The sequence below is a fragment of the Zingiber officinale genome, chromosome 2B (genome assembly GCF_018446385.1).
Source record: "Zingiber officinale cultivar Zhangliang chromosome 2B, Zo_v1.1, whole genome shotgun sequence".
NCBI lineage: Eukaryota > Viridiplantae > Streptophyta > Magnoliopsida > Zingiberales > Zingiberaceae > Zingiber > Zingiber officinale.
Window position 1 is genome coordinate 38114100 of NC_055989.1, and position 144179 is coordinate 38258278.

The window sequence follows — 144179 nt, forward strand, 5'->3', positions numbered from 1 at the left end:
TGACACTCATTTAATTAACATATAGCTCCAGGAGTAGTACCACTCAACTTCATTGTCATGCCGGACTAGGTTCACCTGTAGGGTTTACATGACAATCCTTATGAGCTCCTCAAGGAGACATCATCAACCTAGATTACTAGGACACATTTTCCTTCTATAATCAACAACACACCATATAAATAATATTATTTCCTAACTTATCGGGCCTATTGATCCAACTGAATAAATCTCACCTATTGATAAATTAAAGAAATAAATACTAAGTATATGTGCTTGTTATTATATCGGGATTAAGAGCACACACTTCCATAATAAAAGAGGGCCTGTTCTTTTATGCAGTCAGTATAAAAGAATAACCTCAAATGGTCCTGCTCAATACACTCATAGTGTACTAGTGTAATTTTATAGTCAAGATAAACTAATACCAAACTACACTACAACCATTCCAATGGTTTGTCCCAATCCATCTTGGTTATGAGCTACTATTTATAATTTATAAGGAATTGATAATATGATCTTCTGTGTGACACCACACACCATGTTATCTACAATATAAATTAAATGGACAACTACATTTAACATAAATATAGATATTTGACCAATGCGATTCTTATTTCAAAATAAATGTTCATACAAACAGCTAAGCTTTTTGTATACATTCTAACAATCTCCCACTTATACTAAAAGACTATGTTGCCATAAATGCTGTCATACATCTGATTCCCATCCCCTCATCATGCCTATCTAAAGCTCTCGCCGGAAGGGCCTTAGTGAAAGGATCTGCCAGGTTATCTTCTGATGCAATCTTGGCGATAACAACTTCTCACTTTACTACGTCTTGTATCAGGTGGTACTTGCGCTCAATGTGTTTACTTGCCTTATAGGCTCGTGGTTCCTTCGAGTTTGCAATTACACCACTGTTGTCACAATAATTGTGATAATTTTGGGCAAACTAGGAATCATATCTAAGTCCATCAAGAAGTTTCTGAGTCATACAACTTCTTTGGCTGCCTCAGAGGCTGCAACATACTCAGCTTCCATGGTGGAGTCCGAAATGTATTTCTGCTTAACACTCCTCCATGTTATGACTCCACCTCCCAAAGTAAACACATACCCCGAGGTAGACTTACTATTGTCCCTATCTGATTGGAAGTCAGAATCTGTGTAACTCACAGGGAGTAAATCATCTGCCTGGTAAACCAGCATATAATCTCTTGTCCTTCTTAGGTACTTCAATATATGCTTTACGACAATCCAATATCCTTGTTCTGGGTTACTTTGATATCTGCTAATCATGCCAACGACAAAATAGATATCCGGTCTCATACATATTATCTCATACATTAGGCTCCCTATAGCAGAAGCATAAGGAACTGCTTTCATGTCCTCTATCTCGTTTGATGTCTTAGGACACATCTCTTTAGATAAAGGTATTCCATGCCAAAAAGGTAAAAACCTTTCTTGGAGTTTTGCATGCTAAAATGAGCTAGGATAGTATCAATGTATAAAGCTTGGGATAAGAACAATATTCTTTTCTTGCGATCCCTTATTAGTTTGATCCCAAGAATATGTCCACATTTTCCCAAGTCCTTCATATCAAACTGCTTGGATAACCATACCCTTACGTCTGACAACACTCTGACATTATTGCCAATGAGCAAAATATCATTTACGTATAGTACAAGAAATACCACAATATTTCTGTCACTCTTCTTGTATACACATGACTCATTTGGACACTGGAAAAATCCATAAGATTAAACCGGATGTTCCTAGATCTCGAAGCTTGTTTCAGTCCATAGATAGACCGATGCTGTATCTTTATCTTGGAGTGCTTCATCATATGTCCAGGGATTAGGTTCATATTCACCAGGGATCAAGTCCGAAGACTCTCCCAAAAACATGAATCTATCAGGTTGCCAAACAACCCTCCCACTACGACGTGACACTGCTTGTAATTGTGCATCATTTATGACACGTGTTGCAGTTTCTTGTGGTATCTCATCTTGTACTGTTGGTATTAAAGTAGACGTGTCTTCTCTTATTTCTTAAAGAACAATTTTACTTATGGGTTTGTGGTTCATTACATAGTCCTCTTCTAAAAATTGGGCATTGGTGCTAACAATGACCTTATGATCTTTAGGACTATAAAATAAACCACCTTTCGTTCCTTTAGGATAACCCACAAACAAGTGAACTTCTGTTTGTGATTCCAACTTATCAGTGTCTCCTTTCAACACATGTGCTGGACTACCCCAATTCTGAATATCCTTTAGACTAGGCTTACGCCCATTCTATAATTCTATGGGAGTAGAGGGTACTGACTTAGAAGGTACCATGTTCAGAATGTATACTGCCGTTTCCAAAACATATCCCCAAAACAAATTTGGTAATTCTGAATAACTCATCATTGATCTAACCATTTCTATAAGAGTCCTATTCCTTCGTTCTGCCATACCATTCTGTTGGGGTGTACTAGGTGCAGACAATTGGGATTGAATCCCGACCTCTGATAAGTAACTCCTAAATTCTCCTAAGAGGTACTCTCCACCACGATCAGATCGTAGTGTCTTGATACTTTTACCATGATGTTTCTCCACATCAGCCTTGTACTCTTTGAAATTATCAAAGCACTCAGACTTGCGGCGCATCAAGTAAATGTACCCGTATATCGAATAGTCATCTATAAAAGAGATGAAATATTTGAAACCACCTCTTGCCTGGATAGTCATAGGTCCACACAAATCAGAATGAACTAATTCCAACATATCTTTGACTCTATACCCCTTAGCCTTAAAAGATATCTTGGTCATTTTTCCTTCCAAGCAAGACTCGCAGGTTGGAAAGTTTTCCACCACCAATGAACCCAAAATTCCATCGGCTATTAACCTTTGAATCCTACTCAAGTTAATATGACATAGTCTTAGATGCCAAAGATATGTTTGGTTCATTTTCGAAGGTTTCTTTCTTTTATTAGAATTAGAAGATGTGTTATTAATTTCCATTTGTTGCATCGTGAGAGTTATTGGATTTAGAGTATATAAATTGCCAACCAACGTACCAGAACAGACAACTTTCCTATTTTTCTTGATAACAATTTTGTCATCAAAAGAGACAGAATATCCATTCTTAAATCATTTAGAAATTGAAATCAAGTTCTTTCAAAAACCTGGTACATAAAGATAATTTCTCAAAATTAATATTTTATTCCTATTAAAAGATAAATAAACATCTCCCACTACAACAGCCACTACTTTCGTAGCATTGCCCATGTAGACGGTGATTTCCCTTTCATGTAGTCGTCAAATTTCCTGGAACCCCTGCAATGAATTGCAGACATGATCAGTGGCTCCCGTATCTACACACCAGGTATCGGTAGATAACACTACTAAACATGTTTCAACAAATAATGAATAGGATACACATTTGTTGTTCTTAATTCTGCGAGGACAGTCCACCTTTTGTTTCCAATCAATGTAATTGGGACCAGTAAGTTTGTTTTCTTCTAATATAATAGCTAGGGGATTGAAAGCCATTTGAAACCCTAAGAATCACAAAATATTTGATCAAGACCTTAAAATAATATTAATTCCTCAATATCATTTAAATTCACCAACACCTCAAAACACCGTGAATTTTGTATGCCACGATAGTGTAGATGTATACAAATTCAAATATTTGTAAGGAGATTTTACCCATTAATTTTATTATCTTGTCAACCTAACTTTATGACAAATAAAATTAATAGTTGGTCTATCTTCGATCAAATATTTTGTCAAAATCTTAGAATTTAAAATAATATTGATTCCTCAAATAATATCACTAACACCTCAAAACATCATGAATTTTGTATGCCACGTTAGTGTGGACGTATACAAATTCAAACATTTGTAAGAGGAGGTTTTTGTTAGGATCTTCGGATGGCTAGAGAGGGGGGGTGTGAATAGCCACCACTAAAACTCAAAGAATTTCCTCACAAAACTTGGTTAGCACATCGGAAATAAACAAAACAAAAACTGATGCAAGGAAAGAAAACCAACCAACACTAACAAAACGATGTACGAGGTTCGGGGATAGCTTGCCCCTACTCCTCGGCGTGTCCGTAAGGTGGACGATCCCTTGATCTTTCGGTAGATCACACCCCGGACAAATTCCGGCTAAGTATTTCTCCTTCTCGGTGGAGCAACCTCTCCACAAAAGTCACAGAAAATGATATGAAATGAAGCACAGACTTACAGAGCTTTGTGGCTAAAGGAATGAACAAATGAACTCACAGCCACAATGAAAACAACGCGCAAAGACAGAAGGATTCCTCAGCCAAGAGCTCAAACACACAGCGCCCTTGCTTAATCGACGACAGAGAGTTTGCAATTCAAAAACATTACCCCAACCTCTCTTCTTTCTCCTTCTTATTTCTCTGCTTTCTTCACTGCGTTTGCCTGCATCGAATCACTGCAAGCTGCATAGAATCGCTGCAACCTGTATCGAATCACTGCAATCAACTCAGGCTTCGCCAATCACTCCTCCTCCTCATCTGGTCCTCTGAACTCACACCAATACCATCCATGGTTTTCACTGGTGTCTTCTGAGCTCGAACCAATGCCAAGGAGTCAAGCTGATTGCAGCCAGAACATAACCAGATCGCCAGTATCCGTTGATGCTTCAAATGCACCATTTGCAGCCAAGCTCAGTAGAAAAACCATTTTGTCTTATTCCTCTAATAGACCTTAATTTGAATTCAAGCATCGTCATGATACCTGCAACTTGTAACTCAAAAAGCTCACAGCAGATCGTTAGTTCAGAGAAATCAGAAGTTGCAGAAAGACAGCAGAATACAAACGACATCGCTGTGGATCGGTCAGCAGACCGATCCATGGCTCTCTGGACCGATCAGGACACATCCTGATCGGTCCGGGAAGAGTCTGATCGGTCTGTGGACCGATCAGCCTATGTGTGGATCGGTCCACAGACCGATCCACCCTCTCGCTTTGAGTCCCAGCGTTTCTGATCGCTTCTTTCTGATCGGTCTGTAGACCGATCAGATAACCCACAGAATGCTTCTGTGTGGTTACTGATCGGTCCACAGACCGATCAGATAACCCACAGAAACTTTCTGTGTGGTTCCTGATCGGTCCACAGACCGATCAGATAACCCACAGAAACTTTCTGTGTGGTTCCTGATCGGTCACGAGACCGATCAGGTGACTTAAGTATCACTGGATCGGTCTGTGGACCGATCCAGACAACCAGAGTTTCACTGGATCGGTCAACAGACCGATCCATAGCTCTCTGTGTTAGTTTTAGAGCCTCCCAGCCCTAAACCCTAACATCTTCCTGGTCCAGAGAATGAGCTACCAAGCCCTCTCTGACCTAGTCCTGAGAACGAGCTGCCGAGCCCTCTCCGACTTCGTCCGGTCCAAAGAACGAGCTACCGAGCCCTCTCTGACCTAGTCCGGAGAACGAGCTGCCGAGCCCTCTCCGACTTCGTCCGGTCCAGAGAACGAGCTACCGAGCCCTCTCTGACCTAGTCCGGAGAACGAGCTGCCGAGCCCTCTCCGACTTCGTCCGGTCCAGAGAACGAGCTACCGAGCCCTCTCTGACTTTGCGTGCCAAGTATCCGTACTTGGACTTTTCCTCTCCTCATGATCAACCTTGATCATCAATCAGTCTGAGTTTAATTAATGTCTGATACAAACTTAAATCAGTGTCAACATCAAAACAACAGCCAGGTCAGACTGTATCAACAATCTTCCCCCTTTTGTTGTTTGACAACACGATTTAAGTTTAGATCAGAAAGGTTCATATTTCCATATTTCCCTAATTTTAGGGGAATCAAGATCCTCCCCCTAAGACAGATACAACACCATGTAAGGATAGGGGAATCAAGATCCTCCCCCTAAAGCTAAACTTTCATTTATCTCTAAACTTAGTTATTCTCTCCCCCTTTGTCAAACATCGAAAAGGTGCGAATTAGGTAAGAAACTTTAAAAGACTCCCCCTTAACCCTTACTGTCTTTTTCTAAATTCACCTAGAACACCCTCTAAGTGTATTATAAGACAGTGATAAAGAAAAGAGAGACATACAAGACATGACATATGAACAACATATTGAAAACCAAGAAGGAGAGAAACATAAAGAAAGAAAATAAACAGCATAAATAGAAGAAATCAGTAAGTATCCAGGACAGACATGCATATCCAACAACCAACATCCAAAACATAGACAGTCAAAATGACATCATAGAACAATGTATATCAATCAGCCTCCTCATCATGAGGAGCATCAGCATCATCAACTGGAGGAATGGGTCCCTGAGGTGGCATGCCTCTGCTCGAGGATGGATAGCCCAGGAAATCCTGCGGAGGTGGGTATCTGGCCATCCAATCCATAATCGTCTGATGTGTCGCCAGCTGCTGACTGCGTAAATCATCGTAGCGCTGGTCAATCCGGACGCGCAGCCCGTGAAGCTCAGCAACCAGCAGCTCATCGTGCCGATCAAAGCGACTCTCCAGCTCGGCGATCTGCCAGCGCAGATCAGGATCGACCTCTCCATCGTCGGCAGCAGGAGGAGCAGCAACAGGAGCAACCTGTCGTGGAGGTCCCCGTGGTAACTCACCTAGTGCCCTCCCATCCTTCCACCGAACGTCCCCATTTTGTCCTATGATTCCAGACTTGGAAAATGCCCGCTTCCCAAGTCTGCAATCCTGTCTGACCATCTTGATTAATCTACCCTTAGAGACATCAATCTAAAGGGTCTCGAGCCAATCTGTAATTATATGCCCATAAGGCATATAAACAGTGTAGCCGCTCGGCTCACTATAGGAGATGATCGAAGAGTAGATGCTAGATATGATGTCAAAGTCGAGACGCCGACGCAATCCATAAAGCATCAGGCAATGATATGGTCGGATCTCAGACAATGGTTTAGATGTGATAGGTAGAAGGCAGTTTGTGACAATTTTAAAAAGAATGTAGTCTTGAGGAGATAATCTCAAGGCTGCAAAAGTAGGAAAGTCAACATCTAGCTCATCAAGCCCACCCGGTCTAGGTTGTCTGAAGAAATACTCATAGACGGAGTCAGGTGTGACATCAAAAGGTGAGGGTAGGGGGTCTGGTAGATCAGGAAATATCGAAAAGATATTACCTGAACACCTCCGACAATCGAGATATTCAAAGAAGGATGAGAAACTGAAATCAAGAGTCCGCTTAGCAACTCTTGTTTTATAACCTACATCATTAGGAGTCTGATGAAGGTTGTTATAAAACTCAGAGACCAAGTCATAGTTGATATCCCGTTCTAAGTAGACAAGTGAGTCAAGTTTGTAGTAGGCAATGATTTCAGACACAGTTGGACAAAATTTGTCCATGAATTTATGATCTACAGACCTACAAGGGAGTAATTTGAAAGTTCTTTGTCTAAAGGCTTCCTCAAAATTGTGGTTCGGGAATCTCCCGGAAACAGAAGGTTGAGGTCGGGAAGGAGCCTTAGACTTCGACTTCTCAGGTGACTTAGAGGTCCCCTCACCCACTAGTTTCTTTCTAAGAGTTAACAATGGGATACAATGGGAAATAAATGAGCACAGGAGCCACCCGAAACAAAAACCACAGTTATGGTGAGAAATGAAATCGAAATGCCAAGTTCTAGAGAAGTAAGGAGTTACCTTGGTGCCATTGAGCTGTTGGCTAGAGCTTCGGCTAGGGTTCCGACGTGCAAAGAGAAGAGAAGGGAAGAGAAGGTGTAGGGAAGAGTCGGCTAGGGTTCCGCGTGAAAGAGGAAAAGAACGGATCGGGAAGATTTAAGGGTTTATTGATGGGTGTACAGTTGATGAAATGATCGGACGGCTGTCCGATCAGGAGGTATCAGGAGCCTCCTGATCGGTCCATGGACCGATCCAGGAACATCTTGATCGGTCTGTAGACCGATCAGGAGACGATCAGTACTCACTGATCGGTCCCTGGACCGATCAGGGAACTTCCTGATCGGTCGGTAGACCGATCAGAGAATGATCAGGCCAGCCTTACGTGCCGGATTGATCTGATCGGTCTCTGGACCGATCAGGGAACTCCCTGATCGGTCTGTAGACCGATCAAAAAGTGATCAGTAGTGTGTGCCAGCTGACCTGATCGGTCCGTAGACTGATCAGTGTCTGATACTTAGTTCTCCAGTAATTTCAGTAACTGAAATTCGTAATTTCAGTAACTGAAATTCGCAATTTCAGTAACTGAAATTCGCAATTTCAGTAACTAAAATTCATAGAGATGTTCGATAGTTCGTGGAAGTTTCTCTAGGAAAACTTCTAAGTTCAGAACCTAGAACCTAGAGGATCTACAAGCATAACGATTACCTAAAAATTATGGTCTGAACTTGTTTATAGCCCTAAAGTTGCAGGCATTTATAAAACAAACAATTTAAGGCCTGAAAGCTGAAATTTTTGACCTTTGTTATGTTCAGTTTCAAGTTTGTCAAAATATAACCAACTTGCTATCATTCTTTCAAGGACTTGTCCTAGTATCAATCAAAATCATAAAAAGCATCGTTCAAGTGTAACAAACAGTCTATCAACCAAAGTTTCATAATTTCTAGGTAAAGGTCCAACCAAGTTTCCTTGGTTGGAATATATGAGTAAGATCTAGGAACCAAATACACATGAATTATGTAATGGTCTTCCCCATACTCAATTTATGTCTCTTCAACCTAATTATTCAAGGGATGTATGATACATTTTGAATAATTCGGCTGATCCTAGCATCTCACCCCATTTCTAGCAAACAAAAATCATTTGTTAAACCTTATAGTTTGTGTGAGATGTTCCCAAGTTGCCCAAATTAATTTCCCTATTTCTCTTGTTGTTTTAATTGTCCTTATTGATCATGATAGGGTCCTAATGGCCTATTGAGCCAAACATATTCCCAATTCTCTCCTCAAATGACTAAATTCATTTTTCGGAAGAGGTTTGGTGAAAATATCGGCTAGGTTTGACTTTGACTCAACATAGGTGAGTGCAATGTCTCCCCTAGCTACGTGATCTCTATTGAAGTGGTGACACACTTCAATATGTTTGGTCCTTGAATGATGGACTGGGTTTTTTGTTAGGTTTATTGTGCTGATGTTGTCACACAACACTTGCACTCCCTTATACGAAAGTCCATAATCTTCTAGAGTATGGATCATCCACAACAATTGTGATACACTCTCTCCCATGACAATGTATTCAGCCTCGGTCGTGGAGAGAGCAACACAATGTTGCTTCCGACTTGACCAACTAACTAATGATGAACCTAAAAATAGGCAACCCCCACTAGTGATTTTTCGATCCAATTTGCACCCAGCGTAATCGGAGTCGGTATAACCTATCAAGTCAAAAGACTCCGTGCGAGGGTACCATAGACCCACTCTAATTGTGCCCTTAAGGTATCTCAGAATTCTCTTAACTGCAATTAAATGAGATTCCTTGGCACAGACTTGATATCTAGTGCACATGCCCACAGCAAAAAGTATGTCCGGTCTACTAGCTGTGAGATATAGAAGACTACCAATCATTCTTCTATATTGCGTTAGATCAACTGGTTTTCCATTCTCATCACTGTCTAGGCGAGTGTTCGTCGCCATTGGAGTGGATACTTCCTTAGAGTCACTCATTTTGAATTTCTTGAGCATCTCTTGAGTGTATTTTGTCTGATGGACATAAATGTCATCTCGAGTTTGTTTAATTTCAAGTCCAAGGAAGAATGTCAATTCTCCCACCAGACTCATCTCAAACTCACTTTCCATGTGAGTGATAAATTCATTTAAATAGCCCTTGTTATTTGAGCCACAAATTATGTCATCGACATACACTTGGGCTACAAATATGTTTTCACCATCTCTACGCAGAAATAGTGTTGAGTCTATTTGACCTCTCACAAAACCTTTTTCTAGTAAGTACGTTGACAACCTTTCGTACCAAGCTCGAGGTGCTTGTTTAAGCCCATAAAGAGCTTTCTTGAGCTTGTACACGTGGTTTGGAGCTTCGGTATTCACAAACCCCGATGGTTGTTCAACATAGACCTCGTCTTTAATGAAACCATTTAAGAAGGCCGATTTAACGTCCATTTGATAGAGCTTGAAACCTCTATGTGCAGCAAAAGCTAGCATTAAACGAATGGACTCTAATCGAGCCACGGGAGCATAAGTTTCATCATAATCGAGGCCTTCGACTTGACTATAGCCCTTGGCTACAAGTCTTGCCTTGTTTCTCACTACTTCTCCCTTTTGGTTTAACTTATTTTTGAAGACCCATTTGGTTCCAATAATGGTGGTCTTCTTAGGTCTAGGAACTAAGTTCCACACTTGGCTCCTTTCAAATTGACCTAACTCATCTTGCATAGCTATGATCCAATCAGGATCGTGCAATGCCTCATCAACTAATTTTGGTTTGATTTCTGAGATCAAGGCGACCTCATTAGACTCATTTCTAAAGAATGACCTAGTCCTAACCCCTTGTTGAATGTCTCCCACAATCTGGTCTTGGGGATGACTGGAGGCTATCCTTGATTGCCTTGGTGTCGATGGTGCCTCATGAGTGATCTCACTAGACACAGGCAAGGGCTCAGTATTAGGTAAAGGATCAGACTGAACTCTCTCTTGCCTTTGCTCATCGTCATCGGAGTCAATTTGGACTCTTTCTATGTTTTGATCATTTAAACTTAGATTTCTAAGTTCAAATTGGATTTCTCCTACATCCCTTGATTGATCATTTGATTTAGGGATTTCTTCAAAAGCTACATCTGAGGACTCTTCAATCAACTTAGTCCTATTGTTGTAGACTCGATAGGCTTTGCTGATGAGAGAGTACCCGACCAGTATCCCTTCATCAGCCTTAGCCGTGAACTTTCCAAGATGATCCTTGGTGTTCAAGATAAACACCTTACAACCAAACACCCTAAGATGTTTGATTGTAGGGGGTTTCCCAAACCAAAGTTCATGGGGAGTCTTTCCTAAAAACCTATGTATCAAGACCCGGTTCTGCACATAGCAAGCTGTACTTACAGCTTCAGCCCATAGATAGCTCGGTAGAGAGTACTCATTGAGCATGCTTCGTGCAGCCTCTTGTAAGACTCAGTTCTTTCTCTCCACAACCCCATTTTGTTGTGGGGTCCTTGGAGTAGAGAACTCATGCCTATATCCTTTTTCTTGACAAAATTCCAAAAATCTATGGTTTTGAAATTCTCCACCATGATCACTTCTAATTGTTTTAATTGTTGTTGATTTTTCATTTTCAGTTCTTCTACAAAAGGAAATAAAAATATCTATGGTTTGGTCCTTATTTTTCAAAAAGAAAGTCCATGTAAATCTAGTAAAATCATCAATGATTACTAAGCAATATCTACTTCCATTCAATGAAATAACATTACTGCAATCAAACAAGTCTATATGCAATAAATCTAAAGCAGTAGATGTACTTACAATGCTCTTACCTTTATGAGGCGCTTTTGTTTGCTTACCCTTTTGACATGCATCACATAGTTTTGACTTTTGGTACTTGATGCTTGGTAGGCCTCGCACTAATCCTTTGTTGACCAGCTTTCGAATGTTCTTCATATTTACGTGGGCCAACCTCCTATGCCAAAGCCACGATTCTTCTTCTTTTGACATGAAACACTTAGCAGAAGCATTAGTAGCACTTTTAAATGATACTTGATAGATGTTATCTACTCTTGTGCCTACTAGTACCGTGTCAAGTGTGTCAATGTGTTTGACCAGACATTGACTTGAGTGAAACTCAATTGTGTAACCCGTATCACACAATTGGCTGACACTTAGGAGATTAAAAGTCATCCCCTTGACTAGAAGGACATTTCTGATTTGGAGACATTCGGATATATGAATATCTCCAACTCCTATAACCTTAAGGCTACCATTATTACCAAAAGACACATTACCTCTATTTTTATTTTGAAGGGTAGTAAAGAGTGACTTGTCCCCGGTCATGTGCTTGGAGCATCCACTATCAACAAACCAAGTTGATAGATGCTCCCCCTCGACAAATGCCTACAAGACACGAAAGATAGATGTTTTAGGTACCCAAATCTTGGGACCTAATGCATCTACAATGTAAGACCTAGGAACCCATGCCTTGGTTACACCCTTCCTAGTCTCATGAACCCTAGAAGCATGTGATCTATGAAATTGGGTTCTAGACACTAGTGAAATGAAACTAGACTCTTTGGGTTGATATCCTAACCCGACTTTATTGTAGACCGCCCTTTGGGCATTTAGAATCATGTCTAAGGTCTTAGAGCTAGTTGAGAATTTCTCAAGCATTTTCTTGAGTTTCTCAACTTCACTCTTTAAAGCTTTGTTTTCATCCTCAAGAAGCTCTTGATGTAGGTCATCGACCTCATCTTCCCTAAGAGCCTTCAATTTTTTGACTTCATCTTTTAGTGATTTAATTTCTATTTTTGATTTCTTGAGCAAAGTAGATAAATGAGTAATAGTTCTATAACACTTTTCTAAATGAGGCGAAGTTACCTCTTCATCATCCAAAGATGATGAAGCTACGGCTGACGTGTCACTTGTGTCACCATCACTTCCGGAATCCGGTTCCTCCCTTGCCATGAGCGCTAGTTGACGAGTGCTTTTCTCCTTCTCTTCCTCCGATGAGCTTGAGGATGATTCATCCCAAAAAGCTTTGAGAGCTTTCTTCTTCTTGGCCCTTTCCTCCTTCTTCTTGAGTTTTGGACACTCGCTCCGATAGTGTCCTTTCTTGCTACACTCATAACATGTAACGTTAGTTTTATCAATATTTTGATCAATAGACTTACCTTTCCCTTTGAATCTCCGGCTCCTTCTCATGATTCTTCTCACGAAGTTGGCCATCTCGCTTGATGATGATCCTCCTTCATCATCGGACTCGGATGAGGATGAGGATGTAGGAATTTCTTTCTCCTTCTTCTTTTCTTTCTTCCTCCTTCCATCCTTGCTCTTTTCTCCTGCAACTAAAGCAATACCTTTCTCTTTTTGACCCTTGTTAGCAAATTCATGAAGTTCCATTTCACAAAAGAATTCATCTAACTTAACAATTGAGAGGTCCTTGGAGACCTTGTAGGCATCTACCATAGATGACCACAAGGCATTCCTTGGAAAAGCTTTGAGAGCGTACCTTATGAGATCGCGATTTTCTACGCGTTCATCCACGGAATGAAGACCATTGATGATCTCCTTGAACCTTCCGTGTAGTTCACTTACCGTTTCGCTCTCCTTCATGGTGAGGTTTTGTAGTTGGTTTAGGAACAAGTCTCTCTTGGCGATCCGAGAGTTTCGAGTTCCTTCTTGGAGCTCGATGAGCTTGTTCCACAAATCCTTTGCACTCATGAATGGACCTACCTTGACAAGCTGATCTTTGGCTATTCCACATTGTAGTGTGACCACCGCCTTGGCATCGGCTTGTCCTTTGCGAGTTTGCTCGGCGGACCACCTCGACGACTCTAGTTCCTTACCTTCTTCATCCTTCGGAGGTGTGAAACCTTCCTGGACCGAGAACCACATGGAGATGTCGGTCTTGAGATAATACTCCATACGACTCTTCCAATATTGGAAATCCGCTCCATCGAAGTAGGGTGGGCGATTAGTACTAAAACTTTCCTTCATAGCCATCTTCTTGCTCTTTAGGGTGTTAATCCGGATGAAGAGCGCCTTGCTCTGATACCACTTGTTAGGATCTTCGGATGGCTAGAGAGGGGGGGGGGGGGTGTGAATAGCCACCACTAAAACTCAAAGAATTTCCTCACAAAACTTGGTTAGCACAGCGGAAATAAATAAAACAAAAACTGATGCAAGGAAAGAAAACCAACCAACACTAACAAAACGATGTACGAGGTTCGGGGATAACTTGCCCCTACTCCTCGGCATGCCCGTAAGGTGGACGATCCCTTGATCTTTCGGTAGATCACACCCCGGACAAATTCCGGCTAAGTATTTCTCCATCTCGGTGGAGGAACCTCTCCACAAAAGTCACAGAAAATGATATTAAATGAAGCACAGACTTACAGAGCTTTGTGGCTAAAGGAATGAATAAATGAACTCACAGCCATAATGAAAACAACGCACAAAGACAGAAGGATTCCTCAGCCAAGAACTCAAACACACAGCGCCCTTGCTTAATCGACGACAGAGAGTTTGTAATTCAAAAACATTACCCCAACCTCTCTTCTTTCTCCTTCTTATTTCTCTGCTTTCTTCACTGCGTTTGCCTGCATCGAATCACTGCAAGCTGCATAGAATCACTGCAACCTGTATCGAATCACTGCAATCAACTCAGGCGTCGCCAATCACTCCTCCTCCTCATCTGGTCCTCTGAACTCACACCAATACCATCCATGGTCTTCACTGGTGTCTTCTGAGCTCGAACCAATGCCAAGGAGTCAAGCTGATTGCAGCCAGAACATACCCAGATCGCCAGTATCCGTTGATGCTTCAAACGCACCATTTGCAGCCAAGCTCAGTAGAAAAACCATTTTGTCTTATTCCTCTGATAGACCTTATGTAAAATACCGGAAAAATGATGATTTTTAATAAGGGAATTTTCCGGAATTTTTGGACATTTTTTGGGAATTTTTCGGAGCTCGTACAGACGAGTTGACGGGGATAAGAACGGGGTCCGGAAAAGCCTGTTTAGGCTATCCAGTTTTAATAAGGAAAAGTTTTATTTTTTCTTTCCCTTTTTCCTTTTTCTTTTTCTTTTTAATTTCTTTAAAACCTTCGTTTCTTCCCCCTCCTCACACCCGAGCCCGACGTCGTCTCCCTTCTTCCTCCTTGCCCTAACCGCCGGCGGCGGTTACTTCTCCCGAGCCTCTTCTCTTCTTCTCCGGCCCTGCCCAAGCGCCGGCGAGCGCAAGCCATTGCCGGCGATCCATCCTCTGCCCTAGCCTTGCCGTGGAGTTCCTAGCGCCGTCGCCGCAAATCTCCGCCGCCCGAACGCCTGCCCTAGCCACCCGACGTCGAACACAGAAGCCGACGCCGACCCCAATCGCCGGTGCCCTAGAGCCGATCACCGTGCATCACCCTTTCTTCCTCTGCCCTGGTGTGAGTTCACTGCCGATTTGCTGTGCCGCCGCCGAGCCGAGCATCTCCACCGACGCACGAGCAGTGCCGGCGACCCTTCCTCTGCCCTAGACAACCTGCAGTGCCGGCGCTGTCATCTGTGCCCTAGCGTCTCCGCCGACGCCAAGCAGTGCTGGTTTTTCTCCTCTCTGCTTTCATCTTGAATATTCCCGGCCAATTCTTCTCGGATGCTCCTTTGCCCTAATCTTTGCTTTGTTTTCTCTGTGCTTTAGTTATCTCTCCGGGTTGTGGACAGAGGCAAAGCAATCCGAGACTAGCCTCTTGGTGATCCCAATCTGCTGCCCAACACCATTGTCTTTCCCTCTTCATTCCTCCGGCAGCCGGTTTCACTACCACCAGCAGTAGATTTTGTATTGTACTACCATCACTGAAGAAGAGGAAGTGGAAACAGGGAGGAAGCAATTGTAAAACCTCTGTGGCCGGATTGTACCCTTGACCACCTACTTGAGTTTGGGTAAGTATTTGGTTTATGGATTTAGTTGACACATTTTTGACACATGTTCTAGGTACGACTTGATACATAATTAATTTGGTTATCGGGTGATTTAGGTTTGTAAGTTGTATAACTGTGTGATTGGGGTTCATGAAACTAACCCAAACTAGTCAGTGGATTAGAAATTAGTTTAGCTATTTGTTTATAATTAAATTAGCTAAACTGTGCGATTTAACACAGGACTTTGACGCGAGACGAGTATCTCGGAGTCAGATCGGACCTTTCTATTTTCGGAGGCGGGTACTTTGACTTATGTCTTTTGATATGCATAATAAAGTGTTTAACATATAGCAAGAATTGTGTTTCCATTTTATTCGGTTGGTCACTACATGATCTGTTACATGTTGTTTGTTTATTATGCACTGCATTTTATTATTTATCTGACCATACATGCTTTCGGTAGTGACCCAACCATATGATACATCATGTTCTGGACCTAGGGTTTTATATGATACCCTATCTGTTTGTGTACCTTCCATTTGATACATTGACTTGTGGTACACCTTGTATTTATGTATGGATCTTGCTATGCTATTCATGAGATTGCCATGCTTAGTGTCATGCATCATGTTTGCATGCTGTGCGATTGTCGGCTCCACTATGGTTGAGCCCATCGCCAGTTACATGTACTGCACACACCACCACCACCCATGGGTTAGTGGTATATCAGACAGGTGTGTGGCGGTTCTGCTGTTTGGCTCCGTTGGTCTGAGGACTCAGCGTGGTAGCCGACAGTCAGTTCCGCTCTGTTTGGCTCAGCTGGCATTTAGTGTAGCAGCGTAGTAGCCGGCAGATGGTGGACTTTGTTTGGCTCCGTTGGTCAGATGACTCAGCGTGGTAGCCGGCAGAGATATCCTCCCCGTCATTGTGTACCGGGAGATGAGAGCATTGAGCTCCCCCATTTATGATTTGGGGCCAGAGGACAGGAGTACTCCGACAGCATTCCGTCCACTCAGTCACTGTCAGGAGCAGTGATGTCCGAGTGCACGGTCACCATATGCATTTATTGCATTTTATTGTTTGTGATTGTTGCACTTATATGCTGCATTTGTATGGATGCATTTGATTGACATGCATACAGGATTATGATTTTCTCCGGTCTGACGACCTGTTACCTTTGTACCTTGATTCCGGTTAGTACAGTTATCTCCTGATTTCATTTCAGTTGCATTTATTCCTTCTCGTATTCAGGAGACTATACGCATGATTAGTGTTATCTGTTATTTTTTTATTATGTATATCAGTTGTACTGCTGAGTGTTGGACTCACCCCGCCTCCATTGTTGATATTTTCAGGTTGACAGTCGCTGGCCCCCCATCTGCACGTAAAGCTAGTTCTCTATTAGTTCGTTATTTGTTTTATTTTGGTCTTTTTCTATATCAGACTTTGTTTCAGTATTGTCTTTGGTTTTTCCTATGGATATTGTATGGAGTGAAACCTTTTGATGGATTTTTGATATGATATTGGATTTCATTCTACTACGTGCCTGCCTGGACGGCAGAAGAGGTGAGTTCGTTGGATTTGAGCTTTACGAGTGTAGTGGAGTAGGGTGGATTTTGAGTCAGAGTCCTATTGTTATGGATATCTTTATTAACTGCGTGGTGTTTGTCTTTATTTTTTTATTATCATTCCAACCGCCTGTGGCTGATGTATATGTGATATGTAGAAAGTTTCATATTGTCCGCCGTACAGGGGAGATGCTGCCGAAATTTCTTCGGACAGAGACTCCTCTGGGGCGTGACACCTTAATTTGAATTCAAGCATCGTTATGATACCTGCAACCTGTAACTCAAAAAGCTCACAGCAGATCGTTAGTTCAGAGAAATCAGAAGTTGCAGAAAGACAGCAGAATACAAACGACATCGCTGTGGATCGGTCAGCAGACCGATCCATGGCTCTCTGGACCGATCAGGGCACATCCTGATCGGTCCGGAAAGAGTCTGATCGGTCTGTGGACCGATCAGCCTATGTGTGGATCGGTCCACAGACCGATCCACCCTCTCGCTTTGAGTCCCAGCGTTTCTGATCGGTCTGTAGACCGATGGGATAACCCACAGAATGCTTCTGTGTGGTTACTGATCGGTCCACAGACCGATCATATAACCCACAGAAACTTTCTGTGTGGTTCCTGATCGGTCCACAGACCGATCAGATAACCCACAGAAACTTTCTGTGTGGTTCCTGATCGGTCACGAGACCGATCAAGTGACTTAAGTATCACTGGATCGGTCTGTGGACCGATCCAGACAACCAGAGTTTCACTGGATCGGTCAACAGACCGATCCATAGCTCTCTGTGTTAGTTTTAGAGCCTCCCAGCCCTAAACCCTAACATCTTCCTGGTCCAGAGAACGAGCTACCAAGCCTTCTCTGACCTAGTCCTGAGAACGAGCTGCCGAGCCCTCTCCGACTTCATCCGGTCCAAAGAACGAGCTACCGATTCCTCTCTGACCTAGTCCGGAGAACGAGCTGCCGAGCCCTCTCCGACTTCGTCCGGTCCAGAGAACGAGCAACCGAGCCCTCTCTGACCTAGTCCGGAGAATGAGCTGCCGAGCCCTCTCCGACTTCGTCTGGTTCAGAGAACGAGCTACCGAGCCCTCTCTGACCTAGTCCGAAGAACGAGCTGCCGAGCCATCTCCAACTTCGTCCGGTCCAGAGAACGAGCTACCGAGCCCTCTCTGACTTTGCGTGCCAAGTATCCGTACTTGGACTTTTCCTCTCCTCATGATCAACCTTGATCATCAATCAGTCTGAGTTTAATTAATATCTGATACAAACTTAAATCAGTGTCAACATCAAAACAACAGCCAGGTCAGACTGTATCAACAGTTTTACCCATTAATTTTATTATCTTGTCATCCTAACTTTATGACAAATAAAATTAATAGTTGGTTTTTCTTCGGTCACACAAATAATAGTAGTGACTCCGTTGGGGAGGATACTATTAAATGCGCCTAAGTGTATACCATTACTTGATACTTAGTCCATTAAATAGGATTGTGCCCCTTTAGTTGGAGAAGATTACACATACCTAAATAACTTCCTTTAATCATCCATAAAGGAAGTTTGATCTAGTGATCCGCAAACAAACTCATCCATTATGGAGGAAGGCACTCAGAACCAACGCGCAAGTTTGAATGCATCACTTACAAATCAGTAATGGAGACCGTGAAATTTAAATAACTCCTCTCCCACTTAGTTATTTAGAAACGAGAAATTTTAACATGTACACAAGCACACAAACACAACACACACATCACAGCATAAAAGTCAATAAATATGAAAATTAATTTTTCAACTATTATGAGCTCATCCATAGCTGTCCTCCTTATGCTGCCATCAGGTCATGTCATCACGTCTATCTTGATTCCTTTTTCACTGTGCCTCTGGTCCTCAAATAGCACCACGCCTCGCAAGAATACGATCCGCGACAAAAATAAAATTTTACATTTATCGATCCTATATTCTAGGGGTGTTCATTTGGTTTAGTTCGGATTATTTGGGTTATTCGGTTCGAGTTATTCGGATTTTATAATTTTCTAAATCCAACCAAGAACCAAACCGAATTAGCTATAAACCAAACCGAATTACCCGAAACTAATTCAGGTTATTCGGTTCGGGTACCAATTAACCCAATTTTCTTTTCATTTCAAATTTTCAATCTTCTTCAAATAAATAAACTCTTAATAATTTACATGTATAAATAAATAAGCTCCAAATTTGCTAAAATAGTTGCATTCGATATAAGAAAAAAAACTTACACATTCCAAAAATTCCAAAGATTATACTAAAAAAAATTAAAAAATATATATTAATTCCTTATTCGGGTTTCGGGCGGGTTATTCGGATGGGGAGTTAAATCCAAAACCAAACCATTAACTCAATTAACATTTCGGGTCAGTTTATTCAACCGACCCGAATTTTATTTAACCAAACCAAATAACCCGAATGTTATTTGGATCGGACGGGTTAATGGATTGACCCGAATAATGAACACCCCTACTATATTCCACGAAGGAATGTACATGTAATCTAGATAAAAAAAAAATGTAAAATCCTAAAACTAATACAGCTCCTGTTGTATTTAATAATTACAATCATTCACACACATAAAATGCCCTCGACATGCCCGAGGGTCCAATCACACACAAACACAATAGGGCCATAATAGTTGGAACTAGTATGTCTGCAATCACAGAGTTAATCTATTTGCACATCCTATTATTATCCTGCCTAAATTTATGTATGAAAAGTGCACAATTTAACTGAAAACCAAACATAGAGGCAGAAAACTAGCTCTGATACCAATTGTTGGTCGCTATTGGGAATTCTGTTCTACTTCCCCTGTACAAAAATTTGTACAAACACAGAACTTTCCTAACAACCTATGTGTTCCTCATGAGTTAAACTTGAATTGGAAACGGAACTTAACATTCTTACTTCAAGTTCAACTCATGTGTTCTTCAGTAGTTAAAACTTAGATTGCAAACGATACTTAACATTATTAATCCAAGTTCATCCTATGTTACAGAAGTTGATTAAATATCTATTTCAAGGATTGCCTTCCAGGTTAAATATGGCGAGGCACTTGACCTTCTTGGGTATGGGATCATCCACCACTTCCTAGACAAAGCCTTTCAAAGAAATTGGATATTTAAACTTCTTACAATAACCCTAGGTTTAACTACAAAGACCTCAATAGAAGCACAAGATCAAAACACTAAAACGAAACACAAAAACGAAACACGAAATCGCTAGCCTCTTGTGTTGGTATTTCAGGATCCATACAAAGAACACAAACTAATTAATTTGAAGCGAAAACAATTAATTAGTTATACCTTTCTTTGTAAACAAAGACCTCTTGATCTTCTGCTGTATTCCTCTCCTCCTCTTGGATGTCATGTGGGTGACGATCTACCAAGATAAAATCCACCCGAACCACTTCTTCTCCTCCAAGAAAATCCAGCCACCAAAGAATGCCAAAATAGGAAACTTCCTTCTCTTCTTCTTCCTCTCCAAGCAAACCGGCCACAAGAAGTTGGAGATTGATGTGCCACCGACCTCAAGGGAAGAAAATGAAAATAGAAGAGAAATAGAGAGAGGGTCGGCCACCAAGGAAAAGAGAGGGCTTAGAGAGATGTGTGTTATCCCATAGGCACCCAATTTTAATAAAAATTAAAATCTCTCTTTTTTAAATTTCATATTGTGATGGCTATAAAAGGAAAGTTTTAAAATTAATCTCTCTCTTTTAAACAATGTAGAAGGCTACAAAAAAAGGAAAGATTAAAATTAAACTTCTCTTTTAAATCATGGTTACAAAAAAGGAAAATTTTATCAAAAATTAAAATCTCTCTTTTAAACATTATAGATAACTACAAATAAGGAAAGATTTTAACAAAATTAAAATCTCTCTTTTAATCCTTTGTAGATAGCTATAAAAGGAAAGATTTCAAAATTTAAAACTCTCTTTTAAAACCATGAGGATGACTATAAAAGGAAAGATTTTAACAAATAAAATCTCTCTTTTTAACTCCATGTGGTTGACTATAAAAGGAAAGATTTTAACAAATAAAATCCCCTTTTAATCCTAATGGTCGGCCCCTAGCTTGGGCACCAAGCCATGCTTTGGCCGGCCACTTCTTGGGCTCCAAGCTAATGCTTGGTCGACCCCCTTGCACCAAGCAAGGATATGTCTGACCCATTACTTGGGTAAGAAGTGGACTTTGTGGATATAAGGCTTTATAGAGACTACAATAGGGACCGAGAGAAGGAATTGATTTTGGTCTCCCGATGAGCTTGAGCTTCCTGTGTTCGCCCCGAACACCCAACTCAAGTTCATCAATAATAACTCATACCACTAAAGAGTTATTATTAAACTACACCACCAATCCCATATTACATTATGGGCTTATTCTTATTATGAGTGCGTTAATCTCCCTGTGTTTAAGATATCGAATGCCCATTAATCAAATGAGTTACTGACACTCACTTAATTAACATCTAGCTCCAAGAGTAGTACCACTCAACTTCATTGTCATGCAGGACTAGATCCACCTATAGGGTTTACATGACAATCCTTATGAGCTCCTCAAGGGGACATCATCAATCTAGATTACTAGGGCACATTTTCCTTTTATAATCAACAACACGCCATATAAATAATATTATTTCTCAACTTATCGGGCCTATTGATCCAACTGAATAAATCTCACCCATTGATAAATTAAAGAAATAAATACTAAGTATATGTGCTTGTTATTATATCAGAATTAAGAGCACACACTTTCATAATAACAGAGGTCCTGTTCTTTTAAGCAGTCAGTATAAAAAGAACAACCTCAAATGGTCCTACTCAATACACTCATAGTGTACTAGTGTAATTTTATAGTCAAGATAAACTAATATCAAATTACACTACAATCATTTCAATGGTGTGTCCCAATCCATCTTGGTTGTGAGCTACTATTTATAATTTATAAGGAACTGATAACTTGATTTTCTGTGTGATACCACACACCATGTTATATACAATATAAATTAAATGGACAACTACATTTAACATAAATGTAGATATTTGACCAATGTGATTCTGATTTCAAAATAAATGTTCATATAAAAATCTAGGCTTTTAGTATACATCCTAACAAATTGGTGCCATGTTTGATGCTGTGTTACACCATATATTCATGATATTGTATCGAGTGGTTCCAATTGCTTCTCTTGAAGCTAGAGCTCAACCAATGTGGTGAACACCGCACTGTACAGAATTAAGATTGCTGTTGTAGATTGAGACGACAGTGAAAGGAATTTGTTTCTAATTTGTACCAAGAAAATAATCTTTATACATGAAGATCTAGTTTTAATTCCTGCTAAGAAAACAATTTTATACATTAAGATATAGTTTTATGAAAAGTATGACATAAGAATATGAAAGCATTAAATTAAATGACAAGGAATCTGATTTAAAAGTAACATCTCTTTAATGTCGTCCAAAAATCTTAAGGAAGAAGAAGAAGAAGAAGAAGAAGAAATAGATGTGAGATGAAGGTCTTCAAGGAGAATTAGGGTGACGACATTACAAACCTTCGTTATTGGGGAATGAAGGAAGATGTCAAGATGCTCTAATCCCTTGGGGACGTCTCCATTATACAGACACTTCAATCTATTATCAACCTATAGATAATAACGGATTAGACTAAAGGGTTCTACATATTAAACCCATTGATCCTGTTCAAAATCGGTGAAGGCGATGAGCTAGATACGTGGCTTTGCTGCTGACTCGATGAAGACTTTGCACTATCTTGCAACACAGGGAGCATTAGTGATGGGCCAGAGAAGGGGTCCCCAGCATTGGTCCTCCGACGCTCGAGTCAGTGCTCGATTTTGTAGAAGAAAGTACTAATTGTGAACTGTAGCAAATAGCGTGTGCAAATAAGAAGCATCACATACCTCTGTCTATAGATGAAGATCCCCTTTTATAGTGTCCCTATTGGGCTATGCACACATATCAATGCATTAGTATGTTTCCCAAAGCTTTCCTAAGAAAGGACAAACCATAAAGTGCCTCTAACACCTTTCCTTAAACGAATCCGCCAATCTCTGTGACTTGACAGGCTAGAAGCTTCTAAAGGATAATTTATTGGTAGGATTTTCTCTGTCCTTTCGACTATAAACTTCTAAAAGAGTATGATATGATAGATAGTTGGGTCTTTCTATAGGCCCATTGAAATCCACTTGGCTGGCAGATCGCTAGCTTAGCCATGCAACTACCAACATGTTCTTCACTCAGCTTTCATATTGTCGGAGAGACACACTATGTCCGATCAGCCCTTAGATCCAATTGGCAAAGATGGTGGGTTGGATAGCTTAGTACTTGTCTTCCAACCTCATCTGTAAGTTGCGCAAGATGACCGTTCAGACAGTATGGTCGGCTCTTCACATCCAACTGGGGCTATGAGCCTACTTGGCCAACCCTGCCTGATCTGCAGTATAGGATCGAAAGAGTGCAATAGAGGGGGGAGGGTGAATATCCAACTTTTGAAAACTTTTCTTTTCATATTTTAAAGACAATCAGAATATACAGTGGAAAGAAAAAGACTCGTTTGGTTACTTAGTTCGGAGTCTAGGACGACTCCTACTTCGAGACCCGCGATCCTTGATCGTACCGTTGGATAATTCACTAAAACTCTTCTTTCTGAAAACCTCGGAAAGAAGCAGTGCGTACAAGTAGATGAGTAAGATAGTAACAACCTACTATCTTACTTGTATTAAGTACAATGTAAGTAATATAAAATTATACCGACAGTATATAAAAGTTGAAGCTCGGTCGACACTACTTGAAGCAGTAGCTTGCTTATGAAGATGAGTAATCATAGCACGAATCGCAGCTTGCACAGAGATGAACTTTGAACCAATCAAATTTCATTAGCCAGCTTCGGACCTCTAGCTCACTTTTATAAGAGTCGTTAACGTTCGATTGACCGATCATTGGGTTTGGTCAATCGAACTAGATCCCTTCCATCTTCATTGAGATTTGATGCTGATTCGATCTTCGGAATTTAATGACAATTAAGTGTTTGATCGACCGATCTCCTTGTTGGGTCGATCGAACAGCAATCCTTCCATGTTCACAGAGATCTGGAATTAATGCACCATTAAGTGATGATTGTTCAGTCGACCGATCCCAGTGCTCGGTTGACTAATTAGGTTGGCTTCCCATGTTTGCTTCTGATCAAACTGATCTTTGCCACATCATCAGTGTTCGATCGATCGATCATTATATTCGGTCGATCGATCATGGCTTTATCGAACTTTGCTATGCTTTGGTCTGAACTTATATCCACTCCTAGTTAGCCTTGTTCGATCGACCAATCCTTCTGTTCGATCGACTGATCAGGCCAAACCTACAAAATAGTGTTAGACAGTATACTCTTGCAAAATAGAGATTAACACAGTAATAATATATATGATGCATGAGTAGTATTAGACAGTAGAACTATCTTGATCTCAACTTAGAAACCTTCCCGATTTCTTCAGTTGGATCAGCGACCTTAGGTTGTTTCCTTCAAGAACATGAGCTCATTACCGCTCCTCCAGTTGCTTACCTGAACCTACCTGCAAAACATAGGTCCTCTAGACCTGTTTGGACTTTGTCTGCTTAGTGTCTGATCGCCTGATCCACTAAGACTTTTCCTACAATACTACATTAGCTAACAATAATAATAGTAATACAGAATACTATGGTAAACCTAAACTTAGATTTACTGAGATCCGCTGGTCCGATTGATCACCGCGGTCAACCAAAAACTATCCGATCAATCTTGTTTGGAGTTTACTCCTCCAAGACTTCTCGTTACCTAAGGATATCTCCCACTAGGATTTTTTCCTTCTAGCTTCACTCACCAGAACCTAAAGTTACCACCCCCTAGGGTTTTCTCCACCTGGCTTCACTCACTAAGACTCAGTATTTGGCTACCCAGGGATCTGGTCCTCCAGACCTATCGAATCCACCTGAATTCCATGATCTACCGAGATTTTCCCACCAAGACTCAGTATTCGACTACCCAGGGATCAGGTCATCCAGACCTAATGAATCCACCTGGTTTCTATGATCTACCAAGATTTTCCTTGCCTAGCCTGCAACTAGGACTTCCCTTGCCTAACCGTAGCTAGGACTAGTCACTTAGTTGACTTCTCACCCTTGCCTAGCCACGACTAGGACTTCCCATGATCAAGATCAATTAAACATACTTAAACATATTTGTCAGACATTAAAACCTTGGCGGTCGATTGCCCCAACACACAGTCTCCAAGTCCATCCGACTCTACAACTTTGACTGTTTGAATTTGACCTCCACGTCAGCCAGTCCTTGCTGCTTTGATCGGATTTTCAGAGGACCCATCATTATCACTGTGTCACAAGTCTTCCCCTCAAGTCTAGTCGAAGGAGGCTGCAAGTCCGACTGACTGGACACTTAGTATTTTTTGCACCAGGCACTTTGTTGTTTAGGTTGCTGCTCGGCTTAAATGATTACTGCCCTTACTTGTAGATCCTAAGGGAACCCTTTTCTCCCTAGTCGGGCAACTCTGAGGTTGGCACTGCTCGGATCAAATGTTGGTGACACTTAGCTGTTTGTTATCTCTTTTTTCCTCTTTTTCTCGAGAGGCCTCCCATACTCATAGTGCTTTCTAATTGCTGTCGACGTCATCCTAATTTTTTAGAAATCACTTAAATCTTTTGCCATTAATACAAAGCATGCCAAGAATGCTTTTTCATCATGCACCTGCTAATCATTTCCATTCCTCATTAATGCCACATGTGATTGATTGCCACGTGTCACACTTTCATGCCTCTAAATGTTTGATGTGATAGGCGACTATTAGGATTTGATGTGACAACTGCCTATTAAATTTGGATGGCCCATATCAAGTCTTGTTTTTCTAAGCCCTTGATCGGATGGATCTGAATAACTGATGATAGGGTTTTTAAGGCCTTTGTTTCTCCTCGCACTATATCACCTCCGTCTACATTTTCATCTGCTCCTCTGCTCTCTGCTCTTTGTTTCTCGTCGTCGATGATTCGGGTCTAGTAAGTTCTTTCTCCTTTCCCTTTTCAATTTTTGATCTTCACCTTTCATCTTCTCCTTCCTATGGAGTGCTCTCCTTCTCCTCTTGCTGTCATACCAAGCCTATGGTACACCTCCTCCTCGTCGGACTTCAATGTTGACGAAATTAATCAGATGAACCTCACATACAATATTCCCTCTGACCATAAACTCGCCATTCCTTCCGCCTATAGCCATCCCCATACTCTTACTGAGGGTTTCCTAACTTTTTTTAAGGACCAACTATATGTTGGCCTTCATTTCCTGATTCACCCATTTTCTCCTAAGTTTGTAGATACTTCCATATTCCGTTACATCAACTAGTACCCAACTCCTTTAGGCTATTGTATGGAGTGGTAATACTATTCCACTTGTATAGGATTCCTCTTAATTCATGTATTTTCACTATTTTTATTATCCTAAGAAACTCGAGCTGAGCGTCTTCCACTTCCAAGCCTAGGTTGGCGTTATGTATTTTGATAAGATGCCCTCCTCCAACAAGGGTTGGAAGTCCCATTATTTCTACGTCCAAACTTCTCGGCTGTGCTGCCTTCCCGACCGAGTGGCAAATGTAGTTATTCAATTCCCCTGAGCTGGAAAAATATTGGTGGGAGCTGACCTACCTCCAAGCCGCAGCACAGCTAGTCGACCTAAAATATCACATACACAAGCTGCTACTAGAGGGTGTTTTGTATATGTTCCAGTTGAGTCCTGTCTGTGCCCGACTACTGAGCACTTTTGGTGAGCAGCTTTGCCTTCCCTTGTTTTTAGATTTAACTGATGTTTTCTTCTCTTTTGCAGCAAAAGTGATATTTAGGGATTTACTTAGCGGATCCACTAAGTTAACTGATGGAGAGCTGGAAGCTCGTGGAGTTAACGAGCTAGAGAGTCATAGGCTATTGTCAGTCAGGACCTCAGAAGTCTATACTGGCGAAGGAGAAGCGAGTAGAGTAGCAGGGAGTGACATTACTGCCAACAATGGCAAGCTACCTCTTGAGTGTCCCTCCTTGGCGCCCGTAGTAGTGCCTTTGGAGTTGACAACTTCCTCTGAGCCATTGGTTTTGTGCCAATGCTGCAAGAGTCTTCGAATGGAAGCTGCTGCCCGCTCGGCAACTTCTGTCCCCCAAACTTCTACTACCGCATCTACACATCGACCACCTTCCGAATGGGGAGAGAGATCCACTTTTACCGCCTCTAAGAGAGCCCTGGGTGGACCAACTCCCCCATCCTCCAACTGGACGCCTTCCCTCTCTGAGCTACTTCTGGTGCAATCGTCATACAACCTCTATCTTATTTGCTGCCCACGCCGGCCGACCCTTTGGTCCCTTTCTCCACCATCCACTCTGCTCCAACATCAAAATCCAAGGGCAAGGCTAGCTTAAAGTCGATCAACTCCAGTTCGCATAAGCATGTAATAACCATCCTTAGATTATCAACAGATGAGTGACATTACCTTGATCTAGATGAGTCACACACCCCTAAGCATAAGATAATGATTCAGGGTCCCTTGGCTTAGACTTGGGTGGAAGCTAGAGCTAAGGTGGCAACCATTCCTCCTACTGAGTTGGCAGATCGGTTTAGCCAAAATTCTACATGGGTAAGTTCGTATAATATTTTAAATATATACTTTACTCTCGGCCTGACCAAGCCAATTTCAATGTGTATTAGTTTTGGGTAGATGACCTGGCTATCTGCCAAAGGCTGGCCTAGTTAGACCATGAGCTCAAGTAGGCATAAACCCCAGGCGGGGACGCAGGCACTTCCCAGTCCTTGATCAAACGTTTAACTGTAGAGGCTACCCAATTGATGGAGGATTTAGAGAAGTAGTCTGAGTAGCTCCTTGGGTCCAAGCGGGCATTGCCCATGGAAAATGATAAAAACCATGATCCCATCGAGCTAGAGAAATTGAGGAAGCAAGCCCATAACTTTGAAGCAAAGATTAGCTTGGTGAATGCCCAGAAGCTTAGGGCCATTGAAGATCTGGACATCAAAAGAAGGAGGCTCGGGTACTGGCAAAGAAGTTAGAGGAGTGATAAATCTAATTTTATCATAAAATGGGTATCAAAAGAATTAAGTGACCGAATTCATTCTATACTAATATAGCATAAAGATGACTTGGGTCGTCTCCCAACAAATATAACAATGATGGTATCTTAGGATTGATTTGTTATTACTTTTTGAGTTTTTGATATGGAAATGGGGGTTTTGAGTTTTGATTCTAAATCTAACAAATGAGATAGAAAACAAGTATGAAGTTTACTCTAATGAAATGAATAACATCCTATCTACCCATTAATAGTGATCTCATAACGTATTGTCACTCTATGTTATGGATTACACCATTAACATATCCAAACATATTGAAAACTAAACAAAAGCAAAACAAGAACAAACAAACATTGATACTCAAGAACTAACCATTTGTACTCAAGGAGTTAAGAACCATTTAGATGCATGAAGACAACAAGAAACAGATCTAAACTAACCTACTAAGTCAGATCTATGAAACTAAACAAAAAAATAGATTTAGATTTAGATGGAAGTAACTTGTGAACTAAACATGAACTCATATTTAGATTTAGATCTCCTCTCATGAAGCTAACAAACATTTAGATAAATTAAAGATAAGAAAACATATTCAAAACTCTATCTAACTCAACTAATTCAAGCCTATGAAATTGAACAATAAAGAAAATAGAAACTCAACTATAAATTGAAAGAACATAAATGCAGAAATGAAATCTAGATGGTTGAAGTGGAGTCGCCGGCTTAAAGGTGGATGATGACTAGAGGAAGGGTCGCCCTTGACCTCACTTGCTCGCTAGCAGTGGAAATGGATCGAGAGGAAGAAGATTGCTCCTCCTCTACTTTCGCGATCTTACCCCTCCCTTGTAGAATATGATGAAGGTCTAAAAGCACTATAGCTTCTCCTGATCTTGATGAATGGTCAAAATTTGTTCTTGATTGACTCTTCTCTATTAGCCTTAGATTTGAGCCTAAATCTGGTCAGATCTGATCAAGTCCTTGCTCTTTGATGCCTACAAAGATCATATTCGAATATTAGCATAAAATATCATGATAATGAGATAGTTTGTAATTAAGTCCAAGAATAAATGTAATTGATGAAATGTGATATAAATATGAGTTCAATCAATGAGAAGATCATAAAAGCATGTATTTATAAATCAAAATATTATAGCAAAATTGATGGTTATTAAGGAGATGGAGGAGACTTTGGCTGTAGAGTAAGTTGGCCACATTGCAGAGCAGGCAAGCTATGAACTCTAGCTTGGAAAACATAAAAGAATAATTGACAAGAAAGACAGCGAGCTACGAGCACTAAAGGCCGAACTTGCTACATTTAAGTAGGAGGAGCTCGGTCGGCTAGAAGCCCATAGGGTCGAGTATCTCCACTCAAGATATTCAATCAGTTGCTCACTAATCGGACCATCAAGCTATTCGGCTATGGTATTAATGGGACTATCTAATAGCTGAAGGAGGGTGACTACCTTTTCTTTGAGGTTCCTCCATACTTTATCAAAAGGCAAAAGATTTTGGAGGTGCTCCTCGATGATGTGATTGCAGACCTTGCATAGTATTTTATTGTCTATTAATAGTTCCTTGTAGTAGCCAAGTAACTTTGTAAAAGTTTTCTAAGTTTGATGCAATGCATGCCAGTTCTACGTTGTAGAGCTTTTATTTTGTGGATGCACTAATTTATACTTATACTTCTTTTCATCTTTTAGACTTAGCCTCCACACTCTACTCGAATAACCCTATAAAAAGCTTCCACCGTAGTGGTCTCCTAGGTCTTAGGAGAGTTTCCACACTTAATGGTGAGAGCCAGTTCACTAGTAACTTAGTCGCTCGGCCTGATTCCCTAAAATCTAGTCACGAAACAATCCATTTTAAGAGATGGTTGGTTAGCTTGCTTAAGCCCAAAAGTGAAGCTCACATATAACTCGGTCGAATGGCACGAGATTATAGGGTACTTACTGCGAGAGCTTAGCTCGCTTATAATTCAGCCGATCGACATGCGAGTTTGAAACACTTGGCGGGAGAGCTTAGCTTGCTTATAACTAGGTCGAAGGTGCGAGAGTCTGGAACACTTGGCGTGAGATCTTAGCTCACTTATCACTCGGCTGAACAGTGTGAGAGTTTGGGACACATGGTGAGAGAGCTTAGCTCGCTTATAACTCGGTCGGATGGTGCGAGAGTCTGAGACACTTGGCACGAGAGCTTAGCTTGCTTATAACTAGGCTAGATGGTGTGAGAGTCTGGGACACTTTGCACGAGAGCGTTGCTCTCTTATAACTCGGCTGGACGGCGCAAGAGTTTGAGACACTTGGTGCGAGAGCTTAACTCACTTATAACTTAGTCAAACGCTGCAAGAGTCTGGGACACTTGGTGCAAGAGATTAACTTGCTTATAACTCGGCCAAATGACATGAGAGTCTAAGACACTTGGTGTAAGAGCTTATCTTTCTTATAACTTAGCCAAACAGTGTGAGAGTCTGAGACACTTGGCGTGAGAGCTTAGCTCGCTTATAACTCGACCAAATAACATAAGAGTCTGAGACACTTGACGTGAGGAATTACCTTGCTTATAACTCGGTCAGACGGCATGAGAGTCTGGGACACTTGGCATGAAAGCATAGCTTGCTTATAACTTAGTCAAACGACGTAAGAGTCTGGATACTTGGCGCGAGAGATTAGCTCATTTATAACTCGACTGAATGGTGCGAGAGTTTGGGACACTTAGTAACTTTTCACTTAAACTTTCTTGCATTCATAGAACAATAATTTTTATAATTTACATAAGTTCAAAGAAAACTTACTACCTGGTCCAATAGGGCTATAGATGGTTTGCGCTCTATGGTCGGTCCAGGTTTCTTCCATTTTCATCTTACAGATAATAAGATCCTGAGCTGAGCTTCTATATCAATTTATATGGTCCACACCATGGAGCCTCTAACTTACTGACGTTATTGACCGGTTTGATTCTCTTCTATACTAAGTCATCGACCTAGAAAGATCTTGGAATAACCCTCCTATTGTAATTTTGCTTCATTCTCTACCAGTATGTCATTAGCTAAGTAGTTGTTTTATCTCTGATTTCTTCTATTAAGTCCATCTCCATAAGACGTCACTCGGAGTTTTCTTTGTTATACAGCTGTCTCTGGTTAGACTTGACGCCTATTTCTATCGACACTACTGCTTCTCCTCCGTACACCAAGTGGAATGGGGTGATGCCGGTGGCTTCTCGGGGTGTGGTGCACTATGCCTATAGCACACTCGGTAGTTCATCGACCCAACTTCCTCCAAGGTGGTTGAGCTAAATTCTAAGTCCTCTGATAATTTGTTTATTAGTGACCTCTGCCTGACCATTGCTCTATGGATAGACTACTGAAGTGAAGGTCTGCAGAATACCATAGCCGACACACCACTCTTTAAGTGTTCATCCTTAAAATTGCCTTCTATTATTGGAAATGAGCTTGTAAAGAATACCGAGCTGACATACAATATTTTGCCAAAAAACTTAATAACCATCTACTCAGTTATCTTGGCAAGCGACTTGGCTTCCACTCACTTAGAGAAGTAATCCACGGTAACAAGGAGGAATTTCCTTTGATCGATTTCCATGGGAAAGGTCCAACAACGTCCATGCTCCACTGGTCGAACGAGCAAGAGACGATTGACATCTTTAGTTCTTTTATAGGTTGGTGAGGTATGTTTTGGTATCTTTGACACGATAATCAAGTAGCCACTATCCAAGCTGCATTTACTTACAAGGTGGGCTAGAAATATCCAACCAATAAGATCTTCCGAGACAGTGAACGACTACCTGGATGACTACCACAGAAATCTTGGAGCACTTCTTGCAAGATGCATTGGACATCCTCTAATTCGACACAGTTAAGAAATGACCTATAAAAGATTCTCTTGTATAAATGATCCCCTATAAGCGTGAACTGATTGACTCTTTTCTTTATCAACTGGGCTTTCTCCCGGTCTACTGGTGTATTTCTTGATCGGAGGAAACCTATCAAAGGTGTCCTGCAATCACTTTGCACTTCTATTTCAGTTGATTTTTCGATATGAGCTACTAACAATACTAGCTCAATTGACCTATCTAACACTATTGGGATTAAAGAGTTTGCTGGCTTGGCTAGCTCGTCTCTGTATTGGTTGTTTACCCGAGGATCTTTTGCAATGTTACCTCTTGGAATCATGCTTTTAACCTATCGAACGCCTCAGTATATAATTTTAACCGCGCATTATTTATTTTGAAGTTGGCTGAGAGTTGTTGAGCCGCTAGTTGTGAATCAAAATGAATATAAACTTGGGTGGCTCCCACATGCTTAGTTGCCTACAAACTGGCAATCAGAGCCTCAAACTCTATCTCATTATTGGTGGTCCTATAAACTAACTAGACAAATAGCTGCATCCTATCTTCACATGGTGATATTAAAAGTATCTTCACTCCACTACCTTGTAGAGTGAATGATCTGTCCACATATACTTTCCAAGTTTTCTCTATCTTAGGATTCTGTATCTCTGTCATAAAATTAGCGAAGGCTTGTACTTTGATGGTCGATCTGGATTGGTACTATATATCAAATTCACTTAATTCCATTGTCCATTTGATTAGTCATCTGGACACCTTAGGGTTGAGAAGAACTAGACCTAATGTGATGATAGTTAGCATGATGATAAGATGAGAGAGAAAATAAGAATGTAACATTCGGATGACCAAGACCAACTTGTACGCCAACTTCTTGAGACAGGTGTAGCAACATTCAACAATTTTTAATATATGGCTTAAAAAGTACATCAACTGCTGTTCATTGTTGTCCTGTCGCACCAACGCTGATCCAACAATCTGCTCGGTAGAATACAATTAGATCCAGAGTGGCTCGCCGGCGATGGGCTTTGCAAGTATATGTAAAGAAGATAAGTATCTTTTGAGTTCCTCCGGCACCTTGTAACAATCAGCATCCCACTGAAACTTGGTGGCTCGACATAGAATTTTGAAGAATGGTAGGGTTCTATCAGACGATCTTGAAATGAATCTTGACAGAGTGGTAATTCGCTCGATCAGCCATTGAGCTTCCTTCAAGTTGCATAGTGGGGGCATATCTTGGAGTGCTTTCACCTTGCTGGGATTGACCTCTATTTCCCACTCAGTCATGATGTAGCCGAGGAAGTGTCCACTCTTAGCCCAAACAAGCATTTGTTGAGGTTGAGTTTGACTTCATATCTTCTCAAGGTCTAGCATGTTTCCTCGATAATTGCACATAAGTCAACAGTTCAAAGGGATTTTATTAAAATGCCATCAACGTTTACCTCTATATTTCGGCTAATCTGCTGCCGGAACACCATGTTCATAAGTCTTTGATATGTGACCCTAGCATTCTTCAAACCGAACGACATGACATTGTAGCAGTAAGTCCCATCCATCATGATGAAGTTGACTTTCTCTTGGCCCTCCTTGGCGAGCAGGCCTTGGTGATATCCTTGATATGCATCCAGTATACATATCAACTCGCATATGGCTATAGAGTCCACCATCTTGTCGATGCATGGCAGAGGATAATAATTTTTTGAATAGGCTTTGTTCAACTATGACGCAGGCCTGCCACTTGTTTTCTGATTTGGATACCAATACCATGTTGGCAAGCCAGGTAGGGAATTGTACTTCTCAAATATGTCCTGCCTTGAGCAGCTTCTCTATCACTGTTCAGATAATTTGATTTTGTTTCTAGTTGAAGTCCCTCTTCTTTTGTTAGTTAGAGCCCTAGAGCCAATCATTTGATGATTGTATTATGGACTTGTTGTATCATATTCTTATATAAATAAAGACATTTGTTTTGGTTATTATACTTACTTATATTGGTGCCAAATAAACTAAGTATAATAGCGTCCTTGAGTAGAAGGTTTTCACCTATATCAATCAGTTAGTTGAACCGATAGAGAGATGATATAGGGAACACTACTCTTAATCATTCCTAGTCGAGTGTTAACATTCAGGGACAATGTTAATGCAATAAGACTAGCATGTAGGTCAACTCGATGACTTGATCTCACAAGTCATGGATATAGAGATATCAAGTTGACACATGGGTATGCATTGGAGAATGTATACTGAATGACCCGCTATGAGAAAGTATCATGGATCGTTATATGAGTGTCATATACTTTCTCATGTGGCTATTAGTATGACTACTAGTCCTTAGACCTGAAGTCACCATGGATCCCTACAAAAGGAGTTATGTACTTTGGTTTCGTCAAACGTCACCCGTAACTGGGTGGACTATAAAGGCGATTACTGGGATTGGAACGAATTATGCAGAGGGATGTGAGTGATGTAGATGGGGTCTATCCCTCCTATATGACGGGAGCGACATCGATATTCTTGATAGAGTGAGACCATGAAGTGCATGGCCATGCCCAAATGAGTCAATATGAGATATTGAGCTCATTTGATTTAGTGAGTCTACTTGGAGATCAAGATTTAGATTGGTCAGAGGATGACACGGTCTATGGAACGCCCGCCCTCCCTGCTACCCTAAGGGACGGGGCTACGATACTCTACGTATAAATTTTTCTTTTTAAAACAGCGGAAGACTTAAAATAATTTTCATAGTTTTAATAAAACTTTTCTTTTAAATTTCTTTTGAACTATACTATCACATGGCATCAAAATCATAACATCAAATCCAGTGGATCCATAATGTCAAGCCACACATGTTTAGGTATCACAAGTCATAAAATACCAATGCATAGTTCTTTAAAGAAACTTTAAGCAGGTTCTTATTTATTTGGTTGCTTAGCCACTGCCACACACATCTTCGTTGCCCCTCCTGCTGCTCCTCTAACTCATCCAGCTTTTTCCTTTATCTGTGGTACAAGGAAAGTAAGCTATGAGCACTCATGGCTCAGTAAGTTCCTTTCCTACTCACTAAAACCAACAATCAGCACATAATCAAGAATGCATCAACAAGTCATAATCTCAACTAATCATGGCATAACATAGCATTCTATTCAAGCATATCATGCATCATAATATAATCACAACTAGTCATAGCATATCAAGCATCACCATGGCCGAAACATATACATAGTGCATTGCATAAAACATAGCTAGACATGGCATAACAAACAAGTATTATGGTATATCAAAGCATGGCCGAAACATGTATATCAAAGCATCATACTATGGCCGAAACATGTACATCAAGGCATCATCATATCTATGGCCGAAATCTATATATCAAGCATCAACAAATCCATGGCCGAAACATGTCTATAAGGTATAGCATGAACATAACATAATCATACCTTATCATGGCATATCATAATCAAGAGCATAACATGAAACATAGCATAATCATAAGGTGTATGCAATATGATTTTGGAAAACATGTATCCGAAAAACATGTGTATGTCTCATGATCTTTAAAACCATTTTCTTTTACATATATACTTGAAAGTAATCTCAACATAAGGGGGATCCCGGCTATGTACCACTTACATATTGCACGCAACCTTGTAGGTCCAAGGTAGCAAGTCTTGAACCCTACGAGGCAAACATACTAGGCCCTTAGTCCTAGGGGCACTTAGGAGCCCATCCCTAACGAGGTCCTTAGTCCCCGGGGCGCTTATGGAGCCCACCCTTGGTACAAGCCACTCACATATAAAGTAAAGTACATGTCATACATATCATGTATCATAAAAGCATGCATCACTTAGGCACACATCATATCGTAAAAGTATGCATCACTTAGGCATACATCATGTCATAAAAGTATGCATCACTTAGGCATACATCATATCATAAAGATATGCATCTCTTAGGCATACATCATGTCATAAAGGTATGCATCACTTAGGCATACATCTCATCATAAAAGCATGCATCACTTAGGCATACATCATGTCATAACAATATGCATCACTTAGGCATAGATCATAAAAACATGCATATCTTAAGTATAAAGCATATCATCAAGCATGCATGATTTAACCACATAGCATATCATGAAAGCATGCATATTTTAAGCACTAAACATGGCATCAAAGCATGCATAATTCAACCACATATCATAACATAAGCATGCATATTTTAAGCACAAAGCATATCATATCATAAAAGCATGCATATCATATCATAAGTCATAAATCACAAGCATACATTTTAAGCATAAGGGTGTATCTTGTGATTATCCTATCATAGGAAACATGGTATCATATTTATCTTGGTTTTAAGCTTCCTAAACCCTTGTGGCCGAAACCCTTTAGAGCTCAATTTAGGTTAAACACAACATCCAAGCATGTGGCACCTAAATTATCATCATAACATTTTCATAGGAAGCATTATAAACATGATTAACTTAGTTTCTAAGTTCCTCAATTCCTAATTTCATATGGCCGAAACCTTAAGGTGTGAAACAAGGTTCCATATGATATAAAAGCATGGACAACTTTAAATCATATTTATAACATTTTTTTTTTACCAAGGAACAAGGTAAACACATTTGACACATTTGAATTAGTTCCTAAGTTCTTTAAGCCCTTAACATATGTCATGGCCAAAATTTAACAAGTTCTCATTAGGGCTACAAACAAGCATACAAGCATGTGAACTTGGACTAACATTATGTATAAATTCATACAAGGCATCATACAATAGTTATGGCCGAAACATACCCTAGCATCATTTTAGGTCATAAAACAACATATAGCAATTGAACCTTGGCTTTCTACTTATCATATTTCATGTAGAGTGACATGAGCTTATTTAATTTAAGTCCTAGGGTTTCTAGGGCATCTATTCCTTCATGACCGAAACATTCAAGGGTTCATTTAGGTCATGGAAAAATTATACAAGCATGTGAAACAATCAACACATTATCCTATTTTCATAAGAAGTACTTTTAACACATTTGGTTTCATTTCTAAGGCCTCTAGGTCTTTTAAACCCTACTTAGCCGAAACTCATAGAATATAAACTTGCTTCAAATAACCTAAATGCATGAGAATTTATACAAGTTTCATAGCATGTATAAGGACAAGCATAATGAGTATACATATGAATTGTGTCTTAGGCTTTCTAGGTTTCTTTTTTTCTTTTTCTTTTATTTTTTTTTCTCATGGCCGAAACCTACCATTCCTTAGATAGGTATTTAAGTGGCCTAAAGCATGAAAAACCTACGTAAGTTTCATGGCAAAAGTTACTAAGAAACATATATACAAATTGGTTCATGAATAAGCTAGGACCCCTTGTGGTCATACATATTATATGTCATGCAACTAATTTTTCTACACCCTAATTAAGCATGAGGGCATTAAACAACTTTCATATCTAAATAGCACAGAGGTCTTGAGCATATTAAAATTTTGTTTAAGCTTTTCTAAGCTATCCATCTCATCATGGCCGAAAAACCCTAAGAAGAAGTTCATGAAATTCTAGCAATATTCAAGCATACAAATCCTTTAAGATCTTTGTATTCTTTCACATGAGCATAGTTATTTTAATTTAAAGGTCTTCCTAACCCTAAACCCTTTCTTGAACGAATCATATGAGTGAGTTTTCTTTTAGTTTCAAATATCTTCTAAGGAAGAAAAACTAATACATGATCCTTAATATTTCATAGGGAGAACCTTGTACTAGTTGGGTAAAACAATAAATTTCCCTAGCCTCTTAAGAATATTTTTGGCCGAAATTCTAGGGTTCAGTACTCCTCTGATCAAGCATCATATAGGTATAAAAGCATGAAGAATAACCCCTTTACATAGCATAGAAAAATCTATCATGTAGTGAAGACTAGTTTAAACACCATTAGATTTTGAAAGCTCTTCTTGGCCGAATTTTCTCAAACTTGTTTCTAGGTTTTAAAAATCTTCATAAAATCCGAAAAGCACATAAAATCCTTGTACCACAGGTGAGGGGAAGCTTACATCCTTTTCGCTTGTGGATCTAAGGTATGGTGAAGAAGAAGTAGTCTCTTCTTCTAGTTCCTTTCCCTTGATTCCTTTGCTAAGTCCTCCTTGTATCTTAGGCTTTCTTAGGGAAAACCTTGGCTTGGGGCCGAAGATGGAGGAGAGGGGACTGTGGTGTTCTTGGTGAGGGAGAGGATGAATGAGAGAAAATGAAAGAAAAATAGTTTTCTCTTTTCTTGCTCCCTTTTATGTTAAGGGGGAAGAGGTAGCAAACTTAGTTTTTGCTTTCCTTCTCCCTTAGCCCTTTTTTTTCTATTTATTTTTATTTTTATTTATTTATTTATCCTCATCATTCATGGTGAAATAAGGGGGAATGAATCCCCTTAATCCCTCTTTAAGTTTTCGGCAAAACCAAAGAGGAAGAAAGGGAGGAAGACAAGTTGCCTTTCTCTTGCTCCTTTCTTGTTTTCTTTTGGCTAGATTTTACTCTTACCTTTATCATGAGTTTCCCTCCTTTTTTATCAACATATTATTCCTATCCCAACTGGTTATTACCCATTAATTCTATGAAATATAATATAAGAGGTTCAAGGTTCAATCCTTGACCTCTCCCTATTTTTATTTCATTTTATTTCTTTTTGCTTCAACTCACTTCCTATTATTTTTCTAAGGAAAAATCCCACATTCATATATTTATCTTACAAGCTTAGTGGGTATTACAGTACCCCGTACCTCATAAAAAGTTCATCCTCGAACTTTAAAATAGCTCCGGGTACTTTTGTTTCATATTGTCCTCGCGCTCCCAGGTGGCTTCTTCGAATCGTTGATTCCGCCACAATACCTTTACTAAGGGTATTTCTTTGTTCCTCAATCTCTTTATTTCTCGGTCCAGAATCTGGATGGGTTTACTTTCGTAACTCAGGTCTTCCTGCACCTATACCGACTGAGGCTCAATCACTTGATCTGTGCTGGGAGTACATTTCTTGAGCATCGATACATGGAACACATTGTGAATGACTTCCATGTCTGGAGGTAGTTCTAGTCTGTATGCGACTTGTCCCACTCTTTCTACAATCCGGTACGGTCCTACATATCGTGGGCTTAACTTGCTCCTCTTTTCGAACCTCATTATCCCTTTCATGGGGGATACTTTAAGGAATACCAAGTCTCCGATGTTGAATTCTAGCGGTCTGCGCCGTTTATCGGCATAATTCTTCTGCCGACTCTGAGCAGTTTCTATTCGTTGACGGATCTTTTGTATTGCTCGGGTGGTGTCATCAATAAGTTCCGTTCGGAACCCCATTTCTTTCTTTTCACCACTTTCATACCAGCATATAGGAGATCTACACTTCCTCCCATATAGAGCTTCGTAAGGTGCCATTCCAATAGTAGCTTGGTAGCTATTATTGTAGGTGAATTCTGCCAGGTATAAATATCGGCACCAGCTCCTCTTGAAGTCCAGGGCACAAGCTCTTAACATATCCTCCAATATTTGATTTACTCTTTCAGTCTGCCCATCAGTCTGTGGGTGGAAGGCTGTGCTAAACAACAACTTCATGCCGAGGGCCTTCTGAACGCACTCCCAAAAGTGCGAGACAAAACGTCCGTCTCTATCAGAAATAATGGTCTTAGGGATACCATGTAATCTGACGATTTTCTTAACATATAGTTGCGCTAGTTGTTCAGTTGAATAAGTTATCTTAATCGCCAAAAAGTGTGCATACTTCGTCAGTCTGTCCACGATCACCCATATAGCATCATACCCGTTTGTCGTCTTGGGTAGACCTGAAATGAAATCCATGGAGATTTCTTCCCATTTCCATTCTGGAATTTGGACAGGTTGTAATAATCCACCGGGTCTCTGGTGTTCAGCTTTTACCCTTTGGCACGTCAGACAAGTACTGACGTACTGAGCCACTTCTCTCTTCATACCGGACCACCAAAATTTCCTTTTCAGGTCCTGGTACATCTTAGTGGAACCCGGGTGCATTGCATAAGGCGTTGTATGAGCTTCTTCCAGTATCTTCTTTTGCATCTCTGGATCCTCCGGAATACATAATCGATCCCTGAGGTATAATATTCCATCGTCTGCGATACAGAACCCGTCATTCTTTTCTTCTATGGTCTCTTGTTTAATTCTTTGAAGGCTCGGGTCCCTGGTTTGCTTCTCTAACATGTTCTCAAATAACGTTGGTGTTATGGTGAGGGTAGAGAGTCGTCCGGACATGGTTTCAACTAATGGATACGAAACATGTTTCAGTTTCTTGATGGATTCCCTCATTAGTTTGCTTTTAGCATTGAATAAAAATTCTAGCATACTGACTGAAATTAAATAACTGACCTGTGACGATAGTAGAGATGTTCGCCACGTCATTTTGAGTGAGAGAGTAGACTCTAGCATTGGTCATAGTGGGAGGGGCCTCCAATCTTCCTTGGCTGATTGAAGTCCCTTCTATGGCAGTATGCATCTGGTGAAGCTGTGCGGGGGCACTCTTGTTCTGGAAGTTCTGCGGAGGTAGTGCCTGAGACTGAGTAGGGCAATCTCTTATCAAATGACCTTCCTTTCCGCAGTTGTAGCACTTTCTGGTGCTCAGACGACATACTCCAGAATGCATCTTCCCACATGTGGCACACTGAGGGTACTTGGTCTGCTTATTGGCTGGACCACCTTTTGTTTTATTCCACTGTTTCCTCTTTCCACTTGAGTTTCCTTTCCAGTCAGTTCTGGTATTGTGCGATTTTTGTCCTCCGGTCAGTACTTGGTTCTTGCCCTTATTCATTGCTTCCTGATAGTGCTCGGTAATCAGGGCGCTGCTGACCAGCCCCTCTGCAGTCTGCGGTCTATTAACTCCGCTGGCTACGTTCAGAGCTATCTCGGGTCGGAGCATCTTTAACATCAACTGGACCCTTTCTTTTTCAGTACGGACCAGTTATGGGCACAATCGAGCTAAGCAGTTGAACCTCTTGACGGCTTCATTGACTGACAGATCACCTTGCCGGAACTCAGTGAACTCGTCATAGTGCTTGTTGGTCACTTGCATATGGAAAAATTCCTCTAAGAACTCTGTCTTAAAATCTGTCCACTGCATTTGGTTTATTTGCCTTTTCGCGTTTACTCTGTCCCACCACATCCGGGCATCTCCGGTAAGACAGAACGACGCGCATTTGACCTTCTCGTGTTCAGGCCAATCCAGTAGTTCCATTATGTTCTCTACAGTTTTGAGCCAGGCTTGCGCATCCAATGGTTCACAGTTTCCCGAGAATGCTTCCGGCTTAAGCCTTTGCCACTGAATTAGATAGGCCTCTTGTCGGACCATCGGAGTAGGGGCTGCCGGGGGCATTGGTGCGGCTGTAGGTATAACAGGTAGTGGATTCACCGGTGGGGTAACTGGGTTGCCTTGCTGACCCATTAAGGTAGTGATCAGCTGTTGTTGTTCTGCGATCTGATGTTGGAGGTCTGCGACTACCTGCGTCAGATCTGGTGGAGTCACTGTCCCTCCGGTTCTGGTATTGCGTGTCCTAACCATGTTTATCTAAAAGAAATAGACTAGTGTAAGTGGTTATCAATTTTAGCCAATCTAACGTACTGGTTTGTTTCTATCTATTTGTTATGGTATTATTCCTAACCTACCAATATGTACTCCTAATCTAATTTATAACTAAAAGCATAGAATAAAGCATCAAACATAAGCAAGTAAAACATGAACTAAAGCATAAACAACATGAGGAAAAATAAGGAATATAATGACAAACAATGTAACATCAGGAAATAAAGCATAAGCAATGTAGTAAATAAAATAAAGCATAAGCATATGACAAGAAAATCAAACATAAACATATAACAAATAAATTTAACATAAACATTCTTACTTGGAGCGGCAGGTAGGAGGCTTGATGTGTGTGTAGTGAGCTGGCAATAAACTTTGGCTCTGATACCAACCTGTAACGCCCGCCCTCCCTGCTACCCAAAGGGACGGGGCTACGATACTCTACGTATAAATTTTTCTTTTTAAAACAGCGGAAGACTTAAAATAATTTTCATAGTTTTAATAAAACTTTTCTTTTAAATTTCTTTTGAACTATACTATCACATGGCATCAAAATCATAACATCAAATCCAGTGGATCCATAATGTCAAGCCACACATGTTTAGGTATCACAAGTCATAAAATACCAATGCATAGTTCTTTAAAGAAACTTTAAGCAGGTTCTTATTTATTTGGTTGCCTAGCCACCGCCACACACATCTTCGTTGCCCCTCCTGCTGCTCCTCTAACTCATCCAGCTTTTTCCTTTATCTGTGGTACAAGGAAAGTAAGCTATGAGCACTCATGGCTCAGTAAGTTCCTTTCCTACTCACTAAAACCAACAATCAGCACATAATCAAGAATGCATCAACAAGTCATAATCTCAACTAATCATGGCATAACATAGCATTCTATTCAAGCATATCATGCATCATAATATAATCACAACTAGTCATAGCATATCAAGCATCACCATGGCCGAAACATATACATAGTGCATTGCATAAAACATAGCTAGACATGGCATAACAAACAAGTATTATGGTATATCAAAGCATGGCCGAAACATGTATATCAAAGCATCATACTATGGCCGAAACATGTACATCAAGGCATCATCATATCTATGGCCGAAATCTATATATCAAGCATCAACAAATCCATGGCCGAAACATGTCTATAAGGTATAGCATGAACATAACATAATCATACCTTATCATGGCATATCATAATCAAGAGCATAACATGAAACATAGCATAATCATAAGGTGTATGCAATATGATTTTGGAAAACATGTATCCGAAAAACATGTGTATGTCTCATGATCTTTAAAACCATTTTCTTTTACATATATACTTGAAAGTAATCTCAACATAAGGGGGATCCCGGCTATGTACCACTTACATATTGCGCGCAACCTTGTAGGTCCAAGGTAGCAAGTCTTGAACCCTACGAGGCAAACATACTAGGCCCTTAGTCCTAGGGGCACTTAGGAGCCCATCCCTAACGAGGTCCTTAGTCCCCGGGGCGCTTATGGAACCCACCCTTGGTACAAGCCATATAAAGTAAAGTACATGTCATACATATCATGTATCATAAAAGCATGCATCACTTAGGCACACATCATATCGTAAAAGTATGCATCACTTAGGCATACATCATGTCATAAAAGTATGCATCACTTAGGCATACATCATATCATAAAGATATGCATCACTTAGGCATACATCATGTCATAAAGGTATGCATCACTTAGGCATACATCTCATCATAAAGGCATGCATCACTTAGGCATACATCATGTCATAACAATATGCATCACTTAGGCATAGATCATAAAAACATGCATATCTTAAGCATAAAGCATATCATCAAGCATGCATGATTTAACCACATAGCATATCATGAAAGCATGCATATTTTAAGCACTAAACATGGCATCAAAGCATGCATAATTCAACCACATATCATAACATAAGCATGCATATTTTAAGCACAAAGCATATCATATCATAAAAGCATATCATATCATATCATAAGTCATAAATCACAAGCATACATTTTAAGCATAAGGGTGTATCTTGTGATTATCCTATCATAGGAAACATGGTATCATATTTATCTTGGTTTTAAGCTTCCTAAACCCTTGTGGCCGAAACCCTTTAGAGCTCAATTTAGGTTAAACACAACATCCAAGCATGTGGCACCTAAATTATCATCATAACATTTTCATAGGAAGCATTATAAACATGATTAACTTAGTTTCTAAGTTCCTCAATTCCTAATTTCATATGGCCGAAACCTTAAGGTGTGAAACAAGGTTCCATATGATATAAAAGCATGGACAACTTTAAATCATATTTATAACATTTTTTTTTTACCAAGGAACAAGGTAAACACATTTGACACATTTGAATTAGTTCCTAAGTTCTTTAAGCCCTTAACATATGTCATGGCCAAAATTTAACAAGTTCTCATTAGGGCTACAAACAAGCATACAAGCATGTGAACTTGGACTAACATTATGTATAAATTCATACAAGGCATCATACAATAGTTATGACCGAAACATACCCTAGCATCATTTTAGGTCATAAAACAACATATAGCAATTGAACCTTGGCTTTCTACTTATCATATTTCATGTAGAGTGACATGAGCTTATTTAATTTAAGTCCTAGGGTTTCTAGGGCATCTATTCCTTCATGACCGAAACATTCAAGGGTTCATTTAGGTCATGGAAAAATTATACAAGCATGTGAAACAATCAACACATTATCCTATTTTCATAAGAAGTACTTTTAACACATTTGGTTTCATTTCTAAGGCCTCTAGGTCTTTTAAACCCTACTTGGCCGAAACTCACAGAATATAAACTTGCTTCAAATAGCCTAAAAGCATGAGAATTTATACAAGTTTCATAGCATGTATAAGGACAAGCATAATGAGTATACATATGAATTGTGTCTTAGGCTTTCTAGGTTTCTTTTTCTCTTTTTCTTTTATTTTTTTTTTCTCATGGCCGAAACCTACCATTCCTTAGCTAGGTTTTTAAGTGGCCTAAAGCATGAAAAAACCTATGTAAGTTTCATGGCAAAAGTTACTAAGAAACATATATACAAATTGGTTCATGAATAAGCTAGGACCCCTTGTGGTCATACATATTATATGTCATGCAACTAATTTTTCTACACCCTAATTAAGCATGAGGGCATTAAACAACTTTCATATCTAAATAGCACAGAGATCTTGAGCATATTAAAATTTTGTTTAAGCTTTTCTAAGCTATCCATCTCATCATGGCCGAAAAACCCTAAGAAGGAGTTCATGAAATTCTAGCAATATTCAAGCATACAAATCCTTTAAGATCTTTGTATTCTATCACATGAGCATGGTTATTTTAATTTAAAGGTCTTCCTAACCCTAAACCCTTTCTTGACCGAATCATATGAGTGGGTTTTCTTTTAGTTTCAAATATCTTCTAAGGAAGAAAAACTAATACATGATCCTTAATATTTCATAGGGAGAACCTCGTACTAGTTGGGTAAAACAATAAATTTCCCTAGCCTCTTAAGAATATTTTTGGCCAAAATTCTAGGGTTCAGTACTCCTCTGATCAAGCATCATATAGGTATAAAAGCATGAAGAAGAACCCCTTTACATAGCATAGAAAAATCTATCATGTAGTGAAGACTAGTTTAAACACCATTAGATTTTGAAAGCTCTTCTTGGCCGAATTTTCTCAAACTTGTTTCTAGGTTTTAAAAATCTTCATAAAATCCGAAAAGAACATAAAAGCCTTGTACCACAGGTGAGGGGAAGCTTACATCCTTTTCACTTGTGGATCTAAGGTATGGTGAAGAAGAAGTAGTCTCTTCTTCTAGTTCCTTTCTCTTGATTCCTTTGCTAAGTCCTCCTTGTATCTTAGGCTTTCTTAGGGAAAACCTTGGCTTGGGGCCGAAGATGGAGGAGAGGGGACTGTGGTGTTCTCGGTGAGGGAGAGGATGAATGAGAGAAAATGAGAGAAAAATAGTTTTCTCTTTTCTTGCTCCCTTTTATGTTAAGGGGGAAGAGGTAGCAAACTTAGTTTTTGCTTTCCTTCTCCCTTAGCCCTTTTTTTCTATTTATTTTTATTTTTATTTATTTATTTATCCTCATCATTCATGGTGAAATAAGGGGGAATGAATCCCCTTAATCCCTCTTTAAGTTTTCGGCAAAACCAAAGAGGAAGAAAGAGAGAAAGGGAGGAAGACAAGTTGCCTTTCTCTTGCTCCTTTCTTGTTTTCTTTTGGCTAGCTTTTACTCTTACCTTTATCATGAGTTTCCCTCCTTTGTTATCAACATATTATTCCGATCCCAACTGGTTATTACCCATTAATTCTATGAAATATAATATAAGAGGTTCAAGGTTCAATCCTTGACCTCTCCCTATTTTTATTTCATTTTATTTCTTTTTGCTTCAACTCACTTCCTATTATTTTTCTAAGGAAAAATCCCACATTCATATATTTATCTTACAAGCTTAGTGGGTATTACAGTCTATGCCTCACAATGATCAATCTAGATGTCTAGGATAGAAGGACACTTGTCATATATTGTGAGGAGTCACAATTAGTAGTCACAAGGTGATGTTGGATCTCAACATTCTAGTAACTTGGGTAGTAATGATGTGTTGCTAGATACCGCTCATTACTTATGCTCCTAAATGGGTTTAGGGGCATTGCCAATGTTACAAGAACCTATAGGGTCACACACTAAGGATAATTAGATAGAGATTAGGTTCATATGATGAACCAAGAGGATTATATTCATTTGATGAATCAAATTGGATTAATAGTAATCCTAATTGGGCTAATTGAGTTGGACTCAAGTTGATTCATGTGTTCAATGAGTCTAATTTAGATTATGACTCATTGAATCAATTTAATTAAATAAATTAGATTCATTATATTAAATTGGCTTGAATTAAATGGTTGGATTAGATCAACCATGAGAGAGATTAAGTCAAGTTTGACTTGACTTGAGAGGAAGATGAAGAGTCAAGTTTGACTTGACTTTATGCCACCTCATTGGTGAGTTGACATTGAGTGGGCCAATGATGATGCTCTACATCATCATGGTTGCTTAAGTGGGATGCCACATCATGGGAGTTACCAAGATTTGTGACTCTTGGCATTCCATGGAGGTTACAACTCCTCTTAATGTGGCCGGCCACATCAATTGCATGATGAGTTTCATTTTGTGAGTAATTCTCATTCATTCCATCATCTTCTTCCTCAAGCTCTCCTCAAGCTCTCCCTCTCCTTACTTGGTCGAACACCATAGGTGCTAGCACACCTTTGTTTGGTCCCCTCCACCTAATTTTGTTCGTGTGGATACTTCTAGAGGGTTGTCTACTTTGACAATCTTGAGATCCGACAAACCGTTGGACTAGCGGGATAGCGAAGGGCATCGCATCGAGGGTAATGCTCTTATCTAGTGTAGATCTAGACTTTAGAAACTCGTACTTGTATATTGTTTTATTTTTCCTTGACACGGATCCGGTGGCGGGGGTTTCGGGGTTTCCACGTCGCGAAAAAGCGGTTTTCGCGGCCCGAAAAACCCAACAGTGGTATCAGAGCCACGTGCGAAGACTTGTACGAGTTTAGTTTGATTTTTTATGAAAAATATATCTTCTGTGATTTTCTGTAAATTTAAGTTTTTATGGTTTTTATGAGTAATTTTCTCTTAGAAGCGAAGCACAAGTGTTTATACGCTTGTAGGCTTCGACTACCGAGAAGTTTTTTTTCGAAACGGCAAGGTTTCGCCCCAAAATTTTTTGGGACAGAAGACTATGGCGCTGTAGGATCGCTTAGGGACACTCGCGATGGTTAGATCACGGGTAGGGGCGTTGCCCCTAGCCCCGCAAGGGGATTCGTTCCGCGATTGCGCCCGAAAATTGCTAAACGGGACTGCCGGGAATTTTTACTCGTAAAAATTGTAAAAATTGGTATTAAAATTACATAAAATTATAGAAATTACATAATTTATAATTATGTATAATTTGTGATAGTCATGGCCCAAAAGGACCCAATCTGATTAGGTTTGTGTTGTAATTCATATTACGGCTTGCGCGTCGTCATTTGTGTTGTGCATGTTGTACATTTGATTCGTGACCTGCGCGTCGTGCCTTTCTCTATTTTGTATTCTTGTTGTAAATTAATTTAGACTCGAATGTAACTCGAGTTTCAAAATTGTAATGTACAAAATTGGAGCAGTGGAAGGTCCACTCGAGACGGAGTTACGAGGAGGGCGCGAGCAACACAAGGTGGTCAAAGGGAGGAGCTTGAGAAGCTGTTGACCCTAGGTTGACCATCCGATCTTCTCATTGGCTTGAGAAGATCGTAGTAGGGTCATGACTAATCACGAATTAATTTAATTAATTTCTTGTGTGGATGTGATGCATGATTAGTAATTAATTAGTACCTAACGATTAGATTAGATCTAAATCATGTACAAGATGCACCCTTTCGATTAGATTAGATCTATCGCGTATTTGATACACATCGACGATTAGATTAGATCTAAATCACGTCAACTCTAATGCCTACTGTGCCGTGATACCTATCACTACCTCGATCACATGTGTTGTTGAATCTGCCAAAGCAGAGCAACACATATTATCTTGGTAGGGTACGGAGGGACAATCTTGATCCCGCTTATCAATGCATGGGCGAATACAAACTCAATTAGATTGAGTATTCCTAGTTAACTCGGTTGGATCGAGTACAACTATAGGTATTCTTCCAATGGTTGGAAAGATAGGATATAAATCACATTTATATTAATTCTTGGGCGTATTAGCCAAAGCTAACTCAAGTTTTAATATAACTGTGGATAATGATCCTATAAACAAGAGTTGCATAGAGATGTAATTGGTAAATCGTTACCTACTGATCATACTAAATCTTGGGCGTATTAGCCAAAGCTAACTCAAGGGTTAGTATGATGTGGATCTTGTCCCACATGAATTATAGAATTCAGTGGGAGCATCATTTAGTTAAAGGCCTAATTAAATGATTTAAAAGAATATGATATTTATTTTTTGTATTTTTCTGTTGTAGATAACCATGACGTCGAATACGAACACCTTCTCTCTGCGTTCTGTCCTTGAGAAGGACAAGCTCAATGGAGTAAATTTCCTGGACTGGTACAGGAGTCTGAGAATAGTTCTCACTCAGGAACGTAAACTGTACATTTTGGAGCAGCCCATTCCAGAGGCTCCTCCTGCCAATGCAACGCAAGCAGATAAAGATGCTTACAAGAAGTATCAAGATGACGCATTAGATGTGCCCTTTCTAATGCTCGCGACCATGAACTCTGAGTTTCAGAAGCAACACGAGTTGATGGGCGCTTACGATATGGTTGAATATCTTCGTCAACTGTATCAAGGACAAGCGCGACATGAGAGATTTGAGATCTCAAGGGCACTATTTCAGTGCAAGATGTCAGATGGGGTTCCCGTAGGCCCATATGTACTCAAAATGATTGGGTACATAGAAAACCTACAGAGGTTGGGATTCCCGCTTGGCCAAGAGCTGGCCACTGACCTGATCTTGCAATGGAACCCTCGTGATGGTTAGATCGCGGGTAGGGGCACTGCCCCTGGCCCCGCATGGGGATTCGTTCCGCGATTGCGCCCGAAAACCGCTAAACGGAACCACCGGGAAATTGTACTCGTAAAAATTGTAAAAATTATAGAAAAATTACAGAAAATTATAGAAATAAATAATTTTAAATTATATATTATTTTTTGTGATAGTCATGGCCCAAAGACCCAATTTGATTGGATAATTCGTGTTGTAATTCATAATACGGCCTGCGTGCCGTGATGTGATGTGCGTGTTGTATGTTTTTATTTTTCGCGACCTGCGCATCGTGCCTTTCTCTTTTATTCTTGTTGTAAATTAGATTTAGACTCGAATGTAACTCGAGTTTCAAAATGTAATGTAAATTTTGAAGCGGTGGAAAGGTCCACTCGAGACGGAGTTACGAGGAGGGCGCGAGCAACACGAGGTGGTCAAAGGAAGGAGCTTGAGAAGCTGTTAACCTTAGGTTGACCATCCGATCTTCTCATTGGATTGAGAAGATCGTAGTAGGGCCATGACATAATCACAAAATTATTTGATTAATTATTTAATTAATTGTTTTGTATGTGATGCATGCTAGTTAATTAAGTAATTAATTAGTGCCTTACGATTAGATTAGATCTAAGTCGTGCACATGATGCACCCTTCGATTAGATTAGATCTATCGACTATATGATACGCATCATCATTTAGATTAGATCTAAATCACGTCAACTCGTAATGCCTACCATGCCGTGATACCTACCACTACCTCGATCGCATGTTGTTGTTGAATCTGCCAAAGCAGAGCAACACATACTATCTTGGTAGGGTACGGAGGGACAATCTTGGTCCCACCTATCAACGCATGGGTGATTACAACTCAATTAGATTGAGTATTCTAGCTCACTCGGTTGGATCAAGTATAACTATAGGCATTCTTCCAACGGTTTGAAAGATAGGTCAAAGTCACATATATATTAACTCTCGGGCGTATTACCCAAAGCTAACTCGAGTTTTAATATAAATGCGGATTTTGATCCTATAAAAAAGAGTTGCATAGAGATGTAATTGGTAATCGTTATCTACCGATCATACTAAGTCTTGGGCGTATTAGCCAAAGCTAACTCAAGGGTTAGTATGACGTGGATCTTGTCCCACATGAATTATAGAATTCAGTGGGAGCATCATTTAGTTAAAGGCCTAATTAAATGATTAAGAATATGATACTTATTTCTGCATTTATTTCTGTTGTAGATAACCATGATGTCGAATACGAACACCTTCTCTCTGCGTTCTGTCCTTGAGAAGGATAAGCTCAATGGAGTAAATTTCCTGGACTGGTACAGGAATCTGAGAATAGTTCTCACTCAGGAACGTAAACTGTACATTTTGGAGCAGCCCATTCCAGAGGCTCCTCCTGCCAATGCCACGCAAGCAGATAAAGATGCTTACAAGAAGCATCAAGATGACGCATTAGATGTGTCCTTTCTAATGCTCGCGACCATGAACTCTGAGCTTCAGAAGTAACATGAGTTGATGGGCGCTTACGATATGGTTGAACATCTTCATCAACTGTATCAAGGACAAGCGCGACATGAGAGATTTGAGATCTCAAGGGCACTATTTCAGTGCAAGATGTCAGATGGGGCTCCCGTAGGCCCATATGTACTCAAAATGATTGGGTACATAGAAAACCTACAGAGGTTGGGATTCCCGCTTGGCCAAGAGCTGGCCACTGACCTGATCTTGCAATCCTTGTCGGATAGCTATAGTCAGTTCGTTCTAAACTACAATATGAATGAAATTGACAAGCCACTGCCCGAGCTGCTTAGCATGTTAAGAACTGCTGAGCTGAACCTTAAGAAGGCTAAGCCCCACTCTGTTCTGATGGTTCAGAAACACAAGGGCAAGGGCAAGCCCAAAGGCAAGGGAAAGTCTCAAGCCAAGGACAAAGCAAGGCACAGAAGCCTAAAGGAGGGTTCGCCAAGGATGCTACCTGCTTCCACTGCGGTCAGACCGGGCACTAGAAGAGGAACTGCAAGGTGTACCTGGAAGATCTTAAGAAGAAGCGAAGTGAGACTTCCACTTCAGGTATATATGTTATAGAAGTCAATCTATCTATTTCTTCATCATGGGTATTAGATACCCGATGTGCTTCTCACATTTGTACTAATGTGCAGGCACTGAGAAATAGTAGGGCATTGGTGAGGGGCGAGGTGGACCTACGAGTAGGCAATTGAGCACGGGTTGCTGCTGTTGCTGTAGGAACTTATCATCTATCTCTGCCCTCTGAGCTTGTATTAGAATTGCATGATTGTTGTTATGTGCCTGCATTAACTAAGAACATAATTTCAGTTTCTTGTTTGGACAAGAAAGGTTTCTCTTTTGTTATAAAGGACAAATGTTGTTTTGTTTATTTAAAAGATATGTTCTATTGTAGTGCACCTCTGATGAACGGACTCTACATTCTAGACCTTGAAAGCCCTATCTAAAACGTAAATACCAAGAGGTTCATGTCAAATGACCTGAACCAAACCTATCTTTGGCACTGTCGCTTAGGTCATATAAATGACAAACGCTTATCCCAGCTCCATAAGGATGGTTTGCTGGACTCATTTAATTTTGAATCTTATAAGACGCGCGAGTCATGCCTACTAGGCAAGATGACAAAGACTCCCTTTAGTGGGCACAACGAAAGAGCGACTGATTTGTTAGGACTTATACATAGTGATGTATGTGGCCATTTCAATGTCGTTGCTAGAGGCGGTTATAGGTACTTCATCACATTTACTGATGACTTCAGTAGATATGGTTATGTGTACTTGATGACACAAAAGTCAGAATCCTTTGAAAAGTTCAAAGAATTCAAGAATGAAGTACAGAACCAGCCTGGCAAGAGTATTAAGATACTTTGATCAGATCGAGGTGGAGAATATCTTAGCCATGAGTTTTGTAACTATCTAGCTGAGTGTGGGATTTTATCCCAACTCACTCCTCCTGGAATACCACAGTGGAATGGTGTATCTGAAAGGCGGAATCGTACCCTATTAGATATGGTATGATCTATGATGAGTCACACAGATTTTCCGACATACCTTTGGGGCTATGCTCTAGACACGATAGCTTTTATACTCAACCAAGTTCCATCCATGGCCGTGATAAAGACACCATATAGGATATGGACTGGGAGAGATGCCCAGGTGTCTTTCATGAGGATTTGGGGTTGTGAGGCTTACGTTCGACGTCAAGTCTCAGACATGTTAGGACCCAAATATGACAAGTGCTACTTTATTGGATATCCCAAGGAAACAAAGGGATATTACTTCTACATTCGCAGTCAGCACAAGGTAGTTGTGGCAAAGACTGGGGTCTTTCTAGAAAGAGACTTTGTTTCTAGAAAGACTAGTGGGAGTACATTCGATCTTGAAGAAGTTCAAGATGCGGACCATAGCACTGAAACCTCGATGGATGTTGAACTGGAACCACAAATTGTTGTGGATGATGTTGTTCCACAAGGAGTTGAGGAACAACAACCAGTTCAAGTAGACATACCTCTTCGCAGGTCTGATAGGGTACATCGTCAGTCTGAGAGATACTCATTTCTCTTGTCTGACCATGATGACATTGTGTTCATAGAGGATGAGCCTACCACCTATCAGGAAGCTGTGATGAAACCAGATTCCGAGAAATGGCTAGAGGCCATGAGATCAGAGATAGAATCCATGTACACCAACCAAGTATGGACTTTGGTTGATCTACCTGAAGGGGTAAAACCAATTGGGTGTAAGTGGGTCTTTAAGAGAAAGACTGACATGGATGGACTTATCTATAAGGGTCGCTTGGTAGCTAAAGATTTCAAACAGATTCATGGTATTGACTATGATGAAACATTTCCTCTAGTAGCGATGTTTAAGTTCATTCGGATCATGCTTGCTATTGCAGCATACCATGACTATGAGATATGGCAGATGGATGTTAAAATCGTGTTTCTAAATGGAAACTTGCTCGAGGATGTGTACATGACACAACCTGAGGGTTTTGTAGATCCACAGCATACTAGCAAAGTATGCAAGCTGCATAGGTCCATATATGGACTAAAGCAAGCTTCTCGGAGCTGGAATCTTCGATTCGATGATGCATTCAAACAGTTTGGTTTCATCAAGAACGAAGGTGAACCTTGTGTCTAGAAGAAGGTTGTAGGGGACATAGTTGTCTTCCTCATATTTTATGTGGATGACATACTACTCATTGGGAAGGACATCCCTTTGCTTCAGTCTGTCAAGACTTTGCTAGGGAGTTGCTTCTCAATGAAGGACTTAGGTGAGGTATCCCGCATTCTAGGGATACAGATCTATAGAGATAGATCTAAGAGATTGCTTGGCCTAAGTCAGAGTACATATATTGACAAGGTATTCCTTCGGTTTGCCATGCAGAACTCCAAGAAGGGATTTCTGTCGATGTCACATGGCGTGAGTCTTTCGAAGACTCAAGGTCCCTCTTCTAGAGAGGAGAGAGACCGCATGGATTAGATCCCTTATGCCTCAGCTATAGGATCTATCATGTACACCATGCTATGTACTCGTCCTGATTTCTCGTATGCTTTGAGCATGACGAGCAGATACCAGTCAGAGCCAGGTGAAAGTCACTGGATAGCGGTCAAGAATATTCTTAAGTACTTAAGAACGACTAAAGAATATTTCTTGATATATGGAGGCAATGATGAGCTAGCTGTAAAGGGTTATAGTGATGCTAGCATTCAGACCGATCAGGATGATTATCGATCGCAGTCAGGGTTCGTATTTTGCATAAATGGTGGTGCTGTGAGCTGGAAGAGTTCGAAGCAGGACATAGTAGCTGATTCTACGATAGAGGCCGAGTACATTGCTGCATCAGAGGCAGCAAAGGAGGCAGTTTGGATCCGCAAGTTCATCACTGAACTTGGGGTGGTTCCTAGTATCGCTGACCCTATTAAGCTCTATTGTGATAACAATGGAGCTATAACACAGGCTAAGGAACCTCGCTCACACCAGTGGACCAAACACATACTACGACGCTTCCATCTCATTCGAGAGATTATCGAGAGAGGAGATGTGAAGATATGCAGAGTACCTACAGAGGGTAACATCGCAGATCCCTTGACCAAGGCTTTGGCACAGAGAAAGCATGATGGTCACACTAGGTCATTGGGGCTTAGAGCCTACACTGATTGACACTAGTGCTAGTAGGAGATTGTTAGTTAGAGCTCTAGAGCCAATCATTTGATGATTGTATTATGGACTTGTTGTATCATATTCTTATATAAATAAAGGCATTTGTTTTGGTTATTATACTTACTTATATTGGTGCCAAATAAACTAAGTATAATAACATCCTTGAGTAGAAGGTTCTCACCTATATCAATCAGTTAGTTGAACCGATAGTGAGATGATATAGGGAACATTACTCTTAATCATCCTAGTCGAGTGTTAATATTCAGGGACAATGTTAATGCAATAAGACTAGCATGTAGGTCAACTCGATGACTTGATCTCACAAGTCATGGATATAAAGATATCAAGTTGACACATGGGTATGCATTAAAGAATGTATACTGAATGACCCACCATGAGAAAGTATCATGGATCGTTATATGAGTGTCATATAATTTCTCATGTGGCTATTAGTATGACTACTAGTCCTTAGACCTGAAGTCACCATGGATCCCTACATAAGGAGTTATGTACTTTGGTTTCGTCAAACGTCACCCGTAACTGGGTGGACTATAAAGGCGATTACTGGGTATGTAACGAATTATGCAGAGGGATGTGAGTGATGTAGATGGGATCTATCCCTCCTATATGATGGGAGCAACATCTATATTCTTGATAGGGTGAGACCACGAAGTGCATGGCCATGCCCAAATGAGTCAATATGAGATATTGAGCTCATTTGATTTAGTGAGTCTACTTGGAGATCAAGATTTAGATTGGTCAGAGGATGACACGGTCTATGCCTCACAATGATCAATCTAGATGTCTAGGATAGAAGGACACTTGTCATATATTGTGAGGAGTCACAATTAGTAGTCATAAGGTGATGTTGGATCTCAACATTCTAGTAACTTGGGTAGTAATGATGTGTTGCTAGATACCGCTCATTACTTATGCTCCTAAATGGGTTTAGGGGCATTGCCAATATTACAAGAACCTATAGGGTCACACACTAAGGACAATTAGATGGAGATTAGGTTCATATGATGAACCAAGAGGATTAGATTCATTTGATGAATCAAATTGGATTAAGAGTAATCCTAATTGGGCTAATTGAGTTGGACTCAAGTTGATTCATGTGTTCAATGAGTCTAATTTAGATTATGACTCATTGAATCAATTTAATTAAATGAATTAGATTCATTATATTAAATTGGCTTGAATTAAATGGTTGGATTATATCAACCATGAGAGAGATTAAGTCAAGTTTGACTTGACTTGAGAGGAAGATGAAGAGTCAAGTTTGACTTGACTTTATGCCACCTCATTGGTGAGTTGGCATTGAGTGGGCCAATGATGATGCTCCACATCATCATGGTTGCTTAAGTGGGATGCCACCTCATGGGAGTTACCAAGAGTTGTGACTCTTGGCATTCCATGGAGGTTACAACTCCTCTTAATGTGACCGGCCACATCAATTGCATGATGAGTTTCATTTTGTGAGTAATTCTCATTCATTCCATCATCTTCTTCCTCAAGCTCTCCTCAAGCTCTCCCTCTCCTTACTTGGCCGAACACCATAGGTGCTAGCACACCTTTGTTTGGTCCCCTCCACCTAATTTTGTTCGTGTGGATACTTCTAGAGGGTTGTCTACTTTGACAATCTTGAGATCCGGCAAACCGTTGGACTAGCGGGATAGCGAAGGGCATCGCATCGAGGGTAACACTCTTATCTAGTGTAGATCTAGACTTTAGAAACTCGTACTCGTATTTTGTTTTATTTTTCCTTCGCACCGATCCGATGGCGGGGCTTTCGCGACGCAAAAAAGCGGTTTTTGCGGCCAGAAAAACCCAACATCTTTTACTTTACCGGATGAGCGTCCGGATGGATGTGCAACTGGTGTTGCATTATTGTTAGAGAGATGCCCGGGAGCTCATGAGTTTGTTAGGATGTATACTATAAGCCTTGCTTTTGTATAAACATCTATTTTGAAATATTTTGAAATAAGAATCACTTTTGTCAAATATTTATATTTTATATTTATATATATGTCAGTGCAGTTGCCCATTTAATTTATATTGTAGATAACATGGTGTGTGATGTCACACAGAAGATCATGTTATCGGTTCCTTATAAATTATAAATAGTAGCTCACAACCAAGATGGATCGGGATAAACCATTGGAACGGTTGTAGTGTAATTTGGTATTAGTCTGTCTTGACTATAAAAATTACACAAGTACAATATGTGTGTATTGAGTAGGACCGTTTGAGGTTGTTTGATTTGTAGTGACTACATAAAAGAACAAAACCTCTGTTATTATGGATGTGCGTCCTCTTAATCCCTATATAATAACAGGCATGTATACTTAGTATTTATTTATTTAACTTATCAATGGGTGAAATTTATTCGTTAAATCAATAGGCCCGATGAGTTGGGAGATAGTACTTTTTATATGGTGTGTTATTGATATTAGAAGGAATCTATGCCCTAATTATTTAGGCTGATGATGTCCCCTTGAAGAGCTCATAAGGATTATCATGTAAACCCTGCAGGTAGACTTAGTCCGACATGATAATAAAGTTGAGTGGTACTACTCTTGGAATTAGATGTTAATTAATTGATTTGTCAGTAACTCATTTAATTAACGGACATACGATATCTTAAACATAGGGAGATTAACACACTCATGATAAGAAGGAGCCCATATTGTAATATGGGATTGGTGCGGTAGTTCAATAATAACCCTTTAGTGGTATGTGTTATTATTGATGGACTTGAGTTGAGTGTTCGGACCGAACACAGGAAGCCCAAGCCCATCTGAAGGCATAAAACAATTCCTCCTCTAGGTCGCTGTTGTAGCCATTATATAAAGCCTCACATCCACCCATCCATAATTTGGTTAATCCTGCCTTCCTAGGGCCGGCGACAAGGGTTATAAAAAGGAGTAGGTGGCGCCCCCTAAAACCTAATTTTCCCACAATTCTCTTCTCCTCCTTGCTAGGTCCAGCGCCTCCTCCTTGCTAGGGCCGACGCCTCTTGCTTAGAATCCTTTGTGGGCGGCGACTTGGAAAGGAGGAAGAAGAGGAGAAGGCGCCCCATCCTAGAGCTTCTCTTGGTGGTCGGCGGTTTGGAAACAAAGAGGGGAAGGGTGTTTGTTGTCTTGGTAGATCGTCGCCCACACGACTTCCAAGAAGAAGAGAGGAATACAACAGAATATCAAGAGGTCTTTGGCTACAAAGGAAAGATACAACTAGTTCTTTGATTCCTCTATGTAATTAGTTTAGTTTTCTTTGTATCGATCCTGAATACTAACACAAGAGGCCAGTGATCTTGTACTTCGATCAAGGCGTGCTTTGATCCGTCAAGAACTTGCTCGATTGATCAAACACATGTCGTATCGAACATGCGGGTTACTAGAAAAAGTTCTGTACTTGTACAATTTTTGTACAAGGGAAATTGAAACAGAACTGGATTCTAGCGCCTTCAAGTGGTATCAGAGCGAGGTTTTCTGTCTCTGTGTGATTGGTTTTATGTTAAATTATACACTGCTTATATATAAGTTTAGGTAGGATAATAGTAGGATGTGCAAGAAAGATTAACTCTGTGGTTGCAGGCATCCTAGGTCCAACTATTATGGCTTTTTGTGTTTATGTATGATTTGAACCCTCAGGCATGTCAAGGTTATTTTGTGTTGTGCATGATTGTAATAATTAAATACAACCGGTTGCTGTATTATTTTTTTACATTCTGTTAGATCTAGATTACATGTAAATTCCTTTGTAGAATATAGGATCGATAAATATAAATTTTTATTTTTTTTATTACGACTTGTATCCTTGCTATGCGTGATGCTAATTTGAGGACCGGAGGCACGGTGAAGAAGGAAGCAAGATAGACGCCATGGCTTGATCCATTGGCGGCATATTGGAGGACAACGTTTGATGAGACCATAATAGTTGGAAATTTTCTTTTCATATTTATTGCCTTTATATTCTATTTTTATGTGTTGTGATGTGTGTGCATGTTAAAATTCCTCAATTTAAATAACTAAGTAGGAGAGGGATTATTTAAATAAATTCCACGGTCTCAATTACTGGTTTGTAAGTGATGCATTCAAACTTGCGCGTTGGCTTTAAGTGCCTTCCTCCATATCGGATGAGTTTGTTTGCGGATCACTAGATCAAACTTCCTCTATGGATGATTATAGAAAATTATTTAGGTATGTGTTATCTTCTCCATCTGAAGGGGCACAATCCTAATTAATGGACTAAGTATCAAGTAATGGCATACACTTAGGCGCATTAATAGTATCCTCCCCATCGGAGTCACTGCTATTATTTGTATGGCCGAAGATGAACCAACTATTAATTTTATTTGTCATAAAGTTAGGTTGGCAAGATAATAAAATTAATGGGTAAAATCTCCTCTTACAAATGTTTGAATTAGTATACGTCCACACTATCGTGGCAGACAAAATTCATGGTATTTTGAGGTGTTGGTGAATTTAAATTATATTGTTTGAGGAATCAATATTATTTTAAATTCTAAAGTTTTGACCAAATATTTTATTTTGAGATTCTCAGGATTTCAAAATGGTTTTCAATCTTCTTGCTATTATTTTAAAAGAAAATAAACTTACTAGTCCAAATTATATTGATTGGAAACGAAACTTGGACATTGTTTTAACTGCTGAAGAATACAAGTTCATACTTTTTACGATTTGCCCTAGCATGCCTGATAAGGATTCTAGTGAAGAGGAGATAGAGAGACATAGGAAATGGGTCAAGGTAGATGAGATGACGCGTTGTTACATTTTGGCTTTTATGTCAAATATGCTGCAACATTAACATCAGACCATACCCACTGCCTATGACATGATGCTCAATCTCAAGGAACTCTTCGGACACTAGAATCGGGCTACCAAGCAGGAGGCCATGAGAAACTTAATGATGACCACCATAATTGAGGGGACACCCGTGAGGGATCATAACCTCAAGATGATGGCTCATTTGAATGAGATGGAAGTCCATGGATCTGAAATCGATGGGGAAACCCAGGTCGATATCATTCAGTAAACGCTGTCCAAGAGTTTTGAGCAGTTCCGCTTGAACTACAACATGAACAAAAGGGTTTATTCGGTGGTGGAACTTCTAACAGAACTTCAAGCGATAGAAGGGCTATTTCATTAAAGTTCTCAAGTTCACATTGCTAAAAGCGTTTCTGCCCCTAAGCCAAAAGGTGGAAATAAGAAGAAGAAACAAGTTGGTTCGGCAAAGAAAGTGATTCGACCTCAAGGGACTGGACTGCAGGCAGGTGTGAAGAACCCGAAAGGCTAGTGCTTCACATGCAAGCAATCTGGACATTGGAAGGTGGACTGTCCTCACAAAAAGGTGAACAATAAAGGTATATCTTATTCATTAGTTATTGAAACATATTTAGCGATGTTATCTACCGGTACCTGGTGTGTAGATACGGGAGCCACTAATCATGTCTGCAATTCATTACAGGGGTTCTAGAAAATCAGACGACTATATGAAGGGGAGATCACCGTATACATGGGCAATGCTACGAGAGTGGTGGCTGTTGCAGTGGGAGATATTTATTTATCTTTTGATAGGAATAAAACTTTGATTTTGAAAAATTATTTTTACGTACCATGTTTTAGAAAGAACTTGATTTCAGTTTCTAAATTATTTATGGATGGATATTCTGTTTCTTTTGATGATAAAGTGGTTGTCAAGAAAAATAGGGTGGTTATCTGTTCTGGTGCGTTAGTTGGCAATTTGTATACTCTTAATCCAATAACTCCCATGATGCAACAAATGGAAATTAATAACACATCTTCTAATTCTAATAAGAGAAAGTAAGCTTCGGAAATGAACCAAACATATCTTTGGCATCTAAGGTTGGGTCATATTAACTTGAGTAGAATTCAAAGGTTAATAGCCGATGGACCTATGGGTTCATTGGTGGTGGAAAACTTTCTAACCTGTGAGTCTTGGTTGGAAGGAAAAATGACTAAGAGGCCTTTTAAGGCAAAGGGTATAGAGCCAAAGAAGTGTTGGAATTAGTTCATTCTGATTTATGTGGGCTTATGACTATCCAGGCAAGAGGTGGTTTCAAATATTTTGTCTCCTTTATAGATGAATATTCGAGATATGGGTGCATTTACTTGATGCGCCGCAAGTCTGAGTGCTTTGATAAGTTCAAAGAGTACAAGGCTGATGTGGAGAAATGTCATGGTAAAAGTATCAAGACACTACGATCTGATCGTGGTGGAGAGTACCTCTTAGGAGAGTTTAGGAGTTACTTATCAGAGGTCGGGATTCAATCCCAATTGTCTACACCTGGTACACCCCAACAGAATGGTGTGGCAGAACGAAAGAATAAGACTCTTATGGAAATAGTTACATCAATGATGAGTTATTCAGAATTACCAAATTCGTTTTGGGGATATGCTCTGGAACGATGACGTACATTCTGAACTTGGTACCTTCTAAGCCAGTATCCTCTACTCCCACAGAATTATGGAATGAGCGTAAGCCTAGTTTAAAACACATTCAGATTTGGGGTAGTCCAACACATGTGCTGATGGGATACGCTGATAAGTTGGAATCACGTACAGGAGTTCACTTGTTCGTGGGATATACTGGAGGAATGAAAGGTGATTTATTTTATAGTCCTAAAGATCAGAAGGTCATTGTTAGCACCAATGCACAATTTTTAGAAGAGGACTATGTAATGAACCACAAGCCCATGAGTAAAATTATTCTTGAGGAAATAAGAGAGGACACTTCTACTTTAGTACCAACGGTACAAGATGAGATACCAAAAGTAACTGCAACACGTGTCACAAATGATGAACACAGGTAGTGCCTTGTCGTAGTGGGAGGGTTGTTAGACAACCTAATAGATTCATGTTTTTGGGAGAGTCTTCGGACTTGATCCCTGGTGAACATGAAGCTGATCCCTGGACATATGATGAAGCACTACAAGATAAAGATGCGGTATCTTGGCAAAGTGCAATGAACTTTGAAATAGAATCTATGCATTCTAATCAGGTATGGGAGCTTGTAGAACAACCAAATGGTGTAAAAATCATTGGATGTAAATGAGTCTACAAAAGTAAAAGAGGAACAGACGGGAAGATGGAAACTTTTAAAGCGAGGCTTGTTGTGAAGGGGTATACTCAGAAAGAGGGAATCGATTATGAGGAAACTTTTCGCCGGTAGCCATGCTTAAGTCTATCTGGATTCTATTATCTATTGCTGCTCATATGGATTATGAGGTTTGGCAAATGGATGTCAAGATAGCTTTCCTTAATGGAAGTCTTAAAGAAAACATCTATATGAAGCAACAACCAGAGGGATACATTGTGAAGGGCAAAGAGCATCTTGTATGTAAGCTCAATCAGTCCATTATGGACTGAAGCAAGCTTCAAGATCTTGGAACATCCGGTTTGATGAAGTGATCCATTCTCATAGATTCATTCAGTGTCCGGATGAGTCTTGTGTATACAAGAAAAGTGACAGAAACGTGGTGGTATTTCTTACACTATACGTAGATGACATTTTGCAAATTGACAACAATGTCAAAGTGTTGTTAGACATAAGGGTATGGATGTACAAGCAGTTTGATATGAAGGACTTGGGAGAATGTGGACATATTCTTGGGATCAAAGTAATAAGGAATTGCAAGAAAAGGATGTTGTGCTTATCCCAAGCTTCATACATCGATATTATCCTAGCTCGTTTTAGCATGCAAAACTCTAAGAAAGGTTTTTTACCTTTTCGGCATAGAGTACCTTTATCTAAAGAGATGTGTCCTAAGACACCAAAGGAGATAGAGGAGATGAAGGTAGTTCCTTATGCTTCAGCTGTAGGAAACCTAATGTATGCGATGCTATGTACGAGACCGGATATCTATTTTGTCGTGGGCATGGTTAGTAGATATCAAAGTAACCTAGGACAGAGACATTGGACTGCCGTAAAGCATATATTAAAATACCTGAAAAGGACTAGAGATTATATTCTAGTTTACCAGGAAGATCATTTACTCCCTGTGGGTTACACAGATTCTGACTTCCAATCAGACAGGGACAATAATAAATCAACTTTGGGGTATGTGTTTACTTTGGGAGGTGGAGCCATAGTATGGAGGAGTGTTAAGCAGAAATACGTTTCAGACTCCACTATGGAAGCTGAATCTGTGGCAGCCTCTAAGGCATCCAAAGAAGTTGTATAGCTCAGAAACTTCTTGATGGATTTAGATGTGATTCCAAGTTTGCTCAAAGTTATCACAATTTATTGTGATAACAATGGTGCAGTAGCAAAATCAAAGGAACCACGAGCCCATAAGGCAAGTAAACACCTTGAGCGCAGGTACCACCTGATACGAGACATCGTAAAACAAGGAAAGGTTGTTGTTGCCAAGATTACATCAACAGATAACCTGACAGATCCTTTCACTAAGGCCCTTCCGGCGAGAGCTTTTGATAGGCATGTTGAGAGGATGGGAATCAGATGTATGGCAGCATTTATGGCAACATAGTCTTTTAGTATAAGTGGGAGATTGTTGGGATGTATACTATAAGCCTAGCTTTTATATAAACATCTATTTTGAAATATTTTGAAATGAGAATCACTTTGGTCAAATGTTTGCATTTTATATTTATATATATGTCAATGCAGTTGTCATTTAATTTATATTGTAGATAACATGGTATATGGTGCCACATAGAAGATCATGTTATCGGTACCTTATAAATTATAAATAGTAGCTCACAACCAATATGGATTGGGACAAACTATTGGAATGGTTGTAGTGTAATTTGGTATTAGTCTGTCTTGACTATAAAATTAACTAGTACACTATGTGTGTATTGAGCAGGACCGTTTGAGGTTGTTTGATTTGTAGTGACTACATAAAAGAACAAAATCTCTCTTATTATGGATGTGCGTCCTCTTAATCCTTATATAATAACAAACACGTATACTTAGTATTTATTTCTTTAACTTATCAATAGGTGAGATTTATTCATTAAATCAATAGGCCCGATGAGTTGGGAGATAGTACTGTTTATATGGTGTGTTGTTGATTATAGAAGGAATTTGTATCCTAATTATTTAGGCTGATGATGTCCCTTTGACGAGCTCATAAGGATTATCATATAAACCCTGCAGGTGGACTTAGTCCGACATGATAATAAAGTTGAGTGGTACTACTCTTAGAATTAGATGTTAATTAATTGACTTGTTAGTAACTCATTTAATTAACGGACAAACGATATTTTAGACACAGAGAGATTAACACACTCATGATAAGAAGGAGCCCATATTATTATATAGGATTAGTGCGGTAGTACAATAATAACCCTTTAGTGATATTGGTTATTATTGATGGACTTGAGTTGAGTGTTCGGGCCGAACACAAGAAGCCCAAACCCATCAGGAGGCGTAAACCAATTCCTCCTCTAGGTCCCTGTTGTAGCCTCTATATAAAGCCTCGTATCCACCCATCCACAATTTGGTTAATCCTACCTTCCTAGGGTCAGCGGCAAGGGTTATAGAAAGGAGTAGGTGGCGCCCCCTAAAACCTAATTTTCCCATAATTCTCTTCTCCTCCTTGCTAGGGTCGGCGCCTCCTCCTTTCTAGGGCCGACACCTCTTTCTTGCTAGGGCCAGCGCCTCTTGCTTAGAATCCTTTGTGGGTGGCGGCTTGGAAAGGAGGAAGAAGAGGAGAATGCGCCCCATCCTAGAGCTTCTCTTGGTGGCTGGCGGTTTGGAAACAAAGAGCGGAAGGGTGTTTGTTATCTTGGTAGACCATCACCCACACGACATCCAAGAAGAGGAGAGAAATACAATAGAAGATCAAGAGGTCTTTGACAACAAAAGAAAGGTACAACTAGTTCTTTGATTCCACTGTGTAATTAGTTTAGTTTTCTTTGTATCGATCCTGAATACCAACACAAGAGGCCAGCGATCTTGTACTTCGATCAAGGCATGCTTTGATCTATTAAGAACTTGCTCGATTGATCAAACACATGTAAGATCGAACATGCGGGTTGCTAGAAAAAGTTCTATACTTGTACAATTTTTGTACAAGGGAAATTGAAACAGAACAGAATTCCAGCGTCTTCAAGTGGTATCAGAGCGAGGTTTTCTGGCTCTGTGTGATTGATTTTCGGTTAAATTATGCACTACACATATATAAGTTTAGGCAGGATAATTGTAGGATGTGCAAGAAAGATTAACTCTGTGGTTGCTGGCGTCCTAGGTCCAACTATTATGACTTTTTTATGTTTATATATGATTTGAACCCTCGGGCATGTCGAGGTTGTTTTGTGTTGTGCATGATTGTAATAATTAAATACAGTCGGTTGCTGTATTATTTTTTTACATTCTGTTTGATCTAGATTACATGTAAATTCCTTTATGGAATATAGGATCGATAAATATAATTTTTTTTTTGTTGCGGCTTGTATCCTTGCTATGCGTGGTGCTATTTTGAGGACCCTTTTCGAACTCTCAACAGAACACTTGCATAAAATAGAAAATTATAATAGAAAGTAGAGGCACAAGATGTTACTTGGTTACATCCGAGAGGTTGTTAATCCAAGGAGTGGAACGCACTAGAATATCTCCTTCAGACGGAGAAGCCTCTTACAGCAATGAAACGTACAAATAAAGAAGTTAAACTCTAAAATAAGTACACATGTGTTGGAATTACAATTATTGAGTTGATGTAAAGATTCTGGACCAAGGCTATATTTATAGCCTTGGTCGGGGCACCTGGAAGAGTCCCAGGTGCCTGGGAGGGGATAAAATTTTATCTCCTTCGCAACGGATCGCATTTGACGTGATCCTGGTCGAAATCCAACTCTGGGTGCTCGGAATGGTTCCGGGCGCCCGGACCACAAAAGTCAATAGGATTGACTTTTGGTCCGGCCCCTCTACTCCGATGCTGCTCGCCTCGGTCTGGGTCTTCTGCTCTGGCTCCGATCGCTTGGGTGATTTTGGCCAACCGAAATAAGGCTCACTCGAACCCAATTTCGGCCTTCTCGAGCAACCTTCCACTCCGACTTCTCGTCCCTTGGAAATGTCGCACGTCTACTTCTCGTCCGCTCACGTACTCTTCCGCAGCGACTCGTACCTCAGACGCACCGAGCCCGTTGGCTCCCTCCCGTGCCGTCCTTCTCACTAGCTACGTCTTTTGCTCGACTCCTTGTGCTCCTAAGCTCCTACACACTTAGACACAAGGTTAAAAATATGACAGGACCTAACTTAACTTGTTGATCACATCAAAATGACCTTGGGGTTCTAACAATCTCCTCTTTTTGATATGAGCAACCCGAGTTAAGCTAGGGTTAATAGTCATAAAAAGAAATTACTAATATTAAAATAAAGTGCAAAAAAGATAGAGAAATTTGGTCTACCTCCCCCTAGACTTATACTTTTCCTTTCCCTAGACTGATACTTTGCCTTCTCTCCCTTTGATCACATAAAAAATGGGGTTCCGAAAAAATCTAAGGGTAAAACTTAGAAAATTTTGAAAATAATTTTGATTTTACTTAAACATTTGCAATAATTTTCAACAAAGTTTCTAAGTTTCTTTAAAATAATTCTAAGTTAAAAAAATTCTAAATAAAAAAATCTAAGTTAGATAATTTGCAAAAAATATTTTTGAAAAAAAATTCTAACTTAAATCTTTGAGAATTTTCTAAGTAAAAATTTTAGGTAAAAAATGTAAGCAACATTTTCAGAAGAAATTTTAACTTAGGCAATAATTTTTGAGAATTTTTCTAAGTAAAAACTTTACGTAAGAAAATTTTTCTAAGTGTTAAAATATTTTTGAAAGATTTTCAAAAAAATGTTTAAAAAAACTTTTTAAGGCGTTATTAAATTCCAATCTTAATGCTTTATCAGAAAGTTACTTAAATATTTTATTTCAATATTTTGGCTTCCAGGCAGTGGAGAGGCGCTAGGCCTTCTTGGTTATTAGAGCAACAACCACTTTCTTATACAAAGTCTCATAAAGAAATTTAATGTCTAATTTTCTCACTGAAAGCTCTAAATCTAATTAATAGTTCAAGTTAAACAAGACTTTGGAACCCAATATAGGTTCCAGCCTACTGGATTGATTAAGAACTTCTTAGGGACATATTTTTTTGAGATATTCCTAATTTGTCCCTTGTGGTATCTAAAATACCAATTTAGATTAAATTTTCTAACATTTGTATTAGATGAGCATGCACGATTTTTCAAGTTATTTACTTATATTTTTAAATTATCATTTTCTTAATTTAATTTGTCTAACTCCTCTAAAGGGCAAGATTTAGCCAGTATTAATTTTAAAATTTTAATTTCTTTTTCTAATTTACAGCAATCCTTAGTTAACAATTTAATAAACTTAAATAGTTTATCGGGAGGAAGAGATCGTACCTGACTTACCCTGTCGATCTCATTGTCCGTGTCTCCCCCTGAACTGTTGCTATCTTCCGATGTAGCTCCCCCTTCATCGATGCTTTCGATGCTCATTTTGGAAGAGCTTGACTCGCAGTCATCGTCTTGATGACTTGCCATTAGTGCAAGTCCGGAGAAGGCCTCGACTTCTGATTTGGACGACGTATCATCCCACGTCGCCTTTAAGACCTTGCATTTTTCGACAGGCTTCTTATTCCTCAGCTTGGGGCAGTTGTCCTTGATGTGCCCTTCTTCGTTGTAGTGGTAGCAGCGGATCATCCTTTTCTTTCTACCCTGCGGATGGTTAGTATTTTTAGATTTACAAAGTTTTTTGAAACATCTTACCATCATAACCATTTCCTTATCGTTGAGAGATGACTCTGACTCAGGTTCGTCTCTCGATGCTTTGAGGGCGACGTTGTGCTTGGGCTCCTTTGTACCTGCACATCTTGATTCATGCACTTCAAATGTCGAGAATAATTCTTCTAAAGTAATTTTTTCTAAATCTTTAGAAATATAAAAAGCATCTACTAGTGATGCCAATTTCGTATTTCTAGGAAAAGAATTTAGTGTGTACCTGAGTGAATCTCGGTTACTTACCTTTTCTCTAAAATTCAAAAGTTCAGTGATAAGCTCTTTGACTCTTGAGTGCAGATGCGCAGTTGTTTTTATTCTCCAAGTCGTAGGTTGGTGAGCTGCTTGTGAAGTAGATCCCGTCTTGCGAGCTTGGCTTCAGACGTCCCTTCGTGCAGCTCAAGGAACTTCTCCCAAAGTTCCTTCACGGAGTCGTAGTTGCCGATTTGGTTGACTTCTTATGGCGGAAGAACGCTCAGCAGATGGTACTATGCTTTGTTGTTTGCCACGTAGTCGGCCTGCTCCTTTTTCGTCCATTGATATTTTTCTTTGCCCTCCAGTGCTACAAAACCAAATTCCATTATAAGAACTAATTCAAAGTCATTTTTGAAAAATACCTGCATTCACTTTTTCCAGGTAGCGAATTCCCCTTCGAATTTTGGAGGGTAGATGCTTGGTCCGGCCATTAGTTCGGTGCTTCATGTAACGCCCCAAAATTCCTCATTACGAGTCTTAATAGTGGCTAAAAAATATTTAAAAATGCTATAGAAATATTCTAGAGATTTTTAGAGTATTTTTATGCAATTTTTGGAGGTCGTTTGGTATTTTTACTAAACGAAAGAAGTTTCGACAAAAAAATGTCCAAGCCGAGATTCAAACCCGTGACCTCCGACCGAGCCAACTCTTAAGCGAATCCGGCTGGCCAAGTGTTCCAGCGAGCGTTGCTAATTAAAAGGGGAATGAAATTTATTTAAGTAATAGTTAATAGGAAACAGAAAATAAATGGGAAAAAGGGGGTTCGGCTGAGGAATCGAACCCGCGACCTCTGACCCAGTCAAAACGTGGCTTGCCAGGCATTCCAAGCGGATGTTTCGTGATAAGAAGGGAAGCGAAATATTCTTAAGCCATAACAGAATACCCTAGTTATAAAGAGAGAACTTAGGGATTATTTTCCCCGTGACCTAAACTTCTCCCTTCCTCTCCTCTCTCGCTCGCGAACGGCGTGCGGCAGCTCCTGCTTGGGCGGAAACGAAGGAGGCTTGGCCTTCTCTCCGACGGCCGACCAAGGGGTCTTTCCAAGAGTTCTTCATATTTTCATGATCCTCTCGTCGAGGAGAAGCTGTGAGCATGAAGAGGAGCCAGAAAACTCGAGTTATCCGAACCCTAGAAGCCCTCCTAGTTCGGATGTGAGTTCAAGAGGCAAGGTAAGTTGCTACTCAGATGCAGTAGAGTAGTTCCGGATTCCTATTCCTTTTGTTTTCGAATTTTCTGTGAAGATTGTTGGTTGTGCTTACTGCCGTGAGTTTTTATAGGAAGATGAGAAGGGGTTTTAATGGATTTGGCATATAGTTAGGCTTTTAATTACTGGTTTAAAGTTATTCATATTGAGGTTGCTCCACATTTTACTTCATGATTTACTATTTATTTATCCTTAGAAGTTAGAGAATTTTATTAACCAAAATTAATTAAGCAAGTAACGATATGACAATTGTTGTTATTGTTTCTATGATCAAGCAGTAACATTTTGATTTTCATGAAGCAATATGGATGCATGCCTAGGATGACACTTGTACAAAATTGTTAGAAACCTGTATGCACGTTCTATACTTTTTGAGCATTAGTTAATTCATATAATAATGTTTTATGTGGAAACATAGGATGTAAGTACTTTTATGTCGATTATGATCCACGAGTGTTAAAGTATGCTTGAAAGAGTGCTGTTTTGAGTTTGCTACCATGTATTTCAAAGGATGAAAGAGGATGATTTGTATAGCTTGAGCATGTAGTTTGAATCCTTTCACCTTTATAATTAGTACATCAGATTTAGACATGTTTGGATTGGTTTATATTTGAGAACATGGAAGCAAATTAAGTGTGTGTCAAGTATGAAATAAGTACCGCTGAGAAACTTTGGTTACTAGGTGTGATTAGGTTGCTTGAATATAAAGACGTTTTTCAATTTGACGAGTTAGATAAGTGGTGGCTGCATTTCACTTGATTGGGTGCGTAGCAGCTTGCAGGAGATGAGTTTAAGAACCCAAATCATTAGATAAGCGATGTTTAGAGTATTAGTAGTTATAACTTAACTTTAAATGACACAGAATATTGATATGTTCTACTGTAGAATAGATAATATGATGTCCTTAAATAGATTTAGTTTTGGGTTGAATAACTAAGCATGAACAATCCCTTTAGAGCTACAAGTGTAGATTTTTAGTTAATATTCCAATGCAGATTTTATTAAGTTTACAAGTGCAGATTTTATTAAGCTTACAAGTGCAGATTTTATTAAGTTTATAATGCAGATTTTATTAAGTTTACAAGTGCAGAATTTTATTAAGCTTACAAATGCAGAATTTTGTTAGTACAGTATGCAGAATTTCGATTAGCCTAGTATGTAGATTTTTGTTTATGCATTTCAATGTTAGAATTTGTTCAAACATTTCAGTTTTTAAAGAAGCATTCTTTTATTAAAGGTATTAACAAGTATAAGATAAAGAAAAGAAAGAAAAAGGCCAAGGCCTTAAGTAGATCCCAAAGTCAAGACTTTAGGGATTTTGGCACGCAAGGTGCTTATTAAAATGCCGAGGCATTATATATTAGAAGTAATAAAAGATAACAAGTATTTTATTTTTTTAGAGGCTAGTACCCGACTTCCGAGGTTGTCGTTAAACAAATCCAGGTGTCCAATTCCGAGATCTTGGCCTTGGTAAGACCGAGGTCTTTACCCTCGTAGGACTGGTGGGTCGCTACCCCAGTTTCTTTTAGGGAGCGCGCTTTGGTACTATGCCTAGGCCCAAGAGAAGTTGATTATTATTTTGAAGTATTAAAAGTATAAGCTTTTGAACAAGTAAAATAAGTCTCACATAAGTATAAAAGTATAAATTTTAAACAAGTGAAATAAGCTTCACATAGGTTTAAAATTCAGCAAGTTTAGTTCTTTATGCTAGCATGATTGTATAGATTTGCTTTACATATTTAGTATTTCAGTATGTTTCTTTTACTAGTAGATGAGCATGAGTAGTTTTCCTTTTGAGCATTCAATTTTTAGATTTCAGTATATTCACATGTATATTCGAGTTTTTGTGAGTTAGATAGCGCTTACTAAGCAATTTTGCTTATAGTTTGCATTTCCTCTTACTGCAGATAAAGGAAGGCGACAAGGAGGTGCGGATGGTGTGTGATGCCAGGATATGGGAGAGACTTGGGATGTTATTGAGTTTTCGTGTTTTAGTGGATAAGATTTATTGAGATTGTAAACATTTGAGATTGTATTTTATACTCCATGTCATTTGAGTTTATTCTTGTTTTAGATTGCATGTTAAGATGAGTTCTGTTTAGTAAGTAGGTATATTTTGGTGTTTGACACTTATTTAATTGCGTGGGTGTTTGATATATGTTCCAACCACCTGTGGCTGATGTATACTATATATGTATCTCAATTTATGGTCACCGGTACAGGGGAGATGTTGCCAAAATTTTTCGGTAGAGACTCCTCGTGGTTTCGATCATACCGGTTAAGTAGAGTTAGTAGTTAAGTAGCGTCCACCTCTAGAGAGTAGTAGTAGGGAGGTGTGGTCGTTACACTTCATTCTGCGGTTAGTCCTCCTGAAGTGTTCTCGCTCTGATACCACTTGTTGGATCGTTGGGCCGGCTAGAAGGGGGGGTTGAATAGCCTGCCAAAATAAAGACCAACCCTTCTCAGACTTCTTAAACTAACACTTGCATAAATTAAATAAGCAGAAAGTAAAGGAGGAGGCTCACAAAGATTTGATTTGGTTACAACCGGGGAGGTTGTTAATCTAAGGAAAGTGTCGTACTAGTACTCCTTTAGGCGGAGATGCCTCTTACAACAATGACGCACAAAGAAATAGAAGCTTAACTACAACTGGAAGTGCATAGTGTTGGAATACACAATTTCTGAGATGATTTAAAGCTTCTGGACCAAGGCTGTATTTATAGCCATGGTCGGGGTGCCTGGAAAAGGATCCAGGTGCCTGGGAGGGGATAAAATTTTATCCCTTTCACACGGATTGCGGATTGACTGCGAACTGGATAAAGTTCAACTCCGGGCGCTCGGAATGGCACCGGGCGCCCAGACGGTTCGGGCGCCCGAAATGGTTCCGAGCGCCTGGACCACTAAAGTCAACAGGGTTGACTTTTGGTCCGGTCCCTCTGCTCTGGTGCTACTCGCCTCAGTCCGAGTCTTCCGCTCCGGCTTCGATCACTTTGGTGATTTCGACCAACCGAAATAAGGCTCACCCGAACCCAATTTTGGCCTTCTCGAGCAACCTTCCGCGCTAGCTTCTCATCCCTCAGAAACGCCGCATGCCTCCTAGTCTGCCTGCGTACTCTTCTGCAGCGCCTCATAACTCAGATGCACCGAGCCCGTCGGCTCCCTCCCGTGCCGTCCTTCTTGCTAACTGCGTCTTTTGCTCGACTTCCTGTGCCCCTAAGCTCCTGCACACTTAGACACAAGGTTAAAAACACGACAAGATCTAACTTAACTTGCTGATAACATCAAAACAACCTTGGGATTCCAACACAACCATACCCTTATGACTGACAACACTTTGACATTGTTGCCAATGAGCAATGTGTCATCTACGTATAATACAAGAAATACCACCACATTTCTGTCACTTTTCTTGTATACACAAGACTCATCCGGACACTGAATGAATCCATAAGACTGGATCACTTCATCAAACCAAATTTTTCAAGATCTCGAAGCTTGCTTCGGTCCATAAATGGACCGATTGAACTTACATACAAGATGCTCTTTGCCCTTCGTAATGAATCCCTCTGGTTGCTTCATATAGATGTTTTCTTCAAGACTTCCATTAAGGAAAGCTGTCTTGACATTCATTTGCTAAACCTCATAATCCATATGAGCAACAATAGATAAAAGAATCCGGATAGACTTGAGCATAGCTACCAGCGAAAAGGTTTCCTCATAATCGATTCCCTCTTTCTGAGTATACTCTTTTGCAACAAGCCTTACTTTGAAGGTTTCCACCTTCCCATCTATCCCTCTTTTTCTTTTGTAGACCCATTTACATCCAATGGCTTTTATACCATTTGGTTGTTCTACAAGCCCCCAGACCTGATTAGAATACATAGATTTTATTTCAGAGTTCATTGCATTTTCCTAAGATGCTGCATCATTATCTTGGAGTGCTTCATCATATGTCCAGGGATCAGCTTCATGTTTACCAGGGATCAAGTCCAAAGACTCTCCCAAAAACATGAATCTATCAGGTTGCCTAATAACCCTCCCACTACGATGAGGCACTATCTGTAATTGTGGATCATTTGTGACACGTGTTGCAGTTACTTATGGTATCTCATCTTGTACAGTTGGTACTAAAGTAGACGTGCCCTCTCTTATTTCCTCAAGAACAATTTTACTCATGGGCTTGTGGTTCATTACATAGTCCTCTTCTAAAAATTGGGCATTGGTGCTAACAATGACCTTCTGATCTTTAGGACTATAAAACAAATCACCTTTTGTTCCTCTAGGATATCCCACGAACAAGCGAACTTCTGTACGTGATTCCAACTTATCAGCGTCTCCCTTCAGCACATGTGCTGGACTACCCCAAATCCGAATGTGTTTCAAACTAGGTTTATGTCCATTCCACAATCCTGTGGGAGTAGAGGGTACTAACTTAAAAGGCACCAATTTCAGAATGTATGCCGCCGTTTTCAGAGCATATCCCCAAAACGAATTTAGTAATTCTGAATAATTTATCATTGATCTAACCATTTCCATAAGAGTCCTATTCCTTCGTTCCGCCACACCATTCTATTGGGGTGTACTAGGTGCAGACAATTGGGATTGAATCTCGGCCTCTGATAAATAACTCCTAAACTCTCCTAAGAGGTACTCTCCACCACGATCAGACCGTAGTTTCTTGATACTTATACCATGACACTTCTCCACATCAGCCTTATACTCTTTGAACTTATTAAAGCACTTAGACTTGCGGTGCATCAAGTAAATGTACCCATATATGGAATAGTCATTTATAAAAGAGACAAAATATTCAAAACCACCTCTTGCCTGGATAGTCGTAGACCCACACAAATTAGAATGAACCAATTCCAACACTTCTTTGGCTCTATACTCCTTTTCCTTAAAAGGTCTCTTGGTCATTTTTCCTTCCAACCAAGACTCGTAGGTCAGAAAGTTTTCCACTACCAATGAACCCAAAGGTCCATCGACTATTAACCTTTGAATCCTACTCAAGTTAATATGACCCCAACCTTAGATGCCAAAGATATGTTGGGTTCATTTCCGAAGGTTGCTTTCTCTTATTAGAATTAGAAGATGTGTTATTAATTTCCATTTGTTGCATCGTGGGAGTTATTGGATTAAGAGTATACAAATTGCCAACCAACATACCAGAACAGATAATCATTCTATTTTTCTTAACAACCACTTTGTCATCAAAAGAAACAGAATATCCATCCATAAATAATTTAGAAACTGAAATCAAGTTCTTTCTAAAACATGGCACATAAAGTTAATTTTTCAAAATCAAAGTTTTATTCCTATCAAAAGATAAATAAACATCTTCCACTGCAACAACCACCACTCACGTAGCATTGCCCATGTAGATGGTGATCTCCCCTTCATGTAGTCGTCTGGTTTCCTAGAACCCCTGCAATGAATTGCAGACATGATCAGTGGCTCACATATCTACACACCAGGTATCAATAGATAACATCGGTAAACATGTTTCAACAACTAATGAATAAGATATACCTTTATTGTTTTCTTTTCTGAGAGGACAGTCCACCTTCCAAAGTCCAGACTGCTTGCATATGAAGCACTGACCTTTCTGCTTCTTCACACCTACCTGCGACCCAGTCCCTTGAGGTCGAATCACTTTCTCTGTCGAACCAACTTGTTTCTTCTTCTTCTTTCCGCCTTTCGACTTAGAGGCAGAAATGTTTTCAACAATGTGAACTTGAGAACTTTGACGAAATAGCCCTTCTGCCGCATGGAGTTCTGTCAGAAGTTCCGCCAACGAATAAACCCTTTTGTTAATGTTGTAATTCAGGCGGAACTACTCAAAACTCTTGGGCAATGTTTGGAGAATAATATCGACCTGAGTTTCCCCATCGATTTCAGCTCCAAGGACTTCTATCTCATTCAAATAAGCCATCATCTTGAGGATATGATCCCTTACGGGTATCCCCTCAGTTATGGTGGTCGTCATTAAGTTTCTCATGACCTCCTGCCTGGCAGCCCGATTCTAGTGTCCAAAGAGTTTCTTGAGATTGAGTATCATGTCATAGGCAGTGGGTAGGGCCTGATGTTGATCTTGTAGCACATTTGACATAGAAGCTAAAATGTAACACTGCGCCATCTCATCTGCCTTGACCCATTTCCTATTTCTCTCTATCTCCTCTTCACTAGAATCCTTATCAAACACGCTAAGAAAGACCTCAAGAAGTATGAACTTGTATTCTTCATCAGTTAACACAATATCCAAGTTGTGTTTTCAATCAATATAATTTGAAGCAGTAAGTTTGTTTTCTTTTAAAATAATAGCAAGAGGATTGAAAACCATTTTGAAATCCTGAGAATCTCAAAATAAAATATTTGGTCAAAACTTTAGAATTTAAAATAATATTGATTCCTCAAACAATATAAATTAAATTCACCAACACCTCAAAACACCGTGAATTTTATATACCACGATAGTGTGGACGTATACTAATTCAAACATTTGTAAGAGGAGGTTTCACCCATTAATTTTATTATCTTGTCAACCTAACTTTATAACAAATAAAATTAATAGTTCGTTCATCTTCGATCACACAAATAATATCAATGACTCCGATGGAGAGGATACTATTAAATGCGCCTAAGTATAAACCATTACTTGATACTTAGTCCATTAATTAGGATTGTGCCCCTTCAGATGGAGAAGATCACACATACCTAAATAATTTCCTATAATCATCCATAGAGGAAGTTTGATCTAGTGATCCGCAAACAAACTCATCCGATATGGAGGAAGGCACTTAAAGCCAACGCGCAAGTTTGAATGCATCAGTTACAAACCAGTAATGGAGACTGTGGAATTTATTTAAATAATACCTCTCCTACTTAGGGTTTTTAAATCGAGGAATTTTAATCATGCACGCACATCACAACACACACATCACAGCACATATAACATATAAAGGCAATAAATATGAAAATAAAATTTCCAACTATTATGGCCTCATCCAATGTTGTCCTCCAATATGCCGCCAATGAATGAAACCATCACATCTATCTTGCTTCCTTCTTCGCCGCATCTTCGATCCTCAAAATAGCACCACCTATAGCAAGGATACAAGGCACAACAAAAAAAAAAAATTACATATATCGATCCTATATTTCACAAAGAAATTTACATGTAATCTAGATCGAACAGAATATAAAAAAAATAATAATGCAGTGATCGGCTGCATTTAATTATTACAATCATGCACATAAAACATCCTCGACATGCCCGATGGTTCAAATCATACACAAACACACAAAGCTATAATAGTTGGATCTAGGATGCTTGCAACCACAGAGTTAATCTATCTCACACATCCTACTATTATCCTACCTAAACTTATGTACGAGCAGTGCATAATTTAACCGAAAACCAATCACACAGAACCAAAAACATGCTCTGATACCACTTGAAGGCGCTGGAATTTTGTTTTGTTTAAATTTCCCTGTACAAAAAAATTGTACAAGAACAGAACTTTTTCTTGTAACCTGCATGTTCGATCAAACATGTATTTGATCAATCAAGCAAGTTCTTGAATGATTAAAGCACACCTTGATCGAAGTACAAGATCGCTAGCCTCTTGTGTTGGTATTCAAAATCGATACGAAGAAAACAAAACTAATTATGCAGCGGAATTAAGAACTAGTTGTACCTTTCTTCGTTGATAAACACCTCTTAATCTTCTGCTGTATTCCTCTCCTCTTCTTGGATGTTGTGTGGGTGATGATCTACCAAGACAACACTACCCTCCTTCTCTTCTCGATTTCCAAACCGCCGGTTACAAAAGGAGGATCTAGGATGGGGCACCTTCTAATCTTCTTCCTCTTCTTCAAGCCACTGGCCACCAATGGATTGCTAGGAAGGGGTGCCGACCCTAGCGAGGAGAGGAAGGGGGATGCCGGCCCTAAGCAAGGAGAGGAGGGGGGCGACCCTTGGAGGTGGCGCCGACCCTAGGTGGAGGATAAGGTGGCGCCGACCACAAGGGGAGAAGAGAATTGTGGAATTAGAAAATTAGGTTTTAGGAGCCACCACCTACTCCTTTTTATAGGCTTGCCGTTGGTTAAAAAGAAAGAAAAATAATAGAATTCTGTTAAGAAAAAATCTTCCTTTCTATAACCAAACCAAGTTAAACCAAGTTAAGTTAAACCAAGTTAAGTTAAACCAAGCCAAGTTAAAACAAACCAAGTTAAACAAAATTAAGTTAAACCAAACCAAGTTATGGATGGGTGGATGCGAGGCTTTATATAGAGGCTACAATAGGGACCTAGAGGAGGAACGCCTCTTGATGGGCTTGGGCTTCTTATGTTCGGCCCAAATACCCAACCCAAGTCTCATCAATAATAACCCATACCACTAAAGGGTTATTATTGAACTACCGCACCAATCTCATATTGCAACAATTGCTCCTTCTTATCATGAGTACGTTAAACTCCCTGTGTTTAAGATATCGTATGCCCATTAATTAAATGAGTTACTGACAACTCAATTAATTAACATCTGATTCCAAGAGTAGTACCACTCAACTTTATTATCATCCGGACTATGTCCACCTGCAGGGTTTACATGATAATCCTTATGATCTCCTCAAGGAGACATCATCAACCTAAATAATTAGGACACAGATTCCTTCTATAATCAGTAACACACCATATAAATAGTACTATTTCCCAACTTATCGGGCCTATTGATTTAACGAATAAATCTCACCCATTGATAAGTTAAAGAAATAAACACTAAGTATACATGCTTGTTATTATATACGGATTAAGAAGATGCACATCCATAATAATAGAGGTTCTGTTCTTTTATGTAGTCAGTATAAATCGAACAACCTCAAATGGTCCTGCTCAATACACGCATAGTGTACTAGTGTAATTTTATAGTCAAGGCAGAATAATACCAAATTACACTACAACTGTTCCAATGGTTTGTCCCAATCCATCTTGGTTGTGAGCCACTATTTATAATTTATAAGGAACCGATAACATGATCTTCTGTGTGACACCACACACCATGTTATCTACAATATAAATTAAATAGACAACTGCATTGACATATATATAAATATAAAATGCAAACATTTGACCAAACTGATTCTCATTTCAAAATATTTCAAAACAGATGTTCATACAAAAGCTAGGCTTATAGTATACAACCCAACAACCAGCTCGACTTTCTTCTCAGGGCTCAGATCGGCTGCAATGAATGTGGTGGCCTCTATTCGGCTCGGGTGGACTTTGACCTCTTCCTTTTCTTCATAAACCAAAGTGGGAGGTGCCTCCTGAATTGTGTTGACCTAGAGTTGTTAAGCCTTCCGAGCAGCACGAGACTCGGCTCTAACTACCTCCATATAGTATTTGCAATCCACAAGATGATCACCTTTAACCTCACTGACCTAGTCGTCTATTGAAAAGTTGATCTTCTGGCAGAATGTTGAGATGATGGCTCAGAACTCATTCAGTGCCGATCGGTTAAGTATCATGTTGTAGGTTGAGGGCGCATCCAACACTATGAAATTCGTGCAGCGAGTCCTCATGATCTGCTCCTCTCCAAGAGCTATAACTAACCGAACTTGGCTGATCGACTGAACCTTATTGCCGGTGAAACCATGTAATGGAGTTGTCATGGGATGGAGCTCACTTTTTTTATTTACAGCTGGTCGAATGCCTTCTTGAATATGATATTGATTGAGCTGTCTATGTCAATAAAAGTCCAGTGGATATTATAGTTAGCAATTACCATTTTAATGATTAAGGCATCATCATGACAGGTTTCAACTCCCTCCAAATCTTGAGGACCGAAAATGATTTTTGGTCCATGTGTATTTTTCAAGCTGCACCCAACCAAATGTATCTCCAACCTCTGTGCATGTGATTTCCTAGTGCGGTTGGAGTCACTGTTGGTTGGTCTGCCTACTATCATGCTAATATCGCCCCGGGCTGCGTTACTCTAATTTTTTTCTTCATGATCTAACCGGTGCACTGGCTGCTCAGTGGATGCCCAGGTGGGCCTTTGGTTGTCTCTGTCGTTGGTTTCACATGGCTAGTGTGTTGTCTTGATCTTGGGCTCTCAGTCAATGGTGATGTTGAGGGATTGGAGAGGGAGATCGTCAGTGATATCCTTGAGGGATTGGTCGGCAAGGCCTCGGAAGAAGATGGTTGCAGTTCTTGGTGTTGTGAGTTGCCAAGCCATGGTAGGAGCAGAGCATTGGGTCCATGGCCAGGGCTCGATGGATCTCATTCGTTCAACTTCCACATGTTGGACTGCATGCGGTCTAGACTCCTGATGTTGCTTTTAAGGGCCCTCTTGGTGCCCTTTTGGGGGCACGTTATTATTGGTCGATCAACGCTCATGAATAGTAACCGACTCGGGGATCACTTATTTCTACCAAGATGATTGGGTATCTTTCACGTTGATGTATTTTGTAACCCATCCTAACAGATGATTGATGTCCCATGGAGGCTTCCTATGAGGGATCGAAAGAAATTATTATTCGCAAGTTCTTTTGAAAAGACACTTACCAGTATTTCCTAAGTGACTGATGGGACATCCATGACCACTTGGTTGAATCTTTTGATGAAGGCTCGTAATATCTCCTTAGGTCATTGCTTGAGTGAGAACAGATTTATAATCATCTTTTGATATCAACGGTTGTTGGTGAAATATTGGAGGAATACTGCTGTGAAAATTGTTGAAGCTACGAATGGATTCGATCTGCAGTCTTTTGAACCATCTCTGTGCCGAGCCAGACAATGTAGTGAGAGACACTCAACTTTTAACTTTGTTAGTGTACTGGTAGAGTGTGCTTATGTTGTCAAATTTGAGTAGATGATCTTCGAGATCAGTCGATCCTCCATACTCTCCGATCAACAAAGGTCAGAAGTGAGTTGGTAGCTGGTCCTCCAGGAATTCTTGGGAAAACTATAGATTTACCTGCTTGGGAGAATCATCAGTTCGGGGTGCTTTGCCCTTATGAGCGTCCTGAATGGGCACGTCCTCAGAGGATGATCCTTGTGTTCTTTCCGCCCAGCCATGCTCTTTTGAAGGCATTCTGAATAACATTCTGTGGTATGGGATCGACACATTGGGTGTTGGTGGTTAGTTAGTCGTTAGGACAGGTGCCTAGTGGAAAGCACTCGTCGGCTGGTGGTTCGACTGGCGCTCGGCGTGACCCTCCACTCAGGTCCCACATTCAGCTTGCTGGCTAGCGGCAGACATGGTCAGGTCATTTAGTGTTCGGTACTCGACTATTATTTCCTGTTATTTCTACCCCATATTTACAGCTCGGGCATTTAGCAGCTTCTCTAATTCTTTTAGAGTTAACATCACTGTGGTGAGTCGGTCAGCATCCTCCATCTTCACGTCTCGGATGTAAGTGCAGTTCCAACAGATGACACCAAATATGATTATGTCCAAAATAGATATGTGGCTCCACTACTGACTCGATGAAGACTTCAAATTGTCCTACAATAGAGGGAGCATTAGTGCCAGGCCATGGAAGGGGTCCCTAGCATCGGCCCTCCGACGCTCAACTCAGTGCTTAGTTTTGAAGAAGAAAGTAATAACTGTGAACTGTAATAAAAAGTATCACATACCTTTGCCTGTAGATGGAGATCCCCTTTCATAGTGTCCCTGTTGCATTATACACACATCTCAAAGTATTAGCATGTTTCCCAAAGCTTTCCTAAGAAAGGACAGGCTATAAAGTACCTACGACACCTTTTCTTAAATGACCCTATCAATCTCTAACATGATAGGTTGGAAGCTTTTAATGAACAATTTGTAGGTGGGATATTCCTTGTTCTTTCGGACACAAACTTCCAAAAGTGTATGATATGATAGGTAGATGGATTCCACCGTAGGCCGACCAAAATCCGCTTGGCTAGCACATCACCAACTCTTCCATGCAGCTACCGACCTATTTTTCACTCGGCTTTCATGTTGTCAGAGAGGCGCACTATGTCTGATCGACCCTTAGGCTCGATTGGCAAGGATAGTGGGTCGAGTAGCTTAGTACTTGACTCTTAACCTCATTTGCAAGTTGCGGAGGATGGTCGTTCGGAAGGTATGGTCGACTCTTCACTTTCAACTGATGCTGCGAGCTCGCTCGGCCAACCCTACTTAGTCCGTAGTCTCTAGGTTCGTCTGACTTTGCGACTTTGACCTCCACATCAATCGATTCTCGCTACTTTGGCCCACTTTTCGGAGGACCTATCATTATCATTGTATCACCCATATCCAATAACTCGAAACCCAATAAACATAAGTTAGATCACTTTAACGGGTTCGAATTATATTCACTTATACAAATTAAAATTAAACCCACCTTAAGAGATTAAATCCAAGAATTTCCCACTTGGACTACATGTGATTGTATATAATATATGAATATAATTTTAGTTGATATCAAATTTTATAGGTATAAAATACCTCCAAACAATCTGGTCCATCAACTTCATTGGCATAGGACTAAAATGTCATAACTACTGTATATGTATATAACAAGCCCCAACAGTAATCACAATACCAATGTCATTAATGACATAGATCAAGATGTGGATGTATATATAGTATGAAAATTACATGAAATATGATCAATATATATTAATTTATAACTGATCCTAAAGTAACCTAAAAGGATTTAATCATATTTGTAAATACTTTATGTTAAATTACAAAAGCAAATCATGATCTAAGTATTATGATTCTAAAAGAAAACTATATCATACTTATAAACACTAAATGCTAACCAATAATAGTAAATCATGATACTTTATTAAGAGAGTCAAATAAACAAATAAAATTCTCATTAATGTTTTAAACTTTAAGTATGTACTATAATCAAAATTAAATATTTATCTTTATTAACATAGAACAATAAATACAAACTCCTAGTAGATGAGTTCTTTTTTCATAAGATGGACTCTCATATCCATAACATGCATGTGAAACACATTACGTACTAAGCCTTTGGTGAGTGGATTGACCAACATGGAATCTATGCTGATGTGCTCTATTATGACCCAACGACTCTGAACTTTTTTTTAACCACCAAAAACTTGGTGTCGATGTGCTTAGACTTCGACAAATAATGGTTGTTCTTGGCGTATAATTTTGCAACTTTATTATAATAGTTGATCCTTAATGATCTGTTAATGTCATCAATAATCTACAGCACTGTGATAAAGTTTTGCAGCTAAATCCCGTGATTATATGCTTTGTAGCATGCTACCAATTCTGTCTCTATAGTAGAAGTGACTACGAGCGACTGCTTGACTCTCTTCTAAGATATAACCCCTCTAGTAAGCATGAAAATATAACCCAAAGTGAACCTCCTACTTTCCAAGCATCCAGTAAATAAGAATCTGAATAACCAATCACCTTAAAGTGATTTGATCTATGATATGGGAGCATGTGTCCTTTAGTTCTTTGCAAATATCACATTACTCACTTTGCCTCTTTCTAATGTGCTGGTTTTGTGTTACTAATATATCTACCTAATATCCTCACTATAAACACTATATCAGGTCATGTACAAATCTATGCATACATGAGACTTTCCACAACTGACACATAAGGGAATTATTCAATCTTCTTTATTTCAAGTTCAAAACATGGACATTGTTGAAGACTAAATCTATCACCTTTAGACACAAGTGTCATAAGGTGCATAGTTTTATATGTTATACCTTATAAGCATCTTTTCAATATAAGCTTATTGTGAAAGTCCAAGAATGCCTCTTGAATGATCACGATAAATTTGTATGCCTAAAATATGTTGGTGTAGTGGGGTCGATAAGAGGGGGGTGAATTACCTGCACAATAACAAAACCCTCCTCGTTTCTTTCAACTCAAAAAATGCAATAATAATAAAGAAATAAACTAACAGAAATAAAGAGGAGACAGAGAATTTAACTTGGTTACAACCCAGGGGTTTTAATCCAAGGCGATGAAAAAGCTCAGAAAGATCTCCTTCTCTGAAGGTGGAGAAGCCTTTTACATACTAAAAGCTCTTACAAGTTGCTATGACGTTGTTACAGAGTTGATTGATTAATTTCCTAGCTCCAGGGGCCTTTATATAGCTCCTGGAAACCTTATCCCCAGTGTTGAAGGCGCCTCCAAGAGGGTTGAGGGCGCCTCCAAGCAGTTTGACCGGATAAAGCTCTATCCGGTTGCAAACGGTCATGAAGACTAGGTCTGAGGCGTCTCCAATGCCCTTGAAGGCACCTCGAACTGGACTGAGGTGCCTTCAAGGTGATGGAGGCACCTTCAATGTTAGGGCACCCTCAATGATGTTGAGGGCGCCTTCAATCTGCATGGTATAAATACTGCCTTCAACCCGCATGGTATAAATAGCTTCCAACTTCTTTTTTTCCTTTTCTTCCGAAGCTCCGATCGCTTGGGTGATTTCAGCCAACCAAAATAGGGCTCACTCGAACCCAATTTCTGACCTTCTCCTTGGGCAGGCTTCTGACCCGGCTTCTTGTCCCTCGAATGCCGTGCACGTTCTTCTCATCCACCGGTGTACTCTTCCATAGCTCTTTCGTCCTTCGGACGCACCGAGGCCGTCGGTTCCCTTCCCTTTGTTAGCTAGAGCCCTAGAGCCAATCATTTGATGATTATATTTTGGACGTGTTGTATCATATTCTATATAAATAAAGGCATTTGGTTTTTGGTTATTATACTTACTTGTATTGGTGCCAAATAAACTAAGTATAATAACGTCCTTGAGTAGAAGGTTCTTACCTATATCAATCGATTGGTTGAATCGATAGTGAGATGATATAGGGAACACTATTCTAAATCATTCCTAGTCGAGTATTAACATTCAGGGACAATGTTAATGCAATAAGACTAGCATGTAGGTCAACTCGATGACTTGATCTCACAAGTCATGGATATAGAGATATCAAGTTGACACATGGGTATGCATTGGAGAATGTATATTGAATGACCTGCCATGAGAAAGTATCATGGATAATTATATGAGTGTCATATACTTTCTCATGTGGCTATTAGTATGACTACTAGTCCTTAGACCTGAAGTCACCATGGTTCCCTACATAAGGAGTTATGTACTTTAATTTCGTCAAACGTCACCCGTAACTGGGTGGACTATAAAGGCGATTACTGGGTATGTAACAAATTATAATTATGCGGAGGGATGTGAGTGATGTAGATGGGATCTATCCCTCCTATATGACGGGAGTGACATCGGTATTCTTTATAGAGTGAGATCACGAAGTGCATGGCCATGCCAAAATGAGTCAATATGGGATATTGAGCTCATTTGATTTAATGTGTCTACTTGGAATTCAAGATTTAGATTGATTAGAGGATGACACGGTCTATGCCTCATATTGATCAATCTAGATGTCTAGGATAGAAGGACACTTGCCATATTTTGTGAGGAGTCACAATTAGTAGTCACAAGGTGATGTTGGATCTCAACATTGTTGTAACTTGGGTAGCAATGATGTATTGCTAGATGCCGCTCATTGCTTATGTTTCTAAAGGAGTTTAGAAACATTGCCAACGTTACAAGAACCTATTGGGTCACACACAAAGAACAAGTGGATGGAGATTAGGTTCATATGATGAACCAATTGGATTAGGTTCATATGATGCACCAAAGATTGGATTCGGATTAATTCAAATTAGACTTATTGAGTTAGACTCAATTAGATTCAATTGTTGAATGAGTCTAATTTAAATTTGATTCATTGAGTCAATTTATATTAATGAATTGAGATTCATTAAATTAAAATTGACTTGAAACAAATGTTGGTTTTAACTCAACAAGGAAGAGAATTGGTCAATTTTGACTTGACCAAATGGAAGTTGAAACATCAAGTTTGACTTGATGTATTGCCACATCATGAAGGTTGACTCATCCTACATGGCATGACTAACCGTGCCACATCATCTCCACCTCATCATGGTGTGCCACCTCATGGAGGTTACACACCATTCCATTTAATGTGGCCGGCCACATTAATGAGGGGAGTTACATGTGTGTGGCCGGCCGCACTAATGTGGGTGGAGGTTTCATTTTGTGTAATTCAAGTGGTGTTGAATGCATCTTCTTCCTTAGCTCTCTTCCTCCTCCTTCTCCTCTTCTTGGCTGAGAGTTTCAAGCAAGGTGAAGAGGAATGTGTTGAGTTCCAAGAGAAAGGGTGAAGTGATGGTCACAAAGGAGGGTACCTAGAGGAGTATGTGAGATTCTTTTTCTTTCTCTCCTTTCTCCCTTTTTAAATCCTACCCGAGAGCCCTAGAAAGTGCTAGCACACTTGTGGTGCTCTTCTTCTCCATCCTTGAGTGTTAGAGAACACTTCTTGTTCGTGTGGATATCACTAGAGAGTTGTCTACGTTGACAACTTCGAGATCCGGCGTACCTTGGACTTGCGAGATTTGCGAGGGCACGCTTCAAAGGTATAAAATGTTTTTCCCTTTGTAGATCTACTGTAGATCAAAGTTTAAAACTCGTATTCGTATTTTCGAAAGTTTTTCTTCGCATGAGATCCAGTGGCATGGGTGATTCGGGGTTTCCGCGACGCGAAAAGCGGTTTTCGCAGCTCGAAAAACCCAACAGTGGTATCAGAGCCACGTGCGAAGCGAGTACGAGTTTAGATTCGTATTTTTATGAGAAATATAGATCTGTAAAATTTCTGTAAATTCATGTTTTTATAGTTTTTATGGGTAATTTTCTCGTAGAAGCAAAGCACAAGTGTTTCGGCGCTTGTAGGCTTCCTCTACCGGGAAGATTTTTCCAAAAACGGCCAAGTTTTACCCCAAAACCTTTTGGGTCAGCGGGCTAAGGTGATGTTAGATCGCAATGGAACCCTCTTGATGGTTAGATCGCGGGTAGGGGCGCAGCCCCTGGCCCCGCATGGGGATTCGTTCTGCGATTGCGCCCGAAAACCGCTAAACGGAACCACCGGGAAATTGTACTCGTAAAAATTGTAAAAATTATAGAAAAATTACAGAAAATTATAGAAATATATAATTTTGAATTATATATTATTTTTTGTGATAGTCATGGCCCAAAGACCCAATTTGATTGGATAATTCGTGTTGTAATTCATAATACGGCCTGCGTGCCGTGATGTGATGTACGTGTTGTATGTTTTTATTTTTCGCGACCTGCGCGTCGTGCCTTTCTCTTTTATTTTTGTTGTAAATTAGATTTAGACTTGAATGTAACCCTAGTTTCAAAATGAAATGTAAATTTTGAAGCGGTGGAAAGGTCCACTCGAGACGGAGTTACGAGGAGGGCGCAAGCAACACGAGGTGGTCAAAGGAAGGAGCTTGAGAAGCTGTTAACCTTAGGTTGACCATCCGATCTTCTCATTGGCTTGAGAAGATTGTAGTAGGGCCATTACATAATCACAAAATTATTTGATTAATTATTTAATTAATTGTTTTGTATGTGATGCATGCTAGTTAATTAAGTAATTAATTAGTGCCTTATGATTAGATTAGATCTAAGTCGTGCACATGATGCACCCTTCGATTAGATTAGATCTATCGACTATATGATACGCATCATCGTTTAGATTAGATCTAAATCACGTCAACTCGTAATGCCTACCATGCCGTGATACCTACCACTACCTCGATCGCATGTTGTTGTTGAATTTGCCAAAGCAGAGCAACACATACTATCTTGGTAGGGTACGGAGGGACAATCTTGGTCCCGCTTATCAACGCATGGGTGAGTACAACTCAATTAGATTGAGTATTCTAGTTAACTCAGTTGGATCAAGTATAACTATAGACATTCTTCCAACGGTTGGAAAGATATGTCAATATCACATATATATTAACTCTCGGGCGTATTAGCCAAAGCTAACTCGAGTTTCAATATAAATGCGGATTTTGATCCTATAAACAAGAGTTGCATAGATATGTAATTGGTAATCGTTACCTACCGATCATACTAAGTCTTGGGCGTATTAGCCAAAGCTAACTCAAGGGTTAGTATGATGTGGATCTTGTCCCACATGAATTATAGAATTCAGTGGGAGCATCATTTAGTTAAAGGCTTAATTAAATGATTAAGAATATGATACTTTTTTCTGCATTTATTTCTATTGTAGAATTGCCATGACGTCGAACACGAACATCTTCTCTCTGCGTTCTGTCCTTAAGAAGGACAAGCTCAACGGAGCAAATTTCCTGGACTGGTACAGGAATCTGAGAATAGTTGTCACTCAGAAACGTAAACTGTACGTTCTGGAGCAGCCAATTCTGGAGGCTCCTCCAGCCACTTCCACGCGAGCAGACCGTGATGCTTAAGAGAAGCATCAAGATGACGCATTAGATGTGTCCTGTCTTATGCTCGCGACCATGAACTCTGAGCTTCAGAAGCAACATGAGTTGATGAACGCTTACGCTATGGTTGAACATCTTTGTCACCTATATCAAGGACAAGCAAGGCACTGGAAGAGGAACTCCAAAGAATACCTGGAAGATCTTAAGAAGAAGAGAAATAAGATTTCTACTTCAGGTATACATGTTATAGAAGTCAACCTCTTTATTTCTTCATCGTGGGTATTAGATACCAGATGTGCTTCGCACATTTGTACTAATGTACAAGTGCTGAGGAATAGCAGGGCATTGACAAAGGGTGAGATAGACCTACGAGTAGACAATGGAGCACGGGTTGCTGCTATTGCTGTAGGAACTTACCATCTATCTCTTCCCTCTGGGCTTGTACTAGAATTAGATGATTGTTGTTATGTGCCTGCCTTGACTAAGAACATAATTTCAGTTTCTTATTTGGACAAGAAAGGATTTTCGTTTATAATAAAGAACAAATGTTGTTCCGTCTATTTAAACGATATGTTCTATTATAGTGCACCTCTGATAAATGGCATCTATATTCTAGACCTTGAGAGCCCTATCTATAACATAAATACCTAGAGGTTCAAGTCAAATGACATGAACCAAACCTACCTCTGGCACTATCGCTTAGGTCATATAAATGACAAGCGCTTATCCCAGCTCCATAAAGATGGTTTGCTGGACTCATTTGATTTAGAATCATATGAGATATGCGAGTCATGCCTACGAGGTAAGATGACCAAGACTCCCTTTAGTGGGCACAGCGAGAGAGCAACTGATTTGTTAGAACTCATACATAGTGATGTATGTGGTCCTTTCAATGTTGCTACTAGAGGCGGTCATAGATACTTCATCACATTTACTGATGACTTCAGTAGATATGGTTATGTGTACTAGATGACACATAAGTCTGAATCCTTTGAAAAGTTTAAAGAATTCAAGAATGAAGTACAGAACCAACTTGGCAAGAGTATTAAGATACTTTGATCCGATCGAGGTGGAGAATACCTTAGCCATGAGTTTCGTGACTATCTAGTAGAGTGTGGGATCCTATCCCAACTCACTCCTCCTGGAACACCACAGTGGAATGGTGTATCCGAGAGGAGGAATTGTACCCTATTAGATATGGTGCGATCTATGATGAGTCACACGGATCTTCCGACATACCTTTGGGGTTATGCTCAAGACACGGCAGCTTTTATACTCAACCGAGTTCCATCCAAGGCCGTGATAAAGACACCATATAGGATATGGACTGGGAGAGATGCCTAGGTGTCTTTCATGACGATTTGGGGTTGTGAGGCTTACGTTCGACGTCAAGTCTCAGACAAGTTAGGACCCAAATCCGACAAGTGCTACTTTATTGGATATCCCAAGGAAACTAAGGGATATTACTTTTACATTCCCAGTCAGCACAAGGTAGTTGTGGCAAAGACTGGGGTCTTTCTAAAAGGGACTTTGTTTCTAGAAAGACTAGTGGGAGCGCGTTCGATCTTGAAGAAGTTCAAGATGCGAACAATAGCACTGATGCCTCGATGGAAGTTGAACTGGAACCACAAAGTGTTGTGAATGATGTTGTTCCACAAAGAGTTGAGGAACAACAACCAGTTCAAGTAGACATACCTCCTCGCAGGTCTGATAGGGTACGTCGTCAGCCTGAGAGATACTCATTTCTCTTGTCTGACCATGATGACGTTGTGCTCATAGATGATGAGCCTACCACCTATCAAGAAGCTGCGATGAGACCAGATTCCAAGAAATGGCTAGAGGCCATGAGATCCGAGATGGAATCCATGTACACCAACCAAGTATGGACTTTGGTTGATCCACCTGAATGGGTAAAACCCATTGGGTGTAAGTGGGTCTTTAAGAGAAAGACTGACATGGATGGACTTATCTATAAGGGTCGCTTGGTAGCTAAAGGTTTCAAGCAGATTCATGGTATTGACTATGATGAAACCTTTTCTCCAGTAGCGATGTTTATGACCATTCGGATCATGCTTGCAATTGCAGCCTACCTTGACTATGAGATATGGCAGATGGATGTCAAAACCGCGTTTCTGAATGGAAACCTGCTCGAGGATGTGTACATGACACAACCTGAGGGTTTTGTAGATCCACAGCATACTAGCAGAGTATGCAAGCTGCATAGGTCCATTTATGGACTAAAGCAAGCTTCTCGGAGCTGGAATTTTTGATTTGATGATACAATCAAACAGTTTGGTTTCATCAAGAACGAAGATGAGCCTTGTTGGGTTTTTCGAGCCGCGAAAACCATTTTTCGCCTCGCGGAAACCCCGAATCGCCCTAGCCACAGATCTCGTGCAAGGTAAAACCGAACGAAAATACGAGTACGAGTTTGAAAACTTTAATCTACAGTAGATCTACATAAGGATAAACCATTTATACCTTTGATGCGATGCCCTTCGCGTTCCCGCTCGTCCAAATGATGCCGGATCTCAAGACCGTCAAGCGCCGGTCCTCTAGAAGTATCCACACGGACACACTAGATGGAGATGACCAAAACCAAGGTGTGCTAGCACCTATGTGGTTCGGCCAAGGGAGGAGAGGGAGAGGGAGAGCTTGAGAGGGAGAAGGAGGAAGAGGCACACAAGTGAATGAAAAATGAATTTCTTCACCCAAAACAAAGTGGCCGGCCACATTTCAAAATTCACATTAATTGCATTAATTGCAATTAATATGAAACCATAAAATCACATTAATTGCATTAATTGTAATTAATATGAAACCATTAAGAGAGTGGCTTTGTCACTTCCATGAGGTGGCACCCATGATGATGTGGAACATCATTATTGGTCCACCTAATGCCAACTCACCAATGAGGTGGCAAAAGGTCAAGTCAAAATTGACCTTTGGTCTTCCTTCTCAAGTCAAGTCAAACTTGACTCAATCTCTACCATGGTGGATCTAATCCAACCATTTGATTCGAGCCAACTTAATATAATGAATCTAATTCATTAAATTAAATTGATTCAATGAGTCAAAATCTAAATTAGACTCATTTAACACATGAATCAACTTGAGTCGAACTCAAGTTAGCCCAATTAGGATTACTCTTAATCCAATTTGATTCATCAAATGAATCTAATCCTCTTGGTTCATCATATGAACCTAATCTCCACCTAATTGTCCTAAGTGTGTGACCCTATAGGTTCTTGTAACGTTGGCAATGCCCTAAACCCATTTAGGAGCATAAGTAATGAGCGGTATCTAGCAACACATCATTACTACCCAAGTTACAAGAATGTCGAGATCCGACATCACCTCGTGACTACCAAATGTGACTACTCACAAAATAATGACAAGTGTCCTTCTATCCTAGACATCTAGATTGATCAATGTGAGGCAAAGACCGTGTCATCCTCTAATCAATCTAAATCTTGAACTCCAAGTAGACTCACTCGATCAAATGAGCTCAACATCTAATGTTGACTCATTTGGGCATGGCCATGCACTTAGTGGTCTCACTCTATCAAGAATACCGATGTCGCTTCCGTCATATGGGAGGGATAGATCCCATCTACATCACTCACATCCCTCTACATAATCCCAGTAATCGCCTTTATAGTCCACCCAGTTACGGGTGACGTTTGACGGAACTAAAGTACATAACTCCTTATGTAGGGATCCATGGTGACTTCAGGTCTAAGGACTAATAGTCATACTAATAGCCACATGAGAAAGTATATGACACTCATATAACGATCCATGATACTTTCTCATGGCGGGTCATTCAGTATACATTCTCTAATGCATACCCATGTGTCAGCTGATATCTCTATATCCATGACTTGTGAGATCAAGTCATCGAGCTGACCTACATGCTAGTTTTATTGTATTAACATTGTCCCTGAATGCTAATACTCGACTAGGAATGATTTAGAGTAGTGTTCCCTATATCATCTCACTATCGATTCAACTAATCGATTGATATAGGTATGAACCTTCTACTCAAGGACGCTATTATACTTAGTCTATTTGGCACTAATATAAATAAGTATAATAACCAAACAAATGCCTTTATTAATATACAAGAATATGATATACATGAGTCCATACAATCATCAAATGATTGGCTCTAGGGCTCTAACTAACAAGCCTTGTGTCTACAAGAAGGTTGTAGGGGATATAGTTGTCTTCCTCATATTGTATGTGGATGACATACTACCCATTGGGAAGGACATCCCTAAGCTTCAGTCTGTCAAAACCTGGCTAGGGAGTTGCTTCTCAATGAAGGACTTAGGTGAGGCATCCCGTATTATAGGGACACAGATCTATAGAGATTGATCTAAGAGATTGCTTGGCCTAAGTCAGAGTACATACATTGACAAGTTACTCCTACGGTTTGCCATGCAGAGCTCCAAGAAGGGATTTCTTCTGATGTCACATGGCGTGAGTCTTTCGAAGACTCAAGGTCCCTCTTCTAGAGAGGAGAGAGACCGCATGAATCAGATCCCTTATGCCTTAGCCATAGGATCAATCATGTACGCCATGCTATGTACTCGACCTGATGTCTCATATGCTTTGAGCATGACGAGCAGATACCAGTCAGATCCAGATGAAAGTCACTGGATAGCGGTCAAGAATATTCTTAAGTACTTAAGAAGGACTAAAGAATATTTCTTGATATATGGAGGCAATGATGAGCTAGCTGTAAAGGGTTACAGTGAAGCTAGCTTCTAGACTGACCAGGATGACTATAGATCGCAGTCGGGGTTCGTGTTTTGCATTAATGGTGGTGCTGTGAGCTGGAAGAGTTCGAAGCAGGACACAGTAGCTGATTCTACAACAGAAGCCGAGTGCATTGTTGCATCAGAGGCAACAAAGGAGGCAGTTTGGATCCGCAATTTCATCACTGAACTTGGGGTGGTTCCTAGCATTGTTGACCCCATTGAGCTCTATTGTGACAATAATGGAGCTATAGCACAGGCGAAGGAACCTCGCTCACACCAGCGGACCAAACACATACTACGGCGCTTCCATCTCATTCGAGAGATTATCAAGAGAGGTGATGTGAAGATTTGCAGAGTACCTACAGAGGCTAACATCGCAGATCCCTTGACCAAGGCTTTGGCACAGAAGAAGCATGATGGTCACACTAGGTCATTGGGGCTTAGAGCCTACACTGATTGGCACTAGTGCTAGTGGGAAATTGTTAGCTAGAGCCGTAGAGCCAATCATTTGATGATTGTATTTTGGACTTGTTGTATCATATTCTATATAAATAAAGGCATTTGGTTTTTGGTTATTATACTTACTTGTATTGGTGCCAAATAAACTAAGTATAATAACGTCCTTGAGTAGAAGGTTCTTACCTATATCAATCGATTGGTTGAATCGATAGTGAGATGATATAGGGAACACTACTCTAAATCATTCCTAGTCGAGTATTAACATTCAGGGACAATGTTAATGCAATAAGACTAGCATGTAGGTCAACTCGATGACTTGATCTCACAAGTCATGGATATAGAGATATCAAGTTGACACATGGGTATGCATTGGAGAATGTATATTGAATGACCTGCCATGAGAAAGTATCATGGATAATTATATGAGTGTCATATACTTTCTCATGTGGCTATTAGTATGACTACTAGTCCTTAGACCTGAAGTCACCATGGTTCCCTACATAAGGAGTTATGTACTTTAATTTCGTCAAACGTCACCCGTAACTGGGTGGACTATAAAGGCGATTACTGGGTATGTAACAAATTATAATTATGCGGAGGGATGTGAGTGATGTAGATGGGATCTATCCCTCCTATATGACGGGAGTGACATCGGTATTCTTGATAGAGTGAGATCACGAAGTGCATGGCCATGCCAAAATGAGTCAATATGGGATATTGAGCTCATTTGATTTAATGTGTCTACTTGGAATTCAAGATTTAGATTGATTAGAGGATGACACGGTCTATGCCTCATATTGATCAATCTAGATGTCTAGGATAGAAGGACACTTGCCATATTTTGTGAGGAGTCACAATTAGTAGTCACAAGGTGATGTTGGATCTCAACATTGTTGTAATTTGGGTAGCAATGATGTATTGCTAGATGCCGCTCATTGCTTATGTTTCTAAAGGAGTTTAGAAACATTGCCAACGTTACAAGAACCTATTGGGTCACACACAAAGAACAAGTGGATGGAGATTAGGTTCATATGATGAACCAATTGGATTAGGTTCATATGATGCACCAAAGATTGGATTCGGATTAATTCAAATTAGACTTATTGAGTTAGACTCAATTAGATTCAATTGTTGAATGAGTCTAATTTAAATTTGATTCATTGAGTCAATTTATATTAATGAATTAGATTCATTAAATTAAAATTGACTTGAACCAAATGTTGGTTTTAACTCAACAAGGAAGAGAATTGGTCAATTTTGACTTGACCAAATGGAAGTTGAAACATCATGTTTGACTTGATGTATTGCCACATCATGAAGGTTGACTCATCCTACATGGCATGACTAACCGTGCCACATTATCTCCACCTCATCATGGTGTGCCACCTCATGGAGGTTACACACCATTCCATTTAATGTGGCCGGCCACATTAATGAGGGGAGTTACATGTGTGTGGCCGGCCACACTAATGTGGGTGGAGGTTTCATTTTGTGTAATTCAAGTGGTGTTGAATGCATCTTCTTCCTTAGCTCTCTTCCTCCTCCTTCTCCTCTTCTTGGCCAAGAGTTTCAAGCAAGGTGAAGAGGAATGTGTTGAGTTCCAAGAGAAAGGGTGATGTGAAGGTCACAAAGGAGGGTACCTAGAGGAGTATGTGAGATTCTTTTTCTTTCTCTCCTTTCTCCCTTTTTAAATCCTACCCGAGAGCCCTAGAAAGTGCTAGCACACTTGTGGTGCTCTTCTTCTCCATCCTTGAGTGTTAGAGAACACTTCTTGTTCGTGTGGATATCACTAGAGAGTTGTCTACGTTGACAACTACGAGATCCGGCGTACCTTGGACTTGCGAGATTTGCGAGGGCACGCTTCAAAGGTATAAAATATTTTTCCCTTTGTAGATCTACTGTAGATCAAAGTTTAAAACTCGTATTCGTATTTTCAAAAGTTTTTCTTCGCATGAGATCCAATGGCATGGGTGATTCGGGGTTTCCGCGACGCGAAAAGCGGTTAGCCACGTGCGAAGCGAGTACGAGTTTAGATTCGTATTTTTATGAGAAATATAGATCTGTAAACTTTCTGTAAATTCATGTTTTTATAGTTTTTATGGGTAATTTTCTCGTAAAAGCGAAGCACAAGTGTTTCGGCGCTTGTAGGCTTCCTCTACCGGGAAGATTTTTCCAAAAACGGCCTAGTTTCGCCCCAAAACCTTTTGGGACAGCGGGCTAAGGTGCTGTTAGATCGCAATGGAACCCTCGTGATGGTTAGATCGCGGGTAGGGGCGCTGCCCCTGGCCCCGCATGGGGATTCGTTCCGCGATTGCGCCCGAAAACCGCTAAACGGAACCACCGAGAAATTGTACTCGTAAAAATTGCAAAAATTATAGAAAAATTACAGAAAATTATAGAAATATATAATTTTGAATTATATATTATTTTTTGTGATAGTCATGGCCCAAAGACCCAATTTGATTGGATAATTCGTGTTGTAATTCATAATACGACCTGCGTGTTGTGATGTGATGTGCGTGTTGTATGTTTTTATTTTTTGTGACCTGCGCGTCGTGCCTTTCTCTTTTATTCTTGTTGTAAATTAGATTTAGACTCGAATGTAACTCGAGTTTCAAAATGTAATGTAAATTTTGAAGCGGTGGAAAGGTCCACTCGAGACGGAGTTACGAGGAGGGCGCGAGCAACACGAGGTGGTCAAAGGAAGGAGCTTGAGAAGCTGTTGACCTTAGGTTGACCATCCGATCTTCTCATTGTCTTGAGAAGATCGTAGTAGGGCCATGACATAATCACAAAATTATTTGATTAATTATTTAATTAATTGTTTTGTATGTGATGCATGCTTGTTAATTAAGTAATTAATTAGTGCCTTACGATTAGATTAGATCTAAGTCGTGCACATGATGCACCCTTCGATTAGATTAGATCTATCGACTATATGATACGCATCATCGTTTAGATTAGATCTAAATCACGTCAACTCGTAATGCCTACCATGCCGTGATACCTACCACTACCTCGATCACATGTTGTTGTTGAATTTGCCAAAGCAGAGCAACACATACTATCTTGGTAGGGTACGGAGGGACAATCTTGGTCCCGCTTATCAACGCATGGGTGAGTACAACTCAATTAGATTGAGTATTCCTAGTTAACTCAGTTGGATCAAGTATAACTATAGACATTCTTCCAACGGTTGGAAAGATATGTCAATATCACATATATATTAACTCTCGGGCGTATTAGCCAAAGCTAACTCGAGTTTTAATATAAATGCGGATTTTGATCCAATAAACAAGAGTTGCATAGAGATGTAATTGGTAATCGTTACCTACCGATCATACTAAGTCTTGGGCGTATTAGCCAAAGTTAACTCAAGGGTTAGTATGATGTGGATCTTGTCCCACATGAATTATAGAATTCAGTGGGAGCATCATTTAGTTAAAGGCCTAATTAAATGATTAAGAATATGATACTTATTTCTGCATTTATTTCCGTTGTAGAATTGCCATGACGTCGAACACGAACATCTTCTCTCTGCGTTCTGTCCTTAAGAAGGACAAGCTCAACGGATCAAATTTCCTGGACTGGTACAGGAATCTGAGAATAGTTGTCACTCAGAAACGTAAACTGTACGTTCTGGAGCAGCCAATTCCAGAGGCTCCTCCAGCCACTGCCACGTGAGCAGACCGTGATGCTTACAAGAAGCATCAAGATGACGCATTAGATGTGTCCTTTCTTATGCTCGCGACCATGAACTCTGAGCTTCAGAAGCAACATGAGTTGATGGGCGCTTACGATATGGTTGAACATCTTTGTCACCTATATCAAGGACAAGCAAGGCACTGGAAGAGGAACTCCAAAGAATACCTGGAAGATCTTAAGAAGAAGAGAAATAAGATTTCTACTTCAGGTATACATGTTATAGAAGTCAACCTTTTTATTTCTTCATCGTGGGTATTAGATACCGGATGTGCTTCGCACATTTGTACTAATGTACAAGCGCTGAGGAATAGCAGGGCATTGACAAAGGGTGAGATAGACCTACGAGTAGGCAATGGAGCACGGGTTGCTGCTATTGCTGTAGGAACTTACCATCTATCTCTTCCCTCTGGGCTTGTACTAGAATTAGATGATTGTTGTTATGTGCCTGCCTTGACTAAGAACATAATTTCAGTTTCTTGTTTGGACAAGAAAGTATTTTTGTTTATAATAAAGAACAAATGTTGTTCCGTCTATTTAAACGATATGTTCTATTGTAGTGCACCTCTGATAAATGGACTCTATATTCTAGACCTTGAGAGCCCTATCTATAACATAAATACCAAGAGGTTCAAGTCAAATGACATGAACCAAACCTACCTCTGGCACTATCGCTTAGGTCATATAAATGACAAGCGCTTATCCCAGCTCCATAAGGATGGTTTGCTGGACTCATTTGATTTAGAATCATATGAGATATGCGAGTCATGCCTACGAGGCAAGATGACCAAGACTCCCTTTAGCGGACACAGCGAGAGAGCAACTAATTTGTTAGGACTCATACATAGTGATGTATGTGGCCCTTTCAAATGTTGCTGCTAGAGGCGGTTATAGATACTTCATCACATTTACTGATGACTTCAGTAGATATGGTTATGTGTACTTGATGACACATAAGTTTGAATCCTTTGAAAAGTTCAAAGAATTCAAGAATGAAGTACAGAACCAACTTGGCAAGAGTATTAAGATACTTCGATCCGATCGAGGTGGAGAATACCTTAGCCATGAGTTTCGTGACTATCTAGCAGAGTGTGGGATCCTATCCCAACTCACTCCTCCTGGAACACCACAGTGGAATGGTGTATCCGAGAGGAGGAATCGTACCCTATTAGATATGGTGCGATCTATGATGAGTCACATAGATCTTCCGACATACCTTTGGAGTTATGCTCGAGACACGACAGCTTTTATACTCAACCGAGTTCCATCCAAGGCTGTGATAAAGACACCATATAGGATATGGACTGGGAGAGATGCCTAGGTGTCTTTCATGAGGATTTGGGGTTGTGAGGCTTACGTTCGATGTCAAGTCTCAGACAAGTTAGGACCTAATTCCGACAAGTGCTACTTTATTGGATATCCAAAGGAAACTAAGGGATATTACTTCTACATTCCCAGTCAGCATAAGGTAGTTGTGGCTAAGACTGGGGTCTTTCTAGAAAGGGACTTTGTTTCTAGAAAGACTAGTGGGAGCGCGTTCAATCTTGAAGAAGTTCAGGATGCGAACAATAGCACTGATGCCTCGAAAGAAGTTGAACTGGAACCACAAAGTGTTGTGGATGATGTTGTTCCACAAAGAGTTGAGGAACAACAACCAGTTCAAGTAGACATACCTTCTCGCAGGTCTGATAGGGTACGTCGTCAGCCTGAGAGATACTCATTTCTCTTGTCTGACCATGATGACGTTGTGCTCATAGATGATGAGCCTACCACCTATCAGGAAGCTGTGATGAGACCAGATTCCGAGAAATGGCTAGAGGCCATGAGATCCGAGATGGAATCCATGTACACCAACCAAGTATGGACTTTGGTTGATCCACCTGAAGGGGTAAAACCCATTGGGTGTAAGTGGGTCTTTAAGATAAAGATTGACATGGATGGACTTATCTATAAGGGTCGCTTGGTAGCTAAAGGTTTCAAGCAGATTCATGGAATTGACTATGATGAAACCTTTTCTCCAGTAGCGATGTTTAAGTCCATTCGGATCATGCTTGCAATTGTAGCCTACCTTGACTATGAGATATGGCAGATGGATGTCAAAACCATGTTTCTAAATGGAAACCTGCTCAAGGATGTGTACATGATACAACCTGAGGGTTTTGTAGATCCACAGCATACTAGCAGAGTATGCAAGCTGCATAGGTCCATTTATGGACTAAAGCAAGCTTCTCGGAGCTGGAATCTTCGATTTGATGATACAATCAAACAGTTTGGTTTCATCAAGAAAGAAGATGAGCCTTGTGTCTACAAGAAGGTTGTAGGGGATATAGTTGTCTTCCTCATATTGTATGTGGATGACATACTACTCATTGGGAAGGACATCCCTAAGCTTCAGTCTGTCAAGACCTGGCTAAGGAGTTGCTTCTCAATGAAGGACTTAGGTGAGGCATCCCGCATTCTAGGGATACAGATCTATAGAGATAGATCTAAGAGATTGCTTGGCCTAAGTCAGAGTACATACATTGACAAGGTACTCCTACGGTTTGCCATACAGAACTCCAAGAAGGGATTTCTGCTGATGTCACATGGCGTGAGTCTTTCGAAGACTCAAGGTCCCTCTTCTAGAGAGGAGAGAGACCGCATGAATCAGATCCCTTATGCCTTAGCCATAGGATCAATCATGTACGCCATGCTATGTACTCGACCTGATGTCTCGTATGCTTTGAGCATGACGAGAAGATACCAGTCAGATCCAGGTGAAAGTCACTGGATAGCGGTCAAGAATATTCTTAAGTACTTAAGAAGGACTAAAGAATATTTCTTGATATATGGAGGCAATGATGAGCTAGCTGTAAAGGGTTACAGTGATGCTAGCTTCTTGACCGACCAGGATGACTATAGATCGCAGTCGGGGTTCGTGTTTTGCATTAATGGTGGTGTTGTGAGCTGGAAGAGTTCGAAGCAGGACACAGTAGCTGATTCTACAACAGAAGCCGAGTACATTGCTGCATCAGAGGCAGCAAATGAGGCAGTTTGGATTCGCAAGTTCATCTCTGAACTTGGGGTGGTTCCTAGCATTGCTGACCCCATTGAGCTCTATTGTGACAATAATGGAGCTATAGCACAGGCGAAGGAACCTCGCTCACACCAGCGGACCAAACACATACTACGGTGCTTCCATCTCATTCGAGAGATTATCAAGAGAGGAGATGTGAAGATTTGCAGAGTACCTACAGAGGCTAACATCGCAGATCCCTTGACCAAGGCTTTGGCACAGAGGAAGCATGATGGTCACACTAGGTCATTGGGGCTTAGAGCCTACACTGATTGGCACTAGTGCTAGTGGGAAATTGTTAGCTAGAGCCCTAGAGCCAATCATTTGATGATTGTATTTTGAACTTGTTGTATCATATTCTATATAAATAAAGGCATTTGGTTTTTGGTTATTATACTTACTTGTATTGGTGCCAAATAAACTAAGTATAATAACGTCCTTGAGTAGAAGGTTCTTACCTATATCAATCGATTAGTTGAATCGATAGTGAGATGATATAGGGAACACTACTCTAAATCATTCCTAGTCGAGTATTAACATTCAGGGACAATGTTAATACAATAAGACTAGCATGTAGGTCAACTCGATGACTTGATCTCACAGTCATGGATATAGAGATATCAAGTTGACACATGGGTATGCATTGGAGAATGTATACTGAATGACCCGCCATGAGAAAGTATCATGGATCGTTATATGAGTATCATATACTTTTTCATGTGGCTATTAGTATGACTACTAGTCCTTAGACCTGATGTCACCATGGTTCCCTACATAAGGAGTTATGTACTTTAGTTTCGTCAAACGTCACCCGTAACTGGGTGGACTATAAAGGCGATTACTGGGTATGTAACAAATTATAATTATGCGGAGGGATGTGAGTGATGTAGATGGGATCTATCCCTCCTATATGACGGGAGTGACATCGGTATTTTTGATAGAGTGAGACCACGAAGTGCATGGCCATGCCCAAATGAGTCAATATGGGATATTGAGCTCATTTGATTTAGTGTGTCTACTTGGAATTCAAGATTTAGATTGATTAGAGGATGACACGGTCTATGCCTCATATTGATCAATCTAGATGTCTAGGATAGAAGGACACTTGTCATATTTTGTGAGGAGTCACAATTAGTAGTCACAAGGTGATGTTGGATCTCAACATTCTTGTAACTTGGGAAGCAATGATGTATTGCTAGATGCCGCTCATTGCTTATGTTTCTAAAGGAGTTTAGAAACATTGCCAGTATTACAAGAACCTATTGGGTCACACACAAAGAACAAGTGGATGGAGATTAGGTTCATATGATGAACCAATTGGATTAGGTTCATATGATGCACCAAAGATTGGATTCAGATTAATTCAAATTAGACTTATTGAGTTAGACTCAATTAGATTCAATTGTTGAATGAGTCTAATTTAAATTTGATTCATTGAGTCAATTTATATTAATGAATTGAGATTCATTAAATTAAAATTGACTTGAACCAAATGTTGGTTTTAACTCAACAAGGAAGAGAATTGGTCAATTTTGACTTGACCAAATGGAAGTTGAAACATCAAGTTTGACTTGATGTATTGCCACATCATGAAGGTTGACTCATCCTACATGGCATGACTAACCGTGCCACATCATCTCCACCTCATCATGGTGTGCCACCTCATGGAGGTTACACACCATTCCATTTAATGTGGCCGACCACATTAATGAGGGGAGTTACATGTGTGTGGCCGGCCACACTAATGTGGGTGGAGGTTTCATTTTGTGTAATTCAAGTGGTGTTGAATGCATCTTCTTCCTTAGCTCTCTTCCTCCTCCTTCTCCTCTTCTTGGCTGAGAGTTTCAAGCAAGGTGAAGAGGAATGTGTTGAGTTCCAAGAGAAAGGGTGAAGTGAAGGTCACAAAGGAGGGTACCTAGAGGAGTATGTGAGATTATTTTTCTTTCTCTCCTTTCTCCCTTTTTAAATCCTACCTGAGAGCCCTAGAAAGTGCTAGCACACTTGTGGTGCTCTTCTTCTCCATCCTTGAGTGTTAGAGAACACTTCTTGTTCATGTGGATATCACTAGAGAGTTGTCTACGTTGACAACTTCGAGATCCGGCGTACCTTGGATTTGCGAGATTTGCGAGGGCACGCTTCAAAGGTATAAAATGTTTTTCCCTTTGTAGATCTACTGTAGATCAAAGTTTAAAACTCGTACTCATATTTTCGAAAGTTTTTCTTCGCACGAGATCCAGTGGCATGGGTGATTCGGGGTTTCCGTGACGCGAAAAGCGGTTTTCACGGCCCGAAAAACCCAACACCCTTGCCATCATTCTCGCTAGCTGTGTCTTCCGCTCGACTTCCTGCACTCCTAAGTTCCTGCACACTTAGACACAGGGATCAAATAATAAGTATGACCTAACCTAACTTGGTTGATCACATCAAAACACCCACGGGGTCCAACAATCTCCTCCTTTTTGAAGTGCATCAACCCAAGTTCAAGTTAGGGAAACAAAATAGACAAATAGTAATTTATAGAAATTATTAAACTAACAGTTCAAGCATAAGAATTGTAATAGAATTTTCAACAAAAGATTTTAAGTAAAAAACATTAAAAATTCCCCCTAAACTTGTACCTATCTTTCTCCCCCTTCGATCACAGCAAAAAGAATGAGGTAATAATTATCAAGTAAAAAAAATTCAAGTAAAAAAAATAATTTTTAAAATCCCAGTGCAGCATTTTCAAAATGATTTCTATGAAAAAAATCTTTTTTTAAAAATTTTCTATGTAAAACTTAGGTAAGACAATTTTTTGAGAAAAATATAAATACACATTTCTAACTTCAGAATAAATTTTAACTTAAAAAAATGTTATTTGAGAATTTTTTTTTAAGTAACAAACATTTTTCTTAAGAGAAAAAAATTATTTTTGAAGAATTTTAAAAAAGATGATTGAAATTTTTTTTAAAGCATTATTTAATTCTAATTTTAATGCTTTTACCAGAAAGTTAATTAAACATTTTATTTCGATATTTTGACTTCCAGGTCGTGACGAGGCACTAGACCTTCTTGGTTATTGGAGTAACAACCACTTCCTTAGACAAAGCATCATAAAGAAATTTTAATATTTAATTTTCTCGCTGTAAGCTCTAACTTAAAAAAAATTAAAGTAGCAAAGATTTTGGAATCCAGTATAGGTTCATTCCTATTGGTTTTTTTAAGAACTTAGGGGGTACATAACTTTTGGGAACTTTCTAAGTTGACCCTGGTGTTTTCTAATAGACCAATTCAATTTTCCATAAATTTTAATTTTTTATTTTAGAAATTTATTTAGGCATGCATGATCATTTTTCAATTTTTCAATTTCAATTTTTAATTTTTCATATTCTAATTTCAAATTATCATACATTTCTAGAGGGCATGCTTTTGCTAAGTTTAATTTTAATTTAGCATTTTCTTTTTCTAATTTTGCTAGATCCTTCATAAACACTTTGATAAATTGAAAGGACTGAGTAGGGTTTAGAGCACGTACCTTACTTACCTCACTTGGTGATGCTCCCCCTTCATCGTAGCTTTCTTCTTCTGATGATCCTCCCCCTTCATCTATTCTCATCTCCAAGCTGGTTTCTTGAAAAAAGATGGTTGGCCATCAGTGCTAATCCCGAGAAGGCTTCGACTTCAGATTCCGAGGATGAAGATTCATCCCATGTAGCCTTCAGACTCTTGCATTTCGATGACGTCGACTTTTGAAACTTCTCCTTGTCCCTTTTCTTTAGTCTTGGGTAGTCATCCTTGATGTGCCCTTCCTCGTTGCAGTTGTAGCAACGAACCATCCTTTTGCTTAGTTGATGCCTTTTTGACTGCGATCTAAATTTATTAGTTTTAATAAATTTATTTAGCTTCCTTACCAATAAAGCCGCTTCAGACTCGTTAATCGACGCTTCAGAGTCGGGATCGCCCTTTTTGGCTTATAGGGCAATGTTGAGATTTGGCTTCTCTACTTGTTTAGGCTCTACAATTCGAGATTCGTGAAGTTCAAATGTAGAAAATAAACTTTCTAAAGTACTTACCTCAAGGTCCTTTGAGATATAGTATGCATCTACTAAGGACGCTCATTCTGGAGACCTTGGGAAGGCATTGAGCGTGTACCGGATTGAGTCTCGGTTTGTTACCGATTCTTCGAGGTTGTTTAGCTGAGTTATCAACTCTTTGATTCTCACTTGGAGTTGCACTACCTTCTTGTCGTTGTTCATCAGGAGATTCATTAGCTGAGTCCGGAGGATGTCCCGCTTTACTAACTTCACTTCTGAGGTGCCTTCGTGGAGTTCTAGGAATTTTTCCCAGAGGTCTTTGGCGGAGTCATAGCTTCCGATCCGACTTACCTCTTAGGGCGGCAAAACGTTGAGCAGGTGAAATTCTGCCTTTCCGTTGGCCACGAAATCGGCTTGCTCCTTTTTCGTCCACTGATACTCTTTTTTGTCTTTTGGAGCTATAAAACCAAATTTCATAGTTAGAAGAATGTCAAAATCTATTTTAAAAAATACCTCCATTCTTCTTCTCTATGTAGCGAAGTCCCCGTCGAATTTCGGGGGTTGAATGCTTGTTCCGGCCATCATCTTGATCTTTGTGCTTCAGTCGGGGATCAGTCCTTCTGAGGCGGTCTAGCTCTGATACCACTTGTTGGTGCAGCGGGGCCGGCAAGAGGGGGGTGAATTGTCTGTATAATAATAATACCCTCCTCATTTCTTTCAACTCAAAAAATATAATAATAATAAAGAAATAAACTAACAGAAATAAAGAGAAGACAGAGAATTTAACTTGGTTACAACCTATGGGTTGTTAATCCAAGGTGATGAAAAAGCTCAGAAAGATCTCCTTTTCTGAAGGCGGAGAAGCCTTTTACACACTAAAAGCTCTTACAAATTGCTAGGAAGTTGTTACAGAGTTGATTGATTAATTTCCTTGCTTTAGGGGCCTTTATATAGCTCCTGGAAATCTTATCCCGAGTGTTGAAGGCACCTCCAAGAGGGTTGAGAGTGCCTCCAAGCATTTTGACATGATAAAGCTCTATCCGGTTGCAAACAGTCATGAAGACTTCGTCTGAGGCGCCTCCAATGCCCTTGAAGGCGCCTCGGACTGGTCTGAGGTGCCTTCAAGGTGATGGAGGCGCCTTCAATGTTGAGGGCGCCCGCAATGATGTTGAGGGCGCCTTCAACCTGCATGGTATAATACTGCCTTCAACCTGCATGGTATAAATAGCTTCCATCTTCTCTTTTTCCTCTTCTTCCGAAGCTCTGATCGCTTGGGTGATTTCGGCCAACCGAAATAGGGCTCACTCGAACCCAATTTCCGGCCTTCTCCTCGAGCAGGCTTCCGTCCCAGCTTCTCATCCCTCAAACGTCACACACGTTCTTCTCATCCACCGGTGTACTCTTCCGCAGCTCTTTCGTCCTTCGGACGCACCGAGCCCGTCGACTCCCTTCTCGTGTCGTCTTTCTCGCTAGCTGCGTCTTCCTCTTGACTTCCTGCGCTCCTAAGTTCCTGCACACTTAGACACAGGGATCAAATAACAAGCAGGACCTAACCTAACTTGGTTGATCACATCAAAACACCCACGAGGTCCAACAAAATAAAGGATGCTTCACCAAAATCTTTTATTTAAAAAATACCAGATAGAAATGACTTGGTTTCATGCAACATACTCTTATTATTGCTTGCAGGTAATATATCATCCACATATAGAACAAGTATAACAAATTCGCTTCAACTAAACTTGATATATATGCACCAATCAATAGGGTTTTATCTGAATCGAAAAGAGTTGACCACTTGATCAAATTTTTTGTATCACTGACGGGACACCTGTTTCAAACCATAAATGAGCTACTTTAATTTACATACTAGGTGCTTTGAGTTTGAGGACTTAAAATTCTCCCGTTGCACCATATATATAGACTCCTCAATGTTTCCATTAAGAAACACAGTCTTTACATTCATTTGATGTAACTCTAAATCATAATAAGTTATAAGTGTTATAATTATCTTAAGGAAGTCTTTCATTGACATAGATGAGAAATTCTCCTTGTAATTAATATCCACCTTCTAAGTGAATTCCTTGACAATAAGATGAGCCTTATAGTTTTTGACACTACCCCTTAAATCCTGCTTGATTTTAAATTTTCATTTACAATCAACGGACTTCTTACCTTCAGATAATTCAACAAGTTCTCAAACATCTTTGTTTGTCATAGACTTTAAATATTTATGTATGACATTAATCCACTTTTCAGGGTTAGAGCATTGTTTAACCTCTTGGAAAGATGCAGGATCACTTTTCAACCCTGTGTCAAAATTATACTCTTACAAATAAACATAATTAATTACGAGAGTTGTAGTTCTTCGTTCCCTCGTGGATCGCCTTAATGACATTTGTGTTTGAGATGGTTGAGATACTTGCTCATCAATATAAGACAATACCTCAATTTGAGTCATAGGATCCTCCAACTACATTGGAAATAACATGAAAATTTCTTGACTACTACTCGTACAGGATGTGCAATTCATAATGTGCGACATGGAAACCATACTGCTACTTATTGCACTAGTAGTAACTACAGGAGGATTGCTAACACTTTCCTCAAAAGATACTTCCCTAACCTTATCACTCCCACTACTCTCAATAAATTTGGTGTTTCCTATTTTGAAGATGGAACTATTAGAGGGATCATAAAATTTATATCCCCTTGATTTTTTAGAGTAATATACAAAATTGCAGCTAACTATTCTTGAGTCCAGTTTCCTTTCATTAGGTCTAGCCTTAGTTGGATAACCTCAGACGTGTAAATGTTGAATGTTAGGTTATCTATCAGTCCACATCTCGAATGAGATTTTAGTTACTGTATTACAAGGTACTCTATTGAGTAGATAAACTGCAATCTTGAGTGTCTCATCCCATAAGATTCAAGTAAAAAAGTAAAACCCATCATGCTCTTACTATATCTTTTAGGGTATGATTATGTCGCTTAGCTACACCATTCTAACTGGGTGTACCAGATATGGTATATTGAGGAATAATCCCACACTCAGTAAAGTAGTTTGTAAAAGATTTAGGACGTTGTTCATCCGATCCATCATATCGATCGTAAGATTCACCTCCACAGTAAGATCATACGACTTTAATTTTCTTACTTAGTTGAAGTTTAACTTTAGTTTTGAAAATTATAAACATGTCCAATGATTATGACTTCTCATGAATAAGGTACAGATAGTTGAATCGAGATTAATCATCTATGAAGTTAATAAAATATGTTTGACCATTCCAAGATACCTTAGGGAATGATCCACAAACATCTATATATATTAGCTTCAAAATGTCACTACATTGACTTGCTCCCTTATTCCTTTTGTTTGTTGTCTTCTCTTTAACACACTCTATGCAGATATTAAAGTTTGACATATCAATAGAATTGAGAATTTCATGTGATATTAATCTTTCTATATGTTGTCTGGATATATGTCCTTAACGCCTATTCCATAATATGGACAAATTCTCTTTAGTCGTTTCGTACTTATACTATGCATATAATCATGTTGTTAACCATAGAAGTTATGATATTTAATTTATAAAGCTTATCAACCAAGGAACAATTGTTAACCAATACTGAATTAAATAAAATAATGAAAATTTCATTTCTAAATGAATAAGAATAACTTGATTTATCTAAATAAGAAATTGAAATTAAATTTTGTCAAAAAATGGTACAATAAGTATTTTTTCCAAATCTAGATAGACATTAATTCGTAAACAAAGCCTAAAACATCAATTGACTCAACTTTAGCCTTCTTTCTATTCCCCGTATAGATGTATCTTTCACCATCAAGTAGAAGTTGACTCCTGAGATAATCCTGTACAGTGACACTTATGTGAGTATTAGCACCAATATCTATCCACCAAGTGTTAGTGGGTATAGTAGCCAAATTGATTTCTAAACTTACAAGAGTAAGAAATTTATCCTTCTTTACATGTCAATTGACATACTTAGGACAACCTTTCTTTATATGACCTTTCATCTTATAGAAGAAACAAGTAGACTCCTTATCCAGCTTCTTTTGCTCCTTATGGTCATGACCTCTAAAATCTACAATTTAGTTTCCCTTTGTTTGGTTGATCCTCTTTCTCTTCTTGCCCGAACCTTGAGAACCAGATGATATGTGAGCACTTTTAGGTGTCTCATGCCTCAGTCTCTCCTCCCCTTGCACCCACCGAGCTATAAACTCATTCAATGTTCACTTTTCCTTTTAAATATTATATGAAATCTTAAAAGTGTTGGATCGAAAGAGCTAGAGGGGGGGGGGGGGGGGAATAGCGCTCGTGGCTTTCACTTTTTGTTTCGGAAATCTTACGAATAACGCAGCGGAAATAAATAAAATAACAAACACACCAAAGACTCCAAGATTTACTTGGTTCGGAGCTTGTGACGACTCCTACTCCAAGGCCCGCGATCGTTGATCGCTTTCGGTGGGCAACAACTATAAGTTTGTAAATCTTTACAAACAGGTGAGTACAGATATAAGCTTGAAAGAAAGTTATACCGACAAACTACAAAAGATGAAAATGATTGTCGATTGTCGGAGCAGCAGAGTGTAGTCGAAGGCTTCGGAGCAGCACACCAGATCGCAAGTTCTTTTGTTCGAGTTGTCTTTTTGGCTGCTTCCGAGGCTCCTTTTTATAGCTTCTGTGAAGCTGATCCAGATCCCCAGGCTTCGGGATCAGGTTTGACCCGAGGCGGATCGGTCGACTGATCCCTGTGTTCGGTCGACCGATCAGACGGTCTTCTCCCATCCGATCCGCTCGCTCCGCTTCGATCTGGTCAAGTCTCATCATTGGTTCGGTCGATCGATTCCCTTGTTCGGTCGACCGATCAGCTCCTCTGACCCGATCAACCTAGTCTGATCCAGTCGACGCTGATCCTTGGTTCGGTCGACCGATCCCAAGGTTCGGTCGACCGATCCCAAGGTTCGGTCGACCGATCCTCTGGTCGGGCCTCGTCCAATCTCTAGAAGTTTGATCTGCTGGCTTGGTGGTTCGATCGACCGATCCCAATGTTCGGTCGACCGATCCCGGTCAGACCTAACCCTGCATAAAAGTATTAGTTTCCTGCAAAACAGAGTTAGTACACAAACGATAATATGTAGAAATAAATTTGACAGTCTCCAGACTGTCCGGGTCTGACTTCGGATTTCCAACCGGAAAATCCTGGGTCGACCCGACGCCTACTGTTCCCTCTACGGGGAACGCGTCCTCACCTACTCCACTCAGGAGATTTACCTGTTGCCAGTGCAATCCTCCAGATCGACTGGACTTTTGCTTAGTGTTTGAAGCTTCCGGACTTTCTGCTGGACTTCCGCTTCCCGACTAGCCCAGTCTTTCACCTAGTTCGCGACACCAGGACTTTGCACCTAGGGTTACCCCCCTAGGACATTTTGCCTGAAGCTCTCGACCCTCCAAGACTTTCCGCATAGGGTTACCACCCCCTATGACCTAGGGTTACCACCCCCTAGGGTTTTCCACTTGCCTAACCGCAGCTAGGACTTTCCTGAAACACTCAATTAAGTACATTAGATCACAAAACAACTTAACTTTGAATTCCTTTGCCATTATCAAAACAACGGTCGATCGTCGGATGCTTCCCGCACCAACAATCTCTCCCTTTTTGATTATGGCAACTGAAATTCAAAGCTAAGTAAAATAGATGCATAATGTTTAAGTAAGCACGCTTAACAAATTTTGAATGTGAGCATGGTTAAGCTAAAACTTAAACTTTGTCAGGCTCCCCCTTAATCAAGGCTTTCTTTATAAAATTTTTCCTTTTGAATTTCCCTACTCTCCCCCTTTGCCATTTATCAAAAAAATAAATACGTTTGAAAAAAATCTTAACTTTTTATGAAGATATGTTTGAAAAAATAAAGGTAAGACTAAGTAAGGATTCTTTAAGTTACTTTGTTTTAAAAGCCACATTTCTTGTAAATCAAATTCGCTAAGTAAGATAGTTTGAGCTTGAAGTTGGTTTTCTAAAACTTTATCAATTAATTTGGCTTAGAGAAAGATTTTTCTTTGTAATATAGTAAAAACTATAGTTTCAAACATTCCTTAGGACACTTAGTTTTTTATAATTCATTATAAAGTCTTAGCTAAGTGAAACCAAAGTCTAAAGATCAAATTTTTTTTTTCCATCTGAGTTTAAAAGGCTAATAAAAAATTGACTTTTAAGAATGGCTAAGGCTAAAAAAGAACAAAATGAGTTTTAAAGGAAATTTTTGAAAGTAATAGGTTAAATTTTGCAAAAACTTAGCTAAATTTGAAGGGATTTTTCTTTTAGGCGAATAGTCAATTTAAAACTTTTTGGAGGCAAAAGAGGAGCTTAAAGCCTTAATGTCCAAGCATGAGTTGAGTTAGATTGATTGTAAATTAGCTTATTTCTTTTAAGTAAGGTATCAGATCCCTAATGTTCAAGCCTGAGTGAACTCAAAAATTTAAAAGTCAAGTACTTAGGTTCGCGACCAACTGTCTAACCATTTAGCTACTTGTTGATTACCTAGAGAGCAACAACTTTCACTTGGTTAGTCAAGTTAAGTCAATAGATCCAGTTAGATTTGACTAGGGTTGGATGACTTGACTTGATTACTGTTAGTTAGGTGTTTAATGCCGAGACTCATATTGATGCATGGACATATGCATTCTTGAGTCCAGGCTGTACCCTATGCATCTCACACCATTCTAAGTTTTTCAGGCACAATCAAGGTACACCTAGGTGTTTGTGAGATGCTCTAGCTGAATTCTAGGGGAACATGATTTCTAAGGTAAAGCCTAGGCTAAGTCCAAATTTTAAAAATCTAGCAAAATTGGATTTTGAAACCAAAGTTTTGCCTAGAATTTAGAAATATTATTTTGAAAACAAGTAACACATTTAAAAGTGAAGGTAGGAAACGGATTTGAAAATCAATATCTATTCTACCCAACACATTCCTATTTGCCTTCTAAGTGCACTGAACTCAAGTTCATGTAAGGGTTTTATAAAAATATCAGCTAGGTTTGATTTGGACTCAACATAGCTGAGTACAATTTCACCCTTAGCTACATGATCCCTTACAAAATGGTGTTTTACCTCTATGTGTTTGGTCCTAGAGTGGTGAATTGGATTTTTGGTTAAATTAATTGAACTCACATTATCAATTAAATTTTTTGTATTTTTGTATTCTAGCTGATAGTCTTTTAGTGTATGCATCATCCATAAAAGTTGGGAAGCACATTCTCCTAGGGCTATGTATTCAGCTTCAGTAGTGGATAGAGCAATACAGTGTTGCTTTCTGCTTGATCAACTTACTAGGCACTGACCTAGAATTTGGCAGCTACCACTTGTATTTTTTCTATCTAATTTGGACCCGGCATGGTCTGAATCAGAATAGCCAAAAAGGTCAAGGGTGCAAGTTCGAGGGTACCAAAGTCCCACATTTAGGGTGCCCTTAATGTACCTAAGTATCCTTTTAACATATGTTAGGTGTGACTCTTTTGCACAGGATTGATATCTTGCGCACATACCTACTGCAAATAAAATATCGGGTCGACTTGCAGTTAGGTAGAGTAAGTTACCTATTATACTTCTATAGTACTTTGGGTCTACTGGTTTTCCTTCTGGGTCAGAATCAATGTTGCTATTTGTTGCCATTGGAGTGTTTATAATTTTTGAGTTTTCCATGCCAAATTTTTTAATTAGTTCTTTAGCATATTTTGTTTGATAAATATAGATTCCATCTCTAGTTTGTTTAATTTGTAAGCCTAAGAAAAAATTGAGTTCCCCCACTAAACTCATCTCAAATTCGTTTTCCATTAAATTAACAAATTCTTTTAAAAGTTTAGTGTTGGTTGAGCCAAAAATTATGTCGTCAACATAGATTTGGGCAATAAAAATATCTTTTTCTATGGTTTTGACAAATAGAGTCTGATCTATTTGACCTTGGTTAAAGCCCTTGGATATTAAGTAATTAGATAACCGTTCATACCATGCCCTAGGTGCTTGTTTTAGTCCATATAAGGCCTTTTTTAGTCTAAATACATGGTTTGGATGATCTAAGTCCTCAAAACCTGGGGGTTGACCTACATATACCTCTTCCTTAATAAATCCATTCAAAAAGGCTAACTTGGCATCCATTTGGTATAATCTAAATCCTTTATGTGCTGCATAAGCCAGCAGCATCCTAATGGTGCATAAGTTTCGTCATAATCTAAACCTTCAACCTGACTGAAATCTTTGGCTACTAGTCTGGCCTTGTTTCTAACTATTTCACCCTGATCATCCAATTTGTTCCTAAATACCCATTTGGTGTCAATTATGGACTTATCTACGGGTTTAGGTACAAGTTCCCAGACTTGGTTTCTATTAAATTGGGCTAACTCTTCTTGCATAGCAATGATCCAATCTGGGTCAGGTAGGCTTCCTCTATAGTCTTAGGCTCAATTTTAGAAATAAGGGCAATCTGGCTCAAGTTTCTATAAGAAGACCTAGTTCTAACTCCTAGGTTTGGGTCACCCAAAATTTGGTCAGGTGGGTGAGTAGTACTTATTCTTGTTGGTCTTATATTTGTGTTAGGAGTTAGTTCCTCTGGTTTACTAATGTTAGGTTGAATTTCATCTTCTTCTGTAATTTTTGGATTGATGTCAGGGTTTTCATTTATATTAGGTAGGTTATTGTCTTCATCAAAGATTACATTAGTTGTTTCTTCAACTTTTAAAGTATTTTGGCTATATACCCTAAAGACCCTACTAGTTGAGGAGTATCCTAAAAAGATTCCTCGGTTTGATTTGGGTGTAAATTTTCCTAAGTAATCTTTAGTGTTTAAAATATGAACTTTACATCCAAATACTTTTAAATAGTTTAAGTTGGGAATTTTATTATAATATATTTCATAAGGGGTTTTATTGTGAAGTTTGTTAATTAGAATTCAATTTTGAATGTAGTTTGCCGTATTTATTGCTTCCGCCTAAAATTGATGACTTAAGTTATACTCGCTTAACATGGTTCTAGCGGCCTCTTGTAGGGTTCTATTTTTCCGTTCCACTAGTGTAACGACTCGCCTTCTACTAACTAAGCTGTGAGGCCGGACCGTCATATTATGCTGTGCTAACTATTCCATGACCATCACTAAGTCTAGGTGCGGAAGCTGTACTAATTAAAACTTTGCTAAACTATTATCATTTCTTGATTCTATATGTGCTAAGGGGTGTATTCTAACTATTCATGACATATTTTACATCCCCCATGGTCAAGGAACTGAACTAAGAGTTTTCCAGCTGTTATCAGGCCTCCCAATCGATCCATGGATCGATTGGAGTGGTCGAATCGATCCAGCAATCGATTCGGCTCGTTACTGTATTCGGTAAAATTCTGGATCGATAGGCTGATCGATCCAGGATAATCAATCGATCCAATGATCGATTCGGTAGCTCTCTGTTCGCGAGGCTAATACCCCGATCGATCCCGCGATCGATCCCAGGGCCTTCTGTTCGTGGCAGAATGCATGCGGATCGATCGGCTGATCGATCCAGAAGCTTTCTGTTCGTAGTACGAACTTCTCAATCGATCGACTGATCGATTGAGAAGCCTCCAATCGATCGGCCGATCGATTGGGGTTTCTGATTGCGTACCCGAAGCCTGATTTCAGCACTATATCGTGCCTCAATCACACATACAAGTTCTAAAATGACTAGGACACAACCTAGCATCACATAACTAATGTTCTAAGCATGATAGAGTGCATAATTTACTAGTTCATGGCGTTTAACATACTAAGGTGCGGAATAATAAACTGTTAAAAAGTTCTAATGTTCAAAACAAAACTCGCTGAGATGCCCTAAGATCTTTGTTCCAAGTTCCATCCACACACATCTTCATCATTGCATTGACCTCCAGCCTCCACTAGTCCATCTTCCCTTTACCTTTATCTGCAGTATAAGGAAAATAGTATCTGTAAGCTTGAGAGCTTAGTAAGAAACCATCTAACTCACAAAACATGCATACGATGCAAATTATGTTTTTAAAACATGTTGTTTGAAATACATAATGAATGTGCTAAGCATGGCATGGCATACAACACATAGAAAACAAAACTGATCATAACAACAGAGCTAATCATAAACTATCATGCTGTATCAACCGGAAGCTAAACTGATACAAAAGCTGAGCTAAGCTAATACTAATCTGATGCTAAAGCTGAACTGAACTCACATGACTAATTTGTGATGTTTGAAAACTATATTCATAATAGATTAAAATACATAATCATGTTGCTGTTTGGGCCCGACAACTGTACTTGCTGTGCGCGCATCCCTAACTAAACCCGGGGTTGCAAATTCCGAATCTAGTAGGGTTACTAGGTTAGCTGAACCTAGGGACGACTATGGGAGCCCAACCCAATGGATATCTAATCCAGTACAGTGCCACTGAGAAAATAAAATACTGAACATAGCTAATTATTACTTGTCTTGCTCTTTCTAGGTTATCTGAACCTAGAGCTAGGTTGTCTGAACCTAGAGGCGACTGTGGGAGCCCACCCATTGGACATCTAGTCCTATAAGAGCTATAGCAAGACTAAATAAGCTGTGAAAATGCTTCTATTGCATTTATCTAAGCTAATAAAATGCCTAAGTTGCATTTTAACTGTGCTAACAATTTATTCGAACACTTGGTATGCGCTAGTTCGCATCCTTTGTGCCGAAAGTCTACATATTACTAAAATGAAGCTTACAATTCATACGAAAGCTACTTATACTGTAGGTGAGGGGTTTCTTACCTCTTGCGCTAGTTTTCTTACGAATCTAGTCGCTAGTTTCCCGGTGGAGACGATCTTCTCGACGATTCTCTTACGTCCACGCGTTCTTCTCGCGGAGAGAAACGTCCTCGTGTCGGAGTCATCGCCGGAAGGTGTCCTTGAAGCCCTAGGAAAGGAACCCTAGGTTTGTTCTTGTGGTTGGCGCCGAGAGAAGGAGAGGGAAAGGGGGCGGCGTGGCTAGGGTGAGGAGAAGGAAAAGTCACGTTCAAAATAACTCTTCACTTATTAATTCCCTATTTATATTAAGTGGGTAATTTCACCCAACTCTAATATAAATTTAATTGATTCCCTTTTCTTTCAGCACGACCCTACTGGGTTCACTTGGTTACTAAAGCTATCTATAAGTCGTAGGACCCGATAGGTCTCGGGTTCAATTCCCGCTTAGGCCATTTTACGTTCCTATTTATTTTTGCTACTTCCGCTACTCTAAAAATTCCATAAAAATTTTCTAAAATTCCAGAAAAATCATAGAATATTTATAAAATAATTTTGAGAATTTTCGGGCATTACAATCCCCCATACCTTATAAAATGTTCGTCCTCGTACTTAGAATAACTCTGGGTACTTCTGTCTCATACTGGCTTCTGTCTCCCAAGTTGCCTCTTCTGTTGTGTGATTTTGCCAAATGACCTTTACTAATGGTACTTCCTTATTCCGCAATTTCTTAACTGCTCGATCTATTATCTGAGTAGGCCGACTGTCATAGCTGAGGTCTTCGCGGACTTGTACCAGCTGGGGCTCAATCACCTGGGTGGCATCTGGGATATGCTTCTTCAGCATAGAGACATGAAATACATTATGAATAGTTGACATTTCCTGGGGTAGCTCTAGTTCATATGCCACCTTGCTAACTCTCCTGCTGATAAGGTATGGTCCCACATATCTGGGACTTAGTTTGCCCTTCTTCCCAAAACGCATTACTCCCTTCATGGGAGCTACTCTGAGGAACACTGAATCCCTAACTGAAAACTCTAAGGGTCTGCGTCGTGTATCAGCATAGCTTTTCTAGCGGCTCTGAGCTGTCTCTATCCTCTGGCGGATCTGCTGTATAGATGCTGTGGTATCCGCTACTAGATCTGTCTGAAGTTCTAGTTCTTTCTGTTCACCACTCTCATACTAGCAGATTGGAGATATACACCTCCGCCCATAGAGAGCCTCGTAAGGTGCCATGCCGATAGTGGCCTGATAGCTATTGTTGTATGCAAATTCTGCTAAGCTCAGATATTTGCACCAACTTCCTTTGAAATCTAGAGCACACGCTCGGAGCATATCTTCGAGTACCTGATTTACTCGCTCTGTTTGACCATCTGTCTGAGGATGGAAAGCTGTGATGAACTTTAACTTAGTGCCCAACGCTGTTTGTACACACTCCCAGAAGTGAGAGGTGAACCTACTGTCTCGGTCTGAAATAATGGTTCGTGGGACTCCATGTAATCTGACAATCTCCTTGAGATACAACTGAGCTAGCTGTTCCATGGAGTAGGATATCCTGATAGCTAAGAAGTGGGCTGATTTAGTCAATCTGTCGACTATTACCCAGATGGTATCAAAACCATTCGTGGGTCTGGGTAATCCCACTATGAAATCCATAAAAATATCTTCCCACTTCCATTCTGGAATCTGAATAGGCTACAAAACTCCGCCTGGTCTCTGATGTTCTGCCTTGACCCTCTGGCAGGTCAGACAGGTGCTAACATATCTAGCGATGTCTCTTTTCATCCCAGGCCACCAAAAGCGTTTCTTCAAGTCCTGGTACATCTTGGTGGAACCTGGATGCATCGCATAAGGAGTCCTGTGAGCCTCATCCAAAATCTTTCTCTTTAGTTCCTCCTGATCTGGAACACAGAGTCTGTCACCGAAGTACAATACCCCACTATCGGACACTCTGAATTCTCTACCTTCTGATTCTGCTAACCCCTGCTTGATTTTCTGAATTTCAGGGTCCTACTCCTGAGCTGTCTGAAGGTCACCAAGCAAAGTAGATGCTAATGTCATAGTAGAGAGCTGTCCAACTATGAGTTTGAGACCAAAATCTGTGATCTCTTTCTGTAGGGGTGGTGACATGGCTGCTAGCGATAATAAGGTAGCACTGGACTTTCTGCTAAGCGCATCTGCTACCCTATTGGCTTTCCCTGGGTGGTAGAGGATGTCTATATCATAGTCCTTGACCAGCTCTAGCCATCTGCGCTGTCGCATATTCAGATCCTTCTGAGATAAGAAGTACTTCAAACTCTGATGATCTGTATATACTCTGCACTGAGCTCCATACAAGTAATGTCTCCAAATTTTGAGGGCGAACACAACTACTGCAAGCTCGAGGTCATGAGTAGGGTAATTCTTCTCATATTCCTTGAGTTGTCTGGAGGCGTAGGCGATCACCTTACCCTCTTGCATCAATACTGCTCCTAGTCCCAATTTAGAGGCATCACTATATATATCAAAGCTATCTGTGTTCTCAGGTAGAGTCAGAATAGGTGCACTGGTCAATCTCCTCTTTAGCTCGCTAAAAATTCTCATGATCCTCATCCTTGAAATTTTCATTCTTTACGGTAAGAGTTGTCGGTGGGAGGCTATCTGGAGAAGTCCTCTGAATTTTCGGTAATAACCGTAATCGAGCTCCTGATCTCACTGGCATTCTTGGGTCTTTTCCAGTTACTTACAGCTTCTATTTTACTGGGATCTACCATGATACCATCCTTTGAGATGATGTGACCCAGGAAGGACACCTGATCTAACCAAAATTCACATTTCGTGAACTTGGCGTACAGCTGGTTCTGCTAAAGGGTCTGTAATACTATTCTCAGGTGCTCTGCGTGTTCTTCCTGAGTTCCTGAATAGATAAGAATGTCATCGATAAGCACAATAACAAATCTATCTAGGTAGTCCCTGAATACTCTGTTCATGAGGTCCATGAATGTAGCTGGAGCATTTGTCACGCCAAAGGGCATGACTACGAACTCGTAGTGTCCGTATCTAGTCCTGAATGCTGTCTTGGGTATATCCCCTTCTTTAACTTTCACCTGATGATAACCTGATCTGAGGTCTATCTTAGAGAAAACTGCTGCTCCCTATAGCTGATTGAACAGGTCATCTATTCTGGGAAGAGGATACCTGTTCTTGATGGTGACTTGGTTCAGTGCTCTGTAATCTATGCACAGGCGCATGCTCCCGTCCTTCTTCTTCACGAACAATACAGGCGCTCCCCAGGGTGAGTGACTGATGTGCGTAGATTATATACTCTTTTATGCATGTTTTTACGCACATTTACATACTTTGAGCATGCTTGATCTATGCATTTTTATACTTCCAGCTTTCCTTTTAGCATATTTACTCTTTTGGTTCGGAGATCTGCTTTTTGTGCATTTTCTGTACACAGGAGTCGAAATTGGTGAAGATTATGCGTCCTTGGATAAGCTTGGAAGGAATTGAAGGGAGAGAGCATCAGGCCGTGTACCACACACGACCGTGTAGTTTTAATAGGAAGGGAAGAGGACATGGCCGTGTGAATCTCACACGGCCGTGTCTTGATTTAAAGAAATTAGAGCAGATGCCTTACATGGTCGTGTAGATCTACACGGCCGTGCAGCTTTGGTAGAGAAGGAAGAGGACATGGCTGTAACGCCCGCCCTTCTTACCCAACCCAAAGGCGGCGCTACGTTCTTATACTACTTACGTACATGTTTTACTATAACAGCGGAAGAATAAAAAAATTTAAAGCATTCATTTTATTTAAATAAGCATGATATCACAGATTAAATATGCATATATTGATTCTATAACTAATCATATTAATCTGTCCGAATCGTTCTTTGCCGAGCCACCACCACACACATCATTATCCGCTCCTCCTGTTGCTCCTCTAGTGCATCCAGTTCTTTTATCTGCGGTACCAGGAAAGTAAGCTGTGAGCACTCATGGCTCAGTAAGTTCCTTTCCTACTCACTAAAACCGAAAATCATCGTATATTAACATCATGCGTAATATCATAAGCATACAACATACAAAGGTATCATATTCATATCATCATGGCATCATATCAAATCATTAGCTAATTCAAGCACATATGCAGGCAATGCATCATGAATTTGAAAACTTATACTTGTAAATACTTGAAATTAATATCATCATCATTGGGGATCCCGGTTTGTACCACATACATCATACGTAGGTCCAAGGTAGCAAGTCTTGAACCCTACCATACATACATACTAGGCCCGAGTCTTACTCCATCGACCTAGGGCATCAGAAGCCCATTACTGACGAGGCCCGAGTCTTATTCCATCGACCCCGGGGCGTTTACGGAGCCCACCCTTGGTACAAACCATACAAAGTAATTTATCATGCATAACTATCATATCATATCCTTAACAATCTTTCATGCATTTCATTTTTCATTCTTCTCATTATGTATAGCATTTCATATGCTATCACATATCATGGCATTCACATAATTTCATTCTTCTCATTATGTATAGCATTTCATATGCTATCACATATCATGGCATTTACATACATTTCATTCTTCTCATTATGTATAGCATTTCATATGCTATCACATATCATGGCATTTACATAAATTTCATTCTTCTTATTATGTATAGCATTTCATATGCTATCACATATCATGGCATTTACATAAATTTCATTGCATAACATTTCCTAGGTTTCTTTCTTTCCCTTTTTTTCTTTTATTTCCTTCACATGGCCGAAACCTACCATTCTTTAGCTAGGTTTTTAAGTAGTCTAAAGCATGAAAACCTAAGTGAGTTTCATGGTAAAATTTACTAAGAAACAAACATATAAATTTAGTTCATGAACAACTTGGCCGAAACATACAAATCTTTTAACATCTTTGTATCCTACCTCATGAGCATGTTTATTTAAATTTAAGGGTATTCCTAACCCTAAACCCCTTCTTGGCCAAAACATATGGGTGGGTTTCCTTTTAGTTCAAACATCTTCTAAGCAAGAAAACTAATTACATGGTCCCTAACATTTCATAGGAAGAACCTTGTACTAGTTGAGTAAAACAATGAATTTCTCTAGCCTCTTAAAAATATTTTTGGCCGAAATTCTAGGGTTAAGTGCTCCTCTTATCAAGCATCATATAGGTATAAAAACATGAAGAAGAATCCTTTTCCATGGCATAGAAAATCTATCATTTAGTGAAGACTAGTTAAACATCACTAGATTTCGAAAGCTCTTCTTAACCGAATTTTCTCATACTTGTTTCTAGGTTTTAAAATCCTCATAAAATCATAAAAACATGTAAAAAGCCTTGTACCACAGGTGAGGGGAAGCTTACTTTCTTCGCTTAAGTTTCCTAGAATTGAGAACTTGCTTGGACCTTTCTTCTTGCTTGCTAGGTTCGGCACCAATGGAGGAAAGGAGTGGCTAGGTCTTTTGGTGGAGAGGGGAGGAAGAAGAAGCTTCTTCCTCTTGTGTTGCTCGGCAACAACAAGGAAGAAAGAAGAGGGAGGGAGTGAGGAGGAAGAGGAGCTTCCTTCCTCTTGTGTTGCTTGGCAACAAGAAGAAGAGGAGAGGGAGAGGGGTCTCGGCACAAGAGGGAGGAGGAGAGGGAGAGGAGTGGAGGATGAATTTGAAGTCACCCCTCCATGCCTATTTATACTAAAATGAGGGGAGGAAATTTGACTTGATTCATCCTCCCCATTTATTCCTCTTCTTTATGATAGGAATATTCTAGAGATATGCCTTGTGAGTTCTCTCTTAATCTCTCTCTTTTCTCTCCTTTAATAAAATTTTCTATCTCTCCTCTTACAATATCCTCTCTTATCCCACTTGGTTAATACATGCATGCATCCACAAGAGAACCAAGGTTCAAAACTTGGTTATGTATATTTTTATTTCTTTTTTACTTCCTTTTTCTTTTAAGTAAAAAGAATCCTTTCTTTCTTAAAGGGTAGTGCTACCCTTTAAGAAAGAAAGGATTCTTTTTACTTAAAAGAAAAAGGAAGTAAAAAAGAAATAAAAATATACATAACCAAGTTTTGAACCTTGGTTCTCTTGTGGATGCATGCATGTATTAACCAAGTGGGATAAGAGAGGATATTGTAAGAGGAGAGATAGAAAATTTTATTAAAGGAGAGAAAAGAGAGAGATTAAGAGAGAACTCACAAGGCATATCTCTAGAATATTCCTATCATAAAGAAGAGGAATAAATGGGGAGGATGAATCAAGTCAAATTTCCTCCCCTCATTTTAGTATAAATAGGCATGGAGGGGTGACTTCATCCTCCACCAAAGACCTAGCCACTCCTTTCCCTCCATTGGTGCCGAACCTAGCTCCCTCACCTGTGGTACAAGGCTTTTTACATGTTTTTGATTTTATGAGGATTTTAAACCTAGAAACAAGTATGAGGTTGCTTTGAAATCTGGTGATGCTAGTCTTCACTAAATGATAGATTTTCTGTGCCATGGAAAGGATTCTTCTTGATGTGATAAGAGGAGCAAAATATTTTTGGAGGCTAGATTCGTGTTTTACTCAACTAGGGTTCTTCTATGAAATGTTAGGACCATGAGTAGAAAGATGTTTGACCAAGTTGTTCATGAAAAATTTATATGTTTGGTAATTACCATGAAACTCACTTAGGTTTTCATGCTTTAGACTACTTAAAAACCTAGCTAAAATGGTGGGTTTCGACCATGTGAAGGAAATAAAAGAAAAAAAAGGGAAAGAAAGAAACCTAGGAAATGTTATGAATGAAATTTATGTAAATGCCATGATATGTGATATGATGTACATAATAGAAGAATGAAAGGTACCAAATGGTGATAGTGATATGCTAGATCATTGTGAAGAATGAAATGTGAATGCATGAGGATAATAGCCAGTGAGAAGATGGCTTGTGAAGAGGCAAATGATAAATGTATATGATATGATAGTTATGCATCAAGTGGTTTGTGATGCTTTCTAGTATGTATGTATGGTAGGGTTCAAGACTTGCTACCTTGGACCTACGTATGATGTATGTGGTACAAACCGGGATCCCCACAATGATGATATTAATTTCAAGTATTCATAAGTATAAGTTTTCAAATTCATGATGCATTGCCTACATATGTGCTTTAAATTACCTGATGATTGGATATAATGCCATGTGATATTATGATATGAATATGATACTCTTGTATGTTATATGCTTATGATACTACGCATGATATTAATATACGATGATTCGGTTTTAGTGAGTAGGAAAGGAACTTACTGAGCCATGGAGCAGATAGTGATGTGTGTGGTGGTGGCTCGGCAAAGAACGATCCGGACAAATTAATATGATTAGTTATAAGTTCAATATATGCACATTTGAACAAATCAGAATATGTGATATTATGCTTAATAAATTAAATTCTTTAAACTTTTTATTCTTCCGCTGTTATAGTAAAACATGTACGTAAGTAGTATAAGAACGTAGCGCCGCCTTTGGTTGGGTAAGAAGGGCGGGCGTTACAATGGCCGTGTGAATCTCACACGGCCGTGTCATGGGGCCGTGTGGCGCCCGATTTCCTCCTCTATTTAAACCCTCCTTCATGGATTGAAAGGGGATCTCTTCCCCTTTGGGAGAAGGCAAGATTTGGTGGTATCCTCCCATTCTTGGGAGGATTTCTGGGTGTTCGAGGGGAGTTCTTGACGATTTCGACTCCGGAGCGAGGATTGGATCCGAAGACGAGGCTTCTTCGTAGATAAGTTTTCTCTTTCCCCCTTTTCTTGGTTTCTTGGATTGGGGATTTAAGAAATGCTTGTAATCCTTATTTCTTCGGGTATTCTTCCTCGATTCATGGAGTAGATCTTGTATTCTAGGATTAAGGGAGTATTTGTATGATGGATTGATGTAATCTCTTATGGATTTGCCAATTTCTTGTTTCAATGACATTGTCTTGCTTGTATCAATTAGATCTTGAATTATTAATGGTGATTTGTGCTTAATTCTCATTCTTGATTGATTGTTTGGATTTCTTGTGGACTTAGTAAAGATAAACTCTCACTCGATCATCCGAGGGATCCACGTGACAGGTGCAAGCCCGTGTAAGGACGTTTGAGAGATAATCTTGAAGAGGAAATAGGAATATTCAAGAGAGTAGGATGGATCTTGTGATTAGTTTCTTGTATCTTGATAGATTAATAAGTTGTGGGCTTCTATGTTGATATCCGAGGAAGGCATAGTAATAGGTGCGCTTCTGTGTAAGGACAACGTAGGTTCACGTCTAATTGATCATATTTAGATACATTTCTCAGTCCTTAGCCGGTTATCTATTGCAAGAGAGAACCGGCAACTTTCTACAAGTGTTTGGCAATTGAGGGATAAGAATTGGTGAACCATTTACATTCAAGAAATCTTACAAAGAAATCGAAACTCCTAAAATCTCCCCTTATCATAACCCAAAACACTAAACTCTTGTTTGTTGATCTTTAATATTAGATTTGTTTACCTTCACTTTGCATTTGAAACAATTGGATAGTTGTTTAGCTAATTCCCATTGAGGCATTTCTAGTGCTTATTCCAGTCCCTGTGGATACGATAATCTTTTATATTACTTGCGACATTTCCGTACACTTGCGGAGCGTAACAAGTTTTTGGCGCCGTTGCCGGGGACTGCGCTATAACATTAGGAATTATCAATTGAGTTAGACTAAACATAACATTTGTTTTCCTTTCATATTGCATAGTTGTAACTAATCATTAGATTTCTGTTTTTACTTTCTTGTATAACTTTTACTTCTTGTTAATTCTTTTTGTACAAATTCAATTCTGCATTTTTTATTCTTTTATTTTTTTCTTTTTCTGTTGAATTGTCATTTGCTATCTTGTTCTTGTGTATGCGAAGATCTAACTTTGCAAGGGAATTCTTTCCTTTTGACCCTGAGATTGACAGAACTTTCCATAAAAGAAGAATTCTGCAAAGGCAAATTGAAGAACAGGAACATTTGAACATGGCGAATAGACCACTCAAGGATTATGCAGCACCTTATCCAAGAGGTTTTCGATCTAGTATTTCAAGATCTTCAGTGGAAGCTAATAACTTTGAGAACAAACCCGTAATTATATCTATGGTGCAGCAGAATCAATTTGGTGGAGGACCTCATGAAGACCCCAATCAGCACTTAGAGGTCTTTTATGAAATATGTGGTACCATGAGAATGAATGGAGTTCCTTCAGAAGCAGTTAGATTATTATTATTTGGGTTTTCTTTAAGAGATAGGGCAAAGCAATGGCTGAATTCTTTGGCCCCTAATAGCATCACCACTTGGGAGCAGTGTGAGCAACAGTTTCTTGATAAATTCTATCCACCAAGCAAAACAGCTCATATGAGTAATTTAATTGCAAGCTTCAAGCAAACTGACTCATAATCTCTTTTTGAAGCTTGGGATAGATATAATAGTATGCTCAGACAATGCCCACATCATGGGTTGGAAAGATGGTTAGTGTTGCACACTTTTTATAATGGTTTCAACTATCATACCAAAGTGTCCCTTGATTCAGCTGCTGGAGGGGCACTTATGAATAAAAGTTTAGATGAAGCTGAAGAAATTATTGACAGTGTAGCACAAAATCATCATCAATGGGCAAATGAAAGAAGTGGTGGCTATTCTTCTGTAAACCCAACAATTAAAGCATCAGGGAAGTTTGATGTAGATGCAGTCACTCTTTTGTCTGTAAAATTGGACGCTCTTACAAAGAAATTTGAGAATATGGGGACTAGTGCTAATATGGTCAATGCTATTAGTACATCTTGTGAAGTATGTGGGAGTTCAGAGCACTCAAATGACTCATGTCCATTGGGAGCTATCACTGCACAAAGCAATCAACTGGAACAATGTGATGCAATCATGAGTTACAATCAAAGGCAGAACAACCCATACTCAAATACTTATAACCCTGGATGGAAGAGTCATCCCAATTTTTCTTACAGAAATAATCAAGATCAAGGACCATCTATGGGGGCAAGACCAAATTTTCAAGCTGGGCAACAAAATTTTCAACATCTATCTTCTCAAGGCTTACCAAAGTCAAATATTGATAAGATACTTGAAGAAATTATCTCAAGTCAGAATGAAATGAAGCAAGATTTAGCAAAGCTCATTCAGAGAATGGATAATTCTGAAAAGCATCAAAAGATCCAGGATAGTCAAATTGCCCAACTAGCTTCCTCATCATCCAGAGCACCAGGACAACTTCCAGGAAAACCTGATGTGAATCCTATGGAGCATTGCAATAGAATTGAGCTTAGGAGCGGACGGACATTGGGAGACTCCCAAGTGACTGCTCCAAAAGGGATACAAAAAGAAGAAGAGCTCTCTCCTCTTATACCAAATCAGATTCAAGCTAATGAGGAGAGTACCATTGAGATTGAAGAGACTCTTCCACTGAACCATCAGAGCAAAGCTGTCCCTTTCCTCAGAGATTTACAATGCTCAAGAAAGATGAAGAATTTGGCAAGTTTTTAGAAAAAGTTAAGGAAATTTGTGTAGAGGTACCTCTTATTGATGCTATTCTTCAAATGCCTAGATTTGCCAAATTCCTGAAGGATCTCATGTCAAACAAGAGAAGAAGAGGAGAGGTTGAGACAATTGCGCTTAGTGAGGAATGTAGTGCTATTTTGGAGAAGAACACTTCCCCAAAACTAAAGGACCCAGGGAGCTTTTATATTCCTTGCAACATAGGAAAAGATTTTTTTGAAAAAGCTTTTTGTGATTTGGGGGCAAGTGTTAGCCTCATTCCCTATTCAATTTATAATAAATTAGGTCTCAAAAACATTAAACTTACTACTATGGCACTTCAACTTGCCGATCATTCCTGCAGGTACCCTTTGGGTATTATAGAAGGTGTGCCAGTAAAGGTGGATGGGAATGTTATTCCCACAGATTTTGTCGTGTTGGACATGGAAGAGGACCCCAGGATTCCTATCATATTAGGAAGACCTTTCCTTGCTACAGCTGGAGCTATAATTGATGTCAAAAATCATAAGCTTTCTTTGGTAATTGGTAAGGAAAGGTTGGAATATGATTTATCTAATATCTCTAACCATGTCTCGTCTCTTTTAAATGCTTGTAGCAGGACAAGCATTTATAAACTCGAGGAATGGAATTTCCATCCTCATGGAAGGCCACCAAACGAAGGAGACAATGTGGTGGAAGATATTGGGAGAAGATCTCCCAACAAAAATGAAAAGTATATCTGTCCTCCAAGGGCGAGGAAAAGAAGTGAATGATCAAGTTTGGTCGAGCTAAAAACCTTAAACAAGTGCTTCTTGGGAGGCAACCCAAGGGTTCTTTTAGTTAGTTTTGATTTGTATTTTAATTTCTTTTAGTTTGATGCATTCTTTTGATTTTATTTTCAGGTTAGGTGCAAAACAGAGCCCGGCCGTGTGCTATACACGGCCAGGCAAAGGTTGCAGAGAAGGAAAGTGCTTGGGCCGTGTCATCCAGACACGGCCGTGTAGGATCTCCCGAGGAGAAAAAGGTCTAGGTCGTGTCCCAAACACGGCCGTGCAAAGAATTCCGAGAAGAAAGATGGAGAGGACGTGTCCCAGACACGACCGTGTGAAGAATCCAGAGAAGGAAGAGGGGGAGGCCGTGTGGATCTGCACGGCCCGTGTAGGAGAGTTATTAAAGTCTTCTTTCTACCTTACACGGCCAGATCTTGGCCGTGTTCCGCACACCCCCAACTCTCCAAAACATCTCTTTCTCTCCCAATCTCTTAAAAACTCCTCTCTAATCTCTCAAGATCTCTTAGATCCGGATTCTCCTCCTCTCTAAGACTTGGACTTTTTATTCTCCTAACCTAAGATCTTTGCTCTTTGAAGTTTTGTTCTTTGAGTTCCATTTTTCAACCCTAGATAATTCTTCCCCTATCTAAACTCATCAAGATGCCCAACATTTTGAAAAAACTTCACAAAGGAGGTGGTGGATCCAGTGGAGACAAAGAGAAGGAGCCATCAAGGGACAAAGGGAAACAACCAGTGAAGGACAAAGGCAAAAGGACTTCACGCAACGAAGGTAATGACAATGAATTCAATATTGTGTTTAGAAATGATGATCAAGTAACTAGATTTGCAATTCTTGTCAATAGAAAGATAGTGTGTACTAGATATATGGACCCAACTGTTCTTGATATGCTTGGAATTAGGGAAGATGTAGATTTGATGATTGGGTTTTTGGATTGGAGTGATATTATGTACACACATTTGCCTACATATCCTCGTCTTGTTTTGGAATTTTTAAGTTCATTGGATATCCATTTTACTAATGAAGATGATTATTTTGGAAAAATCTCATTTAGGCTAATGAATCAAGAATTTCTATGGGCATTTAGTGACTTTAATTCTTGTTTTGGATTAACCACCGGTAGCTCTCGTAGGTTTGATCCAAGGTTTAATTGGAATCATTTTTGGAATGCAATAACTGGGTTAGATCAACCTTATGAGCCTTCAAGAGCTAAGGCCTCCCATATGCAAAACCCCATCTTTAGGTATCTACATAGAGTCATGAGTAAAACTATTTTTGGTAGGGGAGAGAGTGATGAGGTGGTTAAAAAGATAGAGCTTTATGCTTTATGGGCTATGCTTTATAAGGTTGAATTTGATTCTGATTTTCATTTTGTTCAAACCTTATTAAGATCTGCTAGGGCATCATCGGGATCAATTGTTTTTGGTGGTTTGATTACCCGAATAGCTTATAATTTAAATCTTGATGTTGATGGGTTGGAAATAATTCATGGTAATGACATGATTGACATTGATACATGTCTTGCTATGAAAATGATCGTTCGGGATGAGAATGGTTTCGCGTTTCCTAGGAGGAGTGGTTCTCCTTTACCCCTTCCTTTTCCTGAATGAACTACTATTCGTAACCCGGCTAATTGGGTAATTTCTGAGTTAGATTTTGAGGATAACCCTTCTATACCTGGAGACACTGAGCCACATCATGAGCCCTCGTCATCTGGACACCCGCAGCCTTCTAGTTTTATGGAGCCTGCTAGGCATTCTTTTGCATATGGCACGGGATCTTCTAGGTTTGATTTTTCAGATTTTCGTACGTCTCTAGAATCACTTCATGAGAAGCAAGATGCCCAACGAAAAATGTTGGAGGGTCGCTTCTCTTTATCTGATGATCAGTTTAGGGAGGTACAAAATCATTTTCAGTTTACGAGGAATTTTCAAGGTCAAGTGGCTGAGTTTGTGCAGGATTATGATACTGATCAGGCTAGGATGAGAGATTTTATGCAGAGCATGATGCTTACTAGCCAACAAGTAGATGCTTTATATGAGTATCATAGATCCTTGGGTGAGATTCCAGGTTTTCCTAATTTTCCTATTGGCCAACCACGTCGTAGACCTCCTTTCCCTCGTCCACCTCCTCCACCATATTGATTTCATCGGGACGATGAAAAGTTTAAGTCTGGGGGGGTGTCATGTACTGTTTAGTTTGGTTTTCAGTTTTTAGTTTTTGTTAGTTTTTCATGTTGGTTCATATTTTCATTGCTTGTTGCTTTATTTTGCTTGTTTTTGAAATAATCATGGCAAAAAAAAAAAAAAATTGAGAACATCAAATCTTCACTTATATGCTTTCTTGGATTCAAGTGAAATGTTAGCACGATTATTGTCTTGATTCATGATGTTCGAATGATGCTAGTAGTAAACTTTGTGTAGTTCTTTTTTCTATCTTGGGAAGCATTAATAAGCTAAGAATCTTATGGTGATGAGTTTTAGTTTTGGTTCAACCTTAAGGATTTTATCTTCACTACACTTGTGCTTGATGCTTGAATAGTTGATGTCATTGAAATAGTCATGATTCATCTTGTTTGCTTAGTACTTGGTTTCCATGGTGATTTCTCAACTTTCATTTTGGTTACTGGATGAGGCTCAAATCATTAAAGCTCATTTGGAAAAATCAAAATATCCCAACATGTGTGCTAAAAGTACATTTGTGAATAAGTTTTGCACAATGCAAACACTTATAAAAAAAAAATAAAAAGGGATATAAAAAAAAGTTGTCATGAGTGGAATCTAGCAAGTCACCCTTTGAGACCGAGTTAGGTTACTGGGGAAATGACTGCTTAGCTTCTCTTGAGATTGAGCACACCTTTGAGACCTTGGGTTAGTTGAGAAATATGAACCAAGTGAATGGTGAGTAAGTGTCTATCACTGGTTACTTGTCTTTCACTGGAAACATTAGGAATTCAAATTTGATGACGACTTGACTAGGACATGGATTGAGACTTGAAGGGTGTTGAGTTACATTTACACTGTGCACAAGATTCTTATGCTTGAACCATACTTTACTTGTTTCCATGATCACGCTTGTTATTGAAACTTTTTGATAGAGTTAGGAAAGTGCACTAGGTTTTATGAATGTGTTATAGAACATATGAATTTAGACTGCAGTATTTTTCTTGAGGACAAGCAAAGGTTTAAGTCTGGGGGTGTGATGTGCGTAGATTATATACTCTTTAATGCATGTTTTTACGCACATTTACATACTTTGAGCATGCTTGATCTATGCATTTTTATACTTCCAGCTTTCCTTTTAGCAAATTTACTCTTTTGGTTCAGAGTTCTGCTTTTTGTGCATTTTCTGTACACAGGAGTCGAAATTGGTGAAGATTATGCGTCCTCGGACAAGCTTGGAAGGAATTGAAGGGAGAGAGCATCAGGCCGTGTACCACACACGGCCGTGTAGTTTTAACAGGAAGGGAAGAGGACATGGCCGTGTGAATCTCACACGGCCGTGTCTTGATTTGAAGAAATTCGAGCAGATGCCTTACATGGCCGTGTAGATCTACACGGCCGTGTGAGGTTTCCAGAGGCCAAGCAGGTGGTGGCCATGTGAGGCACACGGCCGTGCAGCTTTGGCAGAGAAGGAAGAGGACATGGCCGTGTGAATCTCACACGGCCGTGTCATGGGGCCGTGTGGCGCCCGATTTCCTCCTCTATTTAAACCCTCCTTCATGAATTGAAAGGGGATCTCTTCCCCTTTGGGAGAAGCCAAGATTTGGTGGTATCCTCCCATTCTTGGGAGGATTTCTGGGCGATTCGAGGGGAGTTCTTGACGATTTCGACTCCGGAGCGAGGATTGGATCCGAAGACGAGGCTTCTTCGTAGATAAGTTTTCTCTTTCCCCCTTTTCTTGGTTTCTTGGATTGGGGATTTAAGAAATGCTTGTAATCCTTATTTCTTCGGGTATTCTTCCTCGATTCATGGAGTAGATCTTGTATTCTAGGATTAAGGGAGTATTTGTATGATGGATTGATGTAATCTCTTATGGATTTGCCAATTTCTTGTTTCAATGACATTATCTTGCTTGTATCAATTAGATCTTGAATGATTAATGGTGATTTGTGCTTAATTCTCATTCTTGATTGATTGTTTGGATTTCTTGTGGACTTAGTAAAGCTAAACTGTCACTCGATCATCCGAGGGATCCATGTGACATGTGTAACCCCGTGTAAGGACGTTTGAGAGATAATCTTGAAGAGGAAATAGGAATATTCAAGAGAGTAGGATGGATCTTGTGATTAGTTTCTTGTATCTTGATAGATTAATAAGTTGTGGGCTTCTATGTTGATATCCGAGGAAGGCATAGTAATAGGTGCGCTTCTGTGTAAGGACAATGTAGGTTCACGTCTAATTGATCATATTTAGATACATTTCTCAGTCCTTAGCAGGTTATCTATTGCAAGAGAGAACCGGCAACTTTCTACAAGTGTTTGGCAATTGAGGGATAAGAATTGGTGAACCATTTACATTCAAGAAATCTTACAAAGAAATCGAAACTCCTAGAATCTCCCCTTATCATAACCCAAAACACTAAACTCTTGTTTGTTGATCTTTAATATTAGTTTTGTTTACCTTCACTTTGCATTTGAAACAATTGGATAGTTGTTTAGCTAATTCGCATTGAGGCATTTCTAGTGCTTATTCCAGTCCCTGTGGATACGATAATCTTTTATATTACTTGCGACATTTCCGTACAATTGCGGAGCGTAACAGTGACTAGGGTGTATGAAGCCCTTGTCAAGCAGCTCCTGTAGTTTCTCATGAAGTTCCTTCAGTTCTGCTGGAGCCATGCGGTACGGCGCTTTGGAAATAGGATTCGTACCGGGAATGAGCTCTATCTCAAATTTAATCTCCCTGTCTGGTGCTAGGCCTGGTAACTCTTCAGGGAAGACTGCTGGGTAGTCACATACGACTCGAACCTCTGCTAGCTGTTGGTCCTGGTCCTGACTGGCACTGACTACATGCGCTTAAAATCCCGTGCATCCTGAATCCATTAATTTTTGTGCTTTTAGAGCTGAGAGGAATTTTTTGGCCTTTCTCTTGGGTTCCCCGATGAACTCGAACTGTGCTTCTGCTTCAGGTTGGAATACGACCTTTTGTTTACGGCACTCTATAGAGGCACCGTATTTGCTCAGGAAGTCCATTCCAAGGATGACGTCATAATCAGTCATTTCTAGCACTATCAGATCACAAAAGAGTTCTTTGTCTGCTATCATGACTGACACTGCTCTGAGCCAGTGCGTGGATGCCATAATTTCTCCCGAAGGTAACGTCGTCAAGAACTGGCTACTAAGTACCTCTGGGGGTATCCCTAACTTCTCGACAAATGCCCTGGATACATAAGAATGGGTTGCCCCAGTATCGAATAAGACAGTTGTATTTTGCTGTAAAATACCAATCTGACCTGTAACAACTGTCGAGGCATTTGCTACGTCCTCTCTGGTGAGTGAGTAGATCCTCGCATTGGTCGCAGCTGGAGGGGCTTCTAGTCTGCCCTGGCTGATGTGTGGACCATCTAAAGCGGCCTGCATCTGATGTAACTGTGTTGGCTGTCCTCCATACTGTATCGGCTGTGGTTGAGGAAGACTTGTCTTGTTCGAGCATTGCTTAGCCATATGCCCTTCCTGTCCACATTCAAAGCATCCTCGTGTGCCCTTGCGACAAACTCCTGGGTGAAATTTCCCGCAAGTAGCACATTTGGGATAACTAGGCTGTTTGCTGGCTGGTTCTCCCTTTGGGTAACTCCCTGGTTTGCGCTTGTTGCTGGAGTTCCCTTTCCAGTTAGAGTTGTGGCTTTGTTGTTTCTGAGTACCTGAGCCTCCTTGCCCTTTTGACTCTGAGAGGACTTGTTTCTGCTGCTTGATATTATTCTGGTAGTGCTCGGTGGTCAGAGCACTGCTGACTAGTTCTTCGGTGGTTTGCGGCCTATGAACGCCGCCAGCCACGTTCATCGCTATTTCCGGCCTCAGCATCTTGAGCATCAACCGGACCCGTTCTTTCTCTGTGCCGACTAGTTCAGGGCATAGATGAGCCAATCTATTGAATTTCTTCACGGATTCCTCAACTGATAGGTTGCCCTGATGAAACTCAGTGAACTCGTCGTAGTGGCGGTTTGTGACCCGCATATGAAAGAACTCCTCGAAGAATTCTTTCTCGAAGTCCGCCCATGTCATCTGGTTCACTGGGCGCTTCGCTCTAATTCTCTCCCACCACATGCGTGCATCTCCTGTCAGGCAGAAGGAGGCGCACTTCACCTTCTCATGCTTTGGCCAGTCCAGAAGCTCCATCGTACTCTCCAGTGTTTTGAACCAGGCTTGAGCATCCCATGGTTCACTGGTGCCTGAGAAGTTCTCGGGCTTAACTCTCTGCCACTGGATCAGATAGGCCTCTCTTTTTTCCTCTGCTGCTGGGGCTACTGGTGCTGTAGGCTAGACTGGTGGAACCTCTAAGACTACTGGCGTTGCTAAGTTTGGTTTCCGGGGTGACTGTGGGAGTATTCTGCTGATTAGCCTTTAAGGTGGCTATCTCCTGTTGTTGTTCAGCTAACTGCTACTGTAACTGAGCTACTAATGCTGTCAGGTCTGGGGGAGGCACTGAACTGCCTGCCTCATGCTGGGGCTCAGTAGCTGGTGCCCTTCTAGCTAGGCGTCCTCGTGCCATTTCTAAAGGAACCAAGGACATACATGACCAACACAATCATAATGGAGTAACTATTGTTTTCATGTTAACTACTATCATAAACAAGCATGCTTTGGTTATCTACAAACACGAAAGCAATAACATACAAAGTGAGAGATGTTCTTACTTGGAAGCTGCAGGTTCAATGCTGATGTGTGTGTAGGAAGTATGGAAACTGCTCTGATACCACTCTGTAACGACCCGCCTTCTACTAACTAAGCTGTGAGGCCGGACCGTCACATTATGCTGTGCTAACTATTCCATGACCATCACTAAGTCTAGGTGCGGAAGCTGTACTAATTAAAACTTTGCTAAACTATTATCATTTCTTGATTCTATATGTGCTAAGAGGTGTATTCTAACTATTCATGACATATTTTACATCCCCCATGGTCAAGGAACTGAACTAAGAGTTTTCCAGCTGTTATCAGGCCTCCCAATCGATCCATGGATCGATTGGAGTGGTCGAATCGATCCAGCGATCGATTCGGCTCGTTACTGTATTCGGTAAAATTCTGGATCGATCGGCTGATCGATCTAGGATAATCAATCGATCCAAGGATCGATTCGGGAGCTCTCTGTTCGAGAGGCTAATTCCCAGATCGATCCCGCGATCGATCCCAGGGCCTTCTGTTCGCGGCAGAATACATCCGGATCGATCGGCTGATCGATCCAGAAGCTTTCTGTTCGCAGTACGAACTTCTCAATCGATCGACTGATCGATTGAGAAGCCTCCAATCGATCGGCCGATCGATTGGGGTTTCTGATTGCGTACCCGAAGCCTGATTTCAGCACTATATCGTGCCTCAATCACACATACAAGTTCTAAAATGACTAGGACACAACCTAGCATCACATAACTAATGTTCTAAGCATGATAGAGTGCATAATTTACTAGTTCATGGCGTTTAACATACTAAGGTGCAGAATAATAAACTGTTAAAAAGTTCTAATGTTCAAAACAAAACTCGCTGAGATGCCCTAAGATCTTTGTTCCAAGTTCCATCCACACACATCTTCATCGCTGCATTGACCTCCAGCCTCCACTAGTCCATCTTCCCTTTACCTTTATCTGCAGTATAAGGAAAATAGTATCTGTAAGCTTGAGAGCTTAGTAAGAAACCATCTAACTCACAAAACATGCATACGATGCAAATTATGTTTTTAAAACATGTTGTTTGAAATACATACTGAATGTGCTAAGCATGGCATGGCATACAACACATAGAAAACAAAACTGATCATAACAACAGAGCTAATCATAAACTATCATGCTGTATCAACCGGAAGCTAAACTGATACAAAAGCTGAGCTAAGCTAATACTAATCTGATGCTAAAGCTGAACTGAACTCACATGACTAATTTGTGATGTTTGAAAACTATATTCATAATAGATTAAAATACATAATCATGTTGCTGTTTGGGCCCGACAAGCATCCCTAACTAAACCCGGGGTTGCAAATTCCGAATCTAGTAGGGTTACTAGGTTAGCTGAACCTAGGGACGACTATGGGAGCCCAACCCAATGGATATCTAATCCAGTACAGTGCCACTGAGAAAATAAAATACTGAACATAGCTAATTATTACTTGTCTTGCTCTTTCTAGGTTATCTGAACCTAGAGCTAGGTTGTCTGAACCTAGAGGCGACTGTGGGAGCCCACCCATTGGACATCTAGTCCTATAAGAGCTATAGCAAGACTAAATAAGCTGTGAAAATGCTTCTATTGCATTTATCTAAGCTAATAAAATGCCTAAGTTGCATTTTAACTGTGCTAACAATTTATTCGAACACTTGGTATGCGCTAGTTCGCATCCTTTGTGCCGAAAGTCTACATATTACTAAAATGAAGCTTACAATTCATACGAAAGCTACTTATATTGTAGGTGAGGGGTTTCTTACCTCTTGCGCTAGTTTTCTTACGAATCTAGTCGCTAGTTTCCCGGTGGAGACGATCTTCTCGACGATTCTCTTGCGTCCACGCGTTCTTCTCGCGGAGAGAAACGTCCTCGTGTCAGAGTCGTCGCCGGAAGGTGTCCTTGAAGCCCTAGGAAAGGAACCCTAGGTTTGTTCTTGTGGTTGGCGCCGAGAGAAGGAGAGGGAAAGGGGGCGGCGTGGCTAGGGTGAGGAGAAGGAAAAGTCACGTTCAAAATAACTCTTCACTTATTAATTCCCTATTTATATTAAGTGGGTAATTTCACCCAACTCTAATATAAATTTAATTGATTCCCTTTTCTTTCAGCACGGCCCTGCTGGGTTCACTTGGTTACTAAAGTTATCTATAAGTTGTAGGACCCGATAGGTCTCGGGTTCAATTCCTACTTAGGCCATTTTATGTTCCTATTTATTTTTGCTACTTTCGCTACTCTAAAAATTCCATAAAAATATTCTAAAATTCCATAAAAATCATAGAATATTTCTCAAATAATTTTGAGAATTTTCGGGCGTTACAACTAGACTGTTCTATTGAGGGATTCTAGGGCATGAAAATTCATGTTTGTATCCATTAATCTTACAAAATTGGGTAAACCTTTGATTTTCAAATTCACCTCCATGATCACTTCTTATTCTTTTAATTTTGGTATCTTTTTCATTTTCTATTAACTTGCAGAAATTATTAAAAATTTCAAAGGTTTCATCCTTTGTCTTTAGAAATTTTACCAAAGTGAACCTAGAGTAATCATCAATTATGACTAAGCAGTACTGGTTCTTACTTAGTGATTTGGCTCCATGTGAATCAAATAGGTCTAAATGTAGGAACTCAAGTAAGGAATCAATTCTATCTAGGTTGGTTGACTTGTGGGTTGATTTGGTTTGCTTACCTTGTTGGCAAGCTTGGAAACTGTATTTTTTAAGTTTCTTAATTTGGGTAGCCCTCTAACTAAGCGATTTTGACTCATTTTTTAAATGAGTGTGACCCAGTCGACTGTGCCACAGGGTGGTTTCCTCTTGTTGTGTCAAGAGACACTTTATTGATGATTTGGGTAGATTAGTTGTGTAGATGTTATTCTTCCTAAATCCCTTAAGTATGACTTCGGGGTTTTCAATATTTTAACTAAACACCTAGACTTATTAAAAATAACTAGGTAGCCACAATTGACTTATACTTAGTAAATTAAAGTTAAAATTTTCAATTAATAAAATATTTTGAATAATAAAATCAGAATTAAGTTCGATATTACCTTTTCCGATTACCTTAAGTTTACCATCGTTGCCGAATGCAACTGATCCTATGTTCTTGTATTTGAGCTTAGTGAACTTCAATCTATCTCCAGTCATATGTCTGGAGTATCCACTATCCAACATCCATTGATCCAATTCCTACACATAAGGTATTTGAATTAGATTTATTTTGATGGATCAACAGATAGTTTGATTGAAATAAGCTTTCTAATTCTCCATCTTACTCATTCTATATTAACAATTAGTAATGTCCATGAGTGATTGTGAGATGGTTGAGTTTTAAAATTGATTTAATTTTTGAAAAATATTCTAAGTTGATTAAATTTTTGAAAAATATTTTAAGTTAATTAAATTTTTTGAAAAATATTTTAAGTTAATTAAATTTTTAAAAAAATGTTTTAAGTTAATTAAATTTTTGAAAAATATTTTAAGTTAATTAAATTTTTGTAAATTATTTAAGTTAATTTAACTTTTGAAAGATATAAATTTTTGAAAAATATTTAAGTTAATTTAATTTTTGAAAAATATTTTAAGTTAATTAATTTTTGAAAAATGTTTTAAGTTCATTTAATTTTTGAAAAATATTTTAAGTTAATTAATTTTTGAAAAATGTTTTAAGTTAATTAAAATTTTGAAAAATATTTAAGTTAATTTAATTCTTGAAAAATATTTAAGTTAATTTAATTTTTGAAAAATATTTTAAGTTAATTAAGTTTTGAAAAATATTTTAAGTTGATTAAATTTTTGGAAAATATTTAAGTTAATTTAAATTTTGAAAAATATTTAAGTTAATTAATTTTTGAAAAATATTTTAAGTTGATTAAATTTTTTAAAAATATTTTAAGTTAATTTAATTTTTGAAAAAATATTTTAAGTTAATTAATTTTTGAAAAATGTTTTAAGTTAATTAAATTTTTGAAAAATATTTTAGGTTGATTAAATTTTTTAAAATTTTTTTAAGTTAATTAAATTTTTGAAAAATATTTTAAGTTAATAAAATTTTTTGAAAAATGTTTTAAGTTAATTAAATTTTTAAAAAATGTTTTAAGTTAATTAAATTTTTGAAAAATATTTTAAGTTAATTTAATTTTTGAAAAATATTTTTAGTTAATTTAATTTTTTAAAAATATTTTAAGTTAATTAATTTTTGAAGAATGTTTTAAGTTAATTAAATTTTTGAAAAATATTTTAAGTTGATTAAATTTTTGAAAAAAATATTTAAGTTAATTTAAATTTTTGAAAAATATTTAAGTTAATTTAAATTTTTGAAAAATATTTAAGTTAATTATTTTTTGAAAAATATTTTAAGTTGATTAAATTTTTGAAAAATATTTTAAGTTAATTATTTTGATTACGAAATTGAATTTCGAATTTTGAATTTGAATTTCGAATTTGAATCTTGAGTTATAATTAATTTAATTGTAATTACGAATTTTAATTTCGAATTTTAATTTTAATTTGAATTTAAAATTTGATTTCCTTTTAATTTCTATTGCTTAGTCATCTCACCCGATCTAAATTTTCAATCAGGTAATCCTACAGTTTTTGTGAGATGAATTAGGTTCAATTTTAGGGTTTGGTTTAACTTCGTGTTAGATTTAGGTTTAGCTTTGGGTTCAACAAGTAGGCAATATTTAGATAAACTTCTGGGCTATGGTGAGTCACAAGGACATCATTAAAGTAATCATGCTTTCGAGGTTTTCCAAATTATCCTACCCATTGAACTTAGTACAAAATCTTGGTCTAACTGGTCAGGATCCATAAAGGGTAGCTTCGGTCAGTTCCACTTAGCCAAATGCACCAGGTCGAAGCCATATCTTCCTAGACATGCGATGACTAAGCTTCCCCAACGTACTATCATTCAATACTTCACCAGTACCATGAGTCAAGTTAAACCTGGCCCAGTTTAATCTAACCTTAATTACCCTGCCGGGTAGTCTACTCTTGGTTACCCTTGTTGTAACGCCCCGCCCCTCCTGCTAAGGCGACGGGGGTTACCTTGTCACACATACATACTTAACACAGCGGAAGTCTTACTTAGAGAATTTAAAAACCTTTTCTTACTTAAAAAAATCACAATAGACATAAAAGATCCACATAGCATACCTATCATAAATTTTGGGCCATAATACCCAAACACATACTTATGGTCATGGAGTCATAAAGTAAAAACATCAACAAGGCAAATTTCTTATTAAACAAAAGCAGGTCATTTCTTTTAGCCAATCCACTACCGCACACATCCTTCTAGCCCCTCCTGCTGCTCCCCTAGTACATCCATTCCTTGCCTTTATCTGTGGTACAAGAAAGTAAGCTGTGAGCACTCATGGCTCAGTAAGTTCCTTTCCTACTCACAAAAACCGACAAGCATATTAAAATCACAAGTCATATGCATAAAGGCAATTGTATCATGTCAAGAGCATATGATGGCATATCTTAACATAACATAAAGTATCATGGCATAACATAACATGATCATCAAACGTATCCGGTCATAGCATAACATCATCATAACTAGCATGGCATAATTATAAAGTATAAGCATGGTAAATCCCTAAACATATATCATGCAACATATGCAACATGTCTTTTGAAAACTTATACAATATATACTTAAACATAATCTCAATATGATTAGGGCCCCGGCTTGTACCACATACATAAATGCGCGCGTCCTATGTAGGTCCAAGGTAGCAAGTCTTGAACCCTACAAGGCATACATACTAGGCCCGTTTCTTAGTCCATCGACCTAGGGGCACTTAGGAGCCCATCCCTAACGAGGCTCGTTTCTTAGTCCATCGACCCCGGGGTGCTTATGGAGCACACCCTTGGTACAAGCCATACATAAAGTAAAGTAGCATGACTTACATATCATAGTTCTTATCATTTCATGCATATCATATTTCTTAACATATCATAAAACATGCATATTTGGGCACACAGCACATGCATGAATCATAACATACATCATGAACATATCACTTATCATAAAGCATGTATATTTGGGCACACAGCACATGCATGAATCATAGGCTTGCATAACGAACGTATCATTTTATCATGTTATAAAGTAAGCATGTTTGAGCACATAGCACATACATGGGTCATAAGCATACATGAAAGAACATAACACATATCATAAAAAAGACAACCATTCATGGAATCATTTAATATCATCTCTTCATAGCATGTGAGGTATATCTAGTCACTAAACCCATATGGCCGAAAGTCATGAAAGGTTCACATGATCTCTAGACAACATATAAACATAAAAAAAAACCTCATGGTATCTTCACATACTAACATAAGAAAGGTCATAAGCATGTTAACCTAAATTTTAAGCCCTCCTAGGTTTCCAATTATTTCATGGCCGAAACCTTTCATGAAGAGAAATCAAGTTCTAAGCAACAAGCAAACATGTAAACCCTAAACTCATATCATATCATATTTCATAGGGAACTACTTAAGCATATTTAGTTTGGGTTCTAAGTTTCTTAAGCTCCTAATCTTATCATGGCCGAACCCTAGCTTGTCTCATTCTAGGTTACAAGTAGCATGGAAGTGTTGAACCTTAAGCCAACATGTTATACATTTTCATGAGGAACAACATAAGCATGCTTGTTTAAAATTTCAAACTTCCTAGACCCCTTAACTCAAGGTGGCCGAAACCTATAACTCATGGAACTAGGTTTTTAATGGCATAAGAGCATGGTAACCACACTACATTTCATAGTACTTTTCACAAGAAACATCATGAACATATGTAAGTTGGTTTCAAAGTTTCTCTAGGCCTTACTCTAGTCTTGGCCGAAACCTATCAAGTATGAACTAAATTTCTAGTGGCATAAAAGCATGGAAAACACAACTACCTTTCATAGTACTTACCACAAGAAACATCATGAACATATATAAGTTGGTTTCTAAGTTTTCCTAGGCCTTTAATCCAAAAGTGGCTGAAACATATGAGCTTGGTTTTGTTTTTCATATGGCCTAAAAGCATGGAAACCCTACACAATTTTTCATGGCATCATAACAAGTAACAACATGAGTAAACTTAGTTAAAAAAAATCTACACATCCTAGCCTTAAAACTTGGTGTGGCCGAAAGTTTTATATAACCAAAATTCTATGTAACAAGCAACCATAAAATCATCAACTAGTTTCATATTGTTTAATCAAGAAGTCATGAGCCTCCTAGCCTTGGTTTCAACTTTCCTAAACATTCAAATCTCATCATAACCGAACCTTCATAGGCATGGAATAAGATTCATAACTAAAATACAATCATGTCATAACATTTAGCTTCATATCTTGTCTTAGGAAAAATCTTAAGATGCTTAGTCTTAGTTTTAAAACTCTTCAAGGCCTTTACTTCTTATATGGCCGAATATTCATGAGCATGGAAATGGAGTTTCAAACAACATACAAGTAAGAGAAAAGGTTAACAACATCATTATCATAGGGTACATAACAAAAGAATAAGGAAACATGCTTAGTTTGAGTCTTAACTTACCTAGTCTTCTTGTTCATGCTAGGCCGAGAGTCTAAGGCTTATGGATCTAGTTTTTCATTATTTATTCTAGCATGGAAAACTTAGATTAACCTCTTACATAAAAGACATGTCACAAGAAAAATAGTAAGCATATCTAATTACAACTTTCTTAGACTCTTCTTCTTGTTTTTGGCCGAATTTTCTCAAAGCAAGTCCTAGGTTTTTAAGCGATCTATCTCCATGGAAAAACCGTATAAACTATTGTACCACAGGTGAGGGGAAGCTTACCTAGTGTTCACTTGTTAATCTTTAAAGAATTGGTACCCTTGGTGAAGAGGAAGAAGGGAGCTTCTTCTTCTAGCACTCCTCTTGATTGTTATCTTGCTTGGAAGGGTACACCTTGAAGGCTCCTTCTTGTAGTTTAGTTTTCTCTTAGAGAGAAACCTAAACTTGGCTTGTGGAGATGAGGGAGGAGGCTTCTAGTCTCAGCAAGGGTGAGGGAGAAGGAAAAAAAATGAAATCCTTTAGTTCCTTTCCTTTTTATGCTAAGTGGGTGGAAGTTACAAAGGTGAACTTTGCTTCCTCTCCTCCTTAATACATGCATGTATTTTTCTAATGAGAATATGTCTTCATTCCTTCCCCTTAACTCTTCTCTTCATTATCCCCTTAAACCCCACGAAAATAGAGAAGAAAAAGGGAGAAAGACAACTTGTCTTTTGTTACTCCTTTTCTTAACCAAGAGGTAAACAAGAGGAAGAAGGCTACTTGATTTTCTCTTGTTTCCTCACTAAATTTTTATCTTTACTTTTAACTACAATTCACATCATTTCCCATTCACATATTATTCATTATCCTAGTGGTTATCATACATAGTTTTATTTCTATCCTTTGTGAGAAGTTCAAGGTTCAAACCTTCACCTCTTCTTTTTATTTCTTCTTTTGATTCTTTTTACCTCTATGTTCTAAAGCAACTAACCCCCATATACTTATCTTATAATTTTGTGGGTGTTACACTTGTCGGGTGGATTAAGTTTGGAGGTGCAGCTATTCTGAAGCCTTCCCTTGGTTTTTTAAGATTTTGTTTGACTTTGATCTTAATTTGAATTTAATTTAATTTGGATTTTGGTTTAATTTAATTTAATTTGAATTTTAATTTAAGTTTAATTTGAATTTTAATTTAATTTAATTTTTAATTTAGTTTTATTTTTATTGTTTTTCTTCTAGCTCCCCCTGGATCATAGCCTCGATATGGTCTATCGAGGTAATGTATTTGATCCTTTGGGACCCAATATTGACCAAGTCCAACTGGATTAACCAGGTTGGACTTGGGTACCCATGCTTGGACTATTTTATCATTTTGTCTATTTACTAAGGACAAGTAAGATCTATATTTTCTTTTAGTTTTATAACCTAGCCCAGTTTTGTTGTAAACGGCTCTTTGTGTCCCAAGAATTAGGTCAAGCTTCTTGGAGCCCAAAGAGAACTGTTCTAATGTATTTTTTAAATCCTTAACCTGAGTTTTTAGCCTGGAGTTTTCTTCCTCAAGTTTTTTTAACTCGAGTTGAACTTCCAGTCTGAATTGGGTCAGGCAAGGTCTTGGGGTTAGTCACTTCTTTAAGGACTGCTACTTCCTTTAGAAGTGACTTGACCTTTATGTTTGACTTAGCTAATTTGCGTAGTAAGTAATTAACTAAATTGTTAAGTCGAGGAACACTTACAGCGGGGTCAGGCCCTTCGGAAACGGATACGGATCCGTGGCTTCGTTTGGACTCGGCTTCTGACTCGCTCTCGCTCTCGGACAATTCAATCTGGTCCCGGGCCATCAGCGCAAGTTGACTCGTCTGATCGAGTTCATCGTCGGTGTCTTCTTCTAAGGATTCTTCCCAAGTTGCTTTCAGCACCTTCCTTTTCTTCTGCTTCTTTGCTTCCTTTTGGTTTAGACAGTTGGCCTTGATGTGCCCTTTCTGGTTGCACCCATAGCAGATCAACTCGAACTTGACTCTTAAACTGGGTTGACCTTCCTTGGATTGTACTACTTTCTTTAGGTCTCTCTTGTTGAAGCCCTTCTTCTTCTTGTAGAGTTTCTTTACAAGATTTACTAGTTCGGTTGTCAATTCATCGTCTTCATCGTCTGAGTCAGGTTCGACTTCCGATTCTGGTTCAGTTCTTCGCCGTGATTTTGGTTGTCGTGTTCGATTGGTACCTGCAACCAAAGCAACACCCTTTTTGGTTGGCTGTGTATTAGTCTGTTCATGCAATTCAAACTCACAAAATAACTCATCTAACTTTATAGAAGATAGATCCTTGGAGACTTTGTAGGCATCTACCATTGATGCCCACAATGTACTCCTTAGAAATGAGTTTAGTGCATACCTTATGATGTCTCGGTTCTCGGCTTTCTGCCCGATTGCATGGAGGGCGTTGAGAACGTCTTGTATGCGTGCATGGAGTTGACTTACTGTCTCTCCTTCCTGCATTTTTAGATTATATAGTTTATTGAATAGAAGATCTCTTTTACTGACCTTGGTGTCGAAGGTGCCTTCGTGGAGTTCGATCAACTTCTCCCAAAGCTCTTTTGCGCTGGAGAATGGTTCAACTCTGTTGAGCTCCTCCTTGGCCAGTCCACACTGGAGGGTGCAGGTCGCTCTAGCATCATCTTCCACCTTCTTGATTAGAGTCGGTTCCCATTTTTCGCAGGGTGTCGGCTTGCCGTCTTCATCGATTGGTAGTTGTATTCCAGTCTTGATAATCATCCAGGTATCAAACTAGATCTTCAGGTAAGTTTCCATTCGTCACTTTCAGTACCCAAAGTCTTCTCCGGAGAAGAGCAGGGGACGAACGATGTTGAAACCCTCTTGTTGGGCCATTTGTTAAATATGCAAAAAAAAATAGCAGAAATGTCCCAAGTCTATGTCTTGGATTAGCAGTGCGGGAAATAAGGTTAAGAAATAATGAACTCGAGTGGTGTTGCACCAGCCTCGAGCAAAAACCGATTCGAAAAAAATAATTAGAATATAGCTATTAAGCTAATTCTAATTGACTCCGTAAAACTAAAAATACCACAAAAAATTACGTGATTGGTGGTTGCACCAGATCAACGTGACCCCGCTCTGATGCCAATTGTTGGATCGAAAGCGCTAAAGGGGGGGGGGGGTGAATAGCACTCGTGGCTTTCACTTTTCATTTCGGAAATCTTACTAATAACGCAGCGGAAATAAATAAAATAACAAACACACCAAAGACTCCAAGATTTACTTGGTTCGGAGCCTGTGACGACTCCTACTCCAAGGCCCGCGATCGTTGATCGCTTTCGGTGGGCAACAACTATAAGTTTGTAAATCTTTACAAACAGGTGAGTACAGATATAAGCTTGAAAGAAAAGTTATACCGACAAATTACAAAAGATGAAAATGATTGCCGATTGTCGGAGCAGCAGAGTGTAGTCGAAGGCTTCGGAGCAGCACACCAGATCGCAAGTTCTTCTGTTTGAGTTGTCTTTTCGGCTGCTTCCGAGGCTCCTTTTTATAGCTTATGTGAAGCTGATCCAGATCCCTAGGCTTCGGGATCAGGCTTGTCCCGAGGCGGATTGGTCGACCGATCCTTGTGTTCGGTCGACCGATCAGACGGTCTTCTCCCATCCGATCCGCTCGCTCCGCTTCGATCTGGTCAAGTCTCATACTCGGTTCGGTCGACCGATCCCCTTGTTTGGTCGACCGATCAACTCCTCTGACTCGATCAACCTAGTCTAATCAAGTCACGCTAATCCTTGGTTCGGTCGACTGATCCCAAGGTTCGGTCGACCGATCCTCTGGTCGAGCCTTGTCCAATCTCTGGAAGTTTGATCTGTTGGCTTGGTGGTTCGGTCGACCGATCCCAATGTTTGGTCGACCGATCCCGGTCAGACCTAACCCTGCATAAAAGTATTAGTTTCCTACAAAACAGAGTTAGTACACAAACGATAATTTGTAGAAATAAATTTGACAGTCTCCAGACTGTCCGGGTCTAACTTCGGATTTCCAACCGGAAAACCCTAGGTCGACCCGACGCCTACTGTTCCCTCTATGGGGAACGCGTCCTCACCTACTCCACTCTGGAGATTTACCTGTTGCCAGTGCGATCCTTCAGATCGACTGGACTTTTGCTCAGTGTTCGAAGCTTCCGAACTTTCTGCTGGACTTCCGCTTCCCGGCTAGTCCAGTCTTTCACCTGGTTCGCGACACCAGGACTTTCCACCTAGGGTTACCCCCCTAGGACTTTTACCTGAAGCTCTTGACTCGCCAAGACTTTCCGCATAGGGTTACCACCCCCTAGGGTTTTCCACTTGCCTAACCGCTGCTAGGACTTTCCTGAAACACTCAATTAAGTACGTTAGATCATAAAACAACTTAACTTTGAATTCCTTTGCCATTATCAAAACAACGGTCGATCGTTGGATGCTTCCCGCACCAACAAAAAGTAGTGAACTATGTAGGTTGAGATATCTGTTGGTGCGGGAAGCATCCGACGATTGAACCTGAGTTTTGATAATGGCAAAGGATTCAAAGTTACGGTGTGTTGTTATCTAACATGTTGAATGAGTGTCTCAGGAAAGTCCTAACTGCGGTTAGGCAGGT

General features: G+C 39.6%; 1 long non-coding RNA gene across 1 annotated transcript; it reads left to right on the top strand.

Moving 5' to 3' along the window:
* Positions 1–14993: 14993 nt before the first annotated feature.
* On the top strand, positions 14994–15831 carry LOC122049072. The gene is made up of 3 exons (XR_006130807.1): positions 14994–15219; positions 15317–15558; positions 15778–15831. It is a non-coding gene; the product is annotated as an uncharacterized LOC122049072 (long non-coding RNA).
* The last annotated feature ends 128348 nt before the right edge of the window (positions 15832–144179 follow it).